At 38.5% G+C, this 144179-nt stretch overlaps 8 protein-coding genes, 1 non-coding gene and 1 pseudogene across 20 annotated transcripts in view; 3 read left to right on the plus strand and 7 right to left on the minus strand.

The window, feature by feature from the left end:
* The first annotated feature begins 2040 nt into the window (after positions 1-2040).
* angel2 (angel homolog 2 (Drosophila)) lies at positions 2041-38404 on the plus strand. 2 transcript variants are annotated; one of them, XM_042504086.2, is made up of 9 exons: positions 2041-2200; positions 3495-4510; positions 5622-5842; positions 6849-6918; positions 7190-7620; positions 7736-7871; positions 8710-8779; positions 9105-9235; positions 38105-38404. In XM_042504086.2, exons 1-9 carry the CDS (start codon positions 2151-2153, stop codon positions 38173-38175), a joined length of 2196 nt encoding a protein of 731 aa, XP_042360020.2. In that variant the 5' UTR covers positions 2041-2150; the 3' UTR covers positions 38176-38404. The 2 variants fall into 2 exon arrangements, with proteins under 2 accessions (XP_042360020.2, XP_042360017.2); XM_042504083.2 differs by lacking the exon at positions 38105-38404 and adding an exon at positions 10308-11719.
* Positions 17276-87879, minus strand: vash2 (vasohibin 2). 2 transcript variants are annotated; one of them, XM_088089138.1, is made up of 9 exons: positions 87827-87879; positions 85889-86328; positions 74757-74845; positions 74482-74538; positions 74165-74239; positions 67808-68045; positions 67559-67702; positions 60411-60529; positions 17276-24748 (listed from the first exon to the last, which is right to left on the minus strand). In XM_088089138.1, the coding sequence occupies exons 2-9, from the start codon at positions 86207-86209 to the stop codon at positions 24679-24681; spliced, it is 1113 nt and encodes a 370-aa protein (XP_087945264.1). In that variant the 5' UTR covers positions 86210-86328; positions 87827-87879; the 3' UTR covers positions 17276-24678. The 2 variants fall into 2 exon arrangements, with proteins under 2 accessions (XP_087945264.1, XP_042360021.1); XM_042504087.2 differs by lacking the exon at positions 87827-87879 and adding an exon at positions 87152-87820.
* Positions 72990-73062, plus strand: trnat-ugu (transfer RNA threonine (anticodon UGU)). Its single transcript has one exon. It is a non-coding gene; the product is annotated as a tRNA-Thr (tRNA).
* A 500-nt stretch (positions 87880-88379) lies between the features above and the next one.
* Positions 88380-90955, minus strand: LOC148186903 (uncharacterized; annotated as a pseudogene).
* Positions 90956-91074: 119 nt separating this feature from the next.
* LOC148186904 (uncharacterized) lies at positions 91075-95630 on the minus strand. Of its 2 annotated transcripts, none has more exons than XM_088089139.1 (9): positions 95474-95630; positions 94887-95225; positions 94476-94745; positions 94303-94350; positions 93250-93345; positions 93130-93158; positions 92856-92912; positions 92624-92692; positions 91075-91910 (listed from the first exon to the last, which is right to left on the minus strand). In XM_088089139.1, exons 1-9 carry the CDS (start codon positions 95535-95537, stop codon positions 91773-91775), a joined length of 1110 nt encoding a protein of 369 aa, XP_087945265.1. In that variant the 5' UTR covers positions 95538-95630; the 3' UTR covers positions 91075-91772. The 2 variants fall into 2 exon arrangements, with proteins under 2 accessions (XP_087945265.1, XP_087945267.1); XM_088089141.1 differs by having other exon boundaries at positions 94887-95099; positions 95474-95624.
* A 2309-nt stretch (positions 95631-97939) lies between these two features.
* LOC148186905 (uncharacterized) lies at positions 97940-104723 on the minus strand. The gene is made up of 6 exons (XM_088089159.1): positions 104406-104723; positions 103848-104186; positions 103437-103706; positions 101300-101386; positions 101172-101200; positions 97940-101021 (listed from the first exon to the last, which is right to left on the minus strand). The coding sequence occupies exons 1-6, from the start codon at positions 104440-104442 to the stop codon at positions 100944-100946; spliced, it is 840 nt and encodes a 279-aa protein (XP_087945285.1). The 5' UTR covers positions 104443-104723; the 3' UTR covers positions 97940-100943.
* A 2643-nt stretch (positions 104724-107366) lies between these two features.
* Positions 107367-112770, minus strand: LOC148186906 (uncharacterized). 4 transcript variants are annotated; one of them, XR_015779071.1, is made up of 8 exons: positions 112616-112770; positions 112058-112396; positions 111647-111916; positions 111473-111520; positions 109022-109108; positions 108893-108921; positions 108560-108742; positions 107367-108356 (listed from the first exon to the last, which is right to left on the minus strand). XR_015779071.1 is itself a non-coding variant. In XM_088089154.1 (7 exons), exons 1-7 carry the CDS (start codon positions 112650-112652, stop codon positions 108665-108667), a joined length of 888 nt encoding a protein of 295 aa, XP_087945280.1. In that variant the 5' UTR covers positions 112653-112770; the 3' UTR covers positions 107367-108664. The 4 variants fall into 4 exon arrangements, 3 of the variants coding, with proteins under 3 accessions (XP_087945280.1, XP_087945281.1, XP_087945282.1); XM_088089154.1 differs by having other exon boundaries at positions 107367-108742; XM_088089155.1 differs by having other exon boundaries at positions 107367-108742; positions 108838-108921.
* Positions 112771-118260: 5490 nt separating this feature from the next.
* On the minus strand, positions 118261-125731 carry LOC148186907 (uncharacterized). 2 transcript variants are annotated; one of them, XM_088089135.1, is made up of 9 exons: positions 125667-125731; positions 121174-121494; positions 120829-121092; positions 120608-120706; positions 120326-120412; positions 120202-120230; positions 119422-119478; positions 119134-119202; positions 118261-118397 (listed from the first exon to the last, which is right to left on the minus strand). In XM_088089135.1, exons 1-9 carry the CDS (start codon positions 125716-125718, stop codon positions 118269-118271), a joined length of 1107 nt encoding a protein of 368 aa, XP_087945261.1. In that variant the 5' UTR covers positions 125719-125731; the 3' UTR covers positions 118261-118268. The 2 variants fall into 2 exon arrangements, with proteins under 2 accessions (XP_087945261.1, XP_087945260.1); XM_088089134.1 differs by lacking the exon at positions 125667-125731 and adding an exon at positions 122173-122294.
* A 5725-nt stretch (positions 125732-131456) lies between these two features.
* On the plus strand, positions 131457-137178 carry LOC148186908 (cytochrome P450 2K1-like). Its single transcript, XM_088089133.1, has 9 exons — positions 131457-131734; positions 133079-133241; positions 133336-133485; positions 133579-133739; positions 133895-134074; positions 134847-134985; positions 135091-135275; positions 136207-136348; positions 136432-137178. The coding sequence occupies exons 1-9, from the start codon at positions 131528-131530 to the stop codon at positions 136614-136616; spliced, it is 1512 nt and encodes a 503-aa protein (XP_087945259.1). The 5' UTR covers positions 131457-131527; the 3' UTR covers positions 136617-137178.
* A 2921-nt stretch (positions 137179-140099) lies between these two features.
* The window catches only part of LOC148186909 (uncharacterized), a 50535-nt gene continuing 46455 nt past the window's right edge, over positions 140100-144179 (minus strand). For 3 of the 5 annotated variants that reach the window (XM_088089150.1, XM_088089151.1, XM_088089148.1), the window contains exon 8: positions 140100-140257. In XM_088089150.1, the coding sequence (XP_087945276.1) occupies positions 140216-140257 (42 nt within the window). In that variant the 3' untranslated portion in view covers positions 140100-140215. Of the gene's footprint in view, positions 140258-140436; positions 140566-140663; positions 140751-142917; positions 142966-143089; positions 143360-143498; positions 143838-144059 lie in introns of all 5 variants that reach the window. The other 2 variants (XR_015779070.1, XM_088089152.1) reach the window with 2 other exon arrangements.

Raw genomic sequence — 144179 nt, forward strand, 5'->3', positions numbered from 1 at the left:
TACTGTTCGTGCTGCTATAACTCTTTATCACTGCTTATATTAAACAACCATCAGTATCAACAGTGGTGAATGAAGTACCTGAAAGCCACACTTGAGTACAGAAAGCTTACCCAAAAATTACTTTGCTAGAAGTTGAAGTCACTCACTAGAATATTACTTGAGTAAAAGTCTTAAAGTATCTGATATTAATTTTATGATCAAATGTACTTAAATATTGAAAGTAAAAGTACATTCTGTTAATAAAAAAGTATTGCAGTCCAAATTTTGAGAATTATGTTCATTTCTTTGAAATGTACACCAATGGACCCTTTAATACACTTGAAGAAAAACAAGGTCTTTTTTTACAATTTTTTTACAACTACAAGATCAATTCCAGCCTCAGACCTTTGCTGCATGTCACCCCACCCCTCTCTCCCTCCTCCACACCTCTGCTGTCCTATCAATTAAAGGCAAAATGCCCAAAAAATATCTTTTTTTTTTAAATGCTTCATTCATCCCTCTGTCCTTACCTATTTTGTAGTAAATAACTAATTTTTTTTTAGGGGAAATATAGTGGAGTAAAAGAGGACAGAAAGATAAAAACACAAGTACAGATACTCCCAAAAAATACTTATAACAAAGTATTATTATTTTGTTACACTACACTGCAAAGTAGTCCTACCACTAATAGACCTACAACTATTACTAGTTAGTAGGCTACTAAAACATTATAAATTATAACAGAAAATGACATATCATTGCACAGTTAGGCTACAATCACTATTTCTATTACTACTGCTTTGAGAATTATATGCTGGACCCAGCAACTATAGGGGAGGCGGAGGTAAATAAAACTAAAATGATCTTTATGATGGAAATCACCACTCACAAAAAATAATTACATTCAAAAGCTGCTTTTCTGCGTGTCCAATAGAAGAGAGGACATCGCTAAAGGGAGTGCAAGGTGTGTCCTTGGGACCTTGCACTCCTTTTATTTGTGTGTCTTTTATGGGGATGCATGAGTATTTACATCAGGACAAGATCAGCAAAGCAACCAGCTTTATGTCAGAAAATGAGTCTTACGAGAGAAATAAGAAGCGGGGAGCTCCTTTTTTTTATGTTGCTGCTTCTATGTAAATGAAACCATAATAAACTGATGGGAGAGAGGGACTGGGTCAGCAAACACAAACCCCATAGAGAAAGAAACACACACACACACACACACACAGAGAGAGAGAGAGAGAGAGAGAGAAACAGCGAGAGAGAGAAAGAGAGAGCGAGAGAGAAAGGATGTGTGCAGACTCCCTCCTCTTTCAGACCACCGGTCCAGATCATTCACCCGTCTCTTACAGTTTTGCTTCTTGTTTTAACCTTAACGATATCCAATGACAGCAAAATATCGCACATAAGAAGCTGACATATCTTGCCAAGCCATTTTTATATGCACCGTCTTCCTCAAGAGGAGGGTCGCTTTTACGTAAGTACAATGACCTTTTTGAGTCGCCATTCTCGTTGTCCTGACAGCAGCTCTTAAAATAACAAATATGATACTCTTGTTTAATCGAATTATACATTTTGCGGATTTTAGCCGGAACGATGGATGAAATCGTGACATTTCTGGATGCTTTCGATTAAAACAAATGTAGTCGTGAGCTACGTTTTCAGTCCAATCACTATTTTTCCGCTGTACCGGCGTGTTTGTAGTCCGTTCATTGATTCGTATCCTGCAATCGAATGTAGGAATCGTGACAAAAAGACTACAACTCCCAGCTAGAGGAAGCGAAAAAGTATGGTGCTTTTAAATGCTCCTAGAAATATTGGAACTACTGCAATTATTGACTCATAAGGTGGTAAATTCGTTACTGGAGAAGTTTGTTTAACTTCAAAGTACATTTAAAAGTACAGTATTTTGTAGGTTCTGAGTTAAAACGCAAACTTTATTATTATTATTTTTTAATTTTGCAACTTTTGCTTAACATTTAGTTCCCAACCGTACAAAAGAAAAAAAAATAGATTAGCCTGAGTACTTGAACGCAGCACTTGTTTCCGTGGCGCGTAGTTGTACGTTTCCGGTGACGTCATATCGAGGAGACCCAATGATGTTCTGTTTGTTTGAAATTCTCTAACCGACAAAAAACATCCAAAATGTTTACTGAAAACAGTTTTTGGAGATGCGTCCAAGACGAAACATAAACGATGTCTCCTTCCTCTCCGAAGAGAGGTAAGTTAACGCGAGCTAGCCGGTCAGCGTTTAAAGTAATGACGTTATGAGTGTTGTTCGTGTTTAATGAGGCTAAAAACAGCTAACTGTAGCTTAGTTACAGTTAGCTGACTGATGCTTCCTAAACAACCAACTTTCACAAAAATACAAAAATACAGCAGGTTTCGCAAACAGAGCCTTAGTTTGTCACAAGGGGTTTGAGCTTTGCTCTCTGAGGCTGTTTTAACCTGTTAAACCCCTCATGGCCGCTAGTTGTGGCTACTTTAACGCCAAACCAACTTGAAAACAGATTGATACAATGTGAAACAGAAAAACTCTTCTTCTTCAGTGATAGTGAATATCATCTCTCCTATCTTTAGTTCACGACTTTCGTCGCCACTGTCTATTTTTATAATAAAGGGCCGAAACGATTAATCAGTGAATCGATTAATCAATCAAAAGAAACAAAAGCGGCAACAATTTTAACAGATAAAAATACCAGGTATTAGGTTGTTCCAGCCTCTTAAATGCGACGATTTGTTCGTCTGATTTTTCATATAATTGTATCTGAATATGTTTGTGGTTTTTGACTGTTGGTCGGACAAAACGAAGGATTGCAAGGTGACTCTTTAGTTTCTGGGAATTTGTGGTTAGAATTTTTCACAGTTTTCTGATGTTATATAGAGTAGGCAATCAGTTAATTATATTATCTGTTAACTTAACAAATATTCTTTTTTAAATTTTTTTGTTTAAAATAAAGTAAAAATAATGTCACTTGTTTTATTCTTTTCTAATTTTTCTTGCATATCTTCTGCTGTCTTATTTCAAAAACTGATGAGTGTGCTGATTATTCTCTTGGTTTGGCCTAATTCATGAATCCTTGTATTTGGTCGATACATTGTCTGATATCACAATTTTCACAATCACAACTTCCGGTCCAAATCCAAATGATGATGATTTTTCCACATTTCAAACATTTACAGGGTCATGGAAAACCTGGAAAAGTCATATTTGTAAAACTCATTGAACGTTTTGGAAAAATCATGGAATATTGTGTGTAATTAAATTGTTAAAGTAGTCTTCCATGGATAACCTTCCATGTGACGTAACATAACGGCAAATTTATTTTCTGAAGTTGTCCACATTTTGTAGCCTTAACGTGCATCGATGTGTGGCAACGTTGTTTACTATCATGTCCATTTTTCTCATTTCCTCCCTGCACTCCTATTAATCAGCTTATCGTTTTAGCGGTGCATTTCGATGCCTCTTTCTCTTTATCAACTCCCTTCTAATATCTCACATTTGCTCCCTCCAGCCACCCGATGTTCCTTCATCAGTTGAGCTCCTTCAGCTCCTCCTTCCTGTCCCACACCCGTCCCGCTCTCTGCAGGGCTGGCTTCAGGAGCAGCAGTGCCGCCTCCTTCTCCTCCTCCCGCCCCCATTTTATCCCCACTCCTCCTCCTCCATGGTGGTTGATGCAGGGATTTTCCCCCTGGCCACCTCAGTTCCCCCGCTCCCACCCAGCAGGCCAACACCCCATGTCCTCTGGTAGGACATTGCACCCGCAGAACATCAACCTCGATAACTTTGGTGGTAGTCGGCGTTCATTCTCCACCTCTGCCCGCCTCATGATGGAGCGTCCAGACAGAGAGCCTCCTCACAAACGGAGGAAGAGTACAGAGGAGAGGAGGGGCGCTGACGAGAGGGAAAACAGAGGAGGAGCAGCAGGCGGGACAGGAGGCAAGGCCAAGGATGGCGGCTCCAAGGAGCACCATCACCTGAATTTCAGCACAGGCAGCCGCCCGCGACCAAACCAACGCTACAAAGATGGAAGCAGAGACCGAGGGAAGAACGGAGCCGGAAAAGGTGCTAGTCTTGAAAACAGCAGAGAAAAAGACGTTGAAAGGACTAAAACTGAAAGCAAAGGCACTCAGAGAAAAGACGGTTCCAATCAAGATGAAACCCTGACTCGGGGGAGGAGCGCGCATCAGCAAGGAGGGCATAAAGACTCACAGGCTGTCAGCTCTAGGACTCAGACCCCAAAGTCAAACCCTGAACAGGATAAAGTTCCCACACATAAACCCAACCCCTGGTTCAAAGGCCGGGGAGCAGAGGAGCAGGGAGGGTGGTGTGGGGGGAATACACATCCACCAGAGGGACAGATCGGGGACAGAGGTAGTGATAGAGGGCAGTGGACGGGGCTTCTTTCTCAGCCCTGCAGCACCACTCGCCCCTCAAACCCGTGGCAGGTCGCAGGGGCCAACAGACAACCTCCTCCAGCTGGAAGCTGCCCCCCGGTCAGACTACAGGGGGACGTGAAACCTGTGAGATGTAAGTTCACTCTTTTTAAGGCAATATTTAACTCATTCACTACAATTTGTGCAATGTACAATGTATATTAAAATGCTGACCATTTACTAAGCAGAGCCAATGTTTTTATTTTCACCATCTTTGGTTTCAGTCCATTTAGTTGTGAGTGATTTTTTTTTTTTCAAACAGGTGATCAATTTCAGGGAAATTTCAGACATAAGAAAAAGAAATCATACATTACAAATCCTACATTAGTTTTAAAAAGGTCTATTAATCAATGCATTGCAGGAGGCTCTGAGTAGCTGGCATTTTCATGTGAGAAATGTCATGTTTATGTGTTTGATCATTTTCGTGAAGTTAGCCTGGGATGTCTTGTTGCCTTCTAAAATTGTCTGGTTGAAGAAGACAGTTTGGACTGTGACCCTGTGACTACCCAGGTCTCATACTTGTTAGAGTTCCACTGTGTAGGATTTTGGGGGATATATTGTTAGAAATAGAAGATAAAATTTATTTTTTAGTGTATAATCACTTGAAAATAAGTAAAACAAGAAGTCTGGTGTTTTCCTCCAGTTAGAATGAGCCGTTTCACCGTGTCTGTTTGGAGAGAGAGAGACCTCTTTTGTTAATTTGGCTCCCAGTTAAAACCTCCGGAACAACCAACACTAAATGAATTGTAACCAGGAGTTCACACCTGGCACATGGCAGAAGTTTCCGCTGGTTGCAATCTGCAGTCCTCATCTTCAGATACCACTGAATCCTCCGCACCACTCCTTTACGTCTCAGTTCAAGATTTATTTTTTTTAATTTAATGGCATTTTTGCTGTTATCTGTTAGATTGACAGGAAACACAGAGAGACGTGAACATATTTTTGATGATCTATGATGAAGGACTAATATTTCTACCAACCAAATCTGAAAAAAATGAACAATCTCGCATGAAAAATCTATGCAGAGTGGCTTTAAATCCTTAAAGTCAATCATTATTTTTTTATTGTGTAACTGGATATTTTGTGAATCTGATGATACAAGTTAATCGCTAAATAACTTCTAGTGAGTCATTAGGACATCGAGCCACCTGGGGCTGCTGGTATTTGATCAGTCTTACATCAAATTCTTTCCCTTCTCTCCTCAGCTCTTCAGAGACACTGGGAGGCCTCGCCTGCCTGCAGTACAGAGATCCAGCCACCAGGAGACAGCACAGCGTTTGACTTCTCAATAATGTCCTACAACATTCTGTCTCAGGAGCTGCTGCAGGACAACGTCTACCTGTACCGACACTGTAACCCCGGCGTCCTGCCGTGGGACCACCGGCTGCCCAACCTGCTGGCTGAGATCAAGCAGTACGACGCTGATGTGAGTGGGTTTTCTTTTCTTTATTTTATTTCTATTTGCACAATTAACAAAAGTGCATCGACAGATTAAAGCAGATTGTGCAGGTGAGATAAAAAAAACCCTCAAAGAGTTATAAAGACGTCTCACCTAAATAAACAATGCAAACACTGAAGATGCTTAAACTTAAAAGAAAGAAAAAAACAGTACACAAGAAGCTTTTATCATCCCTGCGGATAAAATATTCTGATTAAGCAGATTGTAGCATACAGGATTCAAAAGGATATGCACTGTGTGGTCAGAAGTATGTGGACACCTGAATATAGCTTATAATATAGCTTTTTAGGCTGTAGCAACTAAATTTTGGAATGCTCTCCATGCACCATTGTGGTCGGCTAACTCTGTTTTTTTTTAAGTCAGCTTAAGACTGTTTTTGCATGTTTTTGTGTATTATGGTTTTTTTTTATGAACTGTGCAAAATGCACTTTTAACTCCGTGGCTCTGGTAGTCACCTAACCTTCTTTGCCTTCTTTCTCGTTGTGTATATTTCCCCTGTGAAGCACTTTGTTACTTATGTCTGTGAAAAGTGCTTTATAGATGCGTTTTACTTACTTACTTCCTGTTCACAAACTCTCACTATTACAGCTAAACGGGACACTGAAGTGTGTTAGAAGGAATATAGGCAGCGCAATAACATAATCTTGATTTATATTTGATCAGCACCGCCTAGTTTTACAGTTTGATCGGATTTTAGTCCGAGTTTGAGAGAGAGAGAGAGCCTGTGGAGATTGCCACAGTTCATCTGCACATACTACCCATGTTGTTCTGATGCAAAGCTGCTTGAAAATCTTCAGAGTACCCCTTTAAAGAGCGATAAGCAATGACCACCAGCCCTGGCCTAAAAGTACAGACAACTATCTGGACAGGAGTGTCTACCTACTTTTGACCAAAAACTGTTAAATACTCTGACATCTTAACTTTAGCATTAATGATGGAGACCTAACATTTGATGAAAAATCTCTTTTTCTAGATTCTGTGTCTCCAAGAAGTCCAGGAGGACCACTATGAAGACCAGATTAAACCTGCTCTGCAGGCACTAGGTAAGTGTGTGTGTGTGTGTGTGTGTGTGTGTGTGTGTGTGTGTGTGTGTGTGTGTGTGTGTGTGTGTGTGTGTGTGTGTTTGCGCATGTGTGTCCTCTGTGAGTTAAGACACTGATATTAAGGAAAATACTTCAGATACAAATATGTATTTTCTTATCTGTAACCTTTGCAGTAAATGTGCTTTTATTGTGAAATAGTACTCTCTATGTTTGCATGTTTTCTACTTTTATTGTTCATTTGTATATTCATGAAAATGTGTGTGTGTGTCAGGTTACCAGTGTGAGTACAAGAAGCGAACAGGAAGGAAACCCGACGGTTGTGCTGTTGTCTTTAAAACCTCCCGTCTGTCACTCCTCTCATCCAATCCCGTCGAGTTCTTCCGCCCTGGCGACGCCCTCCTTGACCGTGACAACGTGGGGTTGGTTTTGCTGCTGCAGCCTAACAACACAATGGGCCAGTCAGATCCCTCAGCCTTCATCTGTGTCGCCAACACTCACCTCCTCTACAACCCTCGCCGTGGCGACATCAAACTGGCCCAGCTGGCAATCCTATTGGCCGAGGTCAACCGGCTGTCCCGCCTCCCGGACGAGTCGACCAATCCGGTCGTGTTGTGTGGGGATTTTAACTCCACACCCTGGAGTCCACTGTACAGCTTTCTGACCACAGGCTGCCTGGAGTATACCGGCCTGCAGAGCGGCATGGTGAGAGACACACACACACACACACACACACACACACACACACACACACACAGAGCTGAAGAATGAACGGATTCATTGGTTCATCAGTGAATAACGTGTAATAATGTGTGTGCAGGTGTCTGGTCAGGAAAGCAATCCCAGAGGTCAGCGTGTCCTCACGCCTCCTCTCTGGTCTCACAGTTTAGGAATCAGCCATCAGTGTCAGTACAGGAGCAAACCCTCGGCTGAGTCGTCCTGCAGCAGCCCGTCAGGTACGCGCTCTGAGCTCCACTCCACTCTCACCTGGGCCACACCACCTGCGAGGGCTGGACCGATGTTGTTTTTTTTCAGGGCCGATACCGATTATTAGTACTTAATGAGACCGATAAGAGATATTTAGAACCAACATGTATTTACAGTAAAAATGAAAATCTTTCTATCAATATCTAGAATTTGGAATATAACAAATTAATCAAAACTTAAAGGTTCAACATCATATACAGCAAGCTCCCTGCAACTCTTTTATATAATGATCAGTTAAAATTTAAATAAAAATGAAAGAATAAATATGATTGATTGTGATTCTTATTCCTGAGTCATTTTCTGGGCTACTTTTGCCATACAATAATAAATACATACAATATAATAAATGCAATAATACATTTTATTTATATAGCGAAAATAATAATAAAATAATCAATAAAGAACATTTAAAAACAATTAAAAAAAATTAAGTGATTCAACAATTTTCATTTCAAAGAGATGGTAATTTGAGATTCTATTAATCAAAATCATAGAAAGTATTTTGCCTTGTGTACTCAATTTATTTTGGCACTTTTTAGGTCCCCCAAATCCACCACCTATTAATCATAGCCGAACTATAAATCTTAAAGTCATAAAATCATAAAATTGTGAAACTATAGATCATAAAGTCAGGTGCGATACAACATACTAAAAGGATAATAAAAACAGGAATAAGAGTGGCATCAGGTTTTGCTGTGGTTTAACCCCGCTGTGGTGGTTTGCTCGGTTTAAACTGAGATCAGTTATAGTTTAGTTTGTCGGCTGAACGTGGAGCCTCATCACTGACGGACTGTGTGTCTCTCTCAGCAGTCGAAGGAGCGATCTCCAAACTGACTGTAGAAGATCTCGCCACCAAAGCTGCTGCTGCTTTTCACAGGTGATGTCTCTCTCTCCCCCTCGTCTCCTCTGTCTCCTCCCTTCATACCTCTGTCAGAGCTGTGAACGCATTGTTGAAAAATCCCATCATCTGCCTGAAAGTAAAGTTTGAGAAGTTGCAAAAACAGTTAATTAAAAGTCTTTTGCTCGTCTATTTTTAAAATCTGTTTCTGCTGCTAGAAAGTGTCAATTTCTAAAAAAGAAGTCAAAGTGTAAAGCAGAGTCTGCACTCTTCCCTAACTGTGTGTGTTTCTGTGTGTGTGTGTGTGTGTGTGTGTGTGTGTGTGTGTGTGTGTGTGTGTGTGTGTGTGTGTGTGTGTTTTTAGAGCAAGGATCGAGCATAGCCTGAAGCTACAGTCGTCTTACCAGCACCACCTGAAGCCTGATGGGAGACCCGAGATCACCACCTGTCACTCCCGCACAGCCATGACGGTGGATTACATCCTGTACACACCCGGTACTGACACACACACACACACACACACACACACACACACACACACACACACACACACACACACACACACACACACACACACAAATCACTTGCCCGACACCTTTCCTTAGCACAGCGTTATCATTATTGATGCTGATCTTAATACCTGAGTTTAGACATTGATGCTAAAACGATGCTTTTTGGCGACAGCTAAGACCTGACGGTTGTGTCCCGGTTGTCGGTCCGTCTGATTGTCTGGCACGTTCTTGTGAACACGATATCTAAAGAACGCCTCTAGGGAATGTCTCAAATTTGGCACAAATCTTCACTTAGACTTAAGGGTGAAGTGATTCGATTTTGTTATTCAAAGGTCAAAGGTGAAGGTCGGCAGGAACGTTTGAGTAGACTCAAGGATGAACTGATTAGATTTTGGTACTTGTGAATATCTGAAGATGACCTGAAGGGAGTTTCCTCAGATTTGGCACAAACGTCCTCTTGGACTCAAGGATGAACTTATTAAAATCTGGTGGAAAAAGGTCAAAGGTCACAGTCATGGTGACCTCATGAAACATGTTTTTGGCCACAACTCAGAAACCTTTGGTGTCCACCTTGAAACTGTGCTGGTTGTAGAGATCTTCTGTGTGTTTTAAGCATCCGTGTTTTCACAGACGTGGATGTAAACTGTGCAAAGTGACGCGTGGAGGCATACAATTGCGTGGCGTTATTTCTAGTTTTCGATATCTTACTACATCTACAAACTTTATGATATCAATTTTTTTTAAATATCCAAACCATATTAAAATACATGCCTGATTAAAGCCGTTTTGAACTGCAATTACATAAAATGCAAACTCTTTATTCAAATTAGGACATATGTGATTTTAACTTAAAAAAAGAAGAATATGACTTTCAGTTTTCCATAATATTGAGATACGATATCTACTTCACAACTACTACTTTCTATCCTCTGTCTTTGTTTCCATCTTCTTGCCTTTTTCCCCCTCTCTTTTCTTTTTGCTCTATCTTCTTTTATCTTGTCAGGCTGCTGTCACTCACTCACGTTCTCCTTTTTCTCTGTTCACTTTCTTTTAAGAATTCATCACACCTCCTTCACTTCCTGGTGGGCGTGGTCTGCAGCTGCTGGGCAGGCTGTCATTGGTTGGCTGGTCGGAGCTGGAGAAGGTTAACGGCCTGCCCAATCAGCATCACTCGTCTGATCACCTCCCTCTCCTTGCTCGCTTCCGCTTCCGCCTCTGACCCAGGCGGTCGCAGAGCAGCTCACACGGCACGATGCGTCGACACTGCAGCTCAGGGAAGAGTTTAAAACGCTGATAGAGGTAAAACAAACAAAAGGCGCATATGAAGTTGTTTTTTACACTCATGTTTTCCACCTCACAGCTGTGAAGCACAGGTACAGATGTTTTCTCAAAAAAAGTCTGCTGGTTGGTAAAATCGTGACCTCCAATAAGAAACTTGTCTTCAGTATTTTGTAAAATTCTAAATACACCTCAGTAACTGCAGAAACCCGCCAGCATAAAAGTCCAGTATGAAGTCCAACACTGTCGAATGTCCAATTGTTTTCTGAATAATCTGATTTTTGACAACTAAACATGTGTTCTCTTTGGGGCATAAAGAAAATTCATAAAGAAAATTGACAGTATTTGTTATTTTACAGGATTTTTTTTTAATTCAGTGTCATGTAGTTCTTTTTAAAAACTAAAAATTTAAAGAAAATAAATTGATATAAACAGCTTGTAATCAGAAATACTTCACGAAAACTAACATTGAACTTTACAATTGTTACTTTGCTGTTAAAAACATCAGTTCACTGTTGCTTGTGGATAAAAAAAGTTCTCTTGAAACATCTACGTTTAGCAATTTCTTTTTATTATGAAACACTTTCCTTGTAAGCGGTGAATCTATGAAGGGACAAATTTTAAGTCTTTTTTTTTTTTTTTAAAGCCTGAACATTATCACTTGACGTTAAACCACTAAATACCTGATTTGGTTGTGATAGAGGAGCAAAGCAACTCACATCACCACCCAAATAAAACAGTAACAAGGATTTTGCTCTGAAGAATGAAGAGTTTAGTTTAGGTTTTAAAGCAACAAATACATTTATCTATATTTTTTATAAAAAAGACAGTTAAAGAACAAATAATTGGCTATGTAAGTAAACTGCTTTTCAAAGTGTTTTAAGTTATGACCATACATTTTCTTTCACCAGTTTCAAAGTTACTCCTTGTATCATTTCCGTGGAAATTTGTTCATATTGTGATTGTAATTTATGACACAGCTTGAATAAAAAAATACTGTGAATTTTACTCAAACAGTACTGGAGTTTAATTGAGTACCAACAGTCACGTGTGTACTCATTGACATGATAATATCAATTCAGACTTACACATAGTCCGTAAATAACAAAGGAATTGATGTATTTTTCTAATATTTTGGAGAATGTTTGCCATTTTTGGACCATTTGTAAATAAAGGACTTGTGTTTTTACATCTGGCTGCTATTGGCTTAATGTTGTCATCATTGTCACTGACAGATGAGATGAAATCAGATAAACTTAACTGTCTCTGAAGGGAAGTTTGGGCATATAGCTGCATCGCAAGTACATCGATGGCAAATTGACAACAACAGACAGCACAAAGAATATAACACACACTGAGACGAAACAAAAGTAGCAGCATTACTAATGAGAAGGGTAGATTAAGCTGATATTGCACCTGTCCTAGTGATAAAATGAGTAACAATATAAAATAACATAAAATAATTAAAAAATGCAAAAAAAAAAACATAAATATGATTGAGAAGCTAAATTTGAAGCAAACACAAGAGGTCACTGACCTGACAGATTTAACATCTAACTTGTGCTGCTTTAAGCAATACAGTGACTTTTATTTGTTTCTCACACACACACAAACACAATCGCTTCTCTGTGCATTTAGCGTTTCTTAGAGTTTCTATATATAAAGCCGGCTGTGTGTTGCTGTTGTGTAATGGGGGTTGGCTGGTTTCCTCGGTTCATTTGTCAGCAGGGAAATAGTTAAAACCAGCAGACGGTTGTTTTAGTCCCGTTTGTTGTTCTGCATGGAGTCAGCTGTTTGTCCTCTTGAGTCTGACGCGATAGAGCTGTTCTTTTTTCTTGTATTCATACATAACGGGACACTGCTGTTACTCTTAACTCTGTGAAACCTGGATAATCAGCAACATCAGTTTTCTTGTGCCGCATTTAGACGCCTTTTACAAAGAATTTGACCCTTTGAAACCTGAGCGTGTTGGTTGACTTTCTTTCAATAACATGGGGACAAAAGGCAATAACCAACTTGTCAAGAAATGTCCCACAAATTGCAGGAAATTAGGAAAAACAAATAAAATTTTGATTAAAAAAAGACAGGAGGATTATTAGAAAAGTATCCAAAAAAAGGAAAATTTGTCCCAAAAACTTTATTTATAGCCATAATTCTTTGATATTTAAAATTATACAGAAAAAGAATATTATAAAAAATACATTTTAGGTCATGTCTTCAGTAACTTTTTGCATTCCCCCCATTTTTTTGCTTAGATTTCAAAGGGTTAAACTGAAGTATTTAAGGACAAAGGGTTAAACTGAAGTATTTTAGGACATAGAGATTTTTTTTTGTCTCAGAGAAGTGTATGTCCTTCATCGTCACACCTCAGTGAGACACGTTCCACTTCTTAAGCCGCGTCTTTAGCGTGAGCGAGTGTGTGTGTGTGTGTGCGTGCGTGCGTGCGTGCGTGCGTGCGTGTGTGTTTGTGTGTTTGTGTGTTTGTGTGTGTGTGTGTGTGTTTGTGTGTGTTTGTGTGTGTGTGTGTTTGTGATGGTGACAGATGGTTGCAGCGTTTACCTCGGCTCCCCTCAAACACCGTGTCCTTGGGACCTCTTGGTATTCTGTGCGTCACTCTGCACTGCAGCAAGACACTCGGCCGGATCTCAACAGTCTTCACAGACTCCCTCATGTCTGTTCCTGTAGTCCACAGGGGACGCACTTCAATACCTTTAGTTGCTGTCATCACCACTCACAGAGAACAACATTAACCTGACTTAGTGTTTACTGCTTTTCTTTGCAAACTGAACCTAATAAACTTAGAGCAAACGTTAACAATACTGTATAGTGGACCTTAGGGGACAAAAAAATAGATGAAATAAACACCAAGCTAACTTAGAGATACTAACAACACTAGTTAGATATACAGCCAACCAAACTTTTTATCATTTTAGTCCATACATCTCAGGCGAAAGGGTCAGTTTTATAACTGTGGACTCCCACACGTGTAGATTTACCCCATAAAAATATGAAAGTAGCAAAAGACTTTCAGTTTGACAAAATTAAAGACATTAAAACCATAAAATGATGCAGGAGAGGCACAAAATAGGTGCATTAAAAAAATCCCCTAGAATGGAAGAAATTAAGTGTTTGATGCTCAAAATTCTCCGGCGCTGAACCCCAAACCCCCTGTTATATATTTTAAGCCCAAGTGAATGTTAGATGTCTGTAATTTGTACACTTAAAAACTGATAGACCCTCATACACAGTGACTGAATGACATTTAAACTATAGTTATCTGTGCAAATTGATTAAAAAAAAACAACAAAAAAAACTCTAAATGTACTAAAGGTTTGTTCAGTTGTCACATAAACCAAAGTATGGCAGTACTTTGTGCTATAGTTGTCTACTATGTATCGCAGTTTTTAGCTTTTCTAAAGCCTTGTATATCAGTAAGTGTAGACAGATGCACTGTCACTGCTTAAACATCCTGCAAGTTTCTGTCCAGATCACCAGATGGTTGCTACGTGAGTGTCCTCGTGCGGTTTCTCTGCAGGACGTAAACGGATGTTTGTGCTCATCAGAACTCGCTGGCCTCCTGCAGCAGCAGGCGGCTCAGAGGAAACGTCAGACAAGTGTTGTTGTTTTGTTTGTGAGCACTAGATGGCAGCAGTGGGCTTAACTGAGCACGTGGAGGAACAGTGGGGGCGTTTGTGAGGGTTTGGGGCTTTTTTTTTTGTGATGTAAAATCTTATCACCATTTGAACCCGATGGAACCCCTCTTCGTACGTTTTTACAAATATCAAAGTAGCATAAAATAAACTTAAATTCTTGCTCTTGCAGGTATAGGAACTAGTTTGTAGTGCTGAGTAGGATTTTAACTTTAACTTTAATTTTGGTAACAAAACTGTGGAAACCATTTTCCACTAGTGTGATGGGAAAAAAAGATCCTGTAAGTCATCCTAATAAGAAACGCATTAGTAAATAGTTCAAAATAATGAAAAACATTCTCAATATAATGACTTAGTATCTTCAAATAAAGATTTTGTATTTCCAGTCATGGCAAGTGTCTCAAACAAATGCCGAACTTTGAGAAAGTTTATAATTCTGAGTTACTAATTCAAGATTCAAGATTCCATTATTTGACTAATTTCCTGAACCGATCAAAGTAAAGACTATCTCAAAAATAATGGCAGAAAGTTTTAAAATAATAACTAATTTTCTCAAAATAATGACTTAGTATCTTCAAATAATTATTTTGTGTTTCCAATCATGACCAGGTATCTCAAATAAAGGCGAAACTTTCTCAGATAATCAATGAGCAACTCAAAATTATAAGCTTTCTTAAAATAATGACTTAGTATCACATAATAGTTATAAATAATTCTTACAATAATGAAATCTCAAAATAATGAAAAACATGTTTTAAAAAACAGTATCTCTAAGTAAATAATTTTTGAGTGTCATTATTTTTAGATTCTCATAAGGTCTGAAAAAATATCCTGTTAATCATTATAATATATTGATTTTTTTTTTCATCACACTGGCAGAAATGGGCTTCCATACAAATCCTCAGGCTTAGATGTTGCACACTATCAAGAGATACCCTGCATTCGTCATGTACACTTTTTCATATGATTGTTGTAGATGTTGTACAGCAGATGTTTTGCATCTCTGTGATTCATTGCAGTTCAACTATTCTGGATGAAGATGTTTTTTGTGTTAATAGTGTGATACTAGGATTTTATTTTGGAAAATCTTGTTTTTACTACCCTATAGTTGTCTTCACTTGCTGCAGTGACGTGTCACTGTTGGGCGTGGTTACAGATGCAACAGAGCCCTCTTCTGGCCAGTGGAGTGATGTCATTGTGTGTTTAGTGGTTTTGAAATTGAGGCTTTTTTTTTTTTTAGCTTTCATTCAACAAAGAAGGAGGATTGTGAGCAGGTCAAACTCCAGTTTCAGGGTTTATGAAACAGCATGAGGTGGAAAATTATTTTTTGTGTTTATCAACCCCCGTGGGTATGATTTTTGAAGAATTATAATTGTGGCTGCTTGAAGGACAAATCAGAACACTGAAACACTGACGGACACTGAATTATTGTTGTTTTTGTACAATGTTTTTAAAAAGCGTCTTACCTTGACAGCTCGGTCAACAGCTTTATTCTCACAACAGAAGGGGGGGAATCATCTTTGTGCATGCGGGCACACACACACACACACACACACACACACACACACACACACACACACACACACACACACACACACACACACACACACACACACACAGACACAGTCAGAGCGAGGTGGCCTCCCCTGCCTTTCAATCCCTAAACTGCTGTATAGATGAGAAATGAAGGATTATTTCTGTAAATCTGCTGCCATCATGCGCTTCTCTCTCTCTTTCTCTCTCTCTTTCTCACACACTTACACACACACTCACACACACTCGCACACACACATCTGCAGTGGAACATAAGCAGATTATTTTATCAGAGGCCAGGCTGTTGTGTGATGTGAGTGTACGCAGTACTGTCATCTAAAGAGGAATAACATCATTTTAGTTTTCACTGCTGCTTCCTCGTGTTTTTCTAGCACGCCTCCCTTGCATCTTTTACGATGTTTCTTTAAGTGTTTCTAGTAGTGGAAAGTAACTATGTACATTTATTCAATTACTGTACTTCAGTATTCTGAGGTACAGTTATTAGTATTTCTATTTTATGCTACTTTATACTTCTACTCTACTGCTGTTTTGAGGCAAATATTTTACTGCATTTATTTTAAAGATTTAGCGACTTTGTAGGTTAGAAGATTAATACAAAATATAAATCAACTAATACATATTATTTTAATTATATATTTAATTAAGCTACATATATAAATATATAATTAAGCTACCCAGCAGAATAAATTAGTTTTCTTAGTAGAAAAAAGCAGCCCACAAGCTTATCACTCACTCAGCAGCCAAAAAACTAACCAACCAGCCAGCTGAGCTTTTAAATACTCAAACCCTTTCAGAGAAAGTTATTAGGTTAGAAGTTTTGCTAATGGTTATTATGTAATATTTTACCAATGTCACACTGTAAAATGTAAACTATAATAAGTACAAGTAGCAATATGTAAAAAGAAAAAAAAAGTAAAGTTTTTGTGTTAGTAAAGCAGTTTCTTTGGTGAATTGTACTCACAGACCCTTCAAACATTTTTTATACTCATGAAAAGAAGTTCCAATTGTACATTTTTTGTATTGTTGCCTACAAATATTTGTGGCCAGTGAAATTAACATAGGCCACAATAAAGCCAAAATATTTGATTTGGGAGTCCAATATCAACTTCTAAAGGTTTTTAAATAAATGTTAACATTAACACATTTGTGACCTAGATATGTAGCATACTGCAACATTTTACAGTGTAAAATTAAACTTGGCAGTGCTTTGTAGTGGACAAACTAAACAGTGAGGTGGTTCAACAACTGAATGAACTCAAACATGTCTCCAGTGTTTCTGTGCCACTATTACCTGTTACTTATCAGCCACCCTAATGCCAATACAAATACATCTGAGATAAGCTAAAATCAGCCAGTTAAATTAGTCCTGTCGATTTAATGATGGCGCTCTCACAACGGGCTAATTCAAATTAGCAGTATGTTTTATACGCTTCTAATAAGCTTTATTATAAAAAATAAACTCGCAAAGTAACAAGTAGCTGAAATCATCAGATAAATTGTGGGATATATTTGTACCTCAGTAAAAGAAAAAGAACACTTGGTTAAAAACATAGATCATTTATTAAAAGAACACATGCTGCTACAGTTGTTGATAAAAGCAGCTGCTGTCAGACCACCGAAACTGTAACAGTAGGAACGTTACAATAATATTTACTGAGGGTCACATCTTCTTCTATTGATCTCCACAGGAATACAAAACCACACCACGTTCTCACACAGGGAACCGCAACAGCATTTTTCAAAAATAATAATTGTTATTGTGTGTGTGTGTGTGTGCGTGTGTGTGTGTGTGCGTGTGTGTGCGTGTGTGTGTGTGTGTGTGCGTGCGTGTGTATGTGTGTGTGTGTGTGTGTGTGTGGACCAGCTCCTTAGAGCTCTGTGGTGTTTCCACATTTAAAAATCACTCAGAATTGAAGACGCTGAATACTGTTACAGTGGTTTGGGGTTCAATTCACACACATAACACATCACACTTAATTTTGGTGGTCTTAAGCCACTTCAGACTCAAGAGTTTGTTCTTTATAGCACGGAGCAGATCTGCCCGCTATTAAACGTTTGTAACAAGAAAATATTTCCAGAAACAGGCAAAAAAAATGGCAACTAAACTTTTTTTTTTTTGGTGTAGAATTTTCCATGTTACATGTTCCATCAGGAAATAAAAACATTTAGCCAAACAAGAATTGGGTAGCTGTGACTTTCACCAGATTACAAAATCAGAAACGTTTTGTTGCATGAGCAACTCCTCCAAACACCACACCAAAAACACAAAGTCAAAACTTAAAGATACACCTATACTGCGGAGGCACTGGAAGCTTCACATGGACATTTTTTATTGTCCAATAATTTTTTTTATATCAAACCTTGTCAGAAATGTTGCTCTAAATTTGGTTTGGCTATTAGGAGGAAAAATAACTTCTTTTTTTGTAAATTCTGCAGTCACAGTGCACAAATACAATTTTCAATGCATTTTTTTTTGTCCAGCAAAAATTTTGAATTTCATTACCATACACAATAGGGAACTTTTGGATTTTGGTGTGTATATTTTTTTGTAGGACAGAGAGAGCAGGTAACAGAATTCATGTTAAAATCATGAGGTTATATAGGTGAGCCTGTAGCATGCCATGATCTTTCTGTCCAGTGAGTTTAACGTTTCTCATTAAACGTTTCCTTATTAATTGCTGATGTTTAAACAGACTACAGTACATTTAACAGTACAGAAAGTTTTGGACCAAGATGGAGTTAAGAAATGTGATATCAGCACTTTGGAAACAAATCAAAGGCCATCAAAAAGAACACCTGCTACACTACTGTTCTTTTTTTCTTTTTCTTATTTTAAACAAATGCATCTCATTCAAAATGATAATGTACAATCAATGAATCAAACCCAAATGTCTTGATAAAACAGATTTGAAAGAAAACAAACAAATTAATTTAAAAAAAAGAAAACATTCAATAAGATAAATTGTCAAGCACAGAAGTCTCTATTGCAAACTGACATAGGAACAGATCTCAGTTGCTACATTGAGTATCACTGTTTTGGGTTGTTGTTTTTTGTGGTGATGTGTCACAGTTCCTGTGTCCTCAGGTAGTTTGTCTCTGTTGTTGGGTTGAAATCACCAGAACTGCAGGTTTTAAGTTTGTGTTTGAATCCAAGGTTTTTGTGATAATTTGTGAACTTTAGATCCTTGGTAACTGTTGAATCTCTGTTTGTATACTTCCAAAAATACATCAACATTGTCAGCGAGAAAAGTCTTTCTTGAAAAATGTCCTCCAAGATATGTTTTGTCCTCAGTGTGAAAATGCACCAATTCTTCCTTCTTGTTTGTTCACAACTCCGGTGTGAAATAGATTTTGAATATTCAAAAAGCAAAGCAGCTTTGTGCTTTTTCTGTATGCTAACAAACATCAAGCCTTTAGAAAGTATCAACTCGTAAGCTTCAGTACAAATATTAACATGTTGAGCTGGTTGCTTTGTGCCAGACAGTCTGATCTCTGTCTCTGTGCTGTGTTATGGTCCACTGCTGGCCTAACGTCAGAAATATGTAAAAATATTCTGCTTCTTCTCACAGCACCTTGAATCGGTGATAATGGCTCAGGCTGGATTTGCACAGAGAGAAAGCTGTGGGTTCTTGGCCAGTTATTCTCATAGACCAAGATTTTTTTTTCTGTGCAGATGTTTTAAAATGCAGTTAATTTGATTTTTTTTTTGTGTAGATTGAATCACAAACACTTTCCTCCTCTATTGATTGAATTGGAAGACAAGGATTTTAGTTTTTTTTTTGTTATTTCTTTTGTCATAACCTGCTCTCTAACACAGCGTGTGCATAGCTTGTTAGAACAAAAAGCTCAGATAAAATGTTCAGTTGGCAACAAAACATACTTGTTCTGTGAGTGAGAACACATTGTGAAACATTCAAAGAAAAGCAATACAACAATCAAATGACAATATTCAGAAACAATCTGTACACAGACTGAAATCCTCCCGCAGATGACTGATGCGACCAAAACACCAAATGAGGCATGTGTTTTCCCCTAAAATTCATAGATTTGTAAGATTATCTTTGTTCCATTTGGTATGAAGTCAAAGCTGCACCAGGCATTTGCGAACATATACCCTTTGCATAAGTTTAAATGAAAAAGTTTACATCCTCGTCTTTCTTGGCATTAATTGGCACAGATAAGTTAGTATTAGGGCTGTTCTGACTTATGTAAACTAGGCTAGGCTTTCCCGTACGAATATTTGACTTAATTTCCTTTATTCTCCCATATAGGGTTTAAGAATTTTAACAGGGTTGAGTGCGAAGTGACAATGACGTGCAAATAATACTGTTAGCCCTCCAAGCTAATGCATACTAACTAAATAATATATAGTAAACAAATCAAGCTTTGAGCTAACACCTGATAGCTACCCTAAAACACCATCAGAAATGTGCAACAATACTTACCAACACTAAATGTCAACTGAAAGCCAAACTGTGTCATATTAAGTTGCTGTGAGCTGTAAATTCACCACTTCTAAGCAAAAGGCAAAAGATAATGTTATCTCAGAGCCTGAGTGAGGTAATAACAAAAAAGGTTTTTAAATTATAGCTCCACAGCGCTACTAATGGCCAAAAACACCAGAGTGCTTTTAGATAGTTGGCTACCTTTTGTTTGCAGTACCCAGATGTTAACGTTAGGAGTTTTGTTATTTCATTATTGAAAAATTTGTAGCTACACTCAATGCCACTTTTGATCGCCAAGAAAATCTAAAATTGCCTGGTGCAGTTTACCTGAACAAAGATAATCTTTGCACTTGATTTTGGGGAACAACATTTTTATTAAAGTTAATCCTTCAGATGAAAACTATAGAAGTCAGTTGTCATTTTTTTCAAGTATCCTGTTGGTATCATCCATATAGTTCTAGGTAGCTAAGAGAGCTAGGCTTGAAAGATGTTTTTGTAAATCATGGATTTAATCTAATTAAAAATGATAATTTCTTCACACCATAGCTGCCCTTAAATTGCCCTTGAGCAAGACATTTAACCCCTTAATTATGTGTAAACTGGTGGTACTTTTTCACTTATCTTTTCTTAATTAAAACTGAGTTATATATTTCTCCGTCTGAAGGCTTAAACTGCACACTACATTCTGTGGATGTAACAAACATGAATAAACGTAGAAGCATTTAGATGTACACATATACAGTATATATACTCTATCTAAGTACAGCCTGTGTTGAATATCCATTCAGATTTCCGGTTTCTTTTGACTTTTTTTTTTTGTTTTATCTCCACTTTGATACGTGATATTCAACCATCCGTTTACGTGTTTTAGTCAACTATGACGTGTGACGTGAGATTTCAAGCTTGTCTGTGATCATCGAAGGCCTCAATAGGAGAATCCAAAAAACAATCCATTTCACACTTGATTATTTTTGGACAATCCCTATGATACATCACGCATACGAGCGTGAAGCAGTGCATACAGTACTGAATGGGCTCTCATATACGTACAGAAGCTTCTCTGAACAAAGAGACAATTCATCGTGCTGCTCTGAGAGCTTTCGTAATTTCCTGACTTTTTTTGTCTCCTGAACTGAAAATATGAGTTCTTCACAGAAACACAGACTTTTTTTTTTTTTTTACGTTTAAGGGTTGACAAACAAATATTGGATTTGTGCTTATGTTGCAGAATTATGGTGGTGCCCTTCGACTCTAAATCTCAGTTTTTGAGTATTAAACCAAAAGGCAAAATGCATTAATTGTTGAGAATCAGACATGACAAAGCTCAATTATAGGAGTATTTGGTGACCAAAACGATCCTCTTAGAGCCCTCTAAAGATCCTGATCTCACCGTCCCGCCTGCCTTTCCTATCTGCTGACAGCGTGCAGAGTGTTGCACCCCTCCGCCAGATAAATCTGTCTTGAATGAGGCCTTTGTTAAAGTGCTCACTCAGCCAACATCTGCCTTCACTTCTCGTTTGTTTGAGTGGACAAACTGGCTGCAGCTGAATTCGGACAAGCTGAAAGATTTTATATTCCAGCTGTTGGTGAAACAGCTGTGAAGGCAGCAGCCAGCTGGCCAACAGTGTGTTAGTTTGAACACGTGGGTTGGCTACAGCGGACTTTAGTCAACACATACGAAGCCCCACAAGCCTTCTGCTAAATTGTTTTGGAAATACTAGTGATTTAATTTTTCAGATTGTACTTTTTAAGGTACCTTTTCTGTGATCACGGTCATTTTAAGAGTAATACAGAGTGTTCTCATTCGCCGAAACTGTTTACTTCTTAATGAGTGTTTATGTTTATTGTTAAATGATATTATGGTTGATGCTGTATCATTCACATCTCAATCTTTGATAAATTGTCTTTAGTTTTTTTTTACCCATATAACTGTCCAGACTCGTATCACCAAAGTCTGAGTGACCAAAAGCTGATTACAAGCTGATATATTTCTAATATTTGCTTTTTGCTTTACTGGATACTTTCACCACTTCACCCACTAAAATGAAGCCATGTCTACTTGTGGCCTGTCATCGCAGGTTATGGGTTCAGTGTGCACATAAAGCTGTGAGCAGTTCAACTGAAAAATTTTTCTTTGGAGGACTGTAATCATTCGAATGACTTTTAGAGATTAAAGTTGTGAAAGCATCCAGTTTTACACAAGAAAAAAAAGGAACAATTGGAAAAAGCAAGTAGAAATAAAGACAAATTCGTGTAACACTATTAAAAATTAACTAGAATCGAATCAGTTCATCCTTTAGTCCAAGTTGATGTTTGTGCCGAATTTAAGGAAATTCCTTCAAGGCCTACTTAAAATTTTACCTTCATGAGATGGATGTCAGGTCACAGTGACCTTTGACCACCAAAATCTAATTGCTTCACTTTTGAGCCAAAGTGGACAATTGTGCCAAATTTGAGGAAATTCCCTCCAGGACCTTATTTTTTAAAAATATGGTACTCATGAGAGTAACAAATGCAACAAAAGGTTGCAGTGACCCTGACCTTTGACCACCAAAATCCAATCGGTTCATTCTTAAGTCCAAGTGACATTTGTGCCAAATTTGAGAAAATTCCCTCCAAAGAATTCTTGAGATATCGTGTTCTTGAGAATGAGGTGGACACAAGAGCACAGTGACCTTGACCTTTGACCACCAAAATTCTATCAGTTCATTTTTGAGTCCAGGTGGACATTTGTGCCAAATTTGAAGTTATTCACTTAAGGCACCGAAATCTTTCTCATCCTTTAAATCAAGTAACAGTCCCTCTATCTAGATAGTGCTGGATCGTACTGTGCAACAGTCTGTAGGTAGTCATTGTATGTGGGGGTTAGTGTGATTACTTCTCCTGTAAAAACCTAATGCAGCATAACTTAAAGCTACATTTCCATTCAAACAAGTCAATTATTATGAGGGGTTTGAATGACTGACCCAATTAATAGTTCCTTTGACAAACATGCAAAACCTTTTCTTTTATCTTGATACAGAATATCAGCAAGGCCCTCTTTAGCTTTAAATGTTTTTCCATATTTAGCTTTAAATGTTGTGATCCTGATTTTCTTGTCCAACTCTTGTCAGTAATTGAGATCGAGTCTTTCCACTGTTGAGGAGTTTTGCTTGGATGGAAACAGGGCTGTGGTTATGTATGCAGTTATGTGTCAACAGAGGGCAGCGGAAGAGGGGAATAAGGAGGTGGTGGGGGGCAGGAGGTTTGCCGCAGTGCTCTAATGATCATTCACTGATGTTCTGCAGTGAATCCTTTCTCTATACCACTCCCTATCCTCTTACCCCTTTCCACCTCTTCTGTTCTTCTTCCTTTTCCTCTCTATCGACTCTGTGCCTTTGATTCCCCTGCATACTTTATTGAGCATCCTCTCGTTATTCTACACTCGTCCGCTCTGATCAATAGAATCTGCATGTGGAAGTCTACTTAGTCATCTTAAGTAAGTTTCTGCTGGTTCAGGAGGGTTTGTTAAAGTCAAATCAGAACTTAGACATTACCTCTGAACAATCCTTCAGTGGACTTTTCATTAAAGCCAAAGTGCTGCAGCAGTTGAGCAGGCATGTGAGAGTTAAGTGTAATAAGAACACCTACACCCGTGAATCTCATTCTTCCTTCATATCTGCCTCCCTGTAGTCTCAAGGCCTGCCATGATGGGAAACTGACAACAAAATGAAACCCTGTAAAGTAATTGCTGCTTCAAACCCTGACAAAAAATATCAACTGTCTAAATTCTCAGTAGTAAAATTGTGCTATTGAGGTGCCATTATGATAATTAATCATTTAAAATGATAAAATGTCAAAACCTCCCTTATAAATCATATATTAAGTCTGTTGTGTGCAAAGAGAAACTATTTTTTTTTGTTATGACTCTTCCACCATGGCAACTTGTCTTACTCAACCACTAAAGAATACGCTCACCTATTTGTACTAGAAAATGTCTACCCTTTCTTCTCTCCCACTTCCTGTTGTTGCCCTTCTTGAAGGAACATTGTCACTCAGGGGTCACAGAAATACTTAGTTAAATCCAATGTCAGGACATGACAGCTCTCAGCTTTTAATTTTCCTGCCAGTTAATTGAAATGTTTTAAATATAGCAATACACTCATGTAGCTTCTTCTGAACTTAGCGTCAGAGGGTAAACGCTTCAGCTACATGACTGAATTGTGACAGTATAAGAGAAAGAGCTGCTGCTCTCAGGTGTTTGATAACCAGGCTGTTGTCAAGGATCCATTGCTACCAAAGAGTTATCTGTTAAGTTTAAAGCAGTCTGATTCTCAGCTTCAAAGAGGTTCATCCCGTTCCAGCTCAGAAAAGCTCTTGTAACATTTTTTGTGTGTTGATCAGCCACCTTGTCTGTGTGAAATCGCTCCAGCTGCAGTGACACCTCTTCTGAAAGCGTTGGTGGCAGGTAGTAACTCCTCAGGAGAAGGCTGGATGGATTTGGGAGGTAATGAAGGGGATCAGATGCGGATCTGGTAGCCGTCACTGAGGGTGCTAAGCTCAGGAGGTTTCCTCTCCACTGAGGCCGGCCTGAAAGACGAACAGACAGCAGAAAAATGGTCAGATTACCCAAAAAAACAACAACAAAAAAAACATAAATATGTTAGAAAAATATAGTACAGTATGTCATAAAAATGTCATAACACAGTAGGTCAAAAGATGTAATAAAATATAAAAAGTCATTGTATAGAATGTTATATAAATGTAAAATATGTCCATGACCATACTATGTCTTCTTTTTGGGCATATTTTGGAAGACATACAATGCTATGACTTTTTGAGCATATTATGCACGATATTCTTCAGTGCGACTTTTTGGGCATTTTTAAAAAATATATATATATATATTTTTGCGCTTTTTCAGTGCCTTTATTTAATAGGACAGATATAGCGTGAAAGGAGGAGAGAGAGAAGAGATGACATACAGCAAAGGGCCTAAGCCGGACTCGTAGGCATATACTGTACATACTGTACTATGGCTTTTTCAGGCATATTTTGGACAACATACTATAGTATGACTTCTTGGACATATTTTGGAAGACATACTATAATATAACTTTTTGGGCATATTTTAGACGACATGCTACAGTATGAATTTTTGGGCATTTTTTGGACAACATGCTTTACTACGACCTTCTGGGCATATTTTAGAAGACATAGTTATATTATGACCTTCTGGCATACTGTACAATGACTTTTTTAAACATATTTTGGACGACAAACTATAGTGTGAGTTTTTGGGCATATTTTGGAAGACGTACTATATGACAGGCACAGTTTTGACAGCATATGATACTTTGTAGGCATACTTTGGATGACATATGACACTTTGTCTTTTTAGGCATATTTTGAACGACATGTTATAAGTATGACTCTTTGGGTGTATTTTGGATGACTTGCTTAAGTATGACTTCTTGGGCATGTTTTGGAAGACATACTATAGGATGACCTTTTTGGGCATATTTTAGACGACATACTAAAGTGTGACTTTTTTGGTCATGTTTTGGATGATATGCTAGAGTATGAGTTTTTGGGCATATTGTGGAAGACTTGCAACGGTAAGACTTTTTAGGCATATTTTGGATGAGATGCTATATTATGACTTTTTGTGCGTATTTTGGATGACATGCTATGTAGTATGACTTTGTAGGCATATTTTCGATGACATGCTATAGTATTACTTTTTTATTATTTCAATTTTTAGTATCTACGTTTTTTGGCGTATTTTGGACAAGACACACCGTAGCATTGGACGTTCAAAAAATGGCCAAAAACACCACAAGATAGCATGTTGAACAATTCACCAAGGCAAAATTGTCAAAATATGACGTCCAAAAACTGCTGAAAACCACATTAAACCACATCATATAGCGTACCGAGACACACCATAGCATAGGTTGTTGCGATAATGGCCCAAAACACAATAACATAGCAGGTCGAACAATCCACCAAAAGTGCAAGACTATGGCATGGAAAAGAAGGTCAAAATATGACATGTCCAAAAAACTCCTGAAAACCACATAAAATCACATGAAATAGCATGCCAAAACATGCCATAGCATAGTATTTGGAAGAAATGACCAAAAACACCAGAAAATAGCACATTGAAAAATCCACAGAAAATGCAAGGCTATTAAAAGCAAAACTATTAAAAAGTTACACGTCCAAAAAACTGCTGAAAACCACATTAAAGCACATAAAATACCTTTCCGAGACACCCCATAGCATAGTATTTCGTAAAAATGACCAAAAACATCATGAAATAGCATGGTGAAAAATCCACCAAAAATGCAAGGCTATAGTAAGGCAAAAATGTCAAAATATGACATGTCCAAAAAACTCCTAAAAACCACATTCAACCACATAAAGTAGCGTGCCAACACACGCCATAGCATAGTGTTTTGCAAAAACGACCAGAAACACTATAATATAGCATGTTGAAATATCCACCGAAAATACAAGACAAAAGTAAGGCAAAAATGTCAAAATATGACATGTCCAAAAAACTGCCGAAATCCACATTAAACCACATAAAATAGAATGCCAAGACACGCCGTAGCATAGTATTTTGCAAAAATGACAAAAAACACCATAAAATAGGATGTTGAAAAATCCACCAAAAATGCAAGGCTATAGTAAGGCAAAAATGTCAAAAAATGATATGGTCCAAAACCACATTACACTATATAAAACAGCGTGCCGAGAAACACTATAGGATATTTTTTTTGCAAAAATGACAAAAAAGACCATAAAATGGCACTTTGAAAAATCCACCAAAAATGCAAGGCTATAGTAAGGCAAAAATGTCAAAAAACGATATGTCCAAAAAACTCATAAAAAACACATTAAACTATATAAAACAGCGTGTCGAGACACGCTATAGCATATTTTTTTGCAAAAACGACCAAAAAGAGCATAAAATGGCACTTTGAAAAATCCACCAAAAATGCAAGGCTATAGTAAGGCAAAAATGTCAAAATATGACATGTCCAAAAAACAGCTAAAAACCACATTAAACCACATGAAATAGCATGCCAAGACACGCCATAGCATAGTATTTTGCAAAAATGACAAAAAACACCATAATATCACACTTTGAAAAATCCACCAAAAATGCAAGGCTATAGTAAGGCAAAAATGTCAAAATATGACATGTCCAAAAAACAGCTAAAAACCACATTCAACCACATAAAATAGCGTGGCGAGACACGCCATAGCATAGTATTTTGCAAAAATGACCAAAAACACCATAAAATAGGATGTTGAATAATCCACCAAAAATGCAAGGCTATAGTAAGGCAAAAATGTCAAAATATGACATGTCCAAAAAACAGCTAAAAACCACATTAAACCACATGAAATAGCATGCCAAGACACGCCATAGCATAGTATTTTGCAAAAATGACAAAAAACACCATAATATCACACTTTGAAAAATCCACCAAAAATGCAAGGCAAGTAAGGCAAAAATGTTAAAAAACGATATGTCCAAAAAACTCCTAAAAAACACATTAAACTATATAAAACAGCGTGCCGAGACACGCTATAGCATATTTTTTTGCAAAAACGACCAAAAAGAGCATAAAATGGCACTTTGAAAAATCCACCAAAAATGCAAAATGTCAAAATATGACATGTCCAAAAAACTGCCGAAAACCACATTAAACCACATGAAATAGCATGCCAAGACACGCCATAGCATAGTATTTTGCAAAAATGACAAAAAACACCATAATATCACACTTTGAAAAATCCACCAAAAATGCAAGGCTATAGCAAGGCAAAAATGTCAAAATATGACATGTCCAAAAAACAGCTAAAAACCACATTAAACCACATGAAATAGCATGCCAAGACACGCCATAGCATAGTATTTTACAAAAATGAACAAAAACACCATAAAATAGGATGTTGAAAAATCCACCAAAAATGCAAGGCTATAGTAAGGCAAAAATGTCAAAATATGACATGTCCAAAAAACAGCTAAAAACCACATTAAACTATATAAAACAGCGTGCCGAGACACGCTATAGCATATTTTTTTTGCAAAAACGACCAAAAAGAGCATAAAATGGCACTTTGAAAAATCCACCAAAAATGCAAGGCTATAGTAAGGCAAAAATGTCAAAATATGACATGTCCAAAAAACTGCCAAAAACCACATTAAACCACATGAAATAGCATGCCAAGACACGCCATAGCATAGTATTTTGTAAAAATGAACAAAAACACCGTAATATCACACTTTGAAAAATCCACCAAAAATGCAAGGCTATAGCAAGGCAAAAATGTCAAAATATGACATGTCCAAAAAACAGCTAAAAACCACATTCAACCACATAAAATAGCGTGGCGAGACACGCCATAGCATAGTATTTTGCAAAAATGACCAAAAACACCATAAAATAGGATGTTGAATAATCCACCAAAAATGCAAGGCTATAGTAAGGCAGAAATGTCAAAATATGACATGTCCAAAAAACAGCTAAAAACCACATTAAACCACATGAAATAGCATGCCAAGACACGCCATAGCATAGTATTTTGCAAAAATGACAAAAAACACCATAATATCACACTTTGAAAAATCCACCAAAAATGCAAGGCTATAGTAAGGCAAAAATGTCAAAAAAACGATATGTCCAAAAAACTCCTAAAAAACACATTAAACTATATAAAACAGCGTGCCGAGACACGCTATAGCATATTTTTTTTCAAAAATGACCAAAAAGAGCATAAAATGGCACTTTGAAAAATCCACCAAAAATGCAAGGCTATAGTAAGGCAAAAATGTCAAAATATGACATGTCCAAAAAACTGCCGAAAACCACATTAAACCACATGAAATAGCATGCCAAGACACGCCATAGCATAGTATTTTGCAAAAATGACAAAAAACACCATAAAATAGGATGTTGAAAAATCCACCATAAATGCAAGGCTATAGTAAGGCAAAAATGTCAAAATATGACATGTCCAAAAAACAGCTAAAAACCACATTAAACTATATAAAACAGCGTGCCGAGACACGCTATAGCATATTTTTTTTGCAAAAACGACCAAAAAGAGCATAAAATGGCACTTTGAAAAATCCACCAAAAATGCAAGGCTATAGTAAGGCAAAAATGTCAAAATATGACATGTCCAAAAAACAGCTAAAAACCACATTAAACCACATGAAATAGCATGCCAAGACACGCCATAGCATAGTATTTTGCAAAATGAACAAAACACCATAATATCACACTTTGAAAAATCCACCAAAAATGCAAGGCTATAGTAAGGCAAAAATGTCAAAATATGACATGTCAAAAAAACCCCAGCTAAAACCCACATTCAACCACATAAAATAGCGTGGCGAGACACGCCATAGCATAGTATTTTACAAAAATGACCAAAAACACCATAAAATAGGATGTTGAAAAATCCACGAAAAATGCAAGGCTATAGTAAGGCAAAAATGTCAAAATATGACATGTCCAAAAACTCCTAAAAACACATTAAACTATATAAAACAGCGTGCGAGACACGCTTATAGCATATTTTTGCAAAAACGACCAAAAACAGCATAAAATGGCACTTTGAAAAATCCACCAAAAATGCAAGGCTATAGTAAGGCAAAAATGTCAAAATATGACATGTCCAAAAAACTGCCGAAAACCACATTAAACCACATGAAATAGCATGCCAAGACACGCCATAGCATAGTATTTTGTAAAAATGAACAAAAACACCGTAATATCACACTTTGAAAAATTCACCAAAAATGCAAGGCTATAGTAAGGCAAAAATGTCAAAAAACGATATGTCAAAGAAACTCCTAAAAACTACATTAAAGTACATAAAACAGCGTGCCGAGACACGCTATAGGATATTTTTTTGCAAAAACGACCAAAAAGACCATAAAATAGCACTTTGAAAAATCCACCAAAAATGCAAGGCTATAGTAAAGGCAAAAATGTCAAAATATGACATGTCCAAAAACTGCCGAAAACTATGTTAAACCACATGAAATAGTGTGGCGAGACACGCCATAGCATAGTATTTTACAAAAATGACCAAAAACACCATAAAATAGGATGTTGAAAAATCCACCAAAAATGCAAGGCTATAGTAAGGCAAAAATGTCAAAATATGACATGTCCAAAAAACAGCTAAAAACCACATTCAACCACATAAAATAGCGTGGCGAGACACGCCATAGCATAGTATTTTGCAAAAATGACCAAAAACACCATAAAATAGGATGTTGAATAATCCACCAAAAATGCAAGGCTATAGTAAGGCAAAAATGTCAAAATATGACATGTCCAAAAAACAGCTAAAAACCACATTAAACCACATGAAATAGCATGCCAAGACACGCCATAGCATAGTATTTTGCAAAAATGACAAAAAACACCATAATATCACACTTTGAAAAATCCACCAAAAATGCAAGGCTATAGTAAGGCAAAAATGTCAAAAAACGATATGTCCAAAAAACTCCTAAAAAACACATTAAACTATATAAAACAGCGTGCCGAGACACGCTATAGCATATTTTTTTGCAAAATGACCAAAAGAGCATAAAATGGCACTTTGAAAAATCCACCAAAAATGCAAGGCTATAGTAAAGGCAAAAATGTCAAAATATGACATGTCCAAAAACTGCCAAAAACCACATTAAACCACATGAAATAGCATGCCAAGACACGCCATAGCATAGTATTTTGCAAAAATGACAAAAAACACCATAAAATAGGATGTTGAAAAATCCACCAAAACTGCAAGGCTATAGTAAGGCAAAATGTCAAAATATGACATGTCCAAAAACAGCTAAAACCACATTAAACTATATAAAACAGCGTGCCGAGACACGCTATAGCATATTTTTTTGCAAAAACGACCAAAAAGAGCATAAAATGGCACTTTGAAAAATCCACCAAAAATGCAAGGCTATAGTAAGGCAAAAATGTCAAAATATGACATGTCCAAAAAACAGCTAAAAACCACATTAAACCACATGAAATAGCATGCCAAGACACGCCATAGCATAGTATTTTGCAAAAATGAACAAAAACACCATAATATCACACTTTGAAAAATCCACCAAAAATGCAAGGCTATAGTAAGGCAAAAATGTCAAAATATGACATGTCAAAAAAACCCCAGCTAAAACCCACATTCAACCACATAAAATAGCGTATGAGACACGCCATAGCATAGTATTTTACAAAAATGACCAAAACACCATAAAATAGGATGTTGAAAAATCCACGAAAAATGCAAGGCTATAGTAAGGCAAAAATGTCAAAATATGACATGTCCAAAAACTCCTAAAAACACATTAAACTATATAAAACAGCGTGCGAGACACGCTATAGCATATTTTTTGCAAAAACGACCAAAAAGAGCATAAAATGGCACTTTGAAAAATCCACCAAAAATGCAAGGCTATAGTAAGGCAAAAATGTCAAAATATGACATGTCCAAAAAACAGCTAAAAACCACATTAAACTATATAAAACAGCGTGCCGAGACACGCTATAGCATATTTTTTTTGCAAAAACGACCAAAAAGAGCATAAAATGGCACTTTGAAAAATCCACCAAAAATGCAAGGCTATAGTAAGGCAAAAATGTCAAAATATGACATGTCCAAAAAACTGCCAAAAACCACATTAAACCACATGAAATAGCATGCCAAGACACGCCATAGCATAGTATTTTGTAAAAATGAACAAAAACACCGTAATATCACACTTTGAAAAATCCACCAAAAATGCAAGGCTATAGCAAGGCAAAAATGTCAAAATATGACATGTCCAAAAAACAGCTAAAAACCACATTCAACCACATAAAATAGCGTGGCGAGACACGCCATAGCATAGTATTTTGCAAAATGACCAAAAACACCATAAAATAGGATGTTGAATAATCCACCAAAAATGCAAGGCTATAGTAAGGCAGAAATGTCAAAATATGACATGTCCAAAAAACAGCTAAAAACCACATTAAACCACATGAAATAGCATGCCAAGACACGCCATAGCATAGTATTTTGCAAAAATGACAAAAAACACCATAAAATAGGATGTTGAAAAATCCACCAAAACTGCAAGGCTATAGTAAGGCAAAAATGTCAAAATATGACATGTCCAAAAAACAGCTAAAAACCACATTAAACTATATAAAACAGCGTGCCGAGACACGCTATAGCATATTTTTTTTGCAAAACGACCAAAAGAGCATAAAATGGCACTTTGAAAAATCCACCAAAATGCAAAGGCTATAGTAAGGCAAAAATGTCAAAATATGACATGTCCAAAAAACAGCTAAAAACCACATTAAACCACATGAAATAGCATGCCAAGACACGCCATAGCATAGTATTTTGCAAAAATGAACAAAAACACCATAATATCACACTTTGAAAAATCCACCAAAAATGCAAGGCTATAGTAAGGCAAAAATGTCAAAATATGACATGTTAAAAAAACCCAGCTAAAACCCACATTCAACCACATAAAATAGCGTATGAGACACGCCATAGCATAGTATTTTACAAAAATGACCAAAAACACCATAAAATAGGATGTTGAAAAATCCACGAAAAATGCAAGGCTATAGTAAGGCAAAAATGTCAAAATATGACATGTCCAAAAAACTCCTTAAAAACACATTAAACTATATAAAACAGCGTGCCGAGACACGCTATAGCATATTTTTTTGCAAAAACGACCAAAAAGAGCATAAAATGGCACTTTGAAAAATCCACCAAAAATGCAAGGCTATAGTAAGGCAAAAATGTCAAAATATGACATGTCCAAAAAACTGCCGAAAACCACATTAAACCACATGAAATAGCATGCCAAGACACGCCATAGCATAGTATTTTGTAAAAATGAACAAATACACCGTAATATCACACTTTGAAAAATTCACCAAAAATGCAAGGCTATAGTAAGGCAAAAATGTCAAAAAACGATATGTCAAAGAAACTCCTAAAAACTACATTAAAGTACATAAAACAGCGTGCCGAGACACGCTATAGGATATTTTTTTGCAAAAACGACCAAAAAGACCATAAAATAGCACTTTGAAAAATCCACCAAAAAAGAAAGGCTATAGTAAGGCAAAAATGTCAAAATATGACATGTCCAAAAAACTGCCGAAAACTATGTTAAACCACATGAAATAGTGTGGCGAGACACGCCATAGCATAGTATTTTACAAAAATGACCAAAAACACCATAAAATAGGATGTTGAAAAATCCACCAAAAATGCAAGGCTATAGTAAGGCAAAAATGTCAAAATATGACATGTCCAAAAAACAGCTAAAAACCACATTCAACCACATAAAATAGCGTGGCGAGACACGCCATAGCATAGTATTTTGTTAAAATGAACAAAAACACCATAATATCACACTTTGAAAAATTCACCAAAAATGCAAGGCTATAGTAAGGCAAAAATGTCAAAATATGACATGTCCAAAAAACAGCTAAAAACCACATTCAACCACATAAAATAGCGTGGCGAGACACGCCATAGCATAGTATTTTGCAAAAATGACAAAAAACACCATAAAATAGGATGTTGAATAATCCACCAAAAATGCAAGGCTATAGTAAGGCAAAAATGTCAAAATATGACATGTCCAAAAAACAGCTAAAAACCACATTAAACCACATGAAATAGCATGCCAAGACACGCCATAGCATAGTATTTTGCAAAAATGAACAAAAACACCATAATATCACACTTTGAAAAATCCACCAAAAATGCAAGGCTATAGTAAGGCAAAAATGTCAAAATATGACATGTCAAAAAAACCCCAGCTAAAACCCACATTCAACCACATAAAATAGCGTGGCGAGACACGCCATAGCATAGTATTTTACAAAAATGACCAAAAACACCATAAAATAGGATGTTGAAAAATCCACGAAAAATGCAAGGCTATAGTAAGGCAAAAATGTCAAAATATGACATGTCCAAAAAACTCCTTAAAAACACATTAAACTATATAAAACAGCGTGCCGAGACACGCTATAGCATATTTTTTTGCAAAAACGACCAAAAAGAGCATAAAATGGCACTTTGAAAAATCCACCAAAAATGCAAGGCTATAGTAAGGCAAAAATGTCAAAATATGACATGTCCAAAAAACTGCCGAAAACCACATTAAACCACATGAAATAGCATGCCAAGACACGCCATAGCATAGTATTTTGTAAAAATGAACAAAAACACCGTAATATCACACTTTGAAAAATTCACCAAAAATGCAAGGCTATAGTAAGGCAAAAATGTCAAAAAACGATGTCAAAGAAACTCCTAAAAACTACATTAAAGTACATAAAACAGCGTGCCGAGACACGCTATAGGATATTTTTTTGCAAAAACGACCAAAAAGACCATAAAATAGCACTTTGAAAAATCCACCAAAAAAGCAAGGCTATAGTAAGGCAAAAATGTCAAAATATGACATGTCCAAAAAACTGCCGAAAACTATGTTAAACCACATGAAATAGTGTGGCGAGACACGCCATAGCATAGTATTTTACAAAAATGACCAAAAACACCATAAAATAGGATGTTGAAAAATCCACCAAAAATGCAAGGCTATAGTAAGGCAAAAATGTCAAAATATGACATGTCCAAAAAACAGCTAAAAACCACATTCAACCACATAAAATAGCGTGGCGAGACACGCCATAGCATAGTATTTTGCAAAAATGAACAAAAACACCATAATATCACACTTTGAAAAATCCACCAAAAATGCAAGGCTATAGTAAGGCAAAAATGTCAAAATATGACATGTTAAAAAAACCCCAGCTAAAACCCACATTCAACCACATAAAATAGCATGGCGAGACACGCCATAGCATAGTATTTTACAAAAATGACCAAAAACACCATAAAATAGGATGTTGAAAAATCCACGAAAAATGCAAGGCTATAGTAAGGCAAAAATGTCAAAATATGACATGTCCAAAAACTCCTAAAAAACACATTAAACTATATAAAACAGCGTGCCGAGACACGCTATAGCATATTTTTTTGCAAAAACGACCAAAAAGAGCATAAAATGGCACTTTGAAAAATCCACCAAAAATGCAAGGCTATAGTAAGGCAAAAATGTCAAAATATGACATGTCCAAAAAACTGCCGAAAACCACATGAAATAGCATGCCAAGACACGCCATAGCATAGTATTTTGTAAAAATGAACAAAAAACACAGTAATATCACACTTTGAAAAATTCACCAAAAATGCAAGGCTATAGTAAGGCAAAAATGTCAAAAAACGATATGTCAAAGAAACTCCTAAAAACTACATTAAAGTACATAAAACAGCGTGCCGAGACACGCTATAGGATATTTTTTTGCAAAAACGACCAAAAAGACCATAAAATAGCACTTTGAAAAATCCACCAAAAAAGCAAGGCTATAGTAAGGCAAAAATGTCAAAATATGACATGTCCAAAAAACTGCCGAAAACTATGTTAAACCACATGAAATAGTGTGGCGAGACACGCCATAGCATAGTATTTTACAAAAATGACCAAAAACACCATAAAATAGGATGTTGAAAAATCCACCAAAAATGCAAGGCTATAGTAAGGCAAAAATGTCAAAATATGACATGTCCAAAAAACAGCTAAAAACCACATTCAACCACATAAAATAGCGTGGCGAGACACGCCATAGCATAGTATTTTGCAAAAATGAACAAAAACACCATAATATCACACTTTGAAAAATCCACCAAAAATGCAAGGCTATAGTAAGGCAAAAATGTCAAAATATGACATGTCAAAAAACCCCCAGCTAAAACCCACATTCAACCACATAAAATAGCATGGCGAGACACGCCATAGCATAGTATTTTACAAAAATGACCAAAAACACCATAAAATAGGATGTTGAAAAATCCACGAAAAATGCAAGGCTATAGTAAGGCAAAAATGTCAAAATATGACATGTCCAAAAAACTCCTTAAAAACACATTAAACTATATAAAACAGCGTGCCGAGACACGCTATAGCATATTTTTTTGCAAAAACGACCAAAAAGAGCATAAAATGGCACTTTGAAAAATCCACCAAAAATGCAAGGCTATAGTAAGGCAAAAATGTCAAAATATGACATGTCCAAAAAACTGCCGAAAACCACATGAAATAGCATGCCAAGACACGCCATAGCATAGTATTTTGTAAAAATGAACAAAAAACACAGTAATATCACACTTTGAAAAATTCACCAAAAATGCAAGGCTATAGTAAGGCAAAAATGTCAAAAAACGATATGTCAAAGAAACTCCTAAAAACTACATTAAAGTACATAAAACAGCGTGCCGAGACACGCTATAGGATATTTTTTTGCAAAAACGACCAAAAAGACCATAAAATAGCACTTTGAAAAATCCACCAAAAAAGCAAGGCTATAGTAAGGCAAAAATGTCAAAATATGACATGTCCAAAAAACTGCCGAAAACTATGTTAAACCACATGAAATAGTGTGGCGAGACATGCCATAGCATAGTATTTTACAAAAATGAACAAAAACACCATAAAATAGGATGTTGAAAAATCCACCAAAAATGCAAGGCTATAGTAAGGCAAAAATGTCAAAATATGACATGTCCAAAAAACCGCTAAAAACCACATTAAACAACAGAAAATAGAGTATCGAGACATGCTATAGCATAGTATTTTGCAAAAATGACAAAAAACACCATAAAATAGGATGTTGAATAATCCACCAAAAATGCAAGGCTATAGCAAGGCAAAAATGTCAAAATATGACATGTCCAAAAAACAGCTAAAAACCACATTAAACCACATGAAATAGCATGCCAAGACACGCCATAGCATAGTATTTTGCAAAAATGAACAAAAACACCATAATATCACACTTTGAAAAATTCACCAAAAATGCAAGGCTATAGTAAGGCAAAAATGTCAAAAAACGATATGTCAAAGAAACTCCTAAAAACTACATTAAAGTACATAAAACAGCGTGCCGAGACACGCTATAGCATATTTTTTTGCAAAAACGACCAAAAAGAGCACTTTGAAAAATCCACCAAAAATGCAAGGCTATAGTAAGGCAAAAATGTCAAAATATGACATGTCCAAAAAACAGCTAAAAACCACATTAAACCACATGAAATAGCATGCCAAGACCCGCCATAGCATAGTATTTTGCAAAAATGACCAAAAACACCATAAAATAGGATGTTGAAAAATCCACCAAAAATGCAAGGCTATAGTAAGGCAAAAATGTCAAAATATGACATGTCCAAAAAACAGCTAAAAACCACATTAAACCACACGAAATAGCATGCCAAGACACGCCATAGCATAGTATTTTGCAAAAATGACAAAAAACACAGTAATATCACACTTTGAAAAATTCACCAAAAATGCAAGGCTATAGTAAGGCAAAAATGTCAAAAAACGATATGTCCAAAAAACTCTTAAAAACCACATTAAACTATATAAAACAGCGTGCCGAGACACGCTATAGCATATTTTTTTGCAAAAACGACCAAAAAGAGCATAAAATGGCACTTTGAAAAATCCACCAAAAATGCAAGGCTATAGTAAGGCAAAAATGTCAAAATATGACATGTCCAAAAAACTGCCGAAAACCACATTAAACCACATGAAATAGCATGCCAATACACGCCATAGCATAGTATTTTGTAAAAATGATCAAAAACACCATGAAATAGCATTTTTTTAAACTGAACATTATGAAAGTCATTTCATGATTTTGGAGGACATACAGTACTTTACTATGTAGTTCTTTTCCATGATTTTGGATGACTGTGGTACCCCTGGGATCTTTGTCAGTTCCTGTTTGGCTTGACTGTACTCTTTCTTTTCAGGCTCTCTCTGCTTGACTGGCTCTTCCTACCTCCATGTTCGGATTCACTTCACCTGTCACCAGTCTATATAAAGTTGGCCAATTCCAATATGGCTCTCTCTCTTCCTTCTGGAAAGCTGGTACCCCTCAGGCACTTTTTTTTACTGTTTCTGTTGTGTTTCATCCTGTGTTTTCTTAAAGTTTACGTTAGCACCCACACACGTCATGCACCCAACACCAACTCCTCACTACTGACTACTGACCAACATCTTCGTTACCTGTTGTTGTGTAAACTTTAATAAAGTTATTGTTAATTCAGACAGTTACTGTGTTGTTCTCCCTCATTTGTAACATAGCAGAGGTTGTTGAAAAAATAGCACAAAACACAATAAAAAAGCCTGATGAACAAAGGACAAAAAAACAAAGGCTATAGTATGGCAAAAATGTCAAAATATGACATGTCCCAAAAACAGATGAAAACTGCTCCAAACAGCATAAAATAGCGTGCAAAGACACGCCATGGCGCAGATTTTTGCAAAAACGGCCAAAAACACCATAATAATGCATGTTGAAAAAATGACCCGAAAGGCAAGGCTATAGTATGGCAAAAATGTCAAAAAATGACATGACCCAAAAACAACTGAAAACACCTCAAACCAGCATAAAATAGCGTGCAAAGAAAAGCCATGGCGCAGGATTTTGCACAAACAGCCAAAAACACAATAACAATGCATGTTGAAAAATGACCCGAAAGGCAAGGCTATAGTATGGCAAAATTGTCAAAATATGACATTTCCCAAAAACAGCTGAAAACATCTCAAAGCAGCATAAAATAGCGTGCAAACAAGCGCCCTAGCACAGAAGTTTGCACAAACAGTCAAAAACACCATGAAAAATGCATGTTGAATAAATGACCCGAAAGGCAAGGCTATAGTATGGCAAAAATGTCAAAATATGACATGTCCCAAAAACAGCTGAAAACACCTCAAAGCAGCATAAAATAGCGTGCAAAGACACGCCATGGCGCAGAATTTTGCAAAAACGGCCAAAAACACCATAATAATGCATGTTGAAAAAATGACCCGAAAGGCAAGGCTATAGTATGGCAAAAATGTCAAAATATGACATGTCCCAAAAACAGCTGAAAACACCTCAAAGCAGCATAAAATAGCGTGCAAACAAGCGCGCTAGCACAGAAGTTTGCACAAACAGTCAAAAACACCATAAAAATGCAGGTTGAAAAAATGACCCGAAAGGCAAGGCTATAGTATGGCAAAAATGTCAAAATATGACATGTCCCAAAAACAGCTGAAAACACCTCAAAGCGGAATAAAATAGCGTGCAAAAAAGCGCGCTAGCACAGAAGTTTGCACAAACAGTCAAAAACACCATAAAAATGCAGGTTGAAAAAATGACCCGAAAGGCAAGGCTAAAGTATGGCAAAAATGTCAAAATATGACATGTCCCACAAACAGCTGAAAACACCTCCAAACAGCATAAAATAGCGTGCAAAGACACGCCATGGCGCAGAATTTTGCACAAACGGCCAAAAACACCATAATAAAGCATGTTGAAAAAATGACCCGAAAGGCAAGGCTATAGTATGGCAAAAATGTCAAAATATGACATGTCCCACAAACAGCTGAAAACACCTCCAAACAGCATAAAATAGCGTGCAAAGACACGCCATGGCGCAGAATTTTGCAAAAACGGCCAAAAACACCATAATAATGCATGTTGAAAAAATGACCTGAAAGGCAAGGCTATAGTATGGCAAAAATGTCAAAATATGACATGTACCCAAAATAGCTGAAAACACCTCAAAGTAGAATAAAATAGCGTGCAAACAAGCACGCTAGCACAGAAGTTTGCACAAACAGTCAAAAACACCATAAAAATGCATGTTGAAAAAATGACCCGAAAGGCAAGGCTATAGTATGGCAAAAATGTCAAAATATGACATGTCCCAAAAACAGCTGAAAAAACTTTAAACCAGCATAAAATAGCGTGCAAAGACACACCATGGCGCAGAATTTTGCAAAAACGGCCAAAAACACCATGAAAATGCATGTTGAAAAAATGACCCGAAAGGCAAGGCTATAGTATGGCAAAAATGTCAAAATATGACATGTCCCAAAAACAGCTGAAAACACCTCAAAGCAGAATAAAATAGCGTGCAAACAAGCGCGCTAGCACAGAAGTTTGCACAAACAGCAAAGAACACCATAAAAATGCATGTTGAAAAAATGACCCGAAAGGCAAGGCTATAGTATGGCAAAAATGTCAAAATATGACATGTCCCCAAAATAGCTGAAAACACCTCCAAACAGCATAAAATAAATAGCGTAAAAGACACGCCATGGCGCAGAATTTTGCAAAACGGCCAAAACACCATAATAATGCATGTTGAAAAAATGACCCGAAAGGCAAGGCTATAGTATGCAAAAATGTCAAAATATGACATGTCCCCAAAATAGCTGAAAACACCTCAAAGCAGAATAAAATAGCGTGCAAACAAGCACGCTAGCACAGAAGTTTGCACAAACAGTCAAAAACACCATGAAAAATGCATGTTGAATAAATGACCCGAAAGGCAAGGCTATAGTATGGCAAAAATGTCAAAATATGACATGTCCCAAAAACAGCTGAAAACACCTCCAAAAGGCATAAAATAGCGTGCAAAGACACACCATGGCGCAGAATTTTGCACAAACGGCCAAAAACACCATAATAATGCATGTTGAAAAAATGACCTGAAAGGCAAGGCTATAGTATGGCAAAAATGTCAAAATATGACATCTCCCAAAAACAGCTGAAAACACCTCAAACCAGCATAACATAGCGTGCAAAGACACGCCATGGCGCAGGATTTTGCAAAAACGGCCAAAAACACCATAATAATGCATGTTGAAAAAATGACCCGAAAGGCAAGGCTATAGTATGGCAAAAATGTCAAAATATGACATGTCCCAAAAACAGCTGAAAACACCTCAAAGCAGAATAAAATAGCGTGCAAACAAGCGCGCTAGCACAGAAGTTTGCACAAACGGCAAAGAACACCATAAAAATGCATGTTGAAAAAATGACCCGAAAGGCAAGGCTATAGTGTGGCAAAAATGTCAAAATATGACATGTCCCCAAAATAGCTGAAAAAACTTTAAACCAGCATAAAATAGCGTGCAAAGACACACCATGGCGCAGAATTTTGCAAAAACGGCCAAAAACACCATGAAAATGCATGTTGAAAAAATGACCCGAAAGGCAAGGCTATAGTATGGCAAAAATGTCAAAATATGACATGTCCCAAAAACAGCTGAAAACACCTCAAAGCAGAATAAAATAGCGTGCAAACAAGCGCGCTAGCACAGAAGTTTGCACAAACAGCAAAGAACACCATAAAAATGCATGTTGAAAAAATGACCCGAAAGGCAAGGCTATAGTATGGCAAAAATGTCAAAATATGACATGTCCCCAAAATAGCTGAAAACACCTCCAAACAGCATAAAATAGCGTAAAAAGACACGCCATGGCGCAGAATTTTGCAAAAACGGCCAAAAACACCATAATAATGCATGTTGAAAAAATGACCCGAAAGGCAAGGCTATAGTATGGCAAAAATGTCAAAATATGACATGTCCCCAAAATAGCTGAAAACACCTCAAAGCAGAATAAAATAGCGTGCAAACAAGCACGCTAGCACAGAAGTTTGCACAAACAGTCAAAAACACCATGAAAAATGCATGTTGAATAAATGACCCGAAAGGCAAGGCTATAGTATGGCAAAAATGTCAAAATATGACATGTCCCAAAAACAGCTGAAAACACCTCCAAAAGGCATAAAATAGCGTGCAAAGACACACCATGGCGCAGAATTTTGCACAAACGGCCAAAAACACCATAATAATGCATGTTGAAAAAATGACCTGAAAGGCAAGGCTATAGTATGGCAAAAATGTCAAAATATGACATCTCCCAAAAACAGCTGAAAACACCTCAAACCAGCATAACATAGCGTGCAAAGACACGCCATGGCGCAGGATTTTGCAAAAACGGCCAAAAACACCATAAAAATGCATGTTGAAAAAATGACCCGAAAGGCAAGGCTATAGTATGGCAAAAATGTCAAAATATGACATGTCCCAAAAACAGCTGAAAACACCTCAAAGCAGAATAAAATAGCGTGCAAACAAGCGCGCTAGCACAGAAGTTTGCACAAACGGCAAAGAACACCATAAAAATGCATGTTGAAAAAATGACCCGAAAGGCAAGGCTATAGTGTGGCAAAAATGTCAAAATATGACATGTCCCCAAAATAGCTGAAAACACCTCCAAACAGCATAAAATAGCGTGCAAAGACACGCCATGGCGCAGAATTTTGCAAAAACGGCCAAAAACACCATAATAATGCATGTTGAAAAAATGACCCGAAAGGCAAGGCTATAGTATGGCAAAAATGTCAAAATATGACATGTCCCCAAAATAGCTGAAAACACCTCAAAGCAGAATAAAATAGCGTGCAAACAAGCACGCTAGCACAGAAGTTTGCACAAACAGTCAAAAACACCATAAAAATGCATGTTGAAAAAATGACCTGAAAGGCAAGGCTATAGTATGGCAAAAATGTCAAAATATGACATGTCCCAAAAACAGCTGAAAAAACTTTAAACCAGCATAAAATAGCGTGCAAAGACACACCATGGCGCAGAATTTTGCAAAAACGGCCAAAAACACCATGAAAATGCATGTTGAAAAAATGACCCGAAAGGCAAGGCTATAGTATGGCAAAAATGTCAAAATATGACATGTCCCCAAAATAGCTGAAAACACCTCCAAACAGCATAAAATAGCGTGCAAAGACACGCCATGGCGCAGAATTTTGCAAAAACGGCCAAAAACACCATAATAATGCATGTTGAAAAAATGACCCGAAAGGCAAGGCTATAGTATGGCAAAAATGTCAAAATATGACATGTCCCCAAAATAGCTGAAAACACCTCAAAGCAGAATAAAATAGCGTGCAAACAAGCACGCTAGCACAGAAGTTTGCACACAGTCAAAAACACCATGAAAAATGCATGTTGAATAAATGACCCGAAAGGCAAGGCTATAGTATGGCAAAAATGTCAAAATATGACATGTCCCAAAAACAGCTGAAAACACCTCCAAAAGGCATAAAATAGCGTGCAAAGACACGCCATGGCGCAGAATTTTGCACAAACGGCCAAAAACACCATAATAATGCATGTTGAAAAAATGACCCGAAAGGCAAGGCTATAGTATGGCAAAAATGTCAAAATATGACATGTCCCAAAAACAGCTGAAAACACCTCCAAAAGGCATAAAATAGCATGCAAAGACACGCCATGGCGCAGAATTTTGCACAAACAGCCAAAAACACCATAATAATGCATGTTGAAAAATGACCTGAAAGGCAAGGCTATAGTATGGCAAAATGTCAAAATATGACATGTCCCAAAAACAGCTGAAAACACCTCAAACCAGCATAAAATAGCGTGCAAACAAGCGCGCTAGCACAGAAGTTTGCACAAACAGTCAAAAACACCATAAAAATGCATGTTGAAAAAATGACCCGAAAGGCAAGGCTATAGTATGGCAAAAATGTCAAAATATGACATGTCCCAAAAACAGCTGAAAACACCTCAAAGCAGAATAAAATAGCGTGCAAACAAGCGCGCTAGCACAGAAGTTTGCACAAACAGTCAAAAACACCATAAAAATGCATGTTGAAAAAATGACCCGAAAGGCAAGGCTATAGTATGGCAAAAATGTCAAAATATGACATGTCCCAAAAACAGCTGAAAACACCTCAAAACAGAATAAAATAGCGTGCAAACAAGCACGCTAGCACAGAAGTTTGCAAAAACAGTCAAAAAACCATAAAATGCATGTTGAAAAAATGACCGAAAGGCAAGGCTATAGTATGGCAAAACTGTCAAAATATGACATGTCCCAAAAACAGCTGAAAACACCTCCAAACAGCATAAAATAGCGTGCAAAGAAACGCCATGGCGCAGGATTTTGCAAAAACGGCCAAAATCACCATAATAATGCATGTTGAAAAAATGACCCGAAAGGCAAGGCTATAGTATGGCAAAAATGTCAAAATATGACATGTCCCAAAAACAGCTGAAAACACCTCAAAGCAGCATAAAATAGCGTGCCAAACAAAGCGCCCTAGCACAGAAGTTTGCACAAACAGTCAAAAAACACCATAATAATGCATGTTGAAAAAATGACCCGAAAGGCAAGGCTATAGTATGGCAAAAATGTCAAAATATGACATGTCCCCAAAATAGCTGAAAACACCTCCAAACAGCATAAAATAGCGTGCAAAGACAGGCCATGGCGCAGAATTTTGCAAAAACGGCCAAAAACACCATAATAAAGCATGTTGAAAAAATGACCCGAAAGGCAAGGCTATAGTATGGCAAAAATGTCAAAATATGACATGTCCCCAAAATAGCTGAAAACAACACAAAGCAGAATAAAATAAGCGTGCAAACAAACACTTAGCACAGACGTTGCACAAACAGTCAAAAACACCATGAAAAATGCATGTTGAATAAATGACCCGAAAGGCAAGGCTATAGTATGGCAAAAATGTCAAAATATGACATGTCCCAAAAACAGCTGAAAACACCTCCAAAAGGCATAAAATAGCGTGCAAAGACACGCCATGGCGCAGAATTTTGCACAAACGGCCAAAAAACACCATAATAATGCATGTTGAAAAATGACCCGAAAGGCAAGGCTATAGTATGGCAAAATTGTCAAAATATGACATGTCCCAAAAACAGCTGAAAAGCAGCATAAAATAGCGTGCAAAGACACGCCATGGCACAGAATTTTGCAAAAACGGCCAAAAACACCATAATAATGCATGTTGAAAAAATGACCCGAAAGGCAAGGCTATAGTATGGCAAAAATGTCAAAATATGACATGTCCCTATAAACAGCTGAAAACACCTCAAAGGCAGAATAAATAAGCGTGCAAACAAGACACGCCATGGCGCAGAATTTTGCACAAACGGCAAAAACACCATAATAATGCATGTTGAAAAAATGACCCGAAAGGCAAGGCTATAGTATGGCAAAAATGTCAAAATATGACATGTCCCAAAAACAGCTGAAAACACCTCAAAGCAGCATAAAATAGCGTGCAAACAAGCGCGCTAGCACAGAAGTTTGCACAAACAGTCAAAAACACCATAAAAATGCATGTTGAAAGAATGACCCGAAAGGCAAGGCTATAGTATGGTAAAAATGTCAAAATATGACATGGCCTATAAACGGCTGAAAACACCTCCAAAAGGCATAAAATAGCGTGCAAAGACACGCCATGGCGCAGAATTTTGCACAAACGGCCAAAAACACCATAATAATGCATGTTGAAAAAATGACCCGAAAGGCAAGGCTATAGTATGGCAAAAATGTCAAAATATGACATGTCCCAAAAACAGCTGAAAACACCTCAAAGCAGAATAAAATAGCGTGCAAACAAGCGCGCTAGCACAGAAGTTTGCACAAACAGTCAAAAACACCATAAAAATGCAGGTTGAAAAAATGACCCGAAAGGCAAGGCTATAGTATGGCAAAAATGTCAAAATATGACATGTCCCACAAACAGCTGAAAACACCTCCAAACAGCATAAAATAGCGTACAAAGAAACGCCATGGCGCAGAATTTTGCAAAAACGGCCAAAAACACCATAATAATGCATGTTGAAAAAATGACCCGAAAGGCAAGGCTATAGTATGGCAAAAATGTCAAAATATGACATGTCCCCAAAATAGCTGAAAACACCTCCAAACAGCATAAAATAGCGTGCAAACAAGCGCGCTAGCACAGAAGTTTGCACAAACAGTCAAAAACACCATAAAAAATGCATGTTGAAAAATTGACCCGAAAGGCAAGGCTATAGTATGGTAAAAATGTCAAAATATGACATGGCCTATAAACGGCTGAAAACACCTCCAAAAGGCATAAAATAGCGTGCAAAGACACGCCATGGCGCAGAATTTTGCACAAACGGCCAAAAACACCATAATAAAGCATGTTGAAAAAATGACCCGAAAGGCAAGGCTATAGTATGGCAAAAATGTCAAAAAACTGACATGTCCCAAAAACAGCTGAAAACACATCAAAACAGCATAAAATAGCGTGCAAAGACACGCCATGGCGCAGAATTTTGCACAAACGGCCAAAAACACCATAATAATGCATGTTGAAAAAATGACCTGAAAGGCAAGACTATAGTATGGCAAAAATGTCAAAATATGACATGTCCCACAAACAGCTGAAAACACCTCCAAACAGCATAAAATAGCGTGCAAAGAAACGCCATGGCGCAGAAGTTTGCAAAAACGGCCAAAAACACCATAATAATGCATGTTGAAAAAATGACCCGAAAGGCAAGGCTATAGTATGGCAAAAATGTTCAAAAATGAATTGCCCCAAAACCAGCTGAAAACACCTCAAAACAGCATAAAATAGCGTGCAAACAAGCACCCTAGCACAGAAGTTTGCACAAACGGCAAAGAACACCATAAAAATGCATGTTGAAAAAATGACCCGAAAGGCAAGGCTATAGTATGGCAAAAATGTCAAAATATGACATGTCCCAAAAACAGCTGAAAACACCTCAAAGCAGCATAAAATAGCGTGCAAACAAGCGCCCTAGCACAGAATTTTGCACAAACAGGCCAAAAACACCATAATAATGCATGTTGAAAAAATGACCTGAAAGGCAAGGCTATAGTATGGCAAAAATGTCAAAATATGACATGTCCCAAAAACAGCCGAAAACACCTCAAAGCAGCATGAAACAGCGTGCAAAGACATGCCATGGCGCAGAATTTTGCAAAAACGGCCAAAAACACCATAATAATGCATGTTGAAAAAATGACCCGAAAGGCAAGGCTATAGTATGGCAAAAATGTCAAAATATGACATGTCCCAAAAACAGCTGAAAACACCTCAAAGCAGCATAAAATAGCGTGCAAACAAGCGCGCTAGCACAGAAGTTTGCACAAACAGTCAAAAACACCATAAAAATGCATGTTGAAAAAATGACCCGAAAGGCAAGGCTATAGTATGGCAAAAATGTCAAAATATGACATGTCCCAAAAACAGCTGAAAACACCTCAAAGCAGAATAAAATAGCGTGCAAAAAAGCGCGCTAGCACAGAAGTTTGCACAAACAGTCAAAAACACCATAAAAATGCATGTTGAAAAAATGACCCGAAAGGCAAGGCTATAGTATGGCAAAAATGTCAAAATATGACATGTCCCAAAAACAGCTGAAAACACCTCAAAGCAGCATAAAATAGCGTGCAAAGACACGCCATGGCACAGAATTTTGCAAAAACGGCCAAAATCACCATAATAATGCATGTTGAAAAAATGACCCGAAAGGCAAGGCTATAGTATGTCAAAAATGTCAAAATATGACATGTCCCAAAAACAGCTGAAAACACCTCAAAGCAGCATAAAATAGCGTGCAAACAAGCGCCCTAGCACAGAAGTTTGCAAAAACGGCCAAAAACATCATAATAATGCATGCTGAAAAAATGACCCGAAAGGCAAGGCTATAGTATGGCAAAAATGTCAAAATATGACATGTCCCAAAAACAGCTGAAAACACCTCCAAAAGGCATAAAATAGCGTGCAAAGACACGCCATGGCGCAGAATTTTGCACAAACGGCCAAAAACACCATAATAATGCATGTTGAAAAAATGACCTGAAAGGCAAGGCTATAGTATGGCAAAAATGTCAAAATATAACATGTCCCAAAAACAGCCGAAAACACCTCAAAGCAGCATAAAATAGCGTGCAAAGACACACCATGGCGCGGAATTTTGCACAAACGGCCAAAAACACCATAATAAAGCATGTTGAAAAAATGACCCGAAAGGCAAGGCTATAGTATGGTAAAAATGTCAAAATATGACATGGCCTATAAACGGCTGAAAACACCTCCAAAAGGCATAAAATAGCGTGCAAAGACACGCCATGGCGCAGAATTTTGCACAAATGGCCAAAAACACCATAATAAAGCATGTTGAAAAAATGACCCGAAAGGCAAGGCTATAGTATGGCAAAAATGTCAAAATATGACATGTCCCAAAAACAGCTGAAAACACCTCAAAGCAGAATAAAATAGCGTGCAAACAAGCGCGCTAGCACAGAAGTTTGCACAAACAGTCAAAAACACCATAAAAATGCATGTTGAAAAAATGACCCGAAAGGCAAGGCTATAGTATGGCAAAAATGTCAAAATATGACATGTCCCACAAACAGCTGAAAACACCTCTAAACAGCATAAAATAGCGTACAAAGAAACGCCATGGCGCAGAATTTTGCAAAAACGGCCAAAAACACCATAATAATGCATGTTGAAAAAATGACCCGAAAGGCAAGGCTATAGTATGGCAAAAATGTCAAAATATGACATGTCCCCAAAATAGCTGAAAACACCTCAAAGCAGAATAAAATAGCGTGCAAACAAGCACGCTAGCACAGACGTTTGCACAAACAGTCAAAAACACCATGAAAAATGCATGTTGAATAAATGACCCGAAAGGCAAGGCTATAGTATGGCAAAAATGTCAAAATATGACATGTCCCAAAAACAGCTGAAAACACCTCCAAAAGGCATAAAATAGCGTGCAAAGACACGCCATGGCGCAGAATTTTGCACAAACGGCCAAAAACACCATAATAATGCATGTTGAAAAAATGACCTGAAAGGCAAGGCTATAGTATGGCAAAAATGTCAAAATATGACATGTCCCAAAAACAGCCGAAAACACCTCAAAGCAGCATAAAATAGCGTGCAAAGACACGCCATGGCGCGGAATTTTGCACAAACGGCCAAAAACACCATAATAAAGCATGTTGAAAAAATGACCCGAAAGGCAAGGCTATAGTATGGCAAAAATGTCAAAATATGACATGGCCTATAAACAGCTGAAAACACCTCCAAAAGGCATGAAATAGCGTGCAAAGACACGCCATGGCGCAGAATTTTGCACAAACGGCCAAAAACACCATAATAAAGCATGTTGAAAAAATGACCCGAAAGGCAAGGCTATAGTATGGCAAAAATGTCAAAATATGACATGTCCTAAAAACAGCTGAAAACACCTCAAAACAGCATAAAATGGCGTGCAAACAAGCGCGCTAGCACAGAAGTTTGCACAAACAGTCAAAAACACCATAAAAAATGCATGTTGAAAAATTGACCCGAAAGGCAAGGCTATAGTATGGTAAAAATGTCAAAATATGACATGGCCTATAATGCTGAAAACACCTCAAAAGGCATAAAATAAGCGTGCAAAGACACGCCATGGCGCAGAATTTTGCACAAAAAGCGGCCAAAACCACCATAATAAAGCATGTTGAAAAAATGACCCGAAAGGCAAGGCTATAGTATGGCAAAAATGTCAAAATATGACATGTCCCAAAAACAGCTGAAAACACCTCAAAGCAGAATAAAATAGCGTGCAAACAAGCACGCTAGCACAGAAGTTTGCACAAACAGTCAAAAACACCATAAAAAATGCATGTTGAAAAATTGACCCGAAAGGCAAGGCTATAGTATGGCAAAAATGTCAAAATATGACATGTCCCACAAACAGCTGAAAACACCTCTAAACAGCATAAAATAGCGTGCAAAGAAATGCCATGGCGCAGAATTTTGCAAAAACGGCCAAAAACACCATAATAATGCATGTTGAAAAAATGACCCGAAAGGCAAGGCTATAGTATGGCAAAAATGTTCAAAAATGAATTGTCCCAAAACCAGCTGAAAACACCTCAAAACAGCATAAAATAGCGTGCAAACAAGCACCCTAGCACAGAAGTTTGCACAAACGGCAAAGAACACCATAAAAATGCATGTTGAAAAAATGACCCGAAAGGCAAGGCTATAGTATGGCAAAAATGTCAAAATATGACATGTCCCAAAAACAGCTGAAAACACCTCCAAAAGGCATAAAATAGCGTGCAAAGACACGCCATGGCGCGGAATTTTGCACAAACGGCAAAAACACCATAATAAATGCATGTTGAAAAAATGACCCGAAGGCAAGGCGATAGTATGGCAAAAATGTCAAAATATGACATGGCCTATAAACAGCTGAAAACACCTCCAAAAGGCATGAAATAGCGTGCAAAGACACGCCATGGCGCAGAATTTTGCAAAAACGGCCAAAAACACCATAATAAAGCATGTTGAAAAAATGACCCGAAAGGCAAGGCTATAGTATGGCAAAAATGTCAAAATATGACATGTCCTAAAAACAGCTGAAAACACCTCAAAACAGCATAAAATGGCGTGCAAACAAGCGCGCTAGCACAGAAGTTTGCACAAACAGTCAAAAACACCATAAAAAATGCATGTTGAAAAATTGACCCGAAAGGCAAGACTATAGTATGGTAAAAGTGTCAAAATATGACATGGCCTATAAACGGCTGAAAACACCACCAAAAGGCATAACATAGCGTGCAAAGACACGCCATGGCGCAGAATTTTGCACAAACGGCCAAAAACACCATAATAAAGCATGTTGAAAAAATGACCCGAAAGGCAAGGCTATAGTATGGCAAAAATGTCAAAATATGACATGTCCCAAAAACAGCTGAAAACACATCAAAACAGCATAAAATAGCTTGCAAAGACACGCCATGGCGCAGAATTTTGCACAAACGGCCAAAAACACCATAATAAAGCATGTTGAAAAAATGACCTGAAAGGCAAGACTATAGTATGGCAAAAATGTCAAAATATGACATGTCCCACAAACAGCTGAAAACACCTCCAAACAGCATAAAATAGCGTGCAAAGAAATGCCATGGCGCAGAATTTTGCAAAAACGGCCAAAAACACCATAAAAATGCAGGTTGAAAAAATGACCCGAAAGGCAAGGCTAGTATGGCAAAAATGTTCAAAAATGAATTGTCCCAAAACCAGCTGAAAACACCTCAAAACAGCATAAAATAGCGTGCAAACAAGCACCCTAGCACAGAAGTTTGCACAAACGGCAAAGAACACCATAAAAATGCATGTTGAAAAAATGACCCGAAAGGCAAGGCTATAGTATGGCAAAAATGTCAAAATATGACATGTCCCAAAAACAGCTGAAAAAACCTCAAAACAGCATAAAATAGCGTGCAAAGACACACCATGGCGCAGAATTTTGCACAAACGGCCAAAAACACCATAATAAAGCATGTTGAAAAAATGACCCGAAAGGCAAGGCTATAGTATGGCAAAAATCTCAAAATATGACATGTCCCAAAAACAGCTGAAAACACCTCCAAACAGCATACAATAGCGTGCAAACAAGCGCCCTAGCACAGAAGTTTGCACAAACAGTCAAAAACACCATAAAAATGCATGTTGAAAAAATGACCCGAAAGGCAAGGCTATAGTATGGCAAAAATGTCAAAATATGACATGTCCCAAAAACAGCTGAAAACACCTCAAAAAGGCATAAAATAAGCGTGCAAAAGACACGCCATGGCACAGAATTTTGCACAAACGGCCAAAAACACCATAATAATGCATGTTGAAAAAATGACCCGAAAGGCAAGGCTATAGTATGGCAAAAATGTCAAAATATGACATGTCCCAAAAACAGCTGAAAAAACCTCAAAACAGCATAAAATAGCGTGCAAAGACACGCCCTAGCACAGAAGTTTGCAAAAACGGCCAAAAACATCATAATAATGCATGCTGAAAAAATGACCCGAAAGGCAAGGCTATAGTATGGCAAAAATGTCAAAATATGACATGTCCCAAAAACAGCTGAAAACACCTCAAAGCAGCATAAAATAGCGTGCAAAGACACACCATGGCGCAGAATTTTGCAAAAACGGCCAAAAACACCATAATAATGCATGTTGAAAAAATGACCCGAAAGGCAAGGCTATAGTATGGCAAAAATGTCAAAATATGACATGTCCCAAAAACAGCTGAAAACACCTCAAAGCAGAATAAAATAGCGTGCAAACAAGCGCGCTAGCACAAAAGTTTGCAAAAACAGTCAAAACACCATAAAAATGCATGTTGAAAAAATGACCCGAAAGGCAAGGCTATAGTATGGCAAAAATGTCAAAATATGACATGGCCTATAAACAGCTGAAAAAACTTTAAACCAGCATAAAATAGCGTGCAAAGACACACCATGGCGCAGAAGTTTGCAAAAACGGCCAAAAACACCATAATAAAGCATGTTGAAAAAATGACCCGAAAGGCAAGGTTATAGTATGGCAAAAATGTCAAAATATGACATGTCCCAAAAACAGCTGAAAACACCTCAAAGCAGCATAACATACCGTGCAAACAAGCACCCTAGCACAGAAGTTTGCACAAACGGCAAAGAACACCATAAAAATGCATGTTTAAAAAATGACCCGAAAGGCAAGGCTATAGTATGGCAAAAATGTCAAAATATGACATGTCCCAAAAACAGCTGAAAAAACCTCAAAACAGCATAAAATAGCGTGCAAAGACACACCATGGCGCAGAATTTTGCACAAACGGCCAAAAACACCATAATAAAGCATGTTGAAAAAATGACCCGAAAGGCAAGGCTATAGTATGGCAAAAATCTCAAAATATGACATGTCCCAAAAACAGCTGAAAACACCTCAAAGCAGCATAACATAGTGTGCAAACAAGCGCCCTAGCACAGAATTCTGCAAAAACGGCCAAAAACACCATAACAATGTATGTTGAAAAATAACCTGAAAGGCAAGGCTATAGTATGGCAAAAATGTCAAAATATGACATGTCCCAAAAACAGCTGAAAAAACCTCAAACCAGCATAAAATAGCGTGCAAAGAAACGCCATGGCGCAGGATTTTGCAAAAACGGCCAAAAACACCATAATAATGCATGTTGAAAAATGACCCAAAAGGCAAGGCTATAGTATGGCAAAAATGTTCAAAAATGAAGTGTCCCAAAAACAGCTGAAAACACCTCAAAACAGCATAAAATAGTGTGCAAAGAAGCGCCCTAGCACAGAATTTTGCAAAAACGGCCAAAAACACCATAATAATACATGTTGAAAAAATGACCCGAAAGGCAAGGCTATAGTATGGCAAAAATGTTCAAAAATGAAGTGTCCCAAAAACAGCTGAAAACACCTCAAAACAGCATAAAATAGTGTGCAAAGAAGCGCCCTAGCACAGAAGTTTGCACAAACGGCAAAGAACACCATAAAAATTCATGTTGAAAAAATGACCCGAAAGGCAAGGCTATAGTATGGCAAAATTGTCAAAATATGACATGTCCCAAAAACAGCTGAAAACACCTCAAAGCAGCATAAAATAGCGTGCAAAGACACACCATGGCGCAGAATTTTGCAAAAACGGCCAAAAACACCTTGAAAATGCATGTTGAAAAAATGACCCGAAAGGCAAGGCTATAGTATGGCAAAATGTCAAAATATGACATGTCCCAAAAACAGCTGAAAACACCTCAAACCAGAATAAAATAAGCGTGCAAACAAGCCAGCTAGCACAGAAGTTTGCACAAACAGTCAAAGAACACCATAAAAATGCATGTTGAAAAATGACCCGAAAGGCAAGGCTATAGTATGGCAAAAATGTCAAAATATGACATGTCCCCAAAACAGCTGAAAACACCTCCAAACAGCATAAAATAGTGTGCAAAGACACGCCATGGCGCAGAATTTTGCAAAAACGGCCAAAAACACCATAATAATGCATGTTGAAAAAATGACCCGAAAGGCAAGGCTATAGTATGGCAAAAATGTCAAAATATGACATGTCCCCAAAATAGCTGAAAACACCTCAAAGCAGAATAAAATAGCGTGCAAACAAGCACGCTAGCACAGAAGTTTGCACAAACAGTCAAAAGAACACCATAAAAATTCATGTTGAAAAAATGACCCATAAGGCAAGGCTATAGTATGGCAAAAATGTCAAAAAATGACATGTCCTAAAAACAGCTGAAAACACCTAAAAACAGCATAAAATAGCATACAAACAAGCGCCCTAGTACAGAAGTTTGCACAAACAGTCAAAAACACCATAAAAATGCATGTTGAAAAAATGACCCGAAAGGCAAGGCTATAGTATGGCAAAAATGTTCAAAAATGAATTGTCCCAAAACCAGCTGAAAACACCTCAAAACAGCATAAAATAAGCGTGCAAAAGACACACCATGGCACAGAATTTTGCACAAACAGTCAAAAACACCATAATAATGCATGTTGAAAAATGACCCGAAGGCAAGGCTATAGTATGGCAAAAATGTTCAAAAATGAATTGTCCCAAAAACAGCTGAAAACACCTCAAAACAGCATAAAATAGCGTGCAAAGACACACCATGGCGCAGAATTTTGCACAGACGGCCAAAAAACACCATAATAATGCATGTTGAAAAATGACCCGAAAGGCAAGGCTATAGTATGGCAAAAATGTTCAAAAATGAAGTGTCCCAAAAACAGCTGAAAACACCTCAAAACAGCATAAAATAGTGTGCAAAGAAGCGCCCTAGCACAGAAGTTTGCACAAACGGCAAAGAACACCATAAAAATTCATGTTGAAAAAATGACCCATAAGGCAAGGCTATAGTATGGCAAAAATGTCAAAAAATGACATGTCCTAAAAACAGCTGAAAACACCTAAAAACAGCATAAAATAGCATACAAAGACACACCATGGCGCAGAAGTTTGCACAAACAGTCAAAAACACCATAAAAATGCATGTTGAAAAAATGACCCGAAAGGCAAGGCTATAGTATGGCAAAAATGTTCAAAAATGAATTGTCCCAAAAACAGGCAAAAATGTCAAAATATGACATGTCCCAAAAACAGCTGAAAACACCTCCAAAAGGCATAAAATAGCGTGCAAAGACACGCCATGGCACAGAATTTTCCAAAAACGGCCCAAAACACCATAATAATGCATGTTGAAAAAATGACCCAAAAGGCAAGGCTATAGTAAGGCAAAAATGTTCAAAAATGACATCTCCAAAAAACTGCTGAAAATCACATTAAACCACATGAAATAGTGTGCCAAGACACGCCGTAGCATAGTATTTTGCAAAAATGACCAAAAACACTAAAATATAGCATTTTGAAAAATCCACCAAAAATGCAAGGCAAAAATTTCAAAAAATTATATGTCCAAAAATCAAAAAAAATCACATTAAACCGCATAAAATAATGTGCCGAAACACACCATAGTATAGTATTTGTAAAAATGGCCAAAAACACCATAAAATAGCATTTGTTTTACTGAAAATTATGAAAGTTATTCCATGATTTTGGAGGACATACTTTACTATGTAGTTCTTTTCCATGATTTCGGATGACTGTGGTACCCCTGGGATATTTGTCGGTTCCTGTTTGGCTTGACTGTACGCTTTCTTTTCAGGCTCTCTCTGCTTCACTGGCTCCTCCTACCTTCATGCTCAGATTCACTTCACCTGTCACCAGTCTATATGAGGTTGGCCAATTCCAATATGGCTCTTTCTCTTCCTTCTGGAAGGCTGGTACCTCTGAGGCACCCAACATGGCTTTTTTGGCTGTTTGTGGCAGCTTCATCCCTTGTTTCCTTAAAGTTTAAGTTAGCACCCACACACTTCATGCACCCAACACCAACACCTCACCACTGACTACTGACCAACATCTTGGTTTGCTTTTGTTGTGTGATTTTTAATAAAGTTATTGTTAATTCAAACGGTTACTGTGTGGTCCTCCCTCATTTGTCATTCTTGTCAACAAACTGGGCATAACAATGACATGCTAACGTATTACGTTTTTTGATATTTATTTCTTGATTTAAAGAAGTATGACAATTATTCATGAATTTTGGACAACACACTACAACACACTACGATATATTTTTAAGATTTTCGACGACATACTATACTGTGACGTGTTTTCATGAATTTGGATGACATGCTATACTGTGTTGTGTATTTCATGATTTCAGATGCCATAATAAACTTTGACTTTTGGGGCATATTTTGGACAACATTGGCACATTTCGGAGGATATGATACAGTATGACTTTTTGGACATGTTTTGGACTACATGCTAAAGTATGACTTTTTGAGCATTTTTAGGCACATTTCGGACAACAGGCTATAGTATAACTCTCTGAGCATATTTCAGAGGACATGCAATAGTATGACTTACCATACAATGACATATCTCGGAATGCTTTACTATGTCATTTCCAGCTATTTTGTCGACACGTAATATGATGTTTTAGGCTGTTTTTTTTCGTACTTAGTGTAGTATGACATGTCTCAACAAGCTATAATAAGTCGTTTACAGCCATTTTTTGGACATGTTTTATTAAGAAAGGACAGAGCCGCCTCTACTTCCTGAGGAGGCTCAGGTCCTTCAACATCTGCAGGACGATGCTGAGGATGTTCTATGAGTCTGTGGTGTCTAGTGCGATTCTGTTCGCTGTGGTGTGCTGGGGCTGCAGACTGAGGGCTGCAGATGCAAACAGACTCAACAGACTCATCCGCAAAGCTGGTGATGTGGTGGGGGTGAAACTGGACTCCTTGGAGACAGTGATGGAGAGAAGGATGCTTCTCAAACTACGGAGCATCCTGGACAACAACACCCACCCCCTCCATCAGCTCCTGGTCCAGCACAGGAGCACACGGACCAACAGACTCAGACCACCCACCTCAAAAACTGAGTGTCACAGAAGGTCCTTTCTCCCAGTGGCAATAAAACTGTACAACTCATCTCTGTAAATTCGCTGTCATCCTTCCACACTCACTGCACAGTGTCAGGTTATTTCATAAATGACCCACTTATTGTACAGTCTTATTTATTTCTTGTGCACTGCTCTTTGCACTATGCATATAGTTTATTCTGTCATTATGTGCACTATGTGCATTGTCTTGTTTTTCTTACCTGTTTGTTGTTGTTGAGCGGAGCACTGTTACAAACAGAATTTCCCTTGGGATGAATAAAGTATTCTGATTCTGATTCTGATTCTGATTATGATGTTTTTGGCTGTTTTTTTCAACTTAAAACATTATGACATGTCTCAACATGCTATGGTATGTCATTTTCAGCTATTTTTTTGACATGTCAAAATTTGACATTTTTAGATATACTAAATTATGACTTTTGGCAGTTTTTTCAACTTGCTATACTATGATGTCTCTCGACAAGCTATAATATATCGTTTTCTGCAGCTGTTTTTTGCAACATGTCAAAATTTGGTGTTTTTCGACATACTATAATGTTGTTTTCAGCCATTTTTTTGACACAAAAATTATGTTTTTGGCTTTTTTTACTTAGTATACTATGACGTGTCTCGACAAGCTATAATATGTCATTTTCAGCTGTTTTTTCGACGTGATCAGAAAGAATTGTTATTTGCTGAAGCCACCTGTTGAACCGACAGCCTTTTTATTCCTCCTGCTCTCCCTACAGTATTTTCCTTCCCCCTTTGCTTCCTGTCCTTTGCAAGCATTTGTCCACTTATTTTTCTCTTTTTCTCTCCTCCTTTTAAACATTTATTCTCCCCTCTTCTCCTCCTGTGGTCTTTTGTCATATTTTCTTGTCTCCTTTCCTCTCGTCTAATCAGTTGGAATGTTTTTTTCTCATATATTACAAGACAAGTTTTTAGTTGTTTTTTTTCTTCAAATGTTATTTCACCTGATTTAATTTCATGTAGTATTGGTTTATGTATAGCAGGCAATGCTTTTAACAGCCTGAAATGTCTTACTCATGCTGCTAAATAACCCTGTGCATTTGAAGAGTCCGTGCTCTCGGCTGTTTAAACCAGCAGCAGATTATTATGCTGTCTCTGCTGGAGTTGTCTGTCTGAAGTGGCAACATGTTGTTAAGTGCTCTGTTGATAACAGTAATAGCTTTTTAAGTACTACATTCAAGTGGCTGAAAGTGGTAATGTGCTGTTCTGATGTGTCCTGATCATTTAAACTGTTTCTTTGCACTGATGAGACAATTAGCTTTATGAAGATTAAAATAACAATGTGTTTGACTGAATCCTGCAGGGAAAAGAAACGTTTGCTAACAAAGAAACTTCTCACATTTTCACACACTCAAAAAGAAAAAAGTTATTTCTCAAGCTTGCATGTTTCTATCTACAGTTCCTTGTGATGAGTGGTAAAAGAAATTGGTGTATAATGAAAGGTTCAGTGTGGCTTCACCTCACATCATTAAAATATCACATCTTTAACCACTGACAGACAGAGGATGAAGTTGTAGACAGCGGCTACTGTATTGTATAGACATTCAGGATCTGTTTTCATATTTTTAAGTCTTCTATTTTTGAGAATATAAAATTGGAGAGGCTAAACTCAGAAACTGTTAGACATTTTTTGCTTGATAAATAACTAAAACAAAAACTCTTATTCTCACTATAGTTACCTATTAATTTTCTGACAACTGACATTTTTTTGCAGCTCTCATCATGTGAATGACATGACATACTTAATTACATAATCAGAAAGACAGCACAAATGGAGCATAACTTTAAATACAAGCTTTGATGATAAAGTTATGTTGCATTATATTTTCCAATTAGGCATTAAAGAGAGTACTATCAAGCTTTGATGGTAAAGTTATGTTGCATTATATTTTCCAATTAGGCATTAAAGAGAGTACTATCAAGCTTTGATGGTAAAGTTATGTTGCATTATATTTTCCAATTAGGCATTAAAGTACTATCAAAGCTAGCAGAGGACAAACTAAAGACACAAAGACTAATGCAAAGCTTAGGTTGCTGAAATAATGTCTATAACTTTAAAACGGCTTTAATATTCAATGTTTTTATAGCTGAATTGCATTTGAGGTTTTATGATTTGTTGTCGAAATGATTTAATAACTGGCTGAGCTCTATATAATTTGGCTAAGGAGATGATGTGATTTTAGATGACTGAAGAAGATTACATCGAAAAGCCTCCGTTTTGTGCATCAGCATTTTAAACACAAACACAAACACACACACATCTGAATAATTAGACAGTTAATCCTGCAAAAGCTTCTCATAAGAAAGGTCATCACAGTGCCACGTCAAATGGCAACACCGGGACGGTCACTAATTCTGGTGCAACGTGCGCGTGTATATGTTGTGTTTGTGGTGACTCTGCAGTACGACTGGGCTGCAGCTGTTATTCAAGTCGGATTGTGTTACAGCCTACCACACAGCTGACAGCACACACAAACACACTCGGCATCCTGCATGTGTGTGTGTCAAAGTTTCCCTACCATTGAATTCTAGTGGTGAGTCACCTTCTCTTAAGAGCTGTGTACGCTGAAAAAAATTTATCCATTTGGGTTTCAACTGAGAGGTTTAAACACAATTTCAGCAATTTTTGCAAAAGATATGACCCGAACTACTAGAAATTACCTAATTTACTTTTTTTTGACATTGCTTTAAACTAAGAAAACCATTTGAAAGAATTTGTATGAAATGTAGTTAACTTAAACAGACTAACACTTATTTGAATGGATTCACACGTTAGAAATCCATTACAAATACTTTCATCCTTCATAATTGCTTGACTGTATTAATGCAAAATTAAAAGAGCTGGTCCTTGTAATTCACACAAGGCTTTTAGTCATCTTCTTCAATATGTGTATGGTGGCCAGTGAGCAAGGTGGCTTCAAATTCACAGATTTCTCTATGGAGTTTGGATTCATGTTTTCTCTGATTCTATATGTGGATTTGTGTTTTACATGCAGCATCAGTGAACTTACATCCTGTATCTCAGATACATAGAGAGAGGCACCCTCCTTCGGAGATACGTGTACACACACACACACACACACTCACACACACACACACACTCACACACACCCACAGATACACACACAGACACACACACAGACACACACCATGATGACAATGCCTAGTGTCAGCTGTACAGAACAAGGACCTGTCTGCTGAGTGATAATGCTGAGCTGTCAGCAACAAAGACACACACACACTCTCACACACACAAACCACTTGAAGTCTAAACTCTCCTTGACCTGAACACCAAATCCACGGAGTGAAAGGAAGAGGGCGAAGGGAATACATAAGGCTTGACATATAAATACCAGCATTCACCACTAAAACCATGGTGAATTCACTGGTAAGTTTGAAATCCACCATTACTTAGAGTCTTTCTCAGTCTAAAAAATCTTATAAAACTCTAAAAATCTCGTGAGCTGCTAGAACAGTGAAAGCAGTCTGAAAAAGAGCATACAAGACCACACACACATCATCTGCTCCAAGTTTCCTGTCCTGAGGCGTAAATAGACAAGCAAAGGAAAACACTTACGATTTGTCTCTGCGGTGTGTGAAGCGTCGCTGGGGACTGCTCTGCCGTCGCCGTGGTGATAAGGATTTCCCCCGGCTCCGCTCCTTGATTGGTGATTGGGCACTGGACGATTTAAGGATCTAAGAATATTACAAAACAAAAACAACAGTCAATACCACTATTACAATTTACACTTGTTTTTTTATTCATATTGAGGTCAATTATCATCTCATACCTGCCCAGACTATATAGTTTTGTTTTTAAAACAAAACTACCGTACCCAATCACCACATTTCCAATAGCACACTTTGATTAAACCCACTGTACACTACCCTCTTAGCACCAAACTGTAAACACAATAAAGAAGAACATTCAGCTGCTTGAGAGACTGTTTTTTTTTTCCTCAGGGATTGGTGGAGACCAAACTAGAGTGCGTAAATAGACAACTATTATCTAACATGCTGTCCTTATAAAATGTAATAATCTGTGGTCTCTGTGTACCTGTTGGCTTGTTTTTATCTTTTTCTAGCGAAATCTAGTCAGTATCGATTTAGTTGTCAAATATCTTTCCGATTAACTTATTAAAGGCATACTATGCAGATTATCAACCAGTTTTGTATCATAATAATTTGAGTCGTATGAACTGTGGTAAACTTCGCTCTATCTTGCCAGCTCCCACATCTCCCTGCTCTTTTGCCCGCCAAAATCCTGATTTCCACTCGCTCTTAGGCTGTTGCTCAAACTACAGATTGTACTTCCTCATTTTTTGCATGCCCGCCACCACGGACACAAAGAGTATCAAAGTGGATTGATATCTCAAACTCAGACCAAATGGTAAAACTTGGCAGGGTTGATCAAATATAAACCAAGATATTGTTACTGTATTGCCTTTTTCTTGTCTAAAATTTCATCAGAAACATATTTAAGTGCCCTGTTTAGCTGTAATGCAACAGTCTGTGAACAGGAAGTGAGTGCCATACTGTCTCCTGTGTTGTGGAAGGAAGGATGAAAAATGGAGGATGAAAAACAGTAAAACTAGGTGGTGCTGATCAAATATGTTGCCACTGTGCAGCCTACTACTTGCCAAAAATATTTTCAGAAACATAATGTTGTTTTCAGACAAGTTACCCACATTTATGGGTCACGTGCTATACAGTGCATTTTGGCAGTTGTAGGTTCTCCACTTGTTCATTAAAAGTGATTGCTGCAGTCCTTCTTTTGTTTCCCTGGTCATGTGGCACCAATTGCAAAAGTTTTTGGACCTATATATTGCACAGACAGCCCAGTTTTGCGAAAAGACCATCTCTCCAGAACTGATATACATCTTTAAGTATATAGTCAACAAAATGCCATATTGTGATAAAATGCAAATCACAATTCCTCATAGCCCAAGGCGTCTTCTTCAAATTGCTTGTTTTTTCTGTTCAATAGTAAAATCCAAAAGGTATTCAGTTTAAACAAAAAAAGCAAAAAATCCTCACACTTGTAAATCATCTTATCAATTTATCAACCACTCTTTGCAGCTCGTCATAAAGAATTTCAGAGTCAGTGTTGTCACCAGTAAACAGACGAACCAAACAAAATTAATGGAGTAATGTTGAGTAATGTTTTCAGTTCAGGACACATGCTGCTTTTCTATTTACACCCAGATAGACCCTCACATAAAGCTACTGAACTCCTCCAGGCATTCCAGTGTACAGAAACTATGCTAGCATGACGACAACCACTGCTGCTACTAAGCTGCAGGGCAGAAAGTGCAACTGTGACGAATGGGACCCCAGAAAAACACTCCAAATGTGTAATCTCAAAAAACTGCTGTGGCAAATGAATCATGCAGAAAACACAATTTAAAGCTACACATGAGGTATTTCATGAGGCAACATGAAGCTATCATTAACAACACAGTGGGTGAGGAAAACTGCAGGAAGAACACGGACGGCAAGTTTCCCGGACAAAGCAGGAGCCAGGAAATGGCTCATATTCCACAGCTGGTCATGTTAGTCACGTAATTTGGTAGATATATGAGTGTCTGTGTGTGTTTCCTATCTCACATATCCTTTATGCTTTATTGTGACTTAAATGTTTGTTTTTCAGCCATTAAAATGTATATCTTAGATCCTTCTTAACACAGAAGTCTAGCGGTGTGTTACTATAAGTTCTTCACGGTGAAAATACACATTTCAAGTCTCAAGAAACAAAATGACTTCACTGTCAAGGTCTAAAACTCAACTGAGTCCTTATAAAAATAGATTGACTTGAGTGCACGCGCATGTACGCACACACACACATTCACAGACACACATACATACATAGCTATAATAAATTTACATTCTCTGGAGTACAGCAGAGATTATACTAAACTTATATTAAGTCTCACAAACCACAACACAGCTGACCAGTGTCTGACTGTCAGTGTGTCTGTGTTTCCATGTACATGTGTGTGTGTGACAGCTGCAAACTCGCTGACCTACATTTCTTGCTGACATGCAATGCAGTCCACATACCACTATCCAACACCGGCATCTCGCACACAACCACACGCACACACAAATTCAACCACCACTTTCATGGTGGTTGAATGTGCTGGAGTAAATATGGAAAAATGGGAAAAGAAAACAAAAAGTCAACCAATAGAAAACTACAAATAAAAACTGGGGGTTCATAAAACATTTAACCTCATGCAACCCACTTCTTCTCTGTGTCTCCTCCTCTTCCTCACACACACATACTCACATTCCTTCCTTCCCCATCATGCCCTAAATTATTCCTGACAGTTTATATTCCATGTTCAGCGAGAGGGAAACTACATCCATCTCTGGTTTCATGGAAATATATAATAAAGGTGTTTCCCCTGTTCATTCTCAAAAGAAAAATGGTCCGTGATTGTTTTTTTTTTCTGAGTTAAGCTACCAGGATCATCACAACGGAGAGCAAGATAACTTGCTGTTTCAACCTCAAGTCTTTCTAGACAGAGGCACTGAGATTATAAATTACTTCTGACTAAAATGATCTAATACATTTGGAGATGATAAAAAGGTGAGGAAAATATATATGAAAACATAAAATATGAATATAACTTTGCTACAGAAGCATTTAAGCAGGCAGGAATTTTGTGGCTGAGCAGTAGCACTAGTTACTGTATTAGCTCTTCTCAGTTGAATAAATTAAATTAAGTTTGAGTCACAGTTAGAAGAAATATTAATTCAGTTTGGACCTGACTAATAGGCAGCACATGTAATACACGTGACCTCAAACATTAACAACACACTTCATGATTTTGTGTTTTTATTCACATTGATATTTCACTACTTCATGGGAGGTCATGTTGGACCCCCTTGATCTGATTTTGAAAGACATTTTGCTCTTTTGTATTCAACTATGAAATGACATGTTTGTATTGTTTTTGGTTTTTTTTTTTTGGCAAATCAACACTCCATTAGTTGTAGCACTAAGAACTCTTTTGCTTCTGCCTCACGGCTGGCAACTGGCTCATGAACCCAAAACAGTCCATTTTCACCCTGTGGTGTTCAGCTGTTACCATCCTTGTTGATTTGTTTTATGGTTTGAGTGCAGTCTTTATTTTCATCTGCCTCTGGCTGCAGGTTGCCAAGTTTCTTCTCCTGCCTCAGGCTGCACACTAATTTACTCTCAAAACTGCATGGAAGTTCATAAAGGGGATACTGTTATTTATAAGGGGGATTTAATTTTTGTTTCACTGATGCTTTTTGTACCTACATCCATATTATTATTAAAAATATGGAGTGCATAATGTAATTTGATAAAGCAGGTGGTCTGGAGGAAACCCTGAACCTTAACCTTTTTAATGTTATCTTTTTTCAGGTTCTGAACATCAAGCATGATCAAATGTTGAGTGTTACTTATGTTGGCATGAGAGAAGACACTTCAGAGGATAACACTTAATAGTTGGATTTTGTTTCCATTACATTACTGCCTCATAGTTATACGAACTATACGAGCTATACGAACGAGCTATACGAACCCTTACAGTTTACATCCACTCATCAGTGGAAACATGGATGCTTCACACACATCTTCCCCCCAGCAGTACAGAATATCCATACAATCAGCTCAGTTTCAAGGTGAACACCAAAGATTAGTGTCACCAATTCAGTATCAGTATCCCCTTCTCTTCCTGAGATATGGCAATTGAAGCTTATCCGGAGTGGGGTCGCGGGGGCAGCAGCCTAAGCAGGGAAGCCCAGACCTCCCTCTCCCAGGCCACTTTGTCCAGCCCTTCCCGGGGGATCCCGAGGCATTCCCAGGCCAGCTGTGAGACATAGTCTCTCCAGCGTGTCCTGGGTCTTCCCCGGGGTCTCCTACTGGTGGGATGTGCCCTGAACACCTCACCAGGGAGGCGTCCAGGAGGCATCCGAATTAAATGCCCAAGCCACCTCATCTGGCTCTACTCCGAGTCCCTCCTGGATGACCGAGCTTCTCACCCTGTCTCTAAGGGAGAGCCCAGCCACCCTATGGAGAAAGTGCATTTCGGCTGCTTGTACCCGCGATCTTGTTCTTTCGGTCACTACCCAAAGCTCATGACCATAGGTGAGGGTAGGAACAAAGACCGACCGGTAAATCGAGAGCTTTGCCTTTCGGCTCAGCTCCCTCTTCACCATGACAGATCGGTGCAGAGTCCGCATTACTGCAGACGCCGCACCAGTCTGCCTGTCGATCTCCCGCTCCATCCTTCCCTCACTCGTGAACAAGACCCCGAGGTACTTAAACTCCTCCACTTGCGGCAGGATCTCGTCACTGATCTGGAGGGGGCACTCCACCCTTTTCCGGCTGAGAACCATGGCCTCGGATTCAGAGGTGCTGATTCTCATCCCGGCCGCTTCACACTCGGCTGCGAACCGATCCAGTGAGAGCTGAAGGTCACGGCCTGATGAAGCCAACAGGACCACATCATCTGCAAAAAGCAGAGACCCAATCCTGAGGTCACCAAACCGGACCCCCTCAACATCCTGGCTGCACCTAGAAATTCTGTCCATAAAAGTTATGAACAGAATCGGTGACAAAGGGCAGCCCTGGCGGAGTCCAACCCTCAGCAGAAACGAGTTTGACTTACTGCAGGCAATGCGGACCAAGCTCTGGCACCGGTCATACAGGGAATGGACAGTCTATATCAGGGGGTCCGAAACCCCATATTCCTGGAGAACCCCCCACAGGACTCCCCGAGGGACATGGTCGAATGCCTTCTCCAAGTCCACAAAGCACATGTGGTCTGGTTTGGCAAACTCCCATGCACCCTCAAGAACCCTGCCAAGGGTCCAGAGCTGGTCCACAGTTCCACGACCGGGACGAAAACCGCATTGCTCCTCCTGAATCCGGGGTTCGACTATCCGGCGGACCCTCCTTTCTAGTATCCCCGAATAGACCTTACCAAGGAGGCTGAGGAGTGTATCCCCCTGTAGTTGGAACACACCCTCCGGTCCCCCTTCTTAAAAAGAGGGACCACCACCCCAGTCTCCCAGTCCAGGGGCACTGCCCCCGATGTCCACGCAATGTTGCAGAGTCATGTCAACCACGACAGCCCCACAACATCCAGGGCCTTGAGGAACTCTGGGCGGACCTCATCCACCCCCGGGGCCCTGCCACCGAGGAGCTTTTTGACCACCTTGGCAACTTCAGCCCCAGAGATGGAGGAGCCCACCACTGAGTCCCCAGGCACTGCTTCCTCATCGGAAGGCATGTTGGAGGGATTGAGGAGGTCTTTGAAGTATTCCTTCTACCGATCCACAATGTCCCGAGTCAAGGTCAGCAGCGCCCCGTCCCCACAATACACAGTGTTTACAGAGCACTGCTTCCCCTCCTGAGACGCCGGATGGTGGTCCAGAACCTCTTCGAAGCCGTCCGGAAGTCGTTCTCCATGGCCTCACTGAACTCCTCCCACGCCCGGGTTTTCGCCTCAGCGACCGCTGTAGCTGCATTCCGCTTGGCCTGTCTGTACCTGTCTGCTGTCTCCGGAGTCCCACAGGCCAAGAAGGCCTGACAGGACTCCTTCTTCAGCTTGACGGCATCCCTTACCGTCGGTGTCCGCCAGCGGGTTCGGGTGTTGCCGCCCCGACAGGCACCGACCACCTTACTGCCACAGCACCGGTCAGCCACCTCAGCAATGGAGGCACGGAACATGGCCCACTCAGACTCAATGTCCCCCGCCTCCCCCGGGACATGGATGAAGCTCTCCTGGAGGTGGGAGTTGAAGCTCCTTCTGACGGGAGACTCTGCCAAACGTTCCCAGCAGACCCTCACAATGCGTTTGGGTCTGCCAGGTCTGACCGGCGTCCTCCCCCACCATTGGAGCCAACTCACCACCAGGTGGTGATCGGTTGACAGCTCCACCCCTCTCTTCACCCAAGTGTCCAAGACATATGGCCGCAAGTCCGATGATACGACTACAAAGTCGATCATCGAACTGCGGCCTAGGGTGTCCTGATGCCAAGTGCGCATATGGACACCTTATGCTTGAACATGGTGTTCATTATGGACCCACTAGAGAGGTGACATTCCACGTCCCCAGAGCTAGCTTCTGCAGCCGAGGATCGGACCACCAAGGTCCCCGCCTTCGGCTGCTGCCCAACTCACACGGCACCTGACCCTTATCCTATGGGTGGTGAGCCCATGGGCAGGAGGTCCCACGTCGCCTCTTCGGACTGTGCCCGGCTGGGCCCCATGGGTAAAGGCCCGGCCACCAGGCACTTGCCTGGTGGCCCCCCCAGGCCTGGCTCCAGGGGGGGGCCTGGTGACCTGCGTTTGGGCGTGGGAAACTCTGAACCATTCTTCTTTTTCATCATAAAGGTCCGGTGAGCTACACTTTGTCTGGTCCCTCCCCTAGGACCTGTTTGCCATGGGTGACCCTACCTAAGCCCCTGACAACTGAGCTCCTAGGATCACTGGGACACGCAAACCCCTCCACCACAATAAGGTGGTAGCTCAGGGAGAGGTGACCTATGACCATCGAAATCTAATCAGTTTTGTGACAAATTTGAAAAAATTCCCTCAAGGTGTTCTTCAGATATCATGTTCACAAGAACGGGGTGGACGTATGTGCAGACAACCCAAAAACATAATGCCAGCCGGCACGGAAGCATAGGAACTAGCGGCAAACCCTAGAGTCTACAGCATGTCTTTGTACACACAGTATGTACCTTCATCCTCATGTCCCGGCCATGTTTCTCCAATTCCTTCCTCATTTCCTGAGCTCCCAGTCGAGCGGCATTCAGTACCAGATGCTTCCATTCGATCGGCTGAAAGACGTGTGGGTCGTGAGGCACATACAGGCCGATCTTTACCTGGGAAAAGTTGTGGTTAAAATTTAACAAATCTTTACTGATTCTGCTACTCTACCACCTCCAGAAAACATCTCCATCCTCTCAGTCCTCCACCCCTTTTCTTACCTTCTTCAGTGTGTGCTGGTATCTCTTGTAGGAGCTCTCGAACTCGGCCACCAGTTCCCCTAGCGTGCGGTGTGTCAGTGGTTTGTCCATCAGGTCCTGACGACGGCTCATGCCAAGTGACCCATAGCGGCCGTTGCAGTAGACACCCAGCACAACATGGTGGAAGCAGTGTCCCGAAAACTGGGTCTTAAAGCTGATGGGGAAACGCTCCAGAGATGTCAGCCCATTTGTCAGGTAGCTGGTCAACACACCGGAGTTAAGGAAGGTTTCTGGAGGGTCTTATTCTTCTTGGTGCCATACGTAGAGTTTTATTATGCGATTTATTGGATGAACTAATCTAAATGCACTCTGACTGCATCATCGGAGCTGCACATTTGACGACAGACCTGAAATAAAAAACAACATTTGAGCACAAACCCAAGAGAGTAAGTGAAAGTGTATTTGTTTGGATTTGTCTCAGCAGAGGCAGCACAGCAGCTTGAGTCATGTGAAATTAGATGCAGTCTGACTCTCAGAAGGCCAGTACTATGAAAATGCCACGGGGTAAACAATGGCTCTGTGAGTGCCAAAGTTAGTGCAGCTCTACGTCTGACTGAATTTGAAAAGAAAAACAAAGACGGAGAGATGGATGAGTTATCTGGTGCCATCAGAAACCCGAGGAGAGAATGACTCATGTTCAGGGTATGTGTGTGATTAACTTTGCAACTCTCTGGGATGTAAAGAGAGATTTTCTGCATCTCTTGACCTTTGACCTCCTTATTCTTTTCTCTTTACCCTCCCCAAAGTTTCCACCTCTCATTCTTTCTCTACTCTTCTTTAAATGATGCCAGTTGTAATTTACATTATATGCATATGTGTATAGATTTTTTTCTGAACATTTTCAAGATTTTAACATAAGCTTTAAGGTTAAACAGAGGAAACTTTAAGGAGTTTTGTCAAACAATTGATGAGAAACAACGTAACGTAACACAGAACTGATATGGAAACATTTAACTAATCAGAAAGCTAAAAATTCTTCGGAAATGGAAAAAACACATTTGTAAAAATTTCTGTGATTTCACATTTTGTGCTCATTTCCCCCCAAAACTGGTCTACAAATGATAACTGAATGAGATCTATATTTAGTCAGCCCTCATGCTGTGGACTGCACAGCTTCACAGAGTTCAACACTGACAGGAATCCAACTGCAGCAATCTGTGCAATCACACACAAGCACACACAAGCACACACAAGCACACACACACACACACACCGATCTGGGCTCTATCTTTTTCGACCAGAATCCCACCATCTGCTCTGTTCTGTCCACGAGGCCTGTCATTGGCCAGTGTGCCTGCCCTTCACCTCAGCAGCCTTGATGCCACAGCACTGCTGTGTTTTCATTAAATATTCACTAAGGGCCATCAACACAACTAGACCACTGATCTACACATACATACCAATGTGTATCAGCACAACTGATGTGTGTCGCAATTCTGTAGATAAGCCCACAGAATTAAAGCAGAACACAAGAGACCTGAAGAAGGTAGACTGGACTACTGTGTAGCGAAGCAACAAAACCTGCCCTTAAGCAAGACACTGAATACCCTTCTGCGTAGCCGTTGCCAGTTTCTAAATGATGTGCCCTGTTAAAGGTCTAAATCTCCACACATCATCACCTCAGCAGCACAGAAGATCTATACAACCAGCACAGTTTCAAGGTGAACACCCAAGATTAGTGTCACCAATTCAATAGCTGATCAAATGTTTCTACTTCTGTTAGAGTTATGACCTTGAATAATTGAATAAGGAATGTTTTTGCAACATTATGATGTCACAATAAAGTTGACCTTTGACATTTTGAATCTAACATGTCATCACTTTGTAAATATACCTTATTAGACATCTGTGTGAAATTTTTGTCATAATTGGCGCATGAATTCTTGAGTTACGGCCCAAAACATTTTGTAAGTTGTCAGTGAACTTTGACTTCCAAATTCTGATGAGTTTATTCTTGAGTCCAAGTGGACATTTGTGCCAAATGTGAAGAAATTCTCAGAAGTATTCTTGAGATTTCACATTCACAAGAATGTGATGGATGTAAGGTCATTACATCCATCACATTCTTGTGAATGTGAAATCTCAAGACCTTGGGGGACCTTGACCTTTGACCATAAATCCTAATCAGTTTGTCTTTGACTCAAAGTTAGCATTTGTGCCAAAAAATAACAGTTAAAATGTTCTTGAGATCTTCTAGTTATTATTATACTCCTATTCATCTCAGTAACAGAAACATGAAGACTGCACACTGATTTTGTAGATGCAAATGATGCCCTGCCCTGTTCCTCTCTAATTATTGACAGACTGGCTTTAATACTCTCTTACATTTCAAATACTAGAATTTACTGTTTAATGTCTGAGAGGCAGAGGTAAGTGAGAAACCGTATCTATGGATATATTACAGAGCTAATCAGGTGGTTTTCAAAGTCACTCTGTCACTTCCCTTTTTCCATCCCCATATCACTGCCACCCTCCCATTCCTTTCTCCTCTCTCGAGTTTTGCTCCTCTTTTCCGTCGTTGCTACATTTCAAAGCAGCAAGATTCCAGATAAGAAAATACTGGAAAAGGCATAATCCTCTTTATTTGTGGTGCCTTTTTACCTAGAGCCATGAGCTTTCCACATCTTAATCATAAGCAAACTCCAGTTTTCCGAGTTTCTTCAGTAGCACTTTGGGGATTGGTCTTGAAATATGGTCAAAAGTATGTGGATGCAGGGTGTCCTGTGGATCAGTGGATAAAGCAGGCACCCCATGTATGAAGGCAGTGTCTTTGCTGCAGCAGCATTGCTTCCATTGATTCCAGCTCATGGTCCTTTGCTGCATGTCATCCCCTCTTTCTACCCCTTTCATGCTATAATCTTCTGTCCTATCTAATAAAAGGCAAAAATGCCAAAAAAATAACCTTTAAAACAAAAAAAGTATGTGAACACAAGTTTGGGCTGTTCTTATAGCTTGTGTTAGGCCTCCTAGTTCCAATTAAGGAACAGCTGCAGAAAAACAATTATATTTTAGATAATAAATAGTGAGCTGGCCTACACAGTTACCTGATCTCAACCCCATCCAAGACCTTTGAGAACTGGAACAAAACAGACCTTATAACCCAACATTTGTAGCCAACCTGACTAACATTGTTGTGGTTGAATGGCAAATTCCACTGTTTGGGAATTGGAGATTCAGCAATCATATATGGGTGTAACGTTCATGTGTTCACATACTTTGGCCATGTTGTCTATCTAAAATTTGCTAGAAATAAGTCTGTACTCTAATTATTATTCAACTCTAGGCTGCTTTGTACACTAGCCTTGTTCTGCAGAACACTACTCGGTGATGGGTGATACAATGAGACACAAAGTCAAACACACACATCGTGAACACACAAACCCACACAAAGAGCTGGTGTGACCCAAGATAAACCTCGAATATCCTGGAGAGAATTCAGATCACTGTTAACAGGAAAGGAAAGGAACCAGCGGCAGAGGACAGACCCGAGCAGGACAAGTAGACAGACAGCTCCAACTGCCGAAAGCGACAACAGCTGCTATTCATCCCTCTTTCCCCGTTGCTTTTTTCGTTCTAAGCTGTCTGTCTTTTCTTAACACTGTCACACTCTTGATTAATGACAACAGTGATTTTAGTACTAGATATATCCATTATTTAGAACCAGGATTCCCAAACATTTTCATGGACAAAATCTGAAGAAGTTTCTGTTTTTTTCTTGCTCCACTTGCCTGGCGATTTTTAAACATATTAGATTCAAACTTCATTTCAGCGAGCTGGCACACATGAAGGGAGCGATGAGATGCGTAGAAAAAATGAAGAAACAATGATGGTACACAAAAAGTTGGTAAACATCTACGCACATTAGAGCTACGTTACATCGACAGCGTCATAAACTACGTTTTTCATAAGGTTACATAACAACAATTTCATAACCCAAAATTCCAAGACTTTTCCAATGTTTTTTTTTTTTTTTTTATATTTTTTTGGGGCCTTATCAGTGCCTTTATTTTATAGGACAAATAGACTGTGAAAGGGAGAGAGAGAAGGGATGATGTGCAGCAAAGGACTGAAGCTGGTCTTGAACCCATGACTGCTGCAATGAGGACACAGCTTTTGTATATGGGGTGCCAGCTCTACCAACTAAGCCACCAGACACCCCCTTTTCCAAGGCTGTTTTAAGGATTTTTAATCCTTTGAAATCTAGATAGACATTGATTTTCTTGTGCTGCGTTCAGATGCCTTCCACAGATGTTGTGAGCGCTCAGCAAATTGGTTTGATTTCTTTTGAAATCATGGAAAAAAAGGTACCAAGCAACTTGCAAGAAATATCCTGCAAATTTCAAGAATTTAGCAGTTTTAGAAAATTATATTTAAAACAAGTTAAGGAAAATGTGGAGAAAACTATATTTGTAATTATCATAATTATATATTTAGAAATATGTTACAAAATAATTACTTTTGACGCACCTTTTCAGGTCATTTACTTGCTTGTTATTGTTTTTTAGAACTTTCCTTTTTATTTCTTATGTTCGGGTAATTTTCTTGTACTTTTTACAAATTAGTTGCAAGTTTGGGGTAATTTTTTCTTGTAAGTTGTTCATTGCCTTCTTCCTATTTTTGAAAGAAATCAAAGAAATCAAACTACCATTTTTAAAGGTAATCAAACCAATCTACACTGGTTTCAAAGGGTTAAAAAAATTCTATGACTTTTCAAACAAATCTCAGTTATTTTTACTTATTCCATGACCTTTTCTTTTAGACCTGGAAAACGTGATTTTTCCTGGTTTTTCATGACCGTAGGAACCTTGTAGAACATTATTTGTTTAGGTGAATGAGTAGAAAAGGGCTAACAACATATTGTGACTTAAAATCATATTGGAAGAGACAGTTTTTTTCCAGTTTTCCTTTCCTACAGACAGCAGAGATGAGATTTTTCACAGCATTTCATAAGTGATGGCATGTTTCTGGACATTTTAAACTGACTCTGGGGCCCAGAGAGGACTATGCAAACATTGAGTAACTGACAGTCAATAGGTTAGGGTGGTGTCACATTATCTTGACAATACCTGGTATTTAAACAGGGTGTGTCCTTCCCTGTCATCAGGGTTTCAAATGTTGATCATTGCTTGCTATGAGCATGCAAGGCCTCATAGCTCAGTGGTTAGAGCACTGGTCTTGTAAACCAGGGGTCGCGAGTTCAATTCTCGCTGGGGCCTGACAGCTTTTAAGACGAATGACCTCGGGACCTGGTGAAAGGTGACACTGCACAGACACACACTGTCTCTTGCTAATATGTAGATGACAGTGTGTGGCTCATGAAAGGGCACAAAGCAGCAGAAAATCACAGTTAATAGTTTGACTCCTCACTTCATTCTTTTTCTCACTCCCTCTGACTCACATGTCTTTTTCCTTCTCCTTTATATAATTTTTCCATCGAGCCCTTGCCACTTTCTCCACATCCCTCCCTCTCTCCTCCTTTCATCTAGAGGCTAAAGCCAGTCTCAATTAAAGTCACTGTCAGCTGCCACCCTGACAGCCACAGGAGAGAAAAGCCAATGTGAAACTAGCACATGTGAAACTGGACCATCCATTCATGGAAACACTGAGAAATCTCTCAGTGGTTTTGGCTGACATGCCAAAACCATCAGATATCTGTTGCACCAAACTGTCCACACTACATACCACATATCAGCTACTTTACATCCTGCAATGTGGGTGATTATATTTGGACAGAGCCTAGAAATTGCACTTGAAAGCTAATTCGAGCACTATTTTGTTGCAGCGGTACAACATGGGTGTTTTTTCTTTCTTTTTCAAACTTAACTATGATATATTGTGAGGTCCGGACCTTTGATTCAGTCCACCCCAGTAACTTGACTGATTTATAAGCCATATCATCCAGCTCTACTTCATATCAAGACACAATCATTAAAAGCAACTAGTGATTTGATAAATGTGTCTTTGTTCTCGAATGAGATCATCAGCATTTGTCCTCAAGTGAATACTCAGACACAATTTCTCATTTCAAACCGTATATTACCAAACAACCAAATGTCGAAGCTGTTGCAAAAATTACAGACGGCTGCTTTAATACTTAAGCTCTGCCGGATGATACTAAGCTTATGAATTGTGTGTGTATGTGTATGGTGGTGGGGGGTTAAACTTTGAAGAGGGCTTGTTGCCAAGCAACACCGTTCAGTAAGAGCTGGAAAGGGTGACGCTGGTGGGGAGGCATTAGGACATTAGAGCAACATGTCTCATTGATTTCACCCACAGATAACAAAATAACCTCTTGGCCTGGTGAAAAGGAAAGGATACATTCCCAAGATGACGGCTTCGAGGCATTTGATTGGCAAAGACTCTCTGATCATCTCTCTTGCTGTCTCCATTAACCTGGAGGAGGAGATGGATGAGGAGGAGAAGGAGAAGAGGAAGGGGAAGGAAGAGGACAAGTGGTAAGAGGAGGAGCAGAGCACAGGCAGAGGGAAAGAGGAGCAGCAGGGGGGAGGAGAGAGAGAAGAGCAGGGAGACGATGAATAGGAGGGGAAGAAGAGAAAAACAAGGGACGAGTTGACATTATCAGGTTATAAGAACAAGAGGTAAATAACAATACTGCTGCATGTCCTTTCACTTACCCACACAGCGGACGACTCTTCTTGATTTCAAAGAATTGGGTTCCTGTGTGGTTGTATCTGGTAGTAAAGTTAGGGACAGCAGTAGTTTTGTATTGACTGACATGCTCCTGAAGTTGGTGTCACACTGATTCCTAAATAAGTCAAAGTCTATGGAAATGTCAAATGTGGTGAGAGACAGACAGACTAAATTCACCTGACAGGTGTAGCACTCATCATGCCATCAGCTGTCATGGCAACGTGTGTTGCAACACACTTGTGTTTGTGTTAAAGGATACTGCAGAGCCTTCATGTAGTTCTGGATGGCCACCAGCCAATCTGGGACCGACATGGACGGTTTGAAGGTCGGGACTGAGGGAACGGGATGCTGCAGAGAGAGAGAAAGAGAGAGAGAGATTATTATCTCAAGCAGAATGCACATGTGGTAACGTTCAGAGCCCCAAAACCACCTCCCGCCATCTTTAAAAATCTGCCTTCGCAATGTCCCATGACTGATTACAGCACATACAGCTGGCAGCCTTTTAAGCCTGATTTTCGCAAGTAAAAATGAGCATTTAATTATCATAATCAACCTTAGCTGTAAATGCATTATGCTAACAAAACTAGTGTTTAAGTCTTTAAGGTTTAGACAGAAAACCAGTAGATATCTACTTGTAGTATTTAATAAATCTTTAAAAATTAAAATTTTCAGGACGTAATTTTTTGAAGAAATGTAGAACAATTTCTCCGTTAAATGCTTATCTTGTCAGGATGGAAAAGCCTCTGAACAACATTTAGATAGCAAGACCATATAGTTATTCACTGCCACTGCCACGAGCAGTAATTGTGGTGGCAATGGTAATTAAAGCCAGTCAGTTTGTCAGTCATTTTCTGTAACTGCTTGTCCTTGTAAGGGTGGCAGGGGGCTGGAGCCAATCCCAGCTGACTGTGGGACCTCAGAAAGAACCCATATAGACATGGGGAGAACATGCAAACTCCGTACAGAAGGGCCTCCGAACTGGGTTTCAAACTAGGGACCCTCTTGTTGTGAGGCAACAGTGCTAACCACGACGCCACCGTGCCACATGGTAATTAAAGCATTCAGTGCAAATAAAGATGTATTTGTATTAGACAGCTGATATTTTGCAGCCACAGACAATAATAAGATAAAGAGACGGATGACAGGTGACAATGTCTCTACCCCAGAATGTTGAGGTTATGTGGGGTTCACTAACTTGGACTGCTGGGCTGACAGAAGCCTGTAGTGAGAAACCACACTGCTGTTTCTAAAGACATTTCACCTCAACAAGAACCATTTCAGAGAAGAAACCGAGGTCACAGATGTGGCTTCATGGAAGGACCATGACCACACCACAAGAGATTGAATCAGACAAAACACAAAACGACACTTCCTCTGACACACAAGCAGCCTGTGTGCTGTGTGTGTACAGGAAGGGTGAACTATAGCAGCAGCCCTATCATTTCCTGTGGGTTTTTTTTGCTGCACTGTTTATTTAAAGTATGAAAAGAGCACTGGGGAGGAAAACAACATGATGAAATGGAGGGTGAGCTCTGATACATGGTAGAATTTTTTCAGAAAAAAAAATACTGAGGTCCTAGTACATAGCTGGTGGACATGAGATCTACAAGAGTATATTTATATAAAACAGGTGTCAAACCTGGTAAAATTTGCAAAACATTAAAACACACTGGATATCTATGAACTCAGAATTACCACCTTGCACTTGTATGCCTTTGCAAACGTGCCAAGTTGCAGTCACAGTTTACATCCATGTCTGTCGAGACTCATATGTAGCCAAATATGGATGTTGTTGCGAGGAAAATACTATTTCAAAACCCTGGATGTTGACACACACACACACCCCACTCCCCAACAGCACATTAGAATACTTTAATGTCCACACGTTAGATAAAATACTGTATCTTCAATTTTATTTTAAAAAATGTAAACAACAAGTTGGCTTAAAACACAGACATAAAAATAATCCAAGAATAAACAGAAATGGCACTTCAAAATAAAAGCTCTGTACTGAAAATTTGCTGTACTCCAAAAAAAAAACAAAAGTTTTTTTTTTTTTTTTACAAACTTGGCACATTCACGATTCACTTGCAGTCCATTTAGAACAGACCCGCAACCCACTTTTGGACCGCAACGCATCAGTTGGGAACTATTGATCTAGACAATATACACAGTTGGGTACCTAAGATTAGTGTCACCAACTCAGTATCTGACCAAATGTCTCCCCTTCTGTCTCTGAGCTATGATAATGATTAATAGCCACATGGGTGTTTTTGCATAACATTATGATGTCACAGCAAAGTTGACCTTTGACCTTTTGGATATAAAATATAAGCACGTTATCATTTTATCCAATCACATTTGTATGAAATATTGTCATAATTAGCTATGAATTCTTGAGTAATAGCAGGACCCTGACCTTTGACTCTGGACCAAAACAATTTGAATGAGTTCATTCGTCCAGGTGGACGTTTGTGGCAAATTAGACTAAATTAGATTAGATTAAACTTCCATCAAGGCTTTCTAGAGATATATCACATTCACAACAATAAGACAGATGCAAGGTCACAGAGACCTTGACCTTTGTCCACCAAAATATAGACCATAAAGTTTATGGTTGAGTCCAAGTGGATTTTTGTGCTAAAGTTGTAGAAATTCCCTTGATGTGTGTTTGAAATATCACAATCACATGAATGAGACATATGAGGTCAAAGTGACCTTGACCTTTGACTTGTGACCACCAAAATCTAATAAGTTTATCCTTGAGTCCAAGTGGACTTTTGTGATAAATTTAGGAAATTACAACTCAAGGCATTCTTGACATTTTGGGTTCACAGGAACGGGATGGATTGACAACCTGAAAACATAATGCCTCTAGCCACGGCTATCACTTGTGCGGAGGCATAAAAACATGTTCTGTAAGGTCACAGTGACCTCGACTTTTGACCACCCAAATTAATCGGTTGATTCTTGAGTCCAAGTGGAGGTTTATAATAAATTTGAGAGTTCCCTCAAGGCCTTCTTGGGACACCACCTTCACGAGAATGAGCTGAACAAGGCTGTAGTGACCTTGACATTTGCCCACCAAAATCTAATCAGTTCATTGCTGAGTCCAAGTGGAGATTTGTGCCAAAATTTGAAGAAATTACCTTTAGCCATTTTGGAGATATCGGGTTCACAAAAATGGGACTGAAGGATGAACAAACAACTTGAAATCATAATACCTCCAGACATGGCTGTCACTGTCACATGGAGGTATAAAAACATACCCAATTCCATATCTTTTTAATGCCAGGGATATTCAAAACTCACAATGAGAACCATACATGGGTTGTCATGGGCAATCAGCCATTCATAACATTAGTACATCAGACCATCAACAAGTTACTCAGCTAATAAAGCAGTTATCTAGCCACTTAACCACTCACGTATTAATACATTAGATTAGCCTTCCAACCAGACAAAAGACCAACCAGTCAACCTGTCAGTCACTCACTGAGTGAGTAAAACAACTAGTCAGGCCAGTATGCAGTCATTCAGTCCATAAACCAGTCTGCCGGCAAGCCAAGACCAGTAAATAGCAGGTTTTACTGCCACATAATCTCCCATGTAGTAAAATCCTCATGAAGGCGTAACACACTGGCTGCATCAGCTGGCACACACACTGTAAAGCTTCTTTCTGCTGGGTCAGGGAGTGAGATGACTGGTGATCCCTCACTTTTATCATCCTCTCCTCGCTTCACTCCGCCATCATATTCTGTGCAAAACTTCTGCACAAAAAGCATGAATTTCAATGCAGTGAGATGAAGTTACAGATTCGGTCACCAAAAACAGCCATTGTGCATGCTGGCTGGATTCACAGTTTGTTAAATATTTACAACACAACCACCTTAGAAAAAAGGTCAAAATACAGAATGACAAATGGCAGTATTTTAGCTGTCCACAACCCCAAAAAACTGCTGAGAGTAGGGATGCATGATAATATCGGCACGTCATCTGTATAAGCAGATATTGGCTTTCAAATGAAATATCGGAATCTGCCAACATGCTGAATTCTGGCAATATGAGAAACCCTTTTTTTCCTTTTTATATTCAGAGTGATCAAGTAAAAAACATCAGGTAAACAACAGAGCACAAGTCAAAAAACAACATATCTGGAAGATATACAAGTATGTATGAAGAATGTAAATGACAATAATCAAACAAACAGATAAATAGACAATAAAATAATAAAATAAATGAAAAAACATAAAAATAGAGATAAACCAGAATACAGGCATACAGATAAGGGGGTATATTCAGTCAGTGGGTTCAGGGAAGAACGCTGGATAATTTTCTAAAAAGTGGATATTTCGTTATCAGTATCAGTTATGGACCAAATTAGTTGCTATATATTGGCATATCAGATAATGGCAAAAAAATAAAATAACGTGACCGTGGTTGAGAGCAGCTCAGGTAAAACGTAAGCAATATGCCTTATGAAATTTAATATTGTGTGACTATGTGTGTACTTCCAGAAAAGTTAGTACTCTTAACAGTAGTTGAACATTTACAAAGCCTACATCACCCTGACACAATAGGCTGCTAAATAAAGAGTCAGCGTTGATTGTCACGCTTCCTCTCCATTTTGGCGTTTAGCTGGGAAAGCATCACTTCATAGTCCCAGTTTAGACTGGTATATATCTGGCTCTGCTTCCCTTCCTGTTTTCTCCCTCTACCCTCTTCGCTAATCTTCTCCTATCCTTCTCTTCTTCCTCCTCTCCCCTTTCCCCTTCAGAGTTATTTCAAATCCTCCTTTATGTTTTCTCCTTTCTTTTCGCTCTCATTTCTCCTCTGCCTTTCTGTCACACCCCTTCCTTCTCCATCCTCTCATCTCACCCTGACTTGGTAATTCTTCCTTCTAATCACATCCATCCCATTTTTCCCCAGCTCTACTTGTTTTTCTCCCAGCAGCTCCCCACTCCAAAACCAGGAGGTAAGCTGGCAACCTGACCCTCCCAGAGACAGAAACCAGAGGGACTGTAACCAGAGACAGAGAGACATGAAGACAGAGCAGAGGGTGAGAAAAGACGGATGTGTTACAGTACTGCTTATGACCTTCCTGGTTTTTGAATTTTGAATTGTTTGACGCAAATGGGGGATGGAGAGTAGAGGGTGGTCGGAAAGAGAAAAACAAAAGGTCAACGAGAATAAGCAGAATATAACATAATCAACATAAGGGTGGAGGAGAATATATGTAAAATATATGTTAATTAACTTTTATGATTGCCAATCCATGTACAAATTAACTTCAAAAAGGTTAGTTTAGATTTTTTTAAGTGGATAGTACATTACATGTAGTGAATGGTGGTCACCACACCCCTAGTTTGGGAAAACAGACTGGAATCTGACATGGTAGCTAAGCAATCTACTGACGTGGACAGGGTCAGCAACAAAACATATTTTAGCCTCCTAAAAAATGTCCTACCTAAAACAATATCAGTTTAAGTGTACACTATATTACGTACATTTTCTTTTCTGTACCTTGCTGTCAGAAATTGATTTCCAATGAGAAAATGAAGCAGATATATAACTCTTCAAAGCCAGACTGCATTGAGAAAAGCGGTGATTTGACACTGCTAAACAAGAGCTGCTGTCTACTGCTGCCTCAAACAGTTATACTGCATTCCCACTGCAATTAGCAGGTGCACAGGGGTTTTTTAAACCCAGGTAAACATGCTAAATGACTGTATTCCCACTGCCAGGCCTTTCTGTCAGCTGCCATGTGTGTGTATGTTGTCTTGTTGGTTTGTCCGTGCGACGTCACAGACAGGCAGTAGGACCAGTAAACAGCAGACAGCAGATCACTTTTTAGCACTTTCTTGTCGTTATTTATCTCTTAAGTCCCCCCTGGAGCTGAAATTACCATGTTCTACTGCAGAGTCATTTGCCCTGGGTGTGAATGCTAATTGTATGCATTCCCATTGCATTAAAAAGCCAGATATTGGCTGGTTTTTGTGCAGTGGGGATGAGGCTTTAGTTTGTCTATGTTACTTTTTGACTTTGGCATTTGGTTACTTTTTGATTCAAAAAATAACACAGACTAACTGACCAATCAGCAGTGGTAGACAAGCAACTCCCTCGTTCAGCAAGCTCAAATGTTTGTTTTTCTCAGTGGAGTCTGGTGGCTTTGACAACAGCACAGATGGGGAACTGAAGCTGTTAACTAATCTAATGGTAAGGTAAATCGGTGAAAATGCTCTCAATATAGCATACACTGTATATTTGTTAAGTGGGAATTTGTTTAGATGGTTGAAATTCACTTTGCTGCTGACTCCCATCCACAGCAGTAGATTGCTTAGCTTCCATGTCGGACTCCAGCCTGCTTCTCTAAACTGGGGCGTGCCGACTAACATCTACTGCATAAAATACACTGACTACGGATACATACTCCATACAACCCCACTTCAAGAAATCCAACGATCCCTTTAAATACAACTCAATGACAAAACGTGCAGGAGAAAGTCCAACTAAGAGCTTTGGACAGCCTTTGAAATAAAATGTAATTTCGTATTTATTTAGGCATTTTTACAGTTCACTAGACATCTTTGTTATTGTTTTGCTTAAGTATCATCAGGGTATCAAAGTACCAGCTATGAGTACCACTGACATAAAGAGATACTACAGACAGCAGCACCCTCTATTACCTTTGAAGCACTTTTTTTCTGTGTATTAAAAATGGAAACAAACAAACAAGACGAAAAGAGACAGATCATATTTCCTGCTGTTAAAATATCTTAAGAGCAGGACACCCGAGGAATGTCTTTCTCTCTCTTTATGCATGTGTCTGTGTGTGTGTGTGTGTGTGTGTGTGTGTGTGTGTGTGTGTGTGTGTGTGTGTGTGTTGTAAGAGACAGCTAAGAAACAAATGATTAAGCAACATCTCGACATGAGACTGCCTTCTTTCCTGCAGTCATCCTTTTAATTTGGTTGCATAAAAGTGATGGCTGCCCTTTAACGAGGACTTATACCACTTCAGTACTGATAGCAGCATTAAGCTGCGGCTTGTATTTACAGCGAGGCTACAGTAATAACACCAGAGACCACCTTCTAAAAGATTAATTGCTGTAGTCTGTAATTCTTTGCGTCAGACAGCATCTGCCTAAAGAAATCCATGTTAGCAGGCATCCATACATATCGAGAGGTCAAATCCAAAACATACTACAAAATGACACAGGCCTCTGGAACCATGTATTTACAAGATTTCAGCCAATGTCAGCCCTCCTGACTTACTGTGAACCCTGAGTTGTGTAACATCATCGGTCATATTTAGTAAAATATCCCATATACCCAGCTGTTTTCTTGTTACTGTATCTACTGTCTGAATCTCCTGTTGCAAATGCTAAAACTGTCCAGTTTAAATGTAATCCATTAACCCCATCCAAGATAAAATCCTATTGTCACAGTTTGGACAAAAACATTTTAATCCACAACAATGGAACTACAATGGATTATGGAAATGAAAAAGCTTTGGTGAGAACATCTACTTCACTGGTGGTTTTAGTTTCTGCTCCTCTACAGTGACCATAATGTTAAGATGGACTGGACACACAACTGTCGATAACAACACCCTCATGGTTAATTAATTATAAATCTGTCCAGTTATGTTTACGGGTCATACCAATATCTTTCATTTCAAATGAAAACATTCAGCCAGTAACAAGCGAAAGGATTGGAAAGTGAACAATGGCAAATTGTAAGGTTTTTGAATGGTTTAGTGTTTTTAGTTTTGCCTACAGAGATTTGGCAGAGATCTTTGCTCAGACGAGTTCTCGCCAGTTTTGGTTCCCATTAAAAGTCCTGTAGGTCATCCAGTTGGTATCCAGAGATTATCCACTACCCAGATTGTATTAGAGGGATTATTTGGTCTCTGTGCCAAGACTTCTATTCCGTTAATGAGGACAAGGAGAGTGGCAGCATGGACTTAGGGTCACTGGCAATAACACAGATGTACACTGTGTTAAGTCTACCTGAGCGTACCACATGTTTGCATCTCGAAAGCAACCTACAGAGCCTATTTGTACTTTCTGATTTGTAGGGTTGTACCCAACACAGAATTATGTCAGTCAGATCAGATTCAGCAAATAAATACAAATATTCCATGATTCATTCTGTTTTTCCATAGAAACTTTTATATTTTGAACAGGGCTCAGCAGGAAAGGGTGACAGTGGCATTCATGTGTTAGTAAACAAGCTAATGGCGCTGATGACAGACTGCAAATGTGCAACAGAATTTTTTTGCAGATGCTAGATATCAGACAAAAGCCAGAGACTGTGTCCTATTGAGTTGCTATGAGCTGCAAATTCACCGCTTCTAAGCAAAAGAGAGAAGATAATGTTATTTCTGAGCCTTGCTGTCTTTCCCCCAAACTGACCTGATAGCTTACTATTTCAAATACAAAGTTTTCATCACCATTTGTCTCATTTGTTGGTGGTAACGCTAAAAATGTCTGTCATTTACTTTTTTATTATTTACTATGGTTATTATTATGGTTAACCGTTACACACAGCAGCTGTAAAAAAAGTCACAATAACAAAAAATCCAACACCAGAAACAAACACTCACCTAAAAAAAATACTACACATAAATTAAAAGTCTCTCTTTGTACTACCAATAATTAAGTTATTCTTCTTCTCCCTCTGTTCAACCTTCCCTCATCAAGAGGCACAGTCAACCTTTCTGGGCCAGTGTATCAGCGTCTGTATCTGTGGTAACCATCTGCTTTCACACCATTTACTTAGACACACTCACACCAGAGTCAGGTTGCATATCAACAATACAACAATACTGCAACGTAAACCAACAGACACCTTAGGTGCATGCATACAGCACCTATATTGTTAACAGCAGTGCCCTAGCAAAGAAACAAGGATGCTAACAAAGTGATGAAAGCAAAACAAATGTGTAATATGTTGAACATAGTCAAGTTTAATTTGATGAGAAACAGGTTTTGTAAAATCCCAGAGAACTTAAAAATATTTTCCTAATTGAAAGGTTTCCAAGAGGCTTGAAGTTGGCTCAAACGTCACAGTGATATTCATGAACAACTGATGCGTTACATGGCTAATGCTTTCTGTAAACAAAACAAGACAAGTGGTGCATGTATGTGCATTCTGTACAGTTTTCCGACATTGGCGTGTTTATTTGTGCACACACACGTCCTCCTGTCGTCCTTCTGTCCACAACAACAGTATGGGATTTTGGCACTGCCAGCCAACCAGGTCACTAATGACCACATGGCCAATTAGTAGAACTAAGCAACAACCAGCCTGAAACACAACAAGCATTCATCCACATCACTGACAGGAAAAGTATGAGGAGAATCTGGGCTGAGGGGCCTCGGGAGCAGCAGACAAAGATGTGCATGATGCGCGTGAGGATGTCTGGGTTTTTTTTTTTTTTTTTCAGCCTGTAGAACCAGTTGCAGATATTTTTGTCTTTTATACTGACACACAAAGAATGCTGCTCAATAAAGAAGAAAATGACCACAGGAAAGACAGTGCTACTACCATTACTACTATCACTAAATAGGGATGAAACTTAGCTATTCCTGATCCCAGAGCTTAAGGTGAAATGTCTTGTTTTGTCCAATCAACAATCCAAAACCTTAAACAAATTTAGTTCACATAAATACATGTCCATATAGGCTAAAGCAGGTGAAATTAACAAATCGTCAACCATAATTTATCAAGCCTTGAATATTATGCAACAATCTTCCTTTGATTAAAGCTGATTGTTGGCTGTTTTAAGTTGTAAGTTACGATAAATGATGTAAAGAACATCATTTTTTCATTGAAATTCTGTATAAGGTAGTCAGGGGTCAGAGGTGAGGATCAGCTGTTAAGCAGCAAATCTCCCCTGAAACTGTTTGGCTTGTAATGTCTCAATGACACTCAAGTACGGCATGGAAGTACAACAATTGGGGTTTGATCTGTTATTTACCAAAAACTTTTACAGTTTCAGTACAGTTTCACTTTCTAACCTGTGTGTCTGCATCGTAAATTGAGTGAGACAGGAGTCACAATGAGTCTCACACAGTCGAAAAAACAGCAATAACATCACTTGACAGGTAGGGGACCCCAATCTAGGGCACTTGTTGTCATGGTAATGTGATGCAATCCTGTGTGTGATTATGGGTGTACACCTGAGAGTGTGTGTATTCGTGAAACAGAGTGTGAAAACAGGTTGACATTAACACCTAGGTGTGAACAGACACATTTCCACACAGACTGCCAATATGCTCTGCATGGACTTGGAGACGCATAACCTGAAGGCCTGACTCATATCACAATCCTAATTTCCTCACTGACGTCAGAATAATATGCACACCAGGAGACATGAGAACATCTGGGTCCGGGGGTAGAAATATGATAAGATGTAATTTGTTTGCAGGTGCAAACAAATAAATGCAGATTAGTAGATTGATCCATCAGTTGAGAGCAGTAACAATTAGTCCGTAAATCAATTTATCAACTAATTATTTGACTCTGCTAGTTCTGGTTTTGCAGCCATGACAATTTGACACTTTTCTCTGCTTCATATCTTTATAAACTGAATATTTTAGTTAAGGATAAACCAACATTGTGCTGCTAATATCAAGTATGTGTGTTAAGGAAGAAGGCTTGCAATTGGGAAAATCAGAGAGCCCACCATCTCACAACATTGTAGCGTTGAGACCTGCCAACATGTATACTGAATTCACACCTCACAATGAAAGCCTTTCCCATCATTAAGTTAGAGTCTACTCTTTAGACAGCCTAACAACTTGAGCAGCTCATCCATCCTGGCTTGTCACAGCAAAGCACAGCAGGACTGGTCACACTATTAAGTGCAGGGACTTTGGATTCCTTCATAGTAAAACAGCCACAGGGAACCCCAGAGGGTCCCATGATGAGGAAACCTTTCAGAGAAGCTATTAACACAGAATGCACGTCAAAGGATCTCTCATGTATTGCTGCTGTGTGAACACCTCAAATGTCCACTTATGTTGATTTATCATGTCTTAACTTGCATTGAATGATCCATAACTGAAATAATCATTCAACACTAATAAGGAAAATCGAAACCATGCCACATATATCCAATAGCCTCTTTTCATTTCTATTGAGAACGAGATATGCTAACCACAGACAAAGTTCATAAACAAAGATGAGCATAAGTGTAAACATTGCATATGAACCAAGAAGGGTATAAGGGAACTATTCAGTACATTTATGAGAGGTTTCCATATATTTCTTTTTTTTAACCCATTGCCCATCTTTGTAGCAATGTTTTTGGTAGAAATTTAGTCCATTTTAAGTTGAAATATTGTGTGTTTTTTCATCTACTTCAAAAACTGCAGTTGCAGTTACCTTGGGAAGGTATGCAGCATTTCGTATCCTGTCCACCATCTCCTGACCCTCAGGGTGCACAGCAGCCACATGGGACCACATCCTCTCCCACGTTACACTCTCGATGGGAAAACCTGTCCTGTTCACATAAAAAAGAACCCCTCCATCCTTCTCCTCTTCTTCCCCAGGGGACCGAGGGCTGTTATTAGGGGGGGAGGTGGAGGACTCCTCCTGGGTGCTGCAGCGGAGGAGGCAGTGCGAGCTGGTGCTCTTGGACCGGCCATGCCTGCTCAGCTTGGCCGGGGTGGTGGCCGTCCGGCTTGGGGAGTTGGGTCCGGTCATTGATCGCAGGAGGACCAGGAGTTGGAGGAAAAGTTAGGGAAAGTAATCCTCCTCTAGCTACAAGAGCTTGGTCTTGTATGTCAGCGGTCGACAGCACATGTTGATCATCCACAGCAAACCTGGCAAATAAAGGAAAAACTTTAACTTTACTGGAACACATCTTGCAACCTGAAATTAGGCTTGCAATGCAAAAATGGAAAAAGAGAAATGCACTTGTTGGTATGGATCTACAGAACAGGTGAATTTCTACACTGCAAAGATTAGTTAAAAAAATCTTTAAGGTACTGTGTTGTTTTTATAAGGTGCAAACAATATCCCTGCCTTTCCTATTTTGGAAGAGGAATGATGGTGCAACAGTAGAGTATGAAGCATTGTCAACATGACAAATCCCTATAAGGGAAGAAATACCCCCCACCCCCCAAATGTAGCAACACGGGACTAAGACTGATTTTTTTTGTCTTCATAAAAATCTTACAATAGGTGAAAAATGACATAAAGATGACAACAAAATTAGACGTGGAAGAAGAATATCATGTTGTAATTTCGTACATTAGATGGACAAAATCCTTCGTAACATGAATAAATTCAATAATGACAAACAGAGACCATAATTTGTAAAAATACTCGATGAAGTACAAACATTTTACTATAAAATCAACAAGCAAAATGCGAACACAGTAGAAATAACGTTACCATTCATAACCAATGTCTCTATACACCCAGTTACTGAGTATTAAAGACATGCTACTTTCTTTTCAGAAGTACCACAGCCTATATTACACTGACAGCATGTAAAAAATTAAAGCAATAACTTGTTGGAGAACTAAACTGTCTTCAAAACTCACTAGTTAGCACAACAATCACAAGCTAACACCGAAATCAGGGATTTTTCTTTCATGTGCATCCGCTGAAATATACCAACCGTTACTAATTCAAACATACCGTGTTTTCCACCGGGGCTCTGATTTTAGAGAAAAGACAGGCCTCGCAGTTTAAAAGGCATTTGACTCGAAAAAAACACAGTGACACGAGGTAGGTCCCATTCATACGCAGGCGGCGTTGTCCACTCCAAGATGTAAAGTCTTGTTTTGGTCCGAGGCTTTGTAACTTCACCCCTTCTTGTATGTGTCAAGTTAGCAAGACCCAACAACCGCTGGGCTGGGAAGAAGATACATTTCCCCTTTAAAGTAAAAGCAGTACGTTTTGTTATGTCGTTTATTTGTAGAAAATACCACGAGTTGTTGCAGCAAACTCATAAATCCAATGACCTCTTCGTTTGTGACAGGTTTAAGCGTGTTAAAAAAGTTCTATCTTAAAAATTCAACGAAACTGATCCTGTTTTCTTTGGAGCTTTTTTATTTTGAAAACGTCAGCCGGAAACCCCTCTCCTTTGCTAGCTAGCTAAAAACAATCCTCACAACACTGCGGGGGCCGTTGCCTCCCGCCCCCCCAGTCCGGGAAAATAACCTCCTCTGTGCATTCCTCCCCGTCAGCAGCCTGCACGGCGCCTCGGTATCAACTACCTTCCCAGAAAATCCGGCTTCATGTTGATTAAAAAGGCATCCTCAGTCCCTTACATGATTAAATCATAAGGGCTAAAACGGACATACAAGCTACCTGCCGTGCTCCCTGTATCCCTGCGTTGCTCGTATCCCCGGCAGCTACCAACGTTCAGCGGCTTCTCATTGGGCGAGCCAACAAAGAGGGGCGGGGATAAGAGTTCGCGCTACCATATTTGGGAATGACGGCTCTTTCTGATTGGTCAATTTTGACAGACGAGGCGTCAACAAGTGATATATCGGCAACAAATGGGATTTTCTGGCTCTTGGTGCAACTGTTGATTTTGCACATTTTGTGCATTTTCAGGCGCTTCACCTTTCTCAGAATAGAAGAGAGTACAATAAAATACATACGCGGGCAAGATAATAGTAATCTTACTGTATATAAAGCAACAAAACCAAGACACTACTACATTAAACTACTAGAAAACAACTGGATGCAAATGTGCAAAAGCACTCTACAGTCTATGCTGTAAATACATGCAAACGAGCATTGTTTTAATATATTCCAGTCTACATTTCCTTCAAGATCTGGATTGTACAGAAAAAAATCCCCTCAGCGTTATCAGCGTAAAACATAAATTTACCCAGTCATGAGATTTTTTTTTCATTCAGTTGATGGTAGCATAGAGGTTGCTGGGACCAGCAGATGAAACTTTCACAGTGCTGTAGGTCACCACATCATCATCATTACTACTACGTTTACCCTGAACCTGGGAAATGAGGGAAACAATAAAAAAAATGATGACACAATTGAAAATGACACAGCGCCACATGCATGCTACATCTTACCTGGGCTTTACTGTTGGTCTTCTTGGTGTACCTGATGGAAGCGTAGGAAATACCATCTTTAAGATCAGTCTACACAGAGAAGATATAATTTGTGATCAATAACATTTGGAGTCATACTGACTCACTCCTCTGTCTTGATTCCGATGCTGTTGTTTTTTAATAAACATTTTGAATTTTATTACTTCTGCCAAAGAGTAACAATATGTGTCTTGATGAAAATGTCTTGAAATTGTTTGGTAGTGGTTTAACCAGTGTTACAGTCATTGTAAATTATGTATTTACAATTGTAAAAAATATTTTCTTAATCTATGGTTTTTGACTTATTGAACTCACAATGTTGGCATCCATGTTGGCTGCACAGAGAAAAGAGAGATTCAACTTTAGCTTCAGCAGCAAAATAAGCAGGTTAACAAAAAATCTTTTGGACAAAATCTGTGGATATTTTCACCTTTAGTTCTCCTCCATCTTATGACCACAACAACAATGATCAAAAGTGATGTTAAACCCAAAGCCACAAGGATGTACCACCACCAATCTCCAATTAAAATAAAAACATTACAAAGTTTGCCTGCAACATCCTGCTTTGCTTCTTAAAGAAAAACAATTGTAAAAAAATGTAAACAAAATTTCTATTAGAACAAAAACTTTTTTCTTTAATTAGTTTTTGAGAAAGATCCCAAGAAAAGCCTGTTCTATTCTTAAACCCAAGAATTGTTCATATCTGCATTCTTTTAATCATTAACCCCATTGAACTTGTAAATTGTGCCAGTTGATTCCAATTACAATAGATGCACACATCGCCAATCCCCTGTAAAAGGCCGTGAGGCTATAGGGTCAAGTGCACTCAGAAAGTGAGAAGTTCAGAGAATTAAGTCAAGAATACCCAAACTAAGTAAAGAGTGTGGATCAATCGAATCCCTATGTATTAAAATAAATATATAAATACATTTTCAGTAGTCTTCAAAAGTGGAAGCACTTCTACAGAAAGTGAATGCCAAATGAGCTGTCATAGTTTGTGGTGCATATAAAATAACACCAAATAAAGAACCATGGTATGCATTATTCATACACTATGACATCCCAAATTTGAGTTAGTTGTCTAGTTTTTTAGGATTTAGGAGAGAGGTGTAAATCATAATTTTGGACTGTCTCAGACCATAGGAGTAACGTTTGAATTTTTGAAATGGGTGTAGTTCCCCTTAAGATCTCATCAAATAAACAGTGTCATTTATTTTTCTTAGATCAGCATTTAGTTATTTTAAACAGCTCATCATATTCTTACCTGGTTTCTCACCTGAGGACTGAGGGCAGAAGGTGAACAGATGCACTTTTCCTGTGTAATCATCAGTCACTTCACACTTCAATAAATGGTAATCATCAATAATATGAGAAGTAGTAAAGGTCACGTTGGCCGAGCAAACGTGATGTCCTCATGTCTTTATTGTTTTATCCACATCTTCATCTTTTAACAGCCACTTGACGTTGTGTTTACACTGCCTGAATGTGAACAGAGAGCAGTTAATCTCGATCTTATCAGCATCCTTCTGTTTGGTCACTGGTGAAAATGGAGACATTATGAGAAAAAAACAAGAGTAATAACTATTGTAATGTTTCAGTATATTATTCCAACAAGACTGAAATCACTATGATGTAAATACTTACTGTAAACAACAGAGAGATAAACCACAGAGTATGAACCTTGTTGTTGTCCTGATCTGTTGAACTGCTGGCAATTATATTGACCAACATCCTCATCTGTGAGCTTCTTTATAGCCAGAGAACAGTTCTCTTTAACACTCAGTCTTTTTGATTTATTTTGGGCAATTTCAACAATCTGCCTAAGTTTAATCAGCTCTTCTGCTCGTGGGCTCACTGAATTACCAAAGAGCCATGTAGTACTGTCACAATTATGCTTATTCTGTATCATATTTTCACAAGGCAAAGTGATGTCATCTCCATCTCTGACAATAATAGACAGGGGATGTTGTAACGCTGCAGAGAGGACAAGAGAGAAATAAAAGACAAATAAATGAATTGTGCTCATACATGATTGCAAGGGTGATTTTTGATACAGCAGATGATTACTAACATGTCTCATTTTACAAGAGTCAGCTAGAATCAGTATGTTAAAAAATTGTTAAAATAAAGTTTTGAAATCTTTCTGTTACTTATTATATGTATCCTTACTTGTAGTCTGAAGCAGCAGTGTCAGCAAAAAAGACATCTTAATCTGTCTGAATTCAGCCATCATGCTTGTCTCTCTTGCTCTCACTCTCTTAACCGTCACATGTTCTTGAAGAAAAAAGTACTTAATTCCTGTGATTATAAAGGTGTTAGTACCCTCAAAGTGACTTTCTTTCTTTTCTCTGATGTGAGGTCACACCCGATGTCACATCCTGTCAGTATTGTTTTACTTTCTGTTCCAAATAGAGTAAATGTTCAGATTGTTGCATATGAAACAAATAAGGGGATAAGGAAAATATAATTATAAAAACTACCAAATTTTGTTCAAAATCTATGTCATGTTTAATTTTATTAAGACAACAACAGCACAAAGCCCAACAAAAAGCAACCAATTAAACAATCAACACTCATAACAAGCGCCAGCATCTTTCATGTTCCCCCGTGTTATGAGCAAGGAACCCTGAGAACTACCACCAAACATCCATCACTGAGCTCAACAGAGCGGATTTACACAGAACTATCTATCATAAATTATACACAAATTCTCAATTATTTGAGAAACCAGCCAAATGAATGTCAGGTTGTCAGGTTATGATCTTCTTTCACTGGTTAATCTACAGCACCCCCCTCAGGACAGAAAGGCTTTTTACAGCAATAAATCTTGAAAGTGTTGAAAAATTATTGTAACAGAAAAACAGCAACAACAAAATCTGTGGTCACATGTTCATGTTCAAACTAAATTTACTATTACTAATTTACTACTATATTTAATAATAGAAATAACATCTGGATGCAGCTGAGCTTTAGAATTTTGTCTTTTCCTTCAATGACAAGGGCATTAGGGATATATACAAAATTATAAATAAATATTAAAGGTTCTACAAGTTTTTGACTGCAAAAAAAACTTTACTAAAGAGATCAGTGTTTCAGTTGTGTAGGGAATGGCACTCAAAGGAAAAAACAAACTTGGTTTTCTTATCAATGTAAAATCAATGTAATGCTATTAGCTGTAACTGTACTGTGGCCTCTTATTTGTTTGCTTTGTTGACTGCAGCGTAGAGGTTGAGATCAGCCGATTCCTCTGCAGGAGCAGCAGAGGAAGAAGGAGCTTTCAGGGTGCTGTAGGTCACTGCATCACCTTCATCATCATCACCTTTACATCGAGTCTGGGGCAAAATACAAAGACTGCATGATGTAATGAATGACAACAGTGCAAAGCAGCATCCTGACACTGACCAACAAAAAATAACACAATACAATGCAATGAAATACAATTAATACAACATAATGCATGACTGGGAGGAATGTTATACAGTTTTTGGTGATTCCCTAATTTTTCCTGCAGCCAAGGGCACAGGTTTCATTGGGGGTCCTCCAACAGGAAATTTTAGATTCAAACATCAAACTCAATTTCTTGCAATCTGGTGATATTTTTTTATGCTTCTGCATCAATAAATGGTTATAAATTTATGTAACTTTGTCAAACTAAAGGTCTTTTGCTACCTTTATGTTTTTATTCGAGTTGACACAGTAACTGGTTTTAAATATTGAGGCCTATACACACACACACACACACACACACACACACACACACACACACACACACACACACACACACATATATATATATATATATATATATATATATATATATTAATTTAAAAAAAAGGTTCTGCCTTTATTTGACAGGACCTACGGCCACTACAGCAAGGACATTGTGTTTGTGCATTGGGAGTGGGGACTTTCCACTGAGCAACCAGGCGCCACAGCTACATGACACAATTAGATCAAAATACTACTCCACAGAGCTGCTGACATGGCTGTAAACTCTTGTTTTTCATTCATCACCATCATTAGTGTAACCAATCAGACAGCTTACCCGGGCTTTACTGCCGGTCTTCTTGGTGTAGCTGATGGAGGCATAGGAAACGCCATCTTCAGGATCAGCCTGCCAAACATAATAAAAATTGCTTAGTAACCTCAGCATTCAAGCTTAGTTCCCTAACTTGACGTCTCTTTTCCTCTGTGGCAGAGGGAAGTTTAACTGTAACTGTGTGTGTCACATTCAGATAACATATATGTAAGAGTAAGTGCATCAGGTGTGATCTCACCATGTCCTGACTGGTGTCTGGACCAGGCTGAGTCACTGAAGGGTTTAACCTTAGTCCCTGTACAAATACAGACTGGTTACAGTTTTCCATTCACATCAGTGCATTCTTAGTTCTTCCTTTTCCTCCCTGAGAAAGCCCTCTCAATCTAAATTATGGATTTAATATAGATATTTGCAGGGGTTTTTGCTGATCTTTTTATTAATAGTGACAGCTGTGACAGATGTTATTTTTGTCATAACTATATGAAGACCGATTATTATGGTTTAAAACTTACATTGTTTTCATCCACTTGTGTTTTCCTCTCTAAACAAAAAAGACAAAAAAAAAGAGTTCCACTGAGAAAATCCAGGTTTATCAACATGTGAATATGTCGGGTTAATGTGAACGTTCTCACCTTTAGTTCTCTTCCGTTTGATGATTATAGCAACAATTATGGCTGCTAAGAGTGATGCTGTAACAGCAGCCACAGTGATGTACCACCAATGCCAATCTTGGAAGAAGAATAACAACATTAAAAAAACATTGCCTTTTTTTTAAAAAAAATGCAAGTTTTGAAACATTTTTTGAAAAGTAAATCTGTTTCAGATATTACAAATCTTCATTTATTTAATCAACACCAAAGGTAGGACCAAGTCATTGTTTTGCAAGTCACAAAAGTCTTAAGTCTTTGCACTCAAGTCCTGAGTCAAGACAGGCAAGTCCCGAGTCAAGTCCCAAGTCCTAAACTGAAAGTGTCAAGTCCTAAAAGAGTCATAGAGTTGCCTGAGTCAAAAGGCTCAAGTCCAAGCATCCTTCATCCGTTCATAATTCTCTCTCTCTCTATTTTTCTATTTTCTCTACTTCCACTTCTCCCAATCTGTAGATTATGGACATTTACTCCAGTTAAACCATGAACATTTTGCCATGATCTCTATCAGCCAATTGTGTTGCTGCTTCAAAGTTTAAATGTGCTCTCCTCTCTGCTGCTGTTGGCTGTCATTTTAGCCAGAATCGCTGCACTCTCCTCCACCCGCTCCCTTCCAGTCTATCTAGCGATCAGGTTGAACTCATCAAAAGTCAACTCTTGCATCACATCCAGATCCTCATCATCCTCTTCATCTCAACACTACCAGCTGCGTCTCTGATTTGAAATATATTATGCCAAGATGGAGTGTGCAGATGTAAGTACACATTCTTTGACTCAGAATGAGTCCCCCCTGATTGAAATGTCCAGACTGACTGAATGTTATATTGCATGTCTTTCAATCATAATATATTTAAGCAATTTAACCACATATATGATAATGATGCATACACTGAGATGTTGACATTTTTCATTATATGAGTTCACCGTGAATATAAAACCTTAAGTTACTAAAACATACTTCTATTTCTTCTATTGACATTTTTGTTTCACGAAATCCAATCCAATTCCAATGAGTGACAGAGAAAGAGAGAAAGTTACTACCTTTTTTCACTGCAGTTGTTGTATTGTCTTCTCCTGCTGATGTGCTTCCTTTTTGTTGAAAATGATATAAAATAACAAAACACAACAAACTGTGATTAAATACTGAGGAGACTAAACAGGAAATAATAATCTAACTGGTAAACTTAAAATGTATTAAATAAAACCTAATGTACCTGTTTTCTCAAACGAGGACGGAGGGTCAACATTATACAGCTGCTCTTTTCCATTCTTTTTATCGGTCACTTTGCACTTCAGTAACTCGTAATATTTTGACTTCTGATGAAGATGAGGAGTGAATGTCACAATGGCTGAGCAGGCATGCTGTGATATCGTCACCTCATTGTTATTACCGTCATACAACCACTCCACTGTGTGTTCACATGTTCCATATGTGAACACAGTGCAGTACAGGATGATCTTGTCATTGTCATTATGTCCAGTAACTGGTGAAGATGGAGATATTGTGAGAGAAAAACAAAACAGCAAAATTAACACCATCACCGAAAACATGATTATTATAGTGCTTCACTATATTATTTAAAGAAGACAGATTTAGCTGAAAACACTATGATGTAAATACTCACTGTTGATAAGAGACAGAAAAACTGGAAGATCTGCACCCTGTTGTTTTCCTGATTTGTTGAACTGTCTGCAGGTGTAACGACCGACATCGTCACGTGTGACCTTCTTTACAGCCAGGAAACAGTTCTCCGTCACACTCAGTCTCTCTGATCTAGCTTTGGAAATATGATTTTTAATCTTCCCATGAATGATCAGCTCTTCTGCCGTTCCCTTATCTGAAAAAGTGGACAGCCAAGTAGTGCCATTACATTTGTCCTGATTTATTATCACATTTTCACACGGCAAAGTAACTTCATCTCCAGCTCTGACGGTGAAGGAGGAATTTTTTTGTCCAGTTACCACTGTTGAAAATGAGAGAAAATATCAGTAAATAACTGTTTGTAACATGGCTTTTGTTTTCATAGTTATGTGTCAGGATGATCTTAAATACAACAAATGACAGCAATTGTCCTTTCATTAAGAATCCACTCACCACACCATGCTGAAAAAGAAAGAGCAAACCTGGCTGTCTCACTTAAATCAATGTTTGTTACTCGAATTCTATCAGTTATAGCTCTTTTAGTCATGTATGTTACATGTATGTCCTTACCTGTAAACTGAGCCAGCAGAATGAAGACAAATGAAGACATTTTAATCCATGTGAATTGAATCATCTTCTCATTCCTTTTCCGCTTTTTAGCTCTTGCTCTGACGCCCTAAACTGTTAACGTTTCTGACCAAATGCTTCTTTAAGAAAGATATCACATTTACTTCCTCTTTTCAGTAAAGTGTCACTTCCTATTTGTGAGTTGAATTTTTTTTTTTTTTTTTACACTCTTTCAGTTTTTTTTTATTATTAAGACGGACAAGCTTTTTATCTCTCTGAATAGAGCTTATATAAAAAGCCCCTAAAAGCCCCTCCCAACAAACAAAACAAAACAAAACAAAACAAAAAAAAACCCTGCATATGGCTCAATGTGGAGATAAAAGAGGTGACAAGTGTAGGGAGTTTAATATACTAACAGAAGTTACACAAGAAGTCAGTGACCACCAAACTACAACCCATTTCCTATCTGTTGTGTTGTTTCAGAGTTAAGTACTTCTGGAATTACATCTTGTACTCATATGATGCCTTTTGAAATTGGATACCTTGTTTTGTTTCACTTTTAATGCACAGTGATAGTATTTATATTATAAGAAGCAAGCCTCAATGACCTTGAAATAAGATTTTGATAAATAAATAAAAAATGCACCATTGCACTGTGCTGTATGACATATTAGAAACACTGAGCTGATGAGATAGTTTTATGGCAGCAGAAAAAGCAGATGATGATGGGAGATGTAACGGGATCTCCACAGTTTTCACTTATTCAGTACTTGAACATGCATTATGACGTCCTGAAAAGGAGGACAAGGATGTGTTCTGAAGATGTTGCAAGTGCAATTGAGCAACTGAGGTCCTAAAATAGAAATGAGAAAAGATTCACGGTGATGTTTGACACCACACATTAACCCAAAAGTTAGTCAAACTCTTCGCCCACCACTATTTGACCCCTGAAGCCACCGTGCCTTACGGTCATACTGGGGAAAACTGATGATATTTCAGTGGTTTGAGAATAAGCTGGTTCCTCTTTGCAGGCTTTGTGTTACTTTCTGAGAACTGAGGGGGAAGTGTTTTGGTGACAATGTGGGTAACAGCAGCAGAGGAGCTCTGACGAGGATCAGATTAGATTCGCAAGACAAACAGTCATCACTTGTTAACACATGGTGCTCTCTGGGCTCATGTGGAAAATTTATTTCATCTTAGGAAGTTTTGCGGTTACTCTCTGAGGCTTTGTCAGTGTATGTTGATCGATAATAATGAATTAGCTGCTCAGTGTTGTATCTGTGTTGCTACACCTCACAGTCTCCCGTCCTTCGTGCATGTTAATTCACTATGTTCGTTCCTGCAATGTGATCACGTTCATTTAATTGTGATTTAGGGTGTTGCATCACCACGCAAACGGTTGCAATGTCAGTTATATCAGTTTGCTTTGTGAGTGGTGCAGAGCAGCAGCGAAACAACAGCAGCACCTTCTTTTGGACTGTCTCTAGGTCTACCTTAACATAAGGGCCTAGACACATTTATTTTGGTTGCTCTGACAAAAATGCTTTATGTCACCTCATGTTAAAACTGTCAGAAGGCTAATTTTGTAACGCTGCTGATGCTGTTTGAATTTAGGCCACAGTTCATGACCCTAATGTTTCTGACTCGTCTCCTTAAAGGATTTTGCTGTTTTGCAAAATGTAGCTTTGTGTGAGCACATAGAAATTAAGTGAGAGGAAAGTAGCGATTGTAGCTAGTTGTTATGGTTTAGAGCGTGTCTCTCTCTCTCTCTCACACACACACACACACACTAGCTTGAGATCACCATCTTGGTCTATTCTGACATCTATTTTTCTTATTAGACAGACAACCACAACCGAACACCAAACTTAGACTAGCATTTGCCTAATTGCCCTGTTAACTCATTGTTAAACACACTCCATTCAAGTGTAATCAAGTGTAATCAAAGGAGTAATCTAAAAAAAAAAAAAAATGCGGATCTGCACTTTGTTTATCCCTAGGGCCTTTCTCTCAGCCTAGCTGTTGGATGAGCTCTGACTCGCTCTTCAGAGGCAGCCATTGTACATCACGTTTTAACATACTCAGAAACAAACAGGGAATGTCATAGTTACACAAAACACAGTGCATGAGTGTTTATGGAACACTTTTTTTATTTGCAGATTACCTCATTCTCAGTCATAACAAAGAGACTCACTTATGGCTGAAAGATACAGTGGCTTAAAAAAAAAAATAATAAAATGAATAAAAAAAATATGTTTGAACGGTTTACAGCAGTGCAATGAATTAAAAGTAAAGCCTAGTTTTTGTTTTTTTTTTAACAATATTTTTTATTGAAAGTTCAAGTGCATATCAATCAAACTTTATATTAAATGTACAAACATTTTCATTTATATCCCCTCGAACGGACATTCATTCACACAGAAAAAAAAAAAAAAAACATAAATAAATAAGAGGCAGAATCATTCCATAATCTGTTCAGTCAACATTATCTGTTTCATTGGTCAGGAATGACATAAATGAATCCCAAATACAAGCAAACTCCTCCTGTTTACCTTTAACAATGTATGTCAATCTCTCCAGTCCAAGACAAGTCATCAACTCCTTCTTCCATATTGCCAGTGACGGTGGTTCTACATTTTTCCAATATAATGCAATCACTCTCCTTGCATGGAGAAGTCCAAAGTCAATCATTTATGATTGCTTAGTTGTTCTGTTGAAATCCTTGGGGAATATTCCAAGTATACAGATTGTTGAAGTTAGAGGAATGTTACACTTAACCATTTGTGATAATCATTTAACTACATTTTCCCAAAATACCAAAATCTTAGAGCATTCCCATAAGCAATGAATCAATGTCCCCTTCTCGGTCAAACATTTAACACAAACATCAGGAATGTTAGGGGAGATATGATGAAGTTTTACAGGGGTTATATAAACTCTCATTAACCACTTATACTGAATCAATTTTAATCTTGTGTTAATTGAATTCTTTTGCGCTTTTAAACATGCTCTTCCCCAATCTTCTTCACTAATATCTTTTTGTGTGTCTGTTCTCCAAGCATTCAGTTTATCTGATGCTGATTCAGTTGAGTACTCCGCTAACAGATTATAGAATCTAGATATGTGTTTTTTACCATTCAAATTATTAATCACCGTTTCCTCAATAATCGATAGCGGGGGTGTGGCCATGAATGTCTTATATTTTGATGCTATAAAACTTCTTAATTGCAAATATTTGAAAAAATGTTTTTGAGGTACTCCATACTTTTGACAAAGTTGATCAAATCTTAGAAGGGTACCTTCAGAATAAAGGTCCACAACCATCTTAATTCCTTTCTCTGTCCATAATTTGAATCCTCCATCCTTCCTACCAGGTTTGAATTGTTTGTTGCCCCAGATAGGAGTAAATTGTGACAAAGTTATTGTTTCATCAACAAAGTTATGTGCTGCATACCATACTGATATTGTATTTTTAACAAAGGGGTTTTTTGTCTGTTTTTTCAGTGTCTTGATGTCTGAGGAATATAAATACTGCTTTATGGACAGATCTGACACTAATTTTTGTTCAATACTTACCCAAACGCGTGGCGTGGATGAAGAAAAATAGTACATTGCAGAGCTTAGTTGGGTAGCCCAATAATACCATTTCAGGTTTGGGACCCGAAGTCCTCCCCTTTCATAGGGTAAAAATAATAACTTGAGTCGGAGTCTACCATTTCTATTGCTCCAAATGAACTGGCTAAATATACTATCAATTTTTTTATAGACGTTATTTGGTAATGGAAGTGGGAGTGCTTGAAAGAGATATACAAATTTGGGTATAATAGACATTTTAATAAGATTTATACGACCAATCATTGATATCGGCAATTTAGACCACCGGCCCAGTTTTTCTGTCACTTCATCTACTAGAGGGTCATAGTTTACAGGGACAATGTCGCCAACTTTTGGGGCAATCCTTACCCTGCGTACCCACCAAACGCGATGAAAATTATTTCATCGCGCCTCAAATTAAATCGCGTCGCGCCGGACGCTCCAGTTTTGACGCTCGTACAAAAACCCCAAAATGGGACTCGACGTGCGACGAAATTGCGCCACGCGTTGAGCCCGCCCAAACAACAACATTTCTTCCGCCATTTCATTCTCTCGTTGACCATGCCTGAGATAACCACAATCGCTGCACTGTACCTGCTCTGGAGAAGTTCCCAGCGTCGTCTGCAGGAACACCAGGACGTCCATACGTCAGCACGTCGATGACGATCTCAACGCTGATAGACCGTTGCGGCGCGTCTTCACGCGACGACGCCGCAAAAGTTCAATTATTTCAACTCGAGCGTTGGACGCGCCGCACAATTGCGTCCATTGCGTCGCCCGGCAAAATGACGCGTCAAATCGCGCTATACCATCGCGCTATATATTAAATAATGCTATACCAGAAATAACGTCGGTTTTATGTGTTGCACCACAGAAAATAATACAATAAAATAATTTTGTAAAATAATCTGACTTTTATCATGTTCTCTTATTTGAATTTCTGAACCCATCTAAAGATTTGAACCATTCCTTAACTTTTCAGTGTAACATTTAGCAACACTATCACAAAGAAACAGTCTTCATAAGTCTCTGTATATTGCTTATGATACCTGACTCAGCTGTTGTTTTTCCTCTTGGTGTGTTCAATGTCCAGCGTAACTCCAGGAACTGTGATCACATCCGTGTGAACTGTACAGTCTTTATGCAGGTCGTGTTATGTCCTGATGGAACCTCTCGGCTTCTTGCGGTGTTGAAAAGAGATGGATTCTTCCATTGTGAAGCACTCTCAGTTTGCAAGGATTATGATGAAATCCTTGAAAGTTCCCCATGGCCACGAACTGCTTCACAACTGGGAGAAACTCCCGCCAAGTACGGACCGTTTCTGCAGACAGATCCTGAGAGAAAGAGAGCTTGCCGCCGTCGTGCATAATTTCTCGCTTCCTTGCTTCGCGAAACACGAATTCCTTCTCCTGAAATTTCAAAAAGTGGACAAGAACTGCTCGGTTCTGGTTAGGTTTGGCCGGTGCCAGTGTGCGATGAACTCGCTCCAGAGTGAAAGTTTTATCAGGACAGCCGAGCCACGGCTTGAAAATTGTCGGTGCGTTTGTGGGGTTTTTCAAAAGTTTGTGTTCGGCTGTGTGGAGCTTTCAGGCTACGCCACCATCGGCCAGTAAAGCCTAGTTAGTTTAAAAGTCATTATATTCAGTAACTGGTGAAGATGGAGATATTGTGAGAGAAAAACAAAACAGCAAAATTAACAAAACTAGGAGATTAAAAGATTAAAATACTCCGGCAAAGCTTTACCTTAACAACCATTGAGAAAAATCTTCAAATCAAATTTAAAAATTAAAACTGGAGGATCATTTAGACTTGAAACTATTCAAATTTATGTGACACTTTTTTTTTCTTTTTTCCCATGAGTTGATGCTGAAATTGTTGATCAGCGGAGTCTGATAGTAGCAGAAGGTTTGCCAACGTTTTCGTAGGCAACTGTACCTTCATCCTCACCATTATGCACCTGTGAAAAACAACACAACATAGTAAGATACAGTGGAAACAATAAATCACCATAGTTGTGGCAGCCACTTAGATTCAAAATAATACAGCCAGTACTTTTTAGGTAAATGCCTCAAACACAAGTGTGCGATTATTCAGCTTTAAAACTCACTGCATTGTCATCCATCTGTGTTTTGTTCCCTGAAAAGAAAAAAAAAACAGAGTCGACTTTAGTTTTCAAACTGTAACTTCAGGTTGATCAATCTTGTTTATAAAAATAACATCTTTGGAGGCTCTCACCTTTACTTCTTATCCATATGTTCACCACCACAACACTTAATATGAGTGTTGCTAAACCTACAAACACATAAATGAACCTCCACCAACCTGAAAATTAGAAGAAAAACATTTAAAACATTTTGGCTGCAGTTTTCTATTCCATTCAAAATGCTGCAGCTTTAAGAGAATCGACATTGCGATTCTCTGATTAATGTGAAAATGGGATGCCATGCTTACTGAAGACACACTGGATACACTGGTACAAGGCATGGATATATAGTTGATAATTTACTTACTTTTATACTAGTATAGTATACTTTTATACTGATACTTTTTGACTTTTTGATTTTTTTTAGAGCAAATCTGTTGTTTAACTACTTTCTATCCATCTTTTATGTCTATCATTATTATTATTTTATGTTCATAACTCTAATATTGTTATTATTATTAGTAGTAGTAGTGGTGGTAGTAGTACTAGTACTAAAGTGCTCATTTTAGCATATCAAATTTAAAATATCACAAAAAAAGAAAACCAACTAGTGCTGACTCACACTGGGTCTTTCTCATAGTGTGACTGGTATACTGGGTAAACCAGAGTGGAGAGTCATGATTTCTTAAATGGACAACAAGTGGCTGTATTATATTAGCATATCATAAAGTAGAGATACCATAAGCAGACAATGTGGGAAAAGAAGTGAATATTTACAGTAATAATTTTAACCAAAATATTAAAATCACCTCAAAATACAGCAAAAACAATAAAAGGACTAAACCAGTTTACAAAGTGAGTTGGAAAAAAATTTCTTCATTAGGGCCTAGATACACCAAAGCATCAAATCTGGAAAACACAAAAAAGTTTCACTCTGAAGTAATTTGGCAACATGATCACAACCTCTAACAGAGCGCTCTACAAATTTAAAAGCCTCCACTTCCAAAAGGCAGCCGTTATCAGGATGACAATGACGGAAATGCTGCGCGCAGGCTAATCGACATTATTAGTTTTTAAGGCATATTTGTCTCCTTCCACTCTATCTTTCAAAAAGTGGGCCCAATGTAAAAACTTTCACATGGGCATGCAAGGTGGTTCACAAATTAAATAGAGTTCAAATTAATAACATGTTTTCTTTTACATGTCTCCTTTGTCTTGAGGTCTGCAAATCCCTTTTACTCTATAATGCTGGAGCAATGATTTCAAGTGGTTTAGTGGATTTCCACGAAGTCACAGGTGCTGCAGTATCCCATAAACTTAATTGATGTATACCAGGCATCAGCTGTAACACACAAACCAAAATGCCAATAAACGATTCCCTTTTCTTTGTCACCTCATTAATGCTTACAACTATTCACAACACTTCTTGCAACGCACAACACACCTGACTGCGATTGCCCTTCCTGTATAAATGCAATCCCATTTTAAATCACTGCCACCCTGTGTACTGAAAGTGTATTACAACAATAATACATAGCCAGTGGCATCTTAACTGAAAGATAAGTGTGTGTGAAATTGTCCTTTATAAAAGGTAAAAGGTAGATTTATTAGTCATTTTTTAAGCAAAGTTTAAAGAATGAAAATACACTATGGAGCAGGTTCATGAGGAAACAAGAAAATCCTCTGCAACATTTGAAATTGACCATACTATTTTTAAGTGGTGGGAATGGAAAGACCAATAGTGCAGTATGTAATTTATAGTCATTCCCTTTACAGAAGTTTAGATCAAGGAGATGGATCCTCTCTTTGGAGTGTTGAATAGATAATTTAATGTTTTTTAAAAGCACCATTAAGATCATTTAAGTCTATCAAGTCATTGTGGCTACCACTGATGAAAAGGAAATTACCATTAATGCCTTTAAAGAGAGTCATAGCAGAATCAACACAAAATGTTCTTGCTCTTTTTATTTATGCATCTATTTTTTTATCCAATGGATTGATGTTAAATTTTTTTTGTGTTTATTTATATCATAATTTCATTGTATCATTGTATCTTTGACAATATTGTTTTACAAACATTCATGCCAATAAAGCAAACTGAACTAAAAACTGAATTGAACTGAGAGAGAGAGAGAGGTTAAGTTACTACCTTTTTTCACTGCAGTTGTTGTATTGTCTGTAATAATCTAACTGGTAAACTTAAAATGTATTAAATAAAACCGAATGTACCTGTTTTCTCAAACGAGGACGGAGGGTCAACATTATACAGCTGCTCTTTTCCATTCTTTTTATTGATCACTTTGCACTTCAATAACTCGCAATATTTTGACTTCTGATGAAGATGAGGAGTGAATGTCACAGTGGCTGAGCAGGTACGCTGTGATATCGCCACTTCATTGTTATTACCGTCATACAACCACTCCACTGTGTGTTCACATGTTCCATATGTGAACACAGTGCAGTACAGGATGATCTTGTCATTGTCATTATGTTCAGTAACTGGTGAAGATGGAGATATTGTGTGAGAAAAACAAAACAGCAAAATTAACACCATCACCGAAAACATGATTATTATAGTGCTTCACTATATTATTTAAAGAAGACAGATTTAGCTGAAAACACTATGATGTAAATACTCACTGTTGATAACAGACAGAAAAACTGGAAGATCTGCACCCTGTTTTTTTCCTGAATTGTTGAACTGTCTGCAGGTGTAACGACCGACATCGTCACGTGTGACCTTCTTTACAGCCAGGAAACAGTTCTCTGTAACACTCAGTCTCTCTGATCTAGCTTTGGAAATATGATTTTTAATCTTCCCATGAGTGATCAGCTCTTCTGCCGTTACCTTATCTAAAAAAGTGGACAGCCAAGTAGTGCCATTACATTTGTCCTGATTTATTATCACATTTTCACACGGCAAAGTAACTTCATCTCCAGCTCTGACGGTAAAGGAGGAATTTTTTTGTCCAGTTACCACTGTTGAAAATGAGAGAAAATATCAATAAATAATCACGATAACAATATGCCCTTTATGTTCATATGATTAAGGACAATCTTAAATATACAACAAACAAAAGCAAATGTTCCTTTTACAAGAACTGACACACCCTGTTAAAAACAGATGGCAAACTTATTGTCTAATTAAATAGTATCAGTAATGTTTCTTTTAGTCGTGTGTGTCATGTTTGTCCTTACCTGTAAACTGAATCAACAGTATCAAAAATAAAGTCATTATTGTCCACTTGTACTGAACCGTCTTGCCTCTCCGTCTTTATCAGTGGTTCTCATCTGTCGAAGTGTCTGACCTAATGCCTCTTTAACAGAGACACAGCATTTACTTCCTGTTATTGTGCATAGTGTGAATATCTATTCCTTATTAGGACTTAAATATCTCCTTTTTTTTACATAGACAGATCAGCTTTTCATCTTTCTGAATTTCTTGTTAATATAAAAACAGCCAAAAAGCCAAATTTCGTTTAGCGGTGAGATAAAAGACATGTGACAAGTTCAATATCGAGAAGCTTCGGGTCAAATTTCTCCCACATAGGGAATCTTAATGCTATCAGGTAATAACTAAGCCTTTGTTTTTGGAGTTGACCCATCCACCAAAACCACAACACATTTCCCTTTCCTGTGTGGTGTTTCAGAGTCAGTACTTCTAGAATTACATCCTGTATTCATGCATATACTTTTGAAATATATATATATATATATATATATATGTGTGTGTGTGTGTGTTTGTGTGTGTGTGTATTTAACTTTTGTACACAGTGATCGCCTAGTATTTACATTATAAGAATAAAGCCTAAAAACACAAAGAATTGAAAGTTTAGGAGAGGAGGTTGAGCTAAGTAGATGAAAAATGCACCTGAATTCCTAAATCTTAATTTGCTGCATGAAATGTTAGAAGCGTTAGAATAATACAGGCTGTTGATTTTTTTTTTTTTTTTAGTGACAACATATGAAGATGAGGATTGTCACAGTATTCGCTTATTCAATACTTTTTTTTCAAATTACATTTGTGACAATTGGGTCTATGATGTCCTTAAAAGAAGCAGCAAATGGGCTACATTATCATTTAAGCACCAAACAACATCAAAAAGGTACATGATCTCAGACAAAGCATTATGAATACCTAGGTGATTACTACACAACCTAAGTTAGAAGAAAAATAACAACAGTGACATCAAGTGGTGAAACCATCAACTACAACATAGAATAATATAATTGCAGGCTATTCTAATATTGTGCAGATAAAACTATAACATAAAGCCGTTAAAATGTTAGTTAACTGGGCTGTGTTTGAACCTACACATAGCTGCTGTAAGCACTTACAGTCCTGCATCGTATCATGAATAATTCACTTAACATAGAAAATAAGAAATATTATATGTGGAAAATAAAATTCACTTTTAATGGTAAAATGCAAGCTACAGTCATCCGAAACACAATCCTGTAGACACTCACCATCCTTTGACCAGGTAAATCAAGAAGCCTCATCAGGGATCAGACATCTCCCTGAAGCACATCTGAATAAAAAAAAAAAAAAACAAAGAAAGGAAAGGAAATATGTTCTATTCAGCTTTGCCAAAACATCAACTAAGACTGCTCAGATGCTTATCTATACAGAGGTTTGTAATGTAGCTGTCCATGGTGCTGAAATTGATAATAGGTCAGGGACAACCTTGTTTAACCGTTTGAGGCTCTGTTATATATTTTAAACTGGGTTTTAAGCTGGGTCACTAGGTTGTGACATTTGTTTTACTTATGAGTAAAACAAATGTCGCAACATAATAATTTATACAGTTAGACTCATCACACAGTCCACTTTTTAAAACTGTTGCTTGATTGTTTGGTTGTTGTTAGATGTGGATTCTGGGACACCAATTAGGTGTCAAAGTTGGTACGACCATTCATTGTGCTCAGAGGATGAATGCTAATGAATTTGGTGATCTGGTGTTTTTCTGGCGCCACAACGAGGCTGAAAATTGTTGTTTTGAATTAACTGTCTCTATTATCATTGTGGTACAAACATTCATGTCCATCCCAGGATGACTTGTAATAATAACTCAGTTCTTTGCATTGTAACAAAATACCTGCAAAACTATTAAGCTTCAGCTGTACTTTGTGTTTAGAGCTAATTAGCAAATGTTAGATGATAACATGCTCAATGAAGATGGTTAACATGATACACATTATATCAGTTTGGCCTCACAGAGCTGCTAGCATGGCTGTAGACTCTTAATCTTGTTTTTAATTATTTAGTGAGCAACATCAGAAAGTCAGGATTTCACAGCAACCTGAAAAAAATCCTGTGAAATTATTTCATCAACTGTATGGTCACCTGTAATTTCCAGCTATCTTATACAGGCTAAAACACAGTATTTTTTGTTTTTTTATGTTACGCTATAAATTGATTTGTACATTTAAAATGAAAAAGTTCTAACTGAAATGGTCTCACTTTTCTCTGATCTTCATCAAGTGAAAATGACGTGGAGATAGTGTGAACGTGTTACCTTTTCCCTCATGTAAGCTGTTTCTTAATAACCTTGCATCTATGTGATGTGCATATAATTACTCTTTTTCAAATGTCTCCATCCACCCACCAGCAAAATGTGTCAGGGTCACCGTCACCACGCCGAATGCAAAAACATTGGGGAAAAAAAAATCACACTGACCTGCTGCAGCAAAACCTTTACAGCAAAAGAAAGACAGTGAATTATGACCCTTTCCAATCATTCAGCTGTTTAATATGACAATAAACTCCCCTCCTTACAAGTTGCCTTTGAGCACTGAAAACATACATACATGGGACACATTAACATTGATAAACAATATAACAGCATCGCAACACATAACCCAGCAGTAGTACATTTATCACTGAACACAGTTAAATGCCTGACAGCAAGTTTTTTGTGCTAAATGTAACCTTAACCTAACACCACCTTGTCCACCTTGAAACTGTATAGATCCTCTGTGCTGCCAGAGGGAAGATGTGTGTGAAACATTCATGTTTTCACAGACATTGATGTACACATGGCACGTTCGCAGACACATACAATCCTGTGGTGGTAATTCTAGTTTAAAGCATGACCATGATTGTTCCCTCACCTTAACTGCATGTTTCACTAGCAAGGACCACACCTCAATCGGAAATAATTTTAACAATTTATTGACGTGAATGTAGATTTGGTGTAAACATTGATGTTGGATTATTGGAATGGATGGTTGAGTGCGGTGTGGGGAAGCTTCGGTGGGAATCTGCCGTGGCTCCCGCCAAGTACGGACCGTTTCTGCAGACAGATCCTGAGAGAAAGAGAGCTTGCTGCCGTCGTGCATAATTTCTTGCTTCCTTGCTTCGCGAAACACGAATTCCTTCCCCTGAAATTTCAAAAAGCGGACAAGAACTGCTCGGTTCTGGTTAGGTTTGGCCGGTGCCAGTGTGCGATGAACTCGCTCCAGAGTGAAAGTTTTATCAGGACAGCCGAGCCACCGCGGTAGCATGTCGTTGACAAAATCGAAGAGTGGCTTGTTTCCTTCAGCTCGTTCACGTAGGCCAAAAAGCCGCAGATTCTTTCTTCTGCCTCGGTTCTCCAAATCTTCTGTTTTGGATTCTAGATAGGCGATTCGTTTGGTGGCTGAGGCTAGCGCTTCTTCAGTGTGTTGCAGCTTGTCTTCTGTTGTTGCTATACGTGCTTCTGCCTCTCCAATGCGTGTTGTATTTGCAGCCACGTCTTGTTCCACGTCTGAAAGTTTGCTTTCAATTGCCGCGATTGATGTTGCCACATCCGACAAGCGGTTATCAATGTTGTCAAGTTTTGGTCCAAAGTCCGAACGGAGGGACTTCAACTCTGCTAGCACATCAGCTACGTTAGCCATGTTGCTAGTTTCGTTAGCTACTGTCGTCACCGGAGAAGTTATCTCAACGATATTTGCCTTGCGTGCTCTGGTGAAAATTTCGAAGGGTTTCGTTTCGGATGGTTCTGACATGTCCAGAGCCCCTCAGTTTGCTTGAAAATTGTCGGTGCGTTTGTGGGGTTTTTCAAAAGTTTGTGTTTGGCTGTGTGGAGCTCTCAGGCTATGCTGCCATTTTGGTCCCTCCGGCCAGTAAAGCCTAGTTAGTTTAAAACTCATTATATTCAGTAACTGGTGAAGATGGAGATATTGTGAGAGAAAAACAAAACAGCAAAATTAACACCATCAACGAAAACATGATTATTATAGTGCTTCACCATATTATTCAAAGAAGACAGATTTAGCTGAAAACATCATGATGTAAATACTCACTGTTGGTAACAGACAGAAAAACTAGGAGATTAAAAGATTAAAATACTCCGGTAAAGCTTTACCTTAACAACCAAGAAAACTGGAGGATAATTTAGACTTGAAACTATTCATATTTATTTGACACTTTTTTTTTCTTTTTTCCCATGAGTTGATGCTGAAATGGTTGATCAGCGGAGTCTGATAGTAGCAGAAGGTTTGCCAACGTTTTCGTAGGCAACTGTACCTTCATCCTCACCATTATGCACCTGTGAAAAACAACACAACATAGTAAGATACAGTGGAAACAATAAATCACCATAGTTGTGGCAGCCACTTAGATTCAAAATAATACAGCCAGTACTTTTTAGGTAAATGCCTCGAACACAAGTGTGCGATTATTCAGCTTTAAAACTCACTGCATTGTCATCCATCTGTGTTTTGTTCCCTGAAAAGAAAAAAAAAAACAGAGTCGACTTTAGTTTTCAAACTGTAACTTCAGGTTGATCAATCTTGTTTATAAAAATAACATCTTTGGAGGCTCTCACCTTTACTTCTTATCCATATGTTCACCACCACAACACTTACTATGAGTGTTGCTAAACCTACAAACACATAAATGAACCTCCACCAACCTGAAAATTAGAAGAAAAACATTTAAAACATTTTGGCTGCAGTTTTCTATTCCATTCAAAATGCTGCAGCTTTAAGAGAATCGACATTGCGATTCTCTGATTAATGTGAAAATGGGATGCCATGCTTACTGAAGACACACTGGATACACTGGTACAAGGCATGGATATATAGTTGATAATTTACTTACTTTTATACTAGTATAGTATACTTTTATACTGATACTTTTTGACTTTTTGATTTTTTTTTAGAGCAAATCTGTTGTTTAACTACTTTCTATCCATCTTTTATGTCTATCATTATTATTATTTTATGTTTATAACTCTGTATGTATGTATATATATGTATTTGCATATTCGTGTGTATGTGTATATGTACATATGTTTCTATGTGTGTTTGTATGTATTACACACTGTTTTTATCTTTTACTGTATTATTTTATTGTCCTGTAAAGCACTTTGTTACTGTGTTTCAAATACTGCTATAACAAGTTATTCTAATATTGTTATTATTATTAGTAGTAGTAGTGGTGGTAGTAGTACTAGTACTAAAGTGCCCATTTTAGCATATCAAATTTAAAATATCACAAAAAAAGAAAACCAACTAGTGCTGACTCACACTAGGTCTTTCTCATAGTGTGACTGATATACTGGGTAAACCAGAGTGGAGAGTCATGATTTCTTAAATGGACAACAAGTGGCTGTATTATATTAGCATATCATAAAGTAGAGATACCATAAGCAGACAATGTGGGAAAAGAAGTGAATATTTACAGTAATAATTTTAACCAAAATATTAAAATCACCTCAAAATACAGCAAAAACAATAAAAGGACTAAACCAGTTTACAAAGTGAGTTGGAAAAAAATTTCTTCATTAGGGCCTAGATACACCAAAGCATCAAATCTGGAAAACACAAAAAAGTTTCACTCTGAAGTAATTTGGCAACATGATCACAACCTCTAACAGAGCGCTCTACAAATTTAAAAGCCTCCACTTCCAAAAGGCAGCCGTTATCAGGATGACAATGACGGAAATGCTGCGCGCAGGCTAATTGACATTATTGGTTTTTAAGGCATATTTGTCTCCTTCCACTCTATCTTTCAAAAAGTGGGCCCAATGTAAAAACTTTCACATGGGCATGCAAGGTGGTTCACAAATTAAATAATTTCAAGTTCAAATTAATAACATGTTTTCTTTTACATGTCTCCTTTGTCTTGAGGTCTGCAAATCCCTTTTACTCTATAATGCTGGAGCAATGATTTCAAGTGGTTTAGTGGCTTTCCACGAAGTCACAGGTGCTGCAGTATCCCATAAACTTAATTGATGTATACCAGGCATCAGCTGTAACACACAAACCAAAATGCCAATAAACGATTCCCTTTTCTTTGTTAACTCATTAATGCTTACAACTATTCACAACACTTCTTGCAACGCACAACACACCTGACTGCGATTGCCCTTCCTGTATAAATGCAATCCCATTTTAAATCACTGCCACCCTGTGTACTGAAAGTGTATTACAACAATAATACATAGCCAGTGGCAATCAATAGCCAGTGGCATCTTAACTGAAAGATAGGTGTGTGCGAAATTGTCCTTTATAAAAGGTAAAAGGTAGATTTATTAGTCATTTTTTAAGCAAAGTTTAAAGAATGAAAATACACTATGGAGCAGGTTCATGAGGAAACAAGAAAATCCTCTGCAACATTTGAAATTGACCATACTATTTTTAAGTGGTGGGAATGGAAAGACCAATAGTGCAGTATGTAATTTATAGTCATTCCCTTTACAGAAGTTTAGATCAAGGACATGGATCCTCTCTTTGGAGTGTTGAATAGATAATTTAATGTTTTTTTAAAAGCACCATTAAGATCATTTAAGTCTATCAAGTCATTGTGGCTACCACTGATGAAGAGGAAATTACCATTAATGCCTTTAAAGAGAGTCATAGCAGAATCAACATGTGTTTTTCCTAACGTCAGTATTTCCATCCAGCATCAGTCTAACATTCATCTTAGGCTTCATAAGAAAAAAGAGCAAGAGAGAGAGTGTCACAAACACACACACACACACACACACACACACACACACACACACACACACACACACACACACACACACAACACAAAATGTTCTTGCTCTTTTTATTTATGCATCTATTTTTTTATCCAATGGATTGATGTTAATTTTTTTTGTGTTTATTTATATCATAATTTCATTGTATCATTGTATCTTTGACAATATTGTTTTACAAACATTCATGCCAATAAAGCAAACTGAATTAAAAACTGAATTGAACTGAGAGAGAGAGAGAGAGAGAGAGAGAGAGAGAGAGAGAGAGAGAGAGAGAGGTTAAGTTACTACCTTTTTTCACTGCAGTTGTTGTATTGTCTTCTCCTGCTGATGTGCTTCCTTTTTGTTGAAAATGACAAAAAAATAACAAAACACAACAAACTGTGATTAAATACTGAGGAGACTAAACAGGAAATAATAATCTAACTGGTAAACTTAAAATGTATTAAATAAAACCTAATGTACCTGTTTTCTCAAACGAGGACGGAGGGTCAACATTATACAGCTGCTCTTTTCCATTCTTTTTATCGGTCACTTTGCACTTCAGTAACTCGTAATGTTTTGACTTCTGATGAAGATGAGAAGTGAATGTCACAATGGCTGCGCAGGCATGCTGTGATATCTCCACTTCATTGTTATTACCGTCATACAACCACTCCACTGTGTGTTCACATGTTCCATATGTGAACACAATGCAGTACAGGATGATCTTGTCATTGTCATTATGTTCAGTAACTGGTGAAGATGGAGATATTGTGTGAGAAAAACAAAACAGCAAACTTAACGCCATCACCGAAAACATGATTATTATAGTGCTTCACTATATTATTTAAAGAAGACAGATTTAGCTGAAAACACTATGATGTAAATACTCACTGTTGATAACAGACAGAAAAACTGGAAGATCTGCACCCTGTTGTTTTCCTGATTTGTTGAACTGTCTGCAGTTGTAACGACCGACATCGTCACGTGTGACCTTCTTTACAGCCAGGAAACAGTTCTTCGTAACACTCAGTCTCTCTGATCTAGCTTTGGAAATCTGATTTTTAATCGTCCCATGAATGATCAGCTCTTCTGCCGTTACCTTATCTGAAAAAGTGGACAGCCAAGTAGTGCCATTACATTTGTCCTGATTTATTATCACATTTTCACATGGCAAAGTAACTTCATCTCCAGCTCTGACGGTGAAGGAGGATTTTTTTTGTCCAGTTACCACTGTTGAAAATGAGAGAAAATATCAATAAATAATCACGATAACAATATGCCCTTTATGTTCATATGATTAAGGACAATCTTAAATATACAACAAACAAAAGCAAATGTTCCTTTTACAAGAACTGACACACCCTGTTAAAAACAGATGGCAAACTTATTGTCTAATTAAATAGCATCAGTAATGTTTCTTTTAGTTGTGTGTGTCATGTTTGTCCTTACCTGTAAACTGAATCAACAGTATCAAAAATAAAGTCATTATTGTCCACTTGTACTGAACCGTCTTGCCTCTCCGTCTTTATCAGTGTTCTCATCTGTCGAAGTGTCTGACCTAATGCCTCTTTAACAGAGACACAGCATTTACTTCCTGTTATTGTGCATAGTGTGAATATCTATTCCTTATTAGGACTTAAATACCTCTTTTTTTTTACATAGACAGATCAGCTGATCGCCTAGTACTTACATTATAAGAATAAAGCCTAAAAACACAAAGAATTGAAAGTTTAGGAGAGGAGGTTGAGCTAAGTAGATGAAAAATGCACCTGAATTCCTAAATCTTAATTTGCTGCATGAAATGTTAGAAGCGTTAGAATGATACAGGCTGTTGATTTTTTATTTTTTTTAGTGACAACAGATGAAGATGAGGATTGTCACAGTATTCGCTTATTCAATACTTTTTTTACGAATTACATTTGTGACAATTGGGTTTATGATGTCCTTAAAAGAAGCAGCAAATGAGGAAGCTGCAAATGCAATTGTGCAACTATGGCCCTAAAATACAGCTAAGAAAAAGCTCACGATGATGTTTGACACCACACCTAAACCCAGAAGTTAGTCAAACTCCTCGCCCACCACATTTTGACGCCTGAAGCCACTGGTGCAATGTTGTCATAGTGGGAATGAAACTGCAATTTTATTTGCTTCTGTATGGGCTACATTATCATTTAAGCACCAAACAACATCAAAAAGGTACATGATCTCAGACAAAGCATTATGAATACCTAGGTGATTACTACACAACCTAAGTTAGAAGAAAAATAACAACAGTGACATCAAGTGGTGAAACCATCAACTACAACATAGAATAATATAATTGCAGGCTATTCTAATATTGTGCAGATACAACTATAACATAAAGCTGTTAAAATGTTAGTTAACTGGGCTGTGTTTGAACCTACACATAGCTGCTGTAAGCACTTACAGTCCTGCATCGTATCATGAATAATTCACTTAACATAGAAAATAAGAAATATTATATGTGGAAAATAAAATTCACTTTTAATGGTAAAATGCAAGCTACAGTCATCCGAAACACAATCCTGTAGACACTCACCATCCTTTGACCAGGTAAATCAAGAAGCCTCATCAGGGATCAGACATCTCCCTGAAGCACATCTGAATCAAAAAAAAAAACAAAGAAAGGAAAGGAAATATGTTCTATTCAGCTTTGCCAAAACATCAACTAAGACTGCTCAGATGCTTATCTATACAGAGGTTTGTAATGTTGCTGTCCATGGTGCTGAAATTGATAATAGGTCAGGGACAACCTTGTTGAACCGTTTGAGGTTCTGTTATATATTTTAAACTGGGTTTTAAGCTGGGTCACTAGGTTGTGACATTTGTTTTATTTATGAGTAAAACAAATGTCGCAACATAATAATTTATACAGTTAGACTCATCACACAGTCCACTTTTTAAAACTGTTGCTTGATTGTTTGGTTGTTGTTAGATGTGGATTCTGGGACACCAATTAGGTGTCAAAGTTGGTACGACCATTCATTGTGCTCAGAGGATGAATGCTAATGAATTTGGTGATCTGGTGTTTTTCTGGCGCCACAACGAGGCTGAAAATTGTTGTTTTGAATTAACTGTCTCTATTATCATTGTGGTACAAACATTCATGTCCATCCCAGGATGACTTGTAATAATAACTCAGTTCTTTGCATTGTAACAAAATACCTGCAAAACTATTAAGCTTCAGCTGTACTTTGTGTTTAGAGCTAATTAGCAAATGTTAGATGATAACATGCTCAATGAAGATGGTTAACATGATACACATTATATCAGTTTGGCCTCACAGAGCTGCTAGCATGGCTGTAGACTCTTAATCTTGTTTTTAATTATTTAGTGAGCAACATCAGAAAGTCAGGATTTCACAGCAACCTGAAAAAAATCCTGTGAAATTATTTCATCAACTGTATGGTCACCTGTAATTTCCAGCTATCTTATACAGGCTAAAACACAGTATTTTTTGTTTTTTTATGTTACGCTATAAATTGATTTGTACATTTAAAATGAAAAAGTTCTAACTGAAATGGTCTCACTTTTCTCTGATCTTCATCAAGTGAAAATGACGTGGAGATAGTGTGAACGTGTTACCTTTTCCCTCATGTAAGCTGTTTCTTAATAACCTTGCATCTATGTGATGTGCATATAATTACTCTTTTTCAAATGTCTCCATCCACCCACCAGCAAAATGTGTCAGGGTCACCGTCACCACGCCGAATGCAAAAACATTGGGGAAAAAAAATCACACTGACCTGCTGCAGCAAAACCTTTACAGCAAAAGAAAGACAGTGAATTATGACCCTTTCCAATCATTCAGCTGTTTAATATGACAATAAACTCCCCTCCTTACAAGTTGCCTTTGAGCACTGAAAACATACATACATGGGACACATTAACATTGATAAACAATATAACAGCATCGCAACACATAACCCAGCAGTAGTACATTTATCACTGAACACAGTTAAATGCCTGACAGCAAGTTTTTTGTGCTAAATGTAACCTTAACCTAACACCACCTTGTCCACCTTGAAACTGTATAGATCCTCTGTGCTGCCAGAGGGAAGATGTGTGTGAAACATTCATGTTTTCACAGACATTGATGTACACATGGCACGTTCGCAGACACATACAATCCTGTGGTGGTAATTCTAGTTTAAAGCATGACCATGATTGTTCCCTCACCTTAACTGCATTTTTCACTAGCAAGGACCACTAGCAAGGAAAGTAGAAGACAGGAGTGGGTTGGCTAGATTAGTTGGTTTTGGTTCTTTTTAAAAATAACTATGGTGTCGTTAGAGAAAAAAGGTCCGAGAGGCCGGCGTGCCGACGTGGATCAAGCTTCAAGGGTCGAAGCAGTGAATTCTGAGCATCTGAGGAAACGGAAGAAGGCGAGAATGAACATTGCCTCTAGAGTTTGGTTGACGTGAGGTATGCTATATCTGGAGCGGATGGTGTGGATACAGCGTGACAGCAGATCCGTGGTTAATGGGAGTCTACGAGGATTTTGGGCTGGTTCTTAGCGTGAGAGGCCTCTGAGCAGTGAGGTGATCTGGGGATGACCATGAGCTGGCCATGACTACCGGTTAGGAGTTTAGAGATGAACGAAATATCGCTGAGGTAGACTTTGATTGTCTGGGTTTTTAATTTCCCAAGACAGAATGGGTGTGGGTGATGAAGCAGGTTAAGGTGATGAGATCAAATGAAGGAAAAGTTATGTTATGCATGTCCTGAAAGTTGTGGAAACAATTCCAAGCCGACCGATATGGAGAGAGAGTTGCAGGGGACGGGCTATTGATGATGGTGTTCTGAGATTCTAGATCAGGGGCATGAAAGCTGGGTTTAAATGTTGAAAGACAAGGTCGAATATGGAGGAACCAGAGTCGGGTGTGCGTCTACATGAGGAGCCAAGCTTCTGAACTTCTTTATTTATGATGTCAAACTACTGCGAGATTGTCTGAGTAGATGAGGACAGATAGGCGACTCCATTCACGGCCCCATAACGTGGTGGCGACGATGATGGGGTAGATTTCAAAGGGAGCAGATAAAGTGACCTGGCAGCCTCCTTCCAACTCTTGGGGCCATTTGCCTACGAACCAACTTTCATCGTAAAAAAAACCCAAAACCGGCAGACGGAGCCGCGTCATCGAAAAGGTTGACGTCCTGAGGATGAGACAGGTGATCGTCATAAAGAAGGAGAATCGTTCCAATCGCCGAGCAGACGGAGCCAGAACCAGAGCTCGGCGCAGCTGGGCGCAACGAGAGAGACGGAGGCCATGAGCAACGGGATGGAAGAAGCGACAGGCAACAGATGAGAAAGGAAGCCCTCCCCAAGGGAACAATGCAGATGCAGGCTTCGGGGGTAAGCAGTAGAGGGCACTAGCAGCCCAGTGCCAGGTGCCCCAAGGGAACAGATCTGCTGTGGATGGCCAGGAAGAGCAGGAAGTGGCGCTGGCATCCCGGTGCCAGGCTTTCCAACATGAGTGGGCTGCTCAAACTGAGGAGGGAGAACAGTCAAGGCAACACAGCGTCGAGAATCCCTGGTCAGGTGAGCTGGTGGGAGTGGGAGGGCGCCAAGACACATCAGACGCCTCAGGCAAACCTGATCTCCGTGGCCAGTGGGACTGAGGTAAAGCGACTTTTTTTTTTTTCGGGAGTTTTTCCTTGGGTGATGTGAGGGGCTAAGGGCAGAGGGATGTCGTAAACTGTACAGCCCACTGAGGCAAACCATGTTTTGTGATAATGGGCTCAACGAATAAAATTGACTTGACTAGACTTGACTCGACTTGCCCGAGGCAGCATGTCCCCGCTTCCTATTCAGCACAGCCGCCGGAAGTGGTTGGAGACGAACCGGCCCTTTAACAGAGGTGCTGACGTCATGGCGCACGACGGGAGCCGCCGCGATGACGTCACCCGGAAGCGCGCCGATGTTGACAGAGCAGCACTCGGATGTCAGGATGTCAATAAGCTTGTTGTCAGCTCTGCGAAACGGTATTCCCCGGTCTGCAAAGGCCGCAATCGGGAGACCTCGCTGGAGCGTGGTGACGCCGCGCTCCACACAGTCGCTCGACATCGAGCCGCCGAGCTGGCAGAGTCGAGACAACGGCGGGAGGCCGCCACCATCCTCCGCGGCGAAGGAGTAGGAGAACCGCAGCGGCGCAGGGCTGCACGGGGGCGACCGCGTCCTCTTCTTTCCGCTGAGGGTGGCGGACCAGGAGATGCAGAGGAACCATCGGCCGAGCCGTACATCTGGATGGTGAGCAGAGAGGAGCCGGGTGGAACATGGACCATGGAGGCAACCGAGGGGCCGGCGGCCGGTTGCACTGCCGAAGTCGGCGTCTCCGGCACGGATGCGGCAGAGAAGTTGTCGGCGTCGGACCCTGAGGACGCCTGCACGGCCAGATGGAGACGGCGAGGGCCATCGTCACGGCTTCGACCGAAGGTTATCATCCGATGGGGACAGAGAGACAGAATCCATAATAGGGGCGAGTGAGCGAACCGCAGCCGACTGAGAGCGAAACGCTAGGTGGTGTGTCGGTACGCGCTCGTGCAGAATAACGAGAACGAAAGGGGGAGATCGGGTTAGGAGGATATTTAAGCCGGAAGAGGCGCGGTTGAGGTGCGGTAGGGGTGTGGTCCTGCTCCTGAAACTCTGCTATATTGCTTCACTTCTTATTGTGACCATGATGACAAGGCTTGCTTAACTTGAACAAAGCAGTAATTTTAACATAAACCATTATTTTTTCCTAAACCTAACAAAGTTGTCTTTGTGCCGAACCAGACCAAACCATAACCACAGCTGTTTCATCTATAATTTGTTTTGAAGGCACAGACAAAATTATGTCATCTTGCCGAGTCTGATTAGGAAAAACTTTTATGCCGATGTTGATTTTTAGACGGGGGCCAGTCTACTTCCGCAGCATGGAGCAGGTCTGTGCTCAATAAAGCCTCAGTTAACAGAAGTTGAAACACAAAATGAAGTTTGCAGCTCACCCCCTTGACTTCTGCTTCCTGCAGTCATGCACAGTGAAGCAGAGAGAGTGAATGTCCCAAAGCTTGTAAAATGTTTCTTAGGTGCTGTGGTCCCTTATTTCTTTGATTTGTTGACACTAGCGTATAGGTCACTGGGATCAGCAGAGGCTCCAGTGTAAGAAGAAGAGGAAGCTTTCACAGTGCTGTAGGTCACTGCATCACCTTCTTCATCATCGTATTTAACCTGAGGAGCACACAACCGCAAATCCAGTAAATAATAGACACAATATGGATAAACTCAACATGTGACAAGATGTGGAGAGGAGTTCTGAAAGTCCTGCTGCAGCTTTTATGTGTGTGAAGTTGACGTGTTGGTCTGATGGCAGCTACTGAGAAAAGTTTAGAGGAACATTAATAAGGAGGACTAGATAAATATTCATGGCAAATGGTAGTGAACTATCCAATAGACACAGAGAAACTAGCTCATTTTAAGTGGTGTTTGTATCTATTTGATGAATGTAAGTCCATTAGTCACCCTCTTTTAGCTTTGTTTTTGGTCTTCACCAACTTCTGAGAGAAATATCTTTTAATTAAGCTGCTAAACACTTCACTATATTCACCAGCTCTCTAAATGTATCTGTCTGCTGTTTGCTGCTGAGCAGGTATTGTACAATAGCATTTTACAGCTTTGTCACTGAAAACAACACTATAGGAGTAGCAGGAGTGAACCAGAACAGTGCAGTCGTGGGACAGGAGATTAACGATGAGCTGAAACTGTAAAACTGGCTGAGCGGAAGAGCAGATTTGGCTGATAATTATTTGTAGGTTCATCACTGCAAGTGACGCCTTTTCTTGTATAAAATACTGATCTGTCCCTATGTAAAAATAAATGAGTTTTCATTATAGAGCTGCTGCTCCTCTCCTCATTTAACTTGTGTTTTCTTCCCTCATTAACCAGTGTTACCGATCAGACAGCTTACCTGCACTTTACTGGTGGTGTTCTTGGTGTAGCTGATGGAGGCATAAGAAACACCATCTTCAGGGTCAGCCTGCACAGAGAAGACAAGACACCTTCAGTTTTTTTTCTCTCTGTTACCCCACATTGCACACACATCACTTCCTTTTCTGTTCTATTTTGGTGCATTTCAGTTGAGCTCTCTTCCTTCTGTTTTCTTGTCTCTTGGCTGGGAAACTCAAGATTTACTTTACATATATTTTAGGGAACAAACATACAACAGTGGATGTAACTTTGAGCTGGGTGATCTCACCATGTACTGACGCGTATCTGGACCAGGCGGAGCCACCGTGGGGCATAAGCTCTGTCCCTGCACAAACACACAGTTCACGTTTGTGTACATAAAAAAAACAACACTAATTGTACTTTTAGACAGTGAATTATGTGTAACTATTACTTGGTGAGCAACAGCCAGATGCAGCAACTTCCTGGAGCAAGCTGTTCTCACGCACAGTTAGTGTATATACCTAGTAAGCAATGCACCAAATTTTGCATGTAATCCATGTAAACATAAACCAGTAATTTGTGTATTATCCATGTGTATGGAAAGACAGTGATCAAATGACCAATGTGTTTATGGGAGTAAATAAGGAAGTCATCCATATAATGAGACAGGTTGGAGTGGTGGACATGTCAAACAAACACAGAACCTTTCCCTAGGAGACCAGTGATCGTGTCCCATGTGAAACCAAGTGAATTCAAGTTATCTTAAGGTACGCAGTCACCATTTCTTCTCCTAAACTTAACCAAAATAACTCTACTTGCCTAAAGCAAAACTTTATTCTAAGCATATAGCACTGAAAATGTGAGGCTAATTTGTCAGATAAGATAAGAACTTCTGTGTGAGCATTTTCGTCACTGAACTGTTATATGAGGATACGTTGCCCCCAGTCATGTCATCACTGCAACAGGCTCACATGCCTGAGAGATGAGCTTTTTTTAAAAAAAAATTTTGGACAGATCTAGACAAAATGTTTACTTTCTCTTCCAGTCAGAGTTCTGTCAGTAATTGATTATTTGGTTTTAAACTCACGGTATTGTCATCCATCTGCGTTTTCTTGCCTGAAAAGATAAAGCTGAGTTAATCTTCCACAGCAAACACATTAAGCCTTTTCAAAACTTTGTTTGCTAAAAGCTCAATCTGTGAATGGTCTCACCTTTAGTTCTCCTCCATCTGATGACAGCAGCAGTGATTATTAAGAGTACCACTAAACCCACAGCCACACTGACATACAACCACCAACCTGAAAAGCCAATGAAAGCATTAAAATCATTTTTGCTGCAGTTCTTTTTGTTCTTTTCAAAATCCTGCAGCTAAATTAGAAGAGAAATAACTCTTGGAGGCACAGCCAAATGGTCTAGCATTCACACTATTGGTTTTAAAAGCTGAGAGAAGCTGAGAGAAAGACTGAAAGGTAGACAAGACTTTGAGTCAGTACTTGGTGGTGCTGTTGAAGTATTACTGATGGCTGGCACTGTTGAGGTGGTTCTTGATTGTGTGCTGCTTTCAGTTGTTCTTATTACTGTTGCATCCTCACCTGGACAAATTATATATATATAAAAAAAAACCTCAGCATACAGTACCTCACAATTTAGTTTTTGGTCATTCATATTAGTTCAAGACGATTATAAATTGCTCATCATACACCTGGTTTCTCACCTGAGGACTGAGGGCTGAAGGAGAACACCTGCACTTTTTGAGTGAAACCATCCATCACTTTACACTTACAGATTGGCTTCTGTTTGAGATTGAGAGTAGGTAATTCCTCACTATCCGAACAGTCAAAATGTGATGTTTGTGAGTTTTTGGTAAATTCATCCTCATTTTCACCCTCACACAACCACTTCACTGTATGTCTACACCTTGTGTCACTGGATGTTGAGCAGGACAGTGTCACTTTTTCACCATCTTCACATGCCTTCACTGATAAAGACAAATTCATCAGTTATTGTAATGTTTCAATGTATTGTTGTAATTTGATCTTAAAATGATGTAAATACTCACTGTGAACAACAGAAAGAAAAACCAGCTTGTCTTCACCCGTGTGTATCCCTGATTTAAACTGTCGACAGTCGTAACGACCAGCATCGTCATCTGTGACCCTTTTTATGACCAGAGAACAGTTCTCTGTAACACTTAGTCTGTCTGATCTAGTAATTTCACCGATCTGACCAAGTGTAACCAGATCTTCTGTTCTGCCTCCGGATATAGCAGCCCATGTAGTGCCATCACAGTTATTCTGATCATCTATCACATTTTCACAAGGCAAAGTGGCATCATCTCCATCTCTGACAATGGAGGAGAGGTAATGTTGTCCAGTAACTTCTGTAAAAGAAGATGAAAAAGATTTAAAAAAAGATAAAATATGAATGTGCTATCAATGTTAACATTTGGCCTGAGGATAATTTCAGATACAGCTCCAGTTTACAAATACTTGTCTTTTGTTTCCAAATTTCATGAAAGGCAGCTCATTTTTAACCCTTTGAGAAAATCCGCTTGATCTCTTTCAAAAACACAGGAGATAGTTACAAGTTACAAAAAATTATCTGAAACATCCTCCCTGCAAAAAAGACAAGAAAAAAAGTGATAACTAACTTACTAAAAAAATAATAATTAGAGTAATAATATTATAATATTTTGACTTTTAACAATTTTAACATTTTTTTCAATTTCTCTCTCTCTCTTTAGAGAAAAAAATTGGGTCATTTTCTTGCCACCCTTTTCTAATATCCAAGTTGCACATTCCCTTTTTAGCTGTTTCAAATTTCTTTTGAAAAAAAAAAAAAGAATTTGCTTTCAAAGGTTTAAATGTTTGTGAAAGACATCTGAATGTGGCACATGCAGACTTGGCTATCTTAGTTGAACAAAAGTTGTTGCATATAATAACATACCATTATTAGTATTAATAAAGTTATGTTTTATATTATATCTGTGTGTGTGTATATATATATATATATATATATATATATATGTATATATATTTCTCTGTTATATTTTCCTTACCTGTAAACTGCAGCACCAGACAAAGAAATAAAGACACTTTAATCCATCTGAATTCAGCCATTGTGCTTCTCTCTTTTTTCTGTGTCATGTTCCCAGCTTTTAACCGTCAGCCTCTGAACTCATGCATGTAAGTAAATTAACTTCCTGTGATGAGTAATGTGTCACTTCCTCACAGTCTCTCTTTTGTAAGTTCATAAATGTATGTGTCTGAGGATGAAAGAATCTGTGAAAACTGCAAGTTAAACAAGGTGGAAAATGAAATTCATTTTACTTTATACTGTCATATGTATCATGATTTACAGGAAACATTGTTTAAAAAACATAATGATCATGGCCCTGATTTAATACATATTGAAGATGGCCCCTTAATGAAGTATCTCTTTGATAATGTTTTTGCTTTGTCTGACTATCTTTTTAAAGCTTGGGAAAGAAGGAGAAAGGTCACTCACAGCTTGTTTTCCTCTATTAAATTGATGACCTCTGTTTCATCACAACTGTGCTTGACCTTCTCCACCATTTCAAGATACGAAAGCACTTTGCCAACCACTTCTGACTTCTCTTTGTCAGAATAAGCAAGCTGGACTTCCTTCCATCCTTTTGTTACATATTTACTGATCAAGGCAATAGCTTCATTAGCTGGTTTAGTGTGAGAGAGCCTAAGCAGATCCTGATGTGACCCCTTACATATCTGAATGTATCAGACTATTCATTATGAAAGTTATTGGGTTCTGAAGTGGATATACATATGGGTGTATGTAACTACATATGTATGCATGTATGTACAGTATGTATGCATGTATGTATGTATGCATGCATCTATTCATGTAAAATTTCCCTTTTCACTACATGATCAATGTGTAAGTTTGGAGTTCATACACAAGATATGTATATATGTATGTGGTGGAGTTGAGGTGGGACATCTTTAATGAAAATAGACAAAAGAAGTGGTCCTAGAGAAGAGACTTGGGGAACACCTCTCAGGTGGATAAGCAAATCACATTTATAACCTTTTGCTTTCTCTTGTGAAGATATGGATTAAACCACAGCAATGTATGTTGCAAGTCCAATAGCATGTATTCATTCATTCATTGTCTGTAACAACTTATTCTCTTAAGGGTTGGGGGTCTGGAGGCCATCCCAGCTTACATCGCGCAAAGGCAGGGTACGACCTAAACAGGTTGCCGGACACTCGCAAGGCCATTTCATGGAAACAGACAACCATTGATGCCCACATTAACCCCGACCAATTAACCTAACTTTCATGTCTTTGAAATATCGGAGGAAGCCGGGGAACCCAGACAAAACCCAAGCTGACACGGGGGACAACATGCAAACTCCGCACAAGCCCCCCCAAATTTGAACCCACCCTAAACCAGGTTTGAACCTGGGACCCTTCTGCCGCGAGGTGACAGTGCTAATCATTACACTACTATGCCACCCCCAGTAGCATGCCATTTGTCCAAAATGTTATAGTGATCAGTCAGATCAAAAGCTTTGGTAAAATCAACAAATAGTGCTCCTGTAAGATGATTTCAATTGGATGTAGAGAAAACATCATTAATAAATTTTCATGCTGACAGTTGGTATGAGGATAGTTTTAATAATGCTTGCCTAATGAAAGTGACAAATGAATAACACAAATATGCAAAATATGCTAATATGCCACATGCTAATATTTGCAGCAAAACTATTCATAATAGGTTTGATAAATTTGTAACAATTGGGACACTGATACAACAAAAGGTTTTGATGCGAACAGATTAATCGATAGTAATGCTAGTTTGCGTCAGCTGCCAGGATTCTATTTACCAAACCAACATCTGAATAGTTTCTACAGTTGCTCATTTAGAATTTAGGTTGATATGTTTTAGGTATTCTTACCTTTAAACCGAAGCAGCAGTATCAGAAATAAAGACATTTCAATCCATCTGATTACATACATCTTGAATTTTTTTTGTCCTCTCTCAGCTAATATCTGTGTGTTTTGAGAAATGTGCCACTTCCTCATTTTGACTTTTTAAAATAACTGTGGTAAATTGCTTAATTTATGTTCGTGGATGCTTAGCCTACATCATTCTTTGTCTTATCTTCCTGAATCTGAATAGTCAATAGTCCTTCACTTGGCACTATACTCACACTGATTTACATTTAACAGTTGATTTCTAATCCATGAGCAACAGTAATCATATACAGTCTCACATGGAACCAACAGTAAAGAGGACACAGGTAATGATGTTTATGACTAATTTCACTGACATTGTAACAGAAGTTTAAAATTAGAGTAGTTCATCACTCTAAAGTGAGAAATAAACAGTCAGAATTGTACAAAATTTAATCTAAATGGTTCAACATTGTTCAAAAAAGTATTACATATAAGCAGCATAACATTCAATTAGATTACTCAAACTATGTAACATATTCTGGATACTTTGGATAACTTTTGGAATACTTTAAAATCCTCTTGCTGAGTTTATCTGAGATGTAACCAACTAAATATGAAAGAGTCCTTACTATCTTTCTCCATTGGAACTTTTTAAGCAGAAAACATGTTTGTGTGTTGTGATATTTACACCAAATTCTATACAATTTGGGCATTACATCAATATTTTTGATGGTCATTTACTAGAACCTTTAGCTTAATCTCCCAACAAGCTTACACCTTATTCAGCTGTATTGGTATCTTTACAAGCAAATTAATACCTTTCTTTTTAATCTGCAGTGACATAAATCTTAATTTTAAGTTTTAATCACTGGTTTTTACTTTTTTTTATCCCTGTTCAGCTGTTCATTTTTATTCTTATCTATTTTTATTCTATAGACTTTTAATTATCTATTTTGCTATGTAAATAAAGCTGAGTTGAGTCGAGTTGAATCAAGTTTAGTTGAGTTGACTGGCATTGCGTTTGGAGTTTGGAGGTCCAACTCTGGAGGTCAAAGGAGGGATCAATTAGGGGGAGAGGATACTTATATTTAATAGTGATGCATTGAGGCCTCGATAGTCAATGCATGGGCGGAGGGAGGAGTCTTTCTTTTTAACAAAGAAGAACCCAGCGCCCAAAGGAGAGGAGGAGGGGCGTATGAGACCTGCTCTAAGTGAGTCCTGAATGTAATTTTCCATAGCCTCTCTCTCGGGACATGACAGGTTGAAAACACGGCGAGTGGGAAGGGGGGCTCCAGGGAGAAGGTCAATGGCACAGTCATACGGGCGATGAGGGAGTAGGGACAGAGCTAGTTGTTTGCTAAAGACTGTGGCGAGGTCATGATACTCAGGGGGCACTGAGGACAAGTCAGGTGAAACAGGAGGGGTTACGGAGTGGGTGTGAGGCGGACATGTGGAGAGTAGACATGAGGAGTGACACTGGAAACTCCAGCCTGTGTTAGATGAGGTTTTCCAGTCAATCTGTGGGTTATGGGTCTGGAGCCAGGGTAAACCCAAAACTATGGGAGTGAGGGGAGAAGGAGAATGAAAAACTGGATAGTCTCACGATGGTTACCTGGTAGGCTGAGGGAAACAGGGGAGGTGCGATGGGTAATGGAGGTGATCATACGGCCGTCCAAGGCGGTCACTTTCTTAGGATCACAGAGAGTCACAATGAGTAAGAAACTGAGAGACACCAAAACAAATCTAGAAGCACAGAAAGAATCTCAGAATGAGACGGCCGATCTACCACTTGTGGAGCTTGAAATCATCTGGCGCCGAGGAGATGCGAAGTCCCAGTATATAAGCAGTGACAGGTTGATTGATGATGAGGCACAGGTGAGAGAATGTGCCCCAAGCTCCAGCACCCAGAAGCCACGCCCAGCCCCTGCAACACAGACAGATGGAAAAGACAACCCCAGCACACACAAAAAGTCCCAAGCACTCACACACAGTCACAATGGTCAAATCACCACAGCAAACTCGGCTTGAGTTTGTTTCCTCCATCTCTCTCTCTCTCTCCATGAACATCTGAATCATCTTCTGACGCCTCATGTGGCTGAGATGAGATCACGATGACAGCTTATCAGGCTTCGTCTCAATCGAAGTCTCTCTTTATCTCACAGTTTCTCTCGTGCAAAGCCCTCTGGTTCTAAACCATCATTTAGAACACATGTAGCGTGGGCTGTTTCCACACTTCTCTCTTTCAAGGCAGATAAACAGCAGCTCACAGCAGCTCAGGGCTGCAGCACAAGCAGGCATCGGGCAAAAGCCCACAGCGGTCATAACTCCTGTAAAAAAAAGGGACGTACTGCTTGACCGTCAAAGCGTCAAAAATACACTCCTGCCTTCTATCACCTCTATTGTTTTAACTGTCCAGATCTAATTTCTTCCTAAAGTGTTGATTAAGTTCACTACAGGCCTTCAAAACTTCAATATTTGAAACCATGATGCTCTCCTCTGCTGATCAATACCAAACAATTCTGAGAAAACCAAATAATTATTTGGCAGATCATTAACTAAGTAAAAAAGTATTAACTACATTTAACAAACATAATAGATATGTTTGAAAATAAGTAAGTGTAGTACTACAATGTCAAAACACTAATATAATTAAAGGCTGCCAAAGATCCTATTTGAGTAAAGGTATACAAGTACTAGCGTCAAAATACAAAGTATGAAAGGTACTTAATATGACCAAAGGTCTATCAACAAAACCTATAATTAGAAAATCACAAGTTGCATGATTACAAAACAATATAGCATCTGTACACAACAGTGTAAAGGAAGGATAATTAAGATACAGATAAAGGAGATGCATATCAAAATGCCAGTCTGTACTAAGAGTCTTTCCATTCAGTGTGTAGCATATTGCTGGCAGGGGGGTTACGAAAGGTCACACCCCTCCACACGCACACACACACACAGGCACAGCTTGTGTTTGTGAGTTTGGCCTCAAAATCAGCAGGTCAGCAAAGTTCCAGTTCTGTAGGTATGAGACCTCCACACAACATTTCAAAGTACATTTCACTTTGAATACAAAAATCAGTGAATGTGGTCCTTGCTTACAGTCTGGAGATGTGCGGATATGTCACGTGTTGGTTGTGCAACAAAGATATAAATTGTCGGTTTCTATGATGTCGAGATCTCCTGATGTCTCCTTGAGTCTTTGCAGGAGCTCAGTTGACAGCTCCTTGCCCCAAATGAGTCATAAGTTAACTCAAACTGTCTGTCGGGCAATAAAATCTGTCGTAATTTAGTTCTGCTTACAAGAGTTGTAAGTTCATCGAGGCAGTTAGGTCCATTAGCTGACCCTGAGGTTCATCTAAGGAATCTCCAAAAGAAGTTTCTGTTTTGGGTAGGCATTTATATCTTCTTATCAAGAGTTGTCCTCATCATCTACTACAGTGAACAGCTTTTGAATTTTCAACATGGTTTGGATTCTATCATCTAATATCTGATCATCTGATAGCTTTTTCCATGAAAAGAAATAATGTGACCTGGTAAACTTACCTTCTGTTTACCCTCTGCAGTTTGAGGAGGCTGTTTTTGTGGCCTTGTGCTGATAAATATTGCACCAGTGGTACTTTGTGAGCTTGAGCAACCTGTCCATCTTCTGTACACAAAAGTAAATCATCAACATACTTCATCAGTCAACTCCTGCAGGAAGGTTAAAACCCCTCCAAGTCATCAGCTGCTACATAATCCCCTGGACTTTCCCTAAAACCCACTGGCTTGCACGTTTGCTCTGTGGAACGCAATCAGATGTAGGTCACAAAATAGTATCAGGTGTTCATGGAAGACGGGAAACAACAGGATAAAACCAGAGGGAAATCCAGGAACTCCAAGAGTATGAGAACATGAAAAAGGAGGAGGAATTAATTTAAAAAGCCTTTATCATAGTGGATAAATCATTAAAAAAGCCAAAATGTTTCGACCAAACACCAGTTCTTGGAGACATTTTTGGACAACTTGGGATGTTACTTTTGCCTGCCTATTTTGATACATGTAACAAGTTGCTCCTTTGTTGAAATTTTCTAGGGGGGTGCTACAGAGCCATTTTTGACAATATAAAACAACAAAAAAGACAAATAATTATTTATTTATTTATTTTCGCCAGTTCCAGTATGTGTGCAAACTTTCATGAGTTTTCATGTGGATGTATGGTGTTTTTGTTAAAGTATCTGGAAAAAAAGAGAGATGAAAGGTTTGCTCTGTGGAATGCAATCAAATATAAACAAACAGAGGAAATCTTCAAATCCTCTCAAACTCACTTCACTTTGAAATGCTAGGGGTAATTTGTTCATATACCATGCATAAACTCGGCATCAATGCGGACTCAAGATGGAGATGCACCGAGGGGTGCAGCCCACTCTGTTGAACCTGTCCTCAGCGAGATGCAAAGCCGATTACAATATTCTGAAACTTTATGAGGAAGGGAAAAAGTAGACATGGTGCGAGGAAACCCTGGGATTGTGATAAATTTAGAATTTATTAATTTATTCTTTTTTCTTCTTGGTGGAAATGTGGGTTTTTAATAAGGCTTGGGTTAGTGATCAGGTTAGGCTTGGACAGAAAATATGCCGTACCCTGTGTAGGGTCGGGCCAGATTACTTAGGCTCGTTCAACGCTTTGATTTCAAACATATGGTCCTCTGCTGCTCAAACTCGCCCTCAGCCATGTCAGATGGTTTCACACATAGCAAATTCAGAGTAGGACTTTGTGAGGCCTTTGCACCCACTAAACCTGCAGGAGTAAGACAAAGATTTAGTATAATTCAACACACCTGCAAATGGTGAAATGCCCTCCTCACTGCCCTGCCAAGAACACAGAATTTTGGTGCTTGCTCAGTGTTTGCATTTATTTCAATTACATTATGTTAATATATATAGCACAAAATTAGATCCTGTCTCTTAAAAAATGCACACATAATGATTTTTCTTCCCCACTGATGACATTAACCCACTGTCTGTGTAAATGGTCAGTTTGGGTTGTTTGAGTTTGACAAAGCTGGCAAGTCTGTCTTATGCCAAGCTCATTGTGTCTCTTAGTCAAAGTCCATGGTCATGTGTCATATGTGGCACATGCATTGCTATTTGAGCATAATCAGGTTAATATACAGTAGCCTGTCGTGCCTAGAAAAGCCATCATCCATACCTTGGTGCACGGCTTTTGGATTTTCAACATGGTTTGGATTCTGTCATCTGAAATCTGATCATCTGATAGCTTTTTTTCATTAAAGGAAATAATGTGACCTGGTAAACTTGCCTCCTGTTTACCCTCTGCAGATTTAAGAGGCTGTGTTTGCGGCCTTGTGCTGATAAATATTGCACCAGTGGTACTTTGTGAGGTTGAACACCGTGTCGATCTTCTGCACACAAAAGTAAATCATCAATATATTTCATCAGTCAACTCCTGCAGGAAGGTTAAAACCCCTCCAAGTCATCATGCCACACTGCTACGTAATCCCCTGGGCTTTCACCAAAACCCACTGGCTTGCACATCCAACTTCAAGAGAGTTCCCTACATGTAAAAACAAACCAGAACAGAAAAAATATATCTGGAAAAAAAGAGAGATGACTGGTTTGCTCTGTAGAACGCAATCAAATGTAGGTCACGAAATAGTATCAGGTGTTCATGGAAGACGGGAAACAACAGGTTAAAACCAGAGGGAAATCCAGGCACTCCAAGAGTATGAGAACATGAAAAACGAGGAGGAATTAATTTAAAAAGCCTTTATCATAGTGGATAAATCATTAAAAAAGCCCAAATGTTTCAACCAAACACCTGCCTTTGTCAGGGCTTCAAAAACAGAAGAATGTATTTGCTGGATCTACATGAAAAATGTACTTGATTTTATTAGTTACCCTTGACAGAATTGTGTGGGAATTGTGGCTGGATGAAACACGGAGCTATGCGCTTTGGTGTTTCTTGATAATTCCATCCAAAATCTGACTAAACCTGAAACTACAACAAAATAGTCTGTAGAAGTCTAAAGAAATCACTTTCCACCAGCATATTGGCTGTTTGTTCATTCAGATACTTGGTGCTATGAGGAGAAGCTCTGCTCTGTTTGTCTGTCTTTAACTGCGCTGTCAGGCAATCACCCTTTTGATCAACTATAATGAAACGCTGCTTGGTTGTCAAATAATCAGCTGTATTCTATAGTCAAAGTCATTCACTGCATTACATGATTTTTCAAAACTTCTGCTGCTGCAGTGTTTTAGATGGTTTAGATGATTTGCTTTGGTTTCATGAGAGTGTGAGACTGACCATGAAAGTGTATGTCACACGACAGTAGCATGAGACTCGGCAACCCAGAAATATGTTAAAATGCAGAACAAGACACTCAACGTTATACACAGGCACACAGCAGAGGACATGGTGAACATGGTGAACATGGAAAGAGATGAGGTGCTTTGCCTTGATGAACCTGAAAGACTTTGGGATGGGCAAGAAGGCGTGCGAGGACAAAATCATTGAGGAATGCCACCACCTCATTGGAGTGCTTAGGAAATTCAGCGGTCTTTTTTTAACATAATCAATTTGTGAATAATATTTCTTTGTGAAAAATGAAAGCAATAATTTAAATGTTTTCCTGTTTCCTTTTTCAAAGGAGAAGCTTTTGATGCCACCCAACCAATTGACAAACGGAGAATTTTTTCTTTGTGTTGGCACCCAATCCAACACTGTAACGTGTAATATTCACTTGAGTTTCAGTCAGTGTCTGATTTTCTTCTTCTCTTCATAACGACAATGCCACCCCTTCAGACACTGTGATACAAACAAACTGAAGAGGTGATCTTCTCACTCATCTAACAATACACTCAATGTTATACACAGTCACACAGCAGAGGAGGGCTGCTTTCTCTGGAGCTGTACCAGCTGATCATAAACACATCCTCCCTCTGCAGCTACAGTCAGAACCTGGGAATGAATGTCCCTGTGTGACCGGTGGAGACTGTACTGCCTGCAGCTGCTATCAGAGCCAAACCTAGCACGTGTAATAATCCCTTGAGTTTCAGTCAGTGTCTGATTTTCTTCTTCTCTTCATAACGACAATGCCACCCCTTCAGACACTGTGATACAAACAAACTGAAGAGGTGATCTTCTCACTCATCTACGTCCAAAACTGACAGAGCAATCACACATCTCAGTCACACTGACCAATGGTGCCAAGTCTATCACTCACTGAAAACCCCAGGCAAAAATTGTAGTGAAATGTGACTGTTTTTTCCACTCCTCCAGCTCTATCTTCCTTTTGCAAACCTGAAAATACCTCACAGCAATTGTGGATGGTTTTAACAGTTTGTCCCACCCCTTGGGCTGTACCTTTTTATCATCTGAGGCCAAATGAGACTCTGCACACAAACACTCACAAAGCTAAAGGCTCTGTAAGGACACGTATTGTGTCAAATCAGGTCACTTTCTTAGGTCATGGAGATTTTGAATCTTTTTCTACAGTCCTCCAGTCCTGTCTCCCTGCTGGGGGCTCTGGGGGGCCTGCTCCTCATCTATCTGTTCTCCACCTTCAGCCTCAGCTCCCAGGAGGACTGGAAAGAACCTCCAGGACCAAAACCACTTCCCCTACTCGGGAACCTGCTGCAGCTTGACCTCAAGACACCCTACAACACATTACTCAAGGTGAGGTGGTGCCATAAAAGTAGTTTTCTTTGTTAGTTTGTTGTTTCTGCTCTTAAAGCTGTATTACCCAGTTAATGTATGTCTACCCTTCAGCAGCTTTTATTAGAATCAGTCATAAGGTTCCTGTTGTCTTTGTGAAACTTTGATCCTGATTGATTTTTAGCCAGTAATGGAATAAATAAAGTTATGGTCAAAGAAGTGTAGTACATGAGGTGGTGACTACAGCAAGAATCCCCAGACAATTTTGATCCCTGTCACAAAAATATGGACTTTAAATCTGTTTTAGAGAAATTCTCAAACTTACATTAACACCAGGCCCCATAAAGGGGGACTGATCTAACTCCCCACTGCTCCTCTCTTCACCCAAGTGTAAAGACATACAGCCGCAGATTAGAACAAACAACCACAAAGCTGATCACCAATCTTCACCATAGGGTTTTCCGTTACCAAGCACCCATATGAACTGCCCTATGTTTGAACACAGCAATTGTTTTGGTTAATCCATGGCTTGCATCGAAGTCTTATCACAAGAAGCCAACAGAACTGCACTGTCTGCAAAGAGCAAACACCTCTTTGACCACAATTGTGATTATTCAGTTATACTTCATTCCCACCGCAATTAGCAGGTGCACGCAGGTTTTTTAAACCTGGGTAGACCCACTAAATGGCTTTATTTCAAATGCCACTAAGTGACGGTGCGTCATTGCATCTCTGCGGTTGAAGAACTGAAATTACCACGCCCACCCAGGTGTTGCGTTCCCATCATTGCCGATCGGAGCCAGAGGCGATAAAAACCTGTGTCTACTGCAGAGTGATTTGACCTGGGTGTGAATCCCGTTTGTACGCATTCCCAATACATTAAAAAGCCAGATGTTAGCGGGTATTACTGGGTTTTTTGTGCAGTGGTAATGAGGCTTTACAAGAAACCTTAAATTTTGACATTGACCTGAGTTCATTATTACCCCTGTTGTGACATTAAGTTGGGCATTTTTACATGTCATGACATGACATAGAAAAGCAGCTGGTGTATATACAGCATTAACACCTAGTTTAATTATAGTTGTACTGGAGTATATCGTTTACATTTTAATTACGACTGGATCTTTAAAAAGACTTAAAACTGGGTTACACAAACTTACACAAACTTGGGGTAGAGAAAACACTGGTGGAGTGTCATTCCAGTGTGCTTCAGCTGTACCTCTTGTTCCTACATGTATCCAGCAGTACGCTACGTACTGTAACTGGTACATCATGGACTGTAATTTGAAATGTAACATTGCTTTCTTTCTCCCATGTGTGTTTGTGTGTAATGAAAATGCACTTACAGTGTTCTGCTTTCGTTAGCTTTCAAAGAAATATGGATCAGTGTTCACCATCCATATGGGACCAAAGAAAGTGGTGGTTCTGGCAGGATACAAGACGGTGAAGGAGGCACTTGTTAACTATGCCGACGAGTTTGGAGACAGAGATGCAATGCAAATTTTGAATGAACTTAATAAAGGACATGGTAAGGAAATATCTCTTCCCTTTTTCTAATTCTGTCCAGCCTTCAACCCTCAGTTGTGTATCTTGCATTTTTTTATTGAATCACTTTTACTCAGGTATTACATGGTCAAATGGTGAAACATGGAAAGAAATGAGGCGCTTTGCCTTGATGAACCTGAAAGACTTTGGGATGGGCAAGAAGGCGTGCGAGGACAAAATCATTGAGGAATGCCACCACCTCATTGGAGTGCTTAGGAAATTCAACGGTCTTTTTTTAACATAATCAATTTGTGTATAGTATTTTTTTGTGAAAAATGAAAGCAATAATTTTAATTTTTTTCTTGTTTCCCTTTTCAAAGGAGAAGCTTTTGATGCCACCCAACCAATGTATTATGCAGTCGCTAATGTTATTGGCTCCATGGTCTACGGCAGCAGATTTGAATACGATGATGCACAGTTTACATTCATGGTAGACTGCACGAACACACGTTTGAAACTTGCAGCTTCCCCCTTAATACAGGTATCATTTTGTATTTTTGAGAAACTTTTAGAGCAAAATATTAAATGAATAACACATGAACTTTTGCACCTAATAATAAGATTTTTTTCTCTTGCCTAATAAAATCTATGTTAAATGTGATTTTGAAAAAATGATACAAATATCTCCTTTGACAGGTGTACAACATTTTCCCATGGTTATTGAAATGGCTTCCTGACAGAAAGAAATTCCACAGATTGGATGCTGTCAATAGAAAACAGAATGTAGAGATGATCAGTCGTTTGGAGAAAACTCTTGATCCACAGATGTGCAGAGGCTTTGTGGATTCCTTTCTGGTTCAAAGGCAAAGTCTAGAGGTTGGAAAACATTTCTATAAAAAAATGTTTTTAGTTTATGTAGCTTAGGTATCGTGGAAAGCTGTTAATGATGTGCTGAATGTACACAGCAATCTTCTTCTGTCTCTCACTGAGGATAAACATAAGTAACTAGTTTTGCTGTTTATATGTGAACTCTATACATTTTATGTCAGTTGTCAGTATATACATGCATGAGAACAGACAGATCTATGTGCTTATGTTTTATTTACTCTGGCATCCTGAGATCTTTCATGCTTTCTTTGTCATTGAGAACAACAGTGACATCAACTGCCATTTTAAGTGAGCTGAGGTTATAGGGTTATATGTCAGTTTACACAAATGTGATCCCAGCATGTTGATCTGCTGCATGGTCATCTGCTGCTGTTGATATTGATGCATTTCCATTCACATCAGCTTGTTTGTCTACCTCTTTCCATCTTCTATAAACTGCCAATTCCGGTTTGATTCCTCAGTGTAAACAGGCACACACTTCACATTTGTCTGTCATTCTGTGCTACGTCAAATGTTGCATTGCTCTACTTGGTCTGTCCAATTGCGTTCAAGGTCATTTGGTTCTATGCCCTTCAATAACACCACTTGAAAATAAAAAAATGAACTGAATTTGTTCTGGTGATATCAGGCCAAAGACGTGCTTCACTGGCAAAAAAAAGAAAAAAGAAAAAATGGAATTTAAAATTGAAAAATTAAAAAAATATATATCTTTGGAATCAGATTTGTTTAAATAAATGCTCTGGCATATCATTATCTGCAGGAATCTGGAAATAATCATTTCTTTGATGATGAAAACCTTTTGATGACAATTCAGAATCTATTTGGTGGTGGCATGGACACAACCGCAACTACACTGAGATGGGGACTTCTGCTCATGGTCAAGTATCCAAAAATACAAGGTAAGGAGCTTAAAATATCCACAACTTAAACAAATAAACAGATACAATACAAGTCACACTGTAAGAAAATTTTCTTCATGCAAACAAAAGCTTTTTATCTTCCAGACCAGGTCCAGGAGGAGCTGAGCAGGGTTATAGGAAGTCGTCAAGTGCAGGTCGAGGACAGGAAGAACCTGCACTTTACCAATGCTGTCATCCATGAGACACAGAGACTGGCCAGCATTACCCCTGTGGCTCTTCCTCACAAAACTACCCGGGATGTAATCTTCCAGGGTCACTTTATTAAGAAGGTATGACTGAATAAAACTAAAAATTAAATGTAGCAAGTATTTAGTATGAGAGCTGGCATTCTCTTAAACTACTGTAATCTTTCTGTATCTTTTATTTCACTGTTTTTTTTGTCTTCGAAACTTCATTCCAGTGTCCATATTCAGGAGGCACTATAATATAACTTTTACTTATTCTAGAATGTTCCAGTGATTTTATACCATTTTTAATATTCTTTTAAAATTAGGAAATTATTCACATTTATAATGGAAAGTCTATGGGAGCAACCTGAAAGCTGAAATCTCAATAAATGCTGAAGTATGGTTAGGAGCCCCACCTAGAAATGCATATTGCCATTTTGTCAGTCAATTTCCGCTTCTATTTATTACATTGTATCCTTCTGCATCTGCTGTTTACACTCTGGGATGCCGCTACCATGATGTCAACAAATGCACATGGTGGGATCATGCAGCACACTGTTATGTTTTGACAACAGGAGCACATAGCAACCAACACCAGACTGTCAACTAACATGGCACGGGTGGTTAGGTTTAGGGACTGGAGGCACATGGTAAGAAGTAGAAAAAAACAAATCATATTCAGAAGAGACACAAACACTGGACTCCCACATGAAAGTCCGTTTTTTGTGCGACCCATCCACCAGCCCTTCCACCCATACAAAAACGATGCAACCACCTCTGTCTGGCCATATTCTTAGTTCAGCTTCCGTTTATTTCCATTCAAACACGTTAAAAACATGAAGGAATGAAACTGTCATGCACACAATTGTTGGTGGTGCTAAAATATTTGAAAAACTGCTGTTGTAGCTAACAGCTTTCAGTTTTAGCACATTTCCTCAGAAAATGCAAATGTTCTACTTTCTTGATGTGAAATACTGTTTTTTGAAGGAGTTGTAGAAGAAGACCATCACCTATTATTTCCTGTTGCCTACAGGGGACCACAGTTTATCCTCTCTTGGCATCTGTCCTGTATGATGAGAGTGAGTGGGAGCACCCACACAGCTTTTATCCCGCTCACTTCTTGGACAAAGATGGAAAGTTTGTCAAGCGAGATGCCTTCTTGGCTTTTTCTGCAGGTTTGTAAATTGAGCAAGCCCTCTAGTTCATTATTAGTGTAATGACCGATGGCCTTAAGTTTTCACTCCGCTCTATCTGGCAGGTCGCAGAGCTTGTCCTGGAGAGAGTCTGGCCAGGATGGAGGTCTTCATCTTCCTCACCACCCTCCTGCAGCACTTTCGTTTCACTGCTCCTCCAGGAGTTTCAGAGGATGAATTGGATCTGAGTCCACCTGGAAGCTTTGTCCGCTACCCTTCACATCATAAATTGTGTGCTATCTGTATTTGAGGAGGATTGCTTGACATTATGTGTTGACCCAGTGACATGAATTTTATTTTGTTCAACTTTTTTGTATTCCGTAATATGTCAAATAATGGTCAGAGCTTCTATTTACTTCAAATGCAGAGGGTACTAGGTCTTTATTTGAAGCAGGATACACTCAAAAAAATCAAATTGGATATATGTTACATTACATAAGTGTAACATGTAGCTTCTATTACATAAATTTATGTTTTGTGGATAAACGTTTTGAAATCATTTAGTTTTAGCATGACATGCGGCAACTTAAAATTTACTAGATTAATTTATGTTCATACAATCTAATACTAAAGGGTTTAGATAGCAAACCATTTCTGATTACCCCTCCAGAGTAAAAGGTGGCAGTTTTGCACCAATGACGCTGGTTAAGTGCTATTCCAACAAAGTTTGTTTTGCGATATTTTTCCAAACTTGACACCAACTGGAGGTAAACTAAGTTGACAGGTGCTGAATGTAAACACTCTTGATATGTCAAAAAGATATGGTTTAGTGGTATATATATTGCAATAAACTGACTTACTGTTCACCTAGAGAGAGTCATTTGGGAGGCCTTTGTTTGACTGTTGAATCATGGTAACAGCAAATGACATGTTTAGTTTTATGAAGACTACTTCTCTTGCCACCACCTCAAATGTCATCAGTCAAGCCTTTATGACCTTGATGACGCCTTCAAGTGAAGACAGTATATTTCAGCTACATCACAAAATTAAGCGTGCACGTGTCATGTCATTCATACTTGCATGAACTCCTCATCGAGATTTTATCCAACTTCAATTTTTGTCCATACCATCTATAGCCTTTGAGCTAAAACCTTGTTCAAAGCTTGAGTTTTCATATAAGAGGGGCCTAGGTGTCAAATGTCAGATTCGCCACCAAACAGGAAGTGGTTTGTATCTTCACTGTCATGGTCAGATAGTCATATCTGATCCAAACGTCATATATACCCTGGCATGTTTTTTCAGCTCATCTGTAGAGACATTCATTGTCTGCTGAAGTGACGGCTGACTTTTTCAAGCATTCTTAGTGCAACAACTTCACAACTTATGACAACCGCACTCCTCTTTGACATAGATGAGAGATTATAGTAAAAAAATTGAGAGAAGAGAGCTACAATACCCATCAACTAACAACACCATGTCTGGAAAACTGGCCAGCCACAGTGGCATGCACACAGTCTACCCACAAAAGTACACACACACAATGACACAGGTGCTCTGTGGCGACCTGAAATAATAACAACATTTTAAAAAGGGGCACGGCGGCCCAAGAGATATCTCAAATCCCCTTGAAAAGGCACTTGTACTCACTTATTTGAATGGCTCTTACTGGTTAGGCCTGCAACAGAACAGAACAGGGGCAGGCGGAATTTAATATATTCTATACATTTACGGAAAAAATGGCACATATATTTTAAAATTGATACGAAATTATAACACAATAACTAACTGTTGCTGTCACCATGGATAAATATTATTCAGAACGTTCTTACAAACTGGTAGTATGCACCCAAATTCTTACATATACTACTTATTTTGAGAGGCTGCAATCACACCAATGCACTGACAGAGGTAAAAAAGTATGCAGTCCAGAGCGGTCTTGTAAGGGGGCAGGTTGAGGTTGTGGGTGGGTCACAAAAACTCAGACTTTGGCCTGAAGACACTTAATCAGAACTGTGTTAACTGAAAGACACATCCTCAAAAAACTCAGTTGTTCACCAGCAAGGATGGTCATTTAAAAAAAAAAAATGTGCAAACTGTTTGAGAACGTTTCTAAACGCACAATTGCAATAGACAATATCATCAAAAGATCCAGAGAAGGGACAAGGCCAAAAACCAACATCAAATGGCTATGACTGTTTGACCCACAGACAGCACTGCCTGAAAAACAAACATGGTTTTATAAATGATATCACTACAGGGGCTCTAGAAAACATTAAACCATTGTCAGCAAACACCATTCATCGCTGCATCTACAAATGCAAGTTAAGACTCTACTATGAAAGTGAAAGCCAAATATCAAATAAATAATTAGTCAATGCTTTATTTTACATATACAGTTTCAGACAATGTGTAAACAAAACACTATTCTCTTACTGTGAGTAATGGGGAAGTTTCATGGTCATAGTAGTACCTTATTTTCAGTCTAAAATTAAATGTAAATTTACAATGTGATATGTATAAGGGGCATTTTCTTAAAATTATTTTTTTTCTCATAATTTGAGAAAGAAAACTTCACTTCAAGTAGCATTTAAACCAAACATTCCAGTTTTATTCCTATCTATATTCTGATGTATGTATTTTATGGCTGCATGGAGACAGTATTTTCTGATCATATTTAACTAAATAATGGATTATTTGCATATTTGAACAAAACATTTCAGAAAACTTGTAATACAAAAAAAGTAATTGTTATAATCTAAGTAACCAATTTAGGAAGTTTCATAGTGATATCAATTAGTGAAAATTTCACCATAATCACCAGGCGTGTCACCTTAATTTTTCAACAACAATGCTTTGTATTTTAGCACCTAAATGTTGGATGTCACTTTGTCATTGAACTCAACAACAAGGAGATTCAAAAAGGTCCCCGTTGTCAGTTGCATCACCAGATACGGTTATGAAACTTAGGCCAAAAATAAATCAATGATTGATAGATGAAGTCAATGGATTGCTCACTGTTATATACAGGGTTCAGTTCTCTATGAGTTGGTTTTCATACAGTAAAGGATAACCATAACCTTGGCTGCCTTGTAAATCGCTGAAGACATCTGTGAAGGATATAGAAAATATGATTTTGTAGTAAATAAGTTCAAACTTGTGACAATGCTGGTATAACCGTTTGAAATGACGCAGTGTTGATTGGATTTAATGTGACAGCAAGATTCAGGAAATGTGTAAACTCTGACAAAGAGGCAGGAAGAAATTTTTAAAAATGAGTCATTCATTTTTACAGATTTGTCACAACTTTTTCTGGAATGTGTTGCAGGCATCAAATTCAGAATAAATGTATATTTACAAAAAAACAATAAGGTTTACCCATTTGAGGATTAAATATCTTGTTTTGCATTGTATTCTATAGAATATATTCTGTATTGTATAGAAAAATATGCATTTGAATCTTTTTACAGGATATTACTTTTATTACTATTATAATTGCATTGATATTGAAATTAATGCAATATGACACAAAATTATATAATTTTAAATAAAATTCTAAACTAAAGTGGCAAAATAACATTAAATTAGGCTTTCAGTCGATCCCCATACAATTCTTAGTCTGTGCTTTGTATGCTACAAAATGAAAACACAATGAGAACCGTACTGTACACCCCCCACCCCCAAAAAAACAAACAGATAGGAATAAGAAGTAAAAAATTCCACGTGTCTAGTTAAATTGTTTTGTCTTTTTAAAATCATAAACAGGCAATGTAATAAATCACCAAGTCCAACAATGTAATAGAACAACCAGTTTAATGCTAAACAAAGCAAATCCCACTCAAAGTTGAAACAACAACTCAGTGCTTGGCTCACAACTGCAGAGGCTGCTGGGATCATCATCTGCCTCCATCGTCAGTATTTGATTGCAGAATACGTCACTTCCTCCTCTTTGACCTTTATGGCACAAGAGATTTACAGTAAATGTGTGTTGCTACATTTTGCCTGTCTGAAATATAATTTTCAGATGTGGCATTAACTTTAAAAATTAACAACAAATTATGTGTGCATATACTGTTTAGTGTAATTAATGAATCTGTTCAACATAGTAAGATACAGAGGAAACAATAAATCACCATAGTTGTGGCAGCCACTTAGATTCAAAATAATACAGCCAGTACTTTTTAGGTAAATGCCTCGAACACAAGTGTGCGATTATTCAGCTTTAAAACTCACTGCATCGTCATCCATCTGTGTTTTGTTCCCTGAAAAGAAAAAAAAACAGAGTCGACTTTAGTTTTCAAACTGTAACTTCAGGTTGATCAATCTTGTTTATAAAAATAACATCTTTGGAGGCTCTCACCTTTACTTCTTATCCATATGTTCACCACCACAACACTTACTATGAGTGTTGCTAAACCTACAAACACATAAATGAACCTCCACCAATCTGAAAATTAGAAGAAAAACATTTAAAACATTTTGGCTGCAGTTTTCTATTCCATTCAAAATGCTGCAGCTTTAAGAGAATCGACATTGCGATTCTCTGATTAATGTGAAAATGGGATATCATGCTTATTTACTGAAGACACACTGGATACACTGGTACAAGGCATGGATATATAGTTGATAATTTACTTACTTTTATACTAGTATAGTATACTTTTATACTGATACTTTTTGACTTTTTGATTTTTTTTAGAGCAAATCTGTTGTTTAACTACTTTCTATCCATCTTTTATGTCTATCATTATTATTATTTTATGTTTATAACTCTATATGTATGTATATATATGTATTTGCATATTCGTGTGTATGTGTATATGTACATATGTTTCTATGTGTGTTTGTATGTATTACACACCGTTTTTATCTTTTACTGTATTATTTTATTGTCCTGTAAAGCACTTTGTTACTGTGTTTCAAATACTGCTATAACAAGTTATTCTAATATTGTTATTATTATTATTAGTAGTAGTGGTGGTAGTAGTACTAGTACTAAAGTGCCCATTTTAGCATATCAAATTTAAAATATCACAAAAAAAGAAAACCAACTAGTGCTGACTCACACTGGGTCTTTCTCATAGTGTGACTGGTATACTGGGTAAACCAGAGTGGAGAGTCATGATTTCTTAAATGGACAACAAGTGGCTGTATTATATTAGCATATCATAAAGTAGAGATACCATAAGCAGACAATGTGGGAAAAGAAGTGAATACTTACAGTAATAATTTTAACCAAAATATTAAAATCACCTCAAAATACAGCAAAAACAATAAAAGGACTAAACCAGTTTACAAAGTGAGTTGGAAAAAAATTTCTTCATTAGGGCCTAGATACACCAAAGCATCAAATCTGGAAAACACAAAAAAGTTTCACTCTGAAGTAATTTGGCAACATGATCACAACCTCTAACAGAGCGCTCTACAAATTTAAAAGCCTCCACTTCCAAAAGGCAGCCGTTATCAGGATGACAATGACGGAAATGCTGCGCGCAGGCTAATCGACATTATTGGTTTTCAAGGCATATTTGTCTCCTTCCACTCTGTCTTTCAAAAAGTGGGCCCAATGTAAAAACTTTCACATGGGCATGCAAGGTGGTTCACAAATTAAATAGAGTTCAAATTAATAACATGTTTTCTTTTACATGTCTCCTTTGTCTTGAGGTCTGCAAATCCCTTTTACTCTATAATGCTGGAGCAATGATTTCAAGTGGTTTAGTGGCTTTCCACGAAGTCACAGGTGCTGCAGTATCCCATAAACTTAATTGATGTATACCAGGCATCAGCTGTATACAACACACAAACCAAAATGCCAATAAAGGATTCCCTTTTCTTTGTTACCTCATTAATGCTTACAACTATTCACAACACTTCTTGCAACGCACAACACACCTGACTGCGATTGCCCTTCCTGTATGAATGCAATCCCATTTTAAATCACTGCCACCCTGTGTACTGAAAGTGTATTACAACAATAATACATAGCCAGTGGCAATCAATAGCCAGTGGCATCTTAACTGAAAGATAAGTGTGTGTGAAATTGTCCTTTATAAAAGGTAAAAGGTAGATTTATTAGTCATTTTTTAAGCAAAGTTTAAAGAATGAAAATACACTATGGAGCAGGTTCATGAGGAAACAAGAAAATCCTCTGCAACATTTGAAATTGACCATACTATTTTTGAGGTGGTGGGAATGGAAAGACCAATAGTGCAGTATGTAATTTATAGTCATTCCCTTTACAGAAGTTTAGATCAAGGACATGGATCCTCTCTTTGGAGTGTTGAATAGATAATTTAATGTTTTTTAAAAGCGCCATTAAGATCATTTAAGTCTATCAAGTCATTGTGGCTACCACTGATGAAGAGGAAATTACCATTAATGCCTTTAAAGAGAGTCATAGCAGAATCAACACAAAATGTTCTTGCTCTTTTTATTTATGCATCTATTTTTTTATCCAATGGATTGATGTTAAATTTTTTTGTGTTTATTTATATCATAATTTCAATGTATCATTGTATCTTTGACAATATTGTTTTACAAACATTCATGCCAATAAAGCAAACTGAATTAAAAACTGAATTGAACTGAGAGAGAGAGAGAGGTTAAGTTACTACCTTTTTTCACTGCAGTTGTTGTATTGTCTTCTCCTGCTGATGTGCTTCCTTTTGTTGAAAATGATATAAAATAACAAAACACAACAAACTGTGATTAAATACTGAGGAGACTAAACAGGAAATAATAATCTAACTGGTAAACTTAAAATGTATTAAATGAAACCTAATGTACCTGTTTTCTCAAACGAGGACGGAGGGTCAACGTTATACAGCTGCTCTTTTCCATTCTTTTTATCGGTCACTTTGCACTTCAGTAACTCGTAATATTTTGACTTCTGATGAAGATGAGAAGTGAATGTCACAGTGGCTGAGCAGGTATGCTGTGATATCTCCACTTCATTGTTATTACCGTCATACAACCACTCCACTGTGTGTTCACATGTTCCATATGTGAACACAGTGCAGTACAGGATGATCTTGTCATTGTCATTATGTTCAGTAACTGGTGAAGATGGAGATATTGTGAGAGAAAAACAAAACAGCAAAATTAACACCATCACCGAAAACATGATTATTATAGTGCTTCACTATATTATTTAAAGAAGACAGATTTAGCTGAAAACACTGATGTAAATACTCACTGTTGATAACAGACAGAAAAACTGGAAGATCTGCACCCTGTTGTTTTCCTGATTTGTTGAACTGTCTGCAGTTGTAACGACCGACATCGTCACGTGTGACCTTCTTTACAGCCAGGAAACAGTTCTCCGTAACACTCAGTCTCTCTGATCTAGCTTTGGAAATCTGATTTTTAATCTTCCCATGAATGATCAGCTCTTCTGCTGTTACCTTATCTAAAAAAATGGACAGCCAAGTAGTGCCATTACATTTGTCCTGATTTATTATCACATTTTCACACGGCAAAGTAACTTCATCTCCAGCTCTGACGGTAAAGGAGGAATTTTTTTGTCCAGTTACCACTGTTGAAAATGAGAGAAAATATCAATAAATAATCATAACAATAACAATATGCCCTTTATGTTCATATGATTAAGGACAATCTTAAATATACAACAAACAAAAGCAAATGTTCCTTTTACAAGAACTGACACACCCTGTTAAAAACAGATGGCAAACTTATTGTCTAATTAAATAGTATCAGTAATGTTTCTTTTAGTTGTGTGTGTCATGTTTGTCCTTACCTGTAAACTGAATCAACAGTATCAAAAATAAAGTCATTATTGTCCACTTGTACTGAACCGTCTTGCCTCTCCGTCTTTATCAGTGTTCTCATCTGTCGAAGTGTCTGACCTAATGCCTCT

This window comes from Plectropomus leopardus, chromosome 16, assembly GCF_026936395.1.
Source record: "Plectropomus leopardus strain MGB_pleo_1.0 chromosome 16, ASM2693639v1, whole genome shotgun sequence".
Classification (NCBI taxonomy): domain Eukaryota; kingdom Metazoa; phylum Chordata; class Actinopteri; order Perciformes; family Serranidae; genus Plectropomus; species Plectropomus leopardus.

What these genes read in the sequence shown, in the direction of transcription:
- angel2 (XM_042504083.2), top strand. Translation starts at nt 2,151, where the DNA reads ATGCGTCCAAGACGAAACATAAACGATGTCTCCTTCCTCTCCGAAGAG. An exon ending in TCAAGCAGTACGACGCTGAT is followed by an intron (nt 5,843 to 6,848) that starts GTGAGTGGGTTT and finishes CTCTTTTTCTAG; the next exon opens with ATTCTGTGTCTCCAAGAAGT. An exon ending in TTACATCCTGTACACACCCG is followed by an intron (nt 9,236 to 10,307) that starts GTACTGACACAC and finishes CTTTCTTTTAAG; the next exon opens with AATTCATCACACCTCCTTCA.
- vash2 (XM_088089138.1), bottom strand. Translation starts at nt 86,209, where the DNA reads ATGACCGGACCCAACTCCCCAAGCCGGACGGCCACCACCCCGGCCAAG. An exon ending in GAAGCCGTCATCTTGGGAAT is followed by an intron (nt 68,046 to 74,164) that starts GTATCCTTTCCT and finishes TGTGTTGACCAG; the next exon opens with CTACCTGACAAATGGGCTGA. An exon ending in ACCAGCACACACTGAAGAAG is followed by an intron (nt 67,703 to 67,807) that starts GTAAGAAAAGGG and finishes AACTTTTCCCAG; the next exon opens with GTAAAGATCGGCCTGTATGT.
- LOC148186904 (XM_088089139.1), bottom strand. Translation starts at nt 95,537, where the DNA reads ATGATTCAATTCACATGGATTAAAATGTCTTCATTTGTCTTCATTCTG. An exon ending in TCTGCTGGCTCAGTTTACAG is followed by an intron (nt 95,226 to 95,473) that starts GTAAGGACATAC and finishes CATTTTCAACAG; the next exon opens with TGGTAACTGGACAAAAAAAT. An exon ending in CACAAGTGGATGAAAACAAT is followed by an intron (nt 92,913 to 93,129) that starts GTAAGTTTTAAA and finishes GTATTTGTACAG; the next exon opens with GGACTAAGGTTAAACCCTTC.
- LOC148186905 (XM_088089159.1), bottom strand. Translation starts at nt 104,442, where the DNA reads ATGACTTTATTTTTGATACTGTTGATTCAGTTTACAG. An exon ending in ACTGTTGATTCAGTTTACAG is followed by an intron (nt 104,187 to 104,405) that starts GTAAGGACAAAC and finishes CATTTTCAACAG; the next exon opens with TGGTAACTGGACAAAAAAAT. An exon ending in GTCCTCGTTTGAGAAAACAG is followed by an intron (nt 101,387 to 103,436) that starts GTACATTCGGTT and finishes TCTAATTTTCAG; the next exon opens with GTTGGTGGAGGTTCATTTAT.
- LOC148186906 (XM_088089154.1), bottom strand. Translation starts at nt 112,652, where the DNA reads ATGACTTTATTTTTGATACTGTTGATTCAGTTTACAG. An exon ending in CATATGGATAAGAAGTAAAG is followed by an intron (nt 108,922 to 109,021) that starts GTGAGAGCCTCC and finishes TTTTCTTTTCAG; the next exon opens with GGAACAAAACACAGATGGAT. An exon ending in CACAGATGGATGACAATGCA is followed by an intron (nt 108,743 to 108,892) that starts GTGAGTTTTAAA and finishes TGTTTTTCACAG; the next exon opens with GTGCATAATGGTGAGGATGA.
- LOC148186907 (XM_088089134.1), bottom strand. Translation starts at nt 122,260, where the DNA reads ATGACACAGAAAAAAGAGAGAAGCACAATGGCTGAATTCAGATGGATT. An exon ending in CTTCAGCCCTCAGTCCTCAG is followed by an intron (nt 120,707 to 120,828) that starts GTGAGAAACCAG and finishes TAATTTGTCCAG; the next exon opens with GTGAGGATGCAACAGTAATA. An exon ending in TACTTCAACAGCACCACCAA is followed by an intron (nt 120,413 to 120,607) that starts GTACTGACTCAA and finishes TTGGCTTTTCAG; the next exon opens with GTTGGTGGTTGTATGTCAGT.
- LOC148186908 (XM_088089133.1), top strand. Translation starts at nt 131,528, where the DNA reads ATGGAGATTTTGAATCTTTTTCTACAGTCCTCCAGTCCTGTCTCCCTG. An exon ending in CAAGTATCCAAAAATACAAG is followed by an intron (nt 134,986 to 135,090) that starts GTAAGGAGCTTA and finishes TTTATCTTCCAG; the next exon opens with ACCAGGTCCAGGAGGAGCTG. An exon ending in CTTCTTGGCTTTTTCTGCAG is followed by an intron (nt 136,349 to 136,431) that starts GTTTGTAAATTG and finishes TCTATCTGGCAG; the next exon opens with GTCGCAGAGCTTGTCCTGGA.